The sequence below is a fragment of the Bombus flavifrons genome, chromosome 1 (assembly GCF_040668555.2).
Source record: "Bombus flavifrons isolate JBK064 chromosome 1, iyBomFlav1_principal, whole genome shotgun sequence".
Taxonomy (NCBI): domain Eukaryota; kingdom Metazoa; phylum Arthropoda; class Insecta; order Hymenoptera; family Apidae; genus Bombus; species Bombus flavifrons.
In genome coordinates this window covers 21,730,145-21,850,373 of record NC_138442.1, presented here as the reverse complement: position 1 = coordinate 21,850,373, position 120,229 = coordinate 21,730,145, and the positions used below count along the sequence as shown (strand labels likewise).

Sequence of the window (120,229 nt, the reverse complement as noted above, 5' to 3'; positions counted from 1 at the left end):
ATTGACATCATGGCCTTAGATTCGATCATATGCGCTGCCAGAGGTTCCACTTCATCGCGAAGTTGGGTAAAAGCGTTCGGTCAGTTCAATCGATGCGAGTAATCGATTAGAAAGAAGCAAATATGAGTTCGACGGCCAACGCTTAACTGGAAAAGGACCATTCTCGACGAGTGCTCGCGATTTTCCGCCAATTATACGTTTCGTTCGGCTCTGCATCAACGAATATTTCTTTCTATTACGGGATTAATAGCGTATATATCGATAATTCTTACCATTTACCAATCTGTGTCGCTAAAATACTCCCTCATTCTATCGAATTATTTTTTTTTTTTTTTTGCTATTATTTAAAATATCTATTTCGTTTTCATCTTCAGATTCTATTAGGTTGTCCGGAAAGTGTCTTTCTTTTACGGACAGGTCTTTCACAACGATGCATCTTTATACAATGAACCCTAATCTGTCGAACGTTGTGATCTTTATTTTGATAGAACGAAATGGATCACACGTGATTCGATACGATAATATAAAACGGAAAATGTTATGAATTCGTTATTTCCTTATAAAACGAAAGAAACTTTTACGATTAAATATCTAATTAACGTCGTCGTTAATCATACATTTTTTTCGTAAGAATATTTACTTATTTTCGATACAATTTCATCTCATACTGTATATCCAAACCTGCTCGAAAGAAAGTTTTTTATATAGTTTCTATACCAGAGAAAAAATATAGAAAGGCATTGAATCGCACGGAAGATACATCAACTGTGATTAAATCAAATTAAAGTATTTGGAAGAACGACAGTAAGCAGGAGGCGAGTTCATTATCACGATATTCCATGCGAGCGGGATGGAACGCGGACGGAAATGATCTCCTCTGTTTCACGCTAATGACTGTTCCATTCTCATTTTTCTACGCCAGGTCAACGTCCTCAGGCTTGTTCTCGTTATGAAATATGCAGCACCGTTATGAGCAGGCGGTCACCGCAAAAAAGGCAGAAAGTCAATATACTGTCGCGTCACGCACGGTGTTAATCCTTCGAAATCAAGCTACCGAATTTTTCCCATGCATTTCAACCAGCAGGGACTTCTATAGATGAATGTTTCCTCTTTTGAAAAATTCAGTTCCGCATTTGATTCCGCCCTTTTACGTCACCAAGCAAAAACTTGTAAAAAGAGAAAAGGAAAAAAGAACGGAAATGTCAGTATGTTGAAGCAAATTTTAATCTCTTGTTTATTACAGTTTTTTTTTTTTTTGTGTGTGTTTTCAACATCCGTGCAGAGAAGGTACTCTTTTTAGGAGACAGTAAAACAAGCTTTCAAAAGCTTAGAGCTCAGAATGAAGCAGTCGATAATTGTAGCACGTAGTTCGTGGAACTAGATTTTCATCGAGACACGCGGTAAAGAGAGATAAAAAGTTGATTAAAAAAATGATTTCTATGCACCGGAGAAAATTATCATGTTCCGTCTGCTTCAGTTTTTTGCCTCCGATATCGACATGTCTCTACGAGAAGAAAACGGGAAAGAAGATGGAAGAGGAATGCAAAGCAGTAGGATGATGTTACACAAATTAACTTCAGCAGAAACGAACTTGGATTAATTTGACTCTCAAATGCAGAATTAATACTTTGTCCGTTAGATCGTTTAGAGCTGAATTTTTTATCAGTCTACGAGAATAGTTGGTTTCCGTTGAGCAAAAATACAAAATGCGTTTAGCAGATTTATCACAGATTTAATACCAATACATTTAGGAAATTTATCTTTTTGGCTGATTTTGCGAACAACTCGAGGCTAAAGTTTAAGATCAATTTTATCGAAAACAAATACGTGCGTTTAGCATCTTTCGCGAGTTTATTCTTGATTAAAACGGTTTAACAATCGCAGCTTGTAATTAAATTAAAGCTAAAAGAATAAGATTTTCATCGAGACATTTAAGAAACGTTAAAAGTTCCTCTATATCGGCAAAAAGTATTCCTACGTTATTCAGAGGCTTGCTCTTACGCAATTTCTTGTTCGTTATCGTGGGATCGATCGTTCTATACAGAGGCAACGCGTTCGTATTCACGCGACAGTAAGAAAAGAGAGCTATGAAGGAATACCAGTACGCGGGCAAATGGAGAGATAGAAGTTTTTTATCCTTAATAAAATCCGTAAGAAGAAAATTTGTTCCTTGCAGGTGAATTTATCACGTGTAATAATCTCAACGCAAGATTGGTGCTTTCGTAAGATACCACGCGATAACGTTCCACTGTCGTTTTTTTATTACGATGTCAGCCGGATCGTTAATCACGGATTTGCCAACGTCGTCAAGAAAACGGCGGAGGTGACAATGATAATTGGACAAATATTTCTTCGCGAAACGATCGACGTTATACGATGTCGAGAAATGATACGAATAAGCTGTTCATAACGTTCTCGCGATATATCGCTGAATATGGTGAGTCGACGATGGATGAAATAACGGTGGCTTTTCTGCAGGAAAAAAAGCGAGAACTGAGTTTAAATTAGTATTTTATTAACTATTCAATATTCGTTATTAATTATTCAATATTGCGTGTATAGAATAAACGCACGTATTTCTTTTCGATAAAATTGATCTTAAACTTTAGCCTCGACTTGTTCGCAAAATCAAGCAAATAATAAATTTCGTAAATGTATTGGTATTACATTTGTGATAAATCTGTTAAACGTATTTTGTATTTTTACTTAATGGAAAACAACTATTCTCGTAGATTGATAAAAAAATTCAGCTCTAAAAGATCTAACGAACAAAGTATTAATTCTGTATTTGAGAGTCAAATTAATCGAAGTTCGTTTCTGCTGAAGTTAATTTATATAACATCATCTTACTACTTTGTATTCCTCTTCCATCTTCTTTCCCGCCTTTTTACCTCTTTTGACATATTTGCTTCCTCGTCGTTTCCTAATTTTATGTATTACAAATTTCCATTTAAATTGCAATTCTATATATCGTTTAGACAAATGGAACGTCTCAAAAGTTTCAAAGAAACATTTACTTAGCTTGCGAATACGAACGAATAAGATGTTCATTCGTATAGAGTCGATTTCATTTTCGTAGGCAAACAAAAATATTTGTTTAGTATTACGTTCAATGAATTGCCTTTTAGCTCGAGTTTCGTAGCAAAGATTTCAAGATATTCCATTCTCCTTGTTCGTGGATCGAGGTGCGAGTGGCGAATAACGTGACCGAATAATGTCCTTGCAGAGATCGGTAAGCGTTGCTGAAAAGGAGAACTATTTTGTTGCGACGTTGCTAACAGATTCTTCGCTTTGTCTCGGTTTTATAGTTCATCTTTGACGCAGAGAAAGTGTCTCGTCTGAGCTTGTCCTTTTCGATGATGCTCGACGCTTACCTATTTTAAATGTCCGCCCTAGTTCCTGGTCTTTTCGCTGGAAACTCTGTGCCAATTTTCTACATTGGCTCTTATTATTAAGGTCACGGATATTTCAATTTACTAGACGATTTTATATTTCAGCGAGTGACTCAGGTTTGCATCGCGTTTGCTCGAGTTCAGTCGCATCGTTTCGTTGGAAAAAAATGTAGAACCTTCAGATCGATGTTCAAAAGCAGTCTCAAATTTTCTAAATAATATACGTATTTCGGTTATTTTTGCAAGGAGTAGCAGTTCGAATGTTCGTTCCAACTTAGAGCTCTCTTTTACAGTGGTTCGAAAATGCGATTTAAAAATACAAAGGCTCGGATATTTAAAGCCTATTCGAACTAGTTCGATTATTAGGTTGTCCGAAAAGTTTGTTTCGTTTTACGAGGAAATAATAGACGCACAACGTTTCTTGTTTTATATTATCTCGTCGAATTACGTACGATCTATTATCGTTGTATCTGTCGAGACAAACACCACGACGTTTCACAGACTTGGTTTCACGTTTGTACAAAGGTGCATTGTTGTAAAAAACACGTTTGCGAAAGGAAGACACTTTTCGGACAACCTAATATTTGCTTTCTCATCTCTTCGGTATTTTAGATATTTAAATCTCCGCGTCGTTGATTTCTTAATTACCGTCAGCAACGACGGCTTTGGACGTAAAATTGGTCTATTCGCATCATTTCGATTCAGCTTACATCGATAGTATTATCAGGCTCTTTGTGGGAGAACGATATTCCTGTGTGCTTCACCGATCGTGTCTGTCCGCTATTGTTCCTCCGCCGTAGGTTATTTCGCTCTTGAGAAAACTATTGAATTCGAGCGACGCGACGTTTCGATGTGCACCTATTCCTCTCTTACATTTATTTCTATAGATCTATCGAGGGCACTTGATAAAAAATTTAACGCTTCTAACCCGGGACACTGGGGCTGGTTCGGAATAGTTGGCGAAGCGCAACGATCATCGCTGCATTTCGAGCTATTGTTTCGTTTAATCGACAGGAAATAACCGCGGATACCCGTCAATTCTATTCCCGTGCACCAGGAAATGCGGGACGTTGTTCCGTTCGTTTCTCCCTACTCGTTTTTCCTCGAAACCGTTACCGTTCTGTTTTTCGTGAAAATCCCATTCCCTCTCGCTTGAAATTACGATGGTCGTTCTCGTACTTTTAACAGCAATTAATTAGCCACTAGGTACCGTTTCTTTTTTCCTCTTTCTTTTTCGACGTTTCAGCCAGCCTGCTCACCTGGTCACGGATCGATAGAGAACGTCTCTATCAATCGTGATCCTCGTCAATTATTGTCGTACGTTTAATGAAAATTACCGGTGAGGACCAATTATTGCCGGGCAAGATACCGAGATCGTTTCCACGAAGAGTGCTGCTCATGGTCGCAGCTTTGTAATTGCCGTAGTTCGTTCGTCGACGTATTTTGAGCTTCTTCGTCGATGTTTCTTCGACCGGCAATCTCCGTTTTATCACGGTTCCATCTTAATTTATAAAGTATTAAATTTATATATTAAGTACTTTAAAAATGCTTCAATTTACTTTACATCGTCGACTGACATAAAGAAATTTTCATTTATTCGATGTTGAGAAATATTTACTTTTCGTCTTTACGCTACGCTTAATCCTGTTTGACGACATGTTTAACGAGAATACGTTTTCGTCTATCATCATAGATCATCTTTTATCGAACATTTTGAAATAAAGACAGCAGGTTTTTCGGTAACGTGTAAAGCGTTTAAAATTTAGGAAAGTTCAAGATCAAGGTATGGTTGTACGACTATGGCTTATACCCGAATTTATAGGTCGACGAAGCTTTGTTCGGAAGAAGAAATCCAAGTCTGAGTTATCGAGTTTGAAGGAAAACCGCGAGGTACGAAATAATGGAGGTTAACTAGAGATTTAGTGTCTGTAAAATTAGTTTTACGAGCAACTCGATCACCGTTGCCGTTCATTCTCGCTTCTTATTTTCGATTTTAGTATCGATTTGCTTCCCCTTTCTACCATCGGAATTATTGCAAATCTAACATCGAGCCGTTTTACGAGTTCTTTACGACTATCTCGCCTTGAACAATTATTTTCCGACGGATTTCAATAATATTCGACTCCGAGTGGAGAGTTTCACAGTTTGATTCTTCGATTAGAGTAATTAACGAAGGAAGTTAATTACGACTTTAACCAGTTATCCGGAATGAACATCTCTTCCTATGATCATCATAGATTTAACAGTGGTAGCTTGTTCCATTTGACGTAACGAAACTCATGCTCGGTATCCTGCGAATATCTTTAATCAGTTGCCGCGCGATCACGCGATTCAAACGCAAGCTCGATTTTAGCGGTTTCGTCCGTATGTCACGATTCAGCTCCTGTGTGATTTGCCTTATAGGTGTTGCTGTTACATGTCAAACACCCCGTAGCAACGTGACGTAATTAATATCGAAAATTATCCGTCCCTTTGATCAAGTTGCACGCACTCTCCTGTCTGTTCACGATAATTTGCAGCTTTGTACGTGACTCGTGTGAAATCGTGCGTTCCTGCTAAAGGTCACATATGGATACGCGATTCTATAAAAATATCATTCGAGTTATCGTAGGGATTACTTTCGTGCGATTATAGGAGGATTATTAAGCATGGTCCTTTAAGTAAAAAGATTATTGCAAGTTGTCCGGACGATAGAAAGTAGCAGTTTTCAAATTTTTTTATTTACTTCGAAGCAGATATGTTTTCGAAGAGATACGTAGATTCACGTGTTAATGAATCGTAACGTAGGAATTCTATTTATTATTTATCTGTATTTGACTTCTATCTATTTAGAAGAGATTATATAGATGCAAGATAATTAAAATAGTTTTTTAGATATATATATCTAATTTTGGGAAGATGCCCAATACTTTGGTCTAAACTATTCAATATAGCTGTACTTAAATAATAGAACTTGGAAGTAGTTGTTGTGATACGATCTGATTATGTTTGCCCAAGGTTTGTGACAGTGGACTTGGGGTCGAGGTGACACAACTGGTCGCCGAACGTAGCCACGGTCACGGGATGAACGTTTTTACTTAACAGTAGAAGTACCAAGTTCGAGGGACACACGCTGTATTAACAAACAAGCCCCGGGGCAGGAGCTCTGACGGCTCTACGTGGGTCTGCCTAGTAACGGAATTTTGTTGATAACCCCGGTCAATACGCAATTGACAAATGTGATCGTGTCAGTCTTTTAATCTTACGATCTCCTTGGAGAGTTTACTCACAACGTCAGGTGAGTCAGTCAGAAAGATACCGTGCTTCACAGTTAACGTCATTTTGAGTTTCAAAACATATTCAATTGTACAAAGAGTTATCCCGTTGACCGTGGATTCGTTTGAACCTAAGAACATTGTCTTTACTTTAAGAGTGTCTAAAAATTACGTTAAGTTGTTAAACCCTGTTAAATCATCGCTTGTACATAAAATTGAAAATATAAACCTCATTGAACGACAACGATGGCTTGTCCTAACGAAGATACGCAACGCGCCCCTAGAATTAGCGCCAACCCGACAAACCCGACATATATACAGGGTGGTTGGTAACTGGTGGTACAAGCGGAAAGGGGGTGATTCTACGCGAAAAAAGAAGTCGAAAATATAGAATAAACATTTTTCGTTCGAGGCTTTGTTTTCGAGAAAATCGACTTTGAATTTTCTCAAATATATAACGGTCTCGTTATAACGGATCTCACTGTAGATCGTTGTCTCGATTGACGTTATTTTTTTAATTTTAAAAATTAAAAAATTTTTAAATTTTTATTCTATATTTTCGACTTCTTTTTTCGGGTAGAATCACCCCCTTTCCGCTTGTACCACCCTATACCAGTTACCAACCACCCTGTATATAATAACACTAACATTTAGAAACATAGAATAATTTGATAAACATTACCTATACAAGTATGACCTAAAAGAAAACCAATGTTCTATATCTCTTAACTGTTACTTTCAGCCATTCTCTTTTATTCAAACTTAACAATTTTATACAATGATACATTGATTGCACTATTTCGTATTATTTTGCATTAAAATTGCATAATTGAAAATTTGAAAGCAACGATTAATAATTTTGTAATACAATGGAGAATTTCGAAAATTTATTCCTTAATTAAAGCGTTCGATCACTGAGCGTTTACGATATTAGGTTAATTACATGCGGTTTCTACCATATTTTTCGATCAAACCCTTCAGGACCAGATATTTACCGCAGTATTCTATTACAAGACAAATTGAGACTATAAGTTCCTGTGGTGTAACTGGTCCAATAAACTATTTTCACAAACATGCTGGAACATGCTCCGCATTAACAAGGAAAGGTGACGAACGATCCGCTCCTTTTTAATGGAACATTGTAAGTTCAAAGAATAGCCAAAGATATCAGATACTTATGTTTTTTTAGCTATTGTTTAGCTCGAGTTTCGGCGATGAAACCAGCCTCCAAAATTCGAAATCCTAAAAATTAACTAATAAGGAATGATTCCATGCAAAAAAGCCGAATGAGTTCTGTCTGAAAATAACTGAATGAAGAGAATACTGAAGTCAACAACATTTTTTTGAATGATTTAAAAACTGTGTTTAGCTAAAAAAATACAGCGACTTTGTGTGTAATGAAATGAATTATATTTTTTGTTGAAAAATCGACGATGTACGTACATATATATGTAATATCAAAAAAAAGGGGGGGGGTATACGCTTGGTCTATCATATATTTAAGTTCGAATTTCCTCGGGATAGTATAAGTTGTAAATTTAAGGTATAAACTAAGAATCGTTAGAGCCCTGGGGAAGAGAAAAGGAGAGAGAGAGTGTGTAAGTAAGAGTGTATGCCTTGGTGACGTCAAAGCTAAATGAGTAAAGGAGTGGGAGAAGGGTGCGAGGGTCGAGGGTCAGCATTTTTTGACCTGGAAGGACAGAAGTTGTGAACCGAGTGTTAGAATAAGACGTACGAAGATATTGTAGTCAATTTTTGCATTGGGTATTGCTTGTTAAAATAAAACTGAACTTTGCTTCAAATATAACATCCTTTCTTGTCCTTACTCTAGATTATTTAGATACTACGTATATGTAGTTGCCGCATGAATCGATGCAAAAATTCTATTTTTCTGCCGTCCATCGATGGATTCGCGTCAAAACTCGCGTCGGTCGGAATTTCTTCAAATTTATGCTTTTAGACGTTTGATTACAAGCCGTTTTGTGCACCGTTACGTGTTATGCGCATTCTGCAATAAAGATTTGTCACCACTCACCTTCGCCTTGGAAGTGACGATTTTCCTTTTAGTAAGAAAATCTTCGGAAGAATTAGCCCTGAGATCCGAGGCATGAAAGGCCAAGGGAATTTCTTCTTTCGATTTCTACCCTTTCATCCCCGATCAAAGCGTCCCGGTAGTAATATCCTAGCGCTGGTAGTATCGTTTGAACGAGTACTACTCCGTATTCAAGAAGCTGTTACGGCCACTTCGGTTATTTCAGTAGTTTGCTGGCATAAGGACATCAACGACTGCTAAAGGCGAATCGTATCGGTTTATTAAGTCTAGTCGAGATCTTAGATGATTTGCCTTTTTACCAACATCTTCGCAAACATCACAACCTATCATCGCGCTTAATGCACCGAGAAATAGAAAATGGACGAGTGCCGCGATCCTCGTCCATTATGTGGTTTCATAATTGATCGATTGGTTCGTTCAAATTTGAAGAAGAAATACGAAACGTGGAAGAGTTGTAAGAGAGAAAGGCGTCGATTTTGTAATTTCCTAAATTGAAATTGAAGCGAGAAATCGCTCGTTGGTCAGGATTATTGAGCCAAGATATTAACGTTGTAATTTTCGATTTTTAAACGGATAATCTTTTCGCGAATTAACGTTTATGTTCCACGATAATTCGACTACGGATCAAAGGATAGCAGATGCGAACATTTTCTACTTTTCATCGAGCGAAAAATATTTCTCATAGACGGATGGCAAGTTAAACACGAAACCTGGAGTATTTTATAAATTGCCGAACACTTTGTAAATTCGTCGTCAATTTTTTTCGCTCGAGTTCCCTCTGGAACCTATTAAAAGTTTTCCAACGGCAAGTCATACATACAGTTTCCCTTATTATGCGAAGAATCCTCAATATCGTACACTTTGACAAGAGTCTTTCACTTTTCTGAATTCGTTCTTCTTCTTCTTATTTCGGACCGTCTTCTATTATTCCATCCAGGGAATTGTACGAGGCGTATAGTTCCCGGCAAGCGTAATGTCCTGGAAACTTGTTACGAGTTGCAGGCAATTATCCATCGTTTCTTAACCGCTTGCATCCTCTTTAGGATGAAAACGGCAAATACCAGCGAGACCGAAACGGGCGAACACCAGAGGAAGCGGTTATAAAAGATGGGTAAACAGAGTCGTACAAGTATCTTATTTTTCAGAGAACGTTAAAAGTACAAAAGGTACAGACGTAGAAAGAAGACGAGAAAAAAGGGAGGAACGACTGAACTTTCAACAATCGATTTCTTGGTTAAAGAACATAGGAACAAGGACAAAGGAAACCATCTAAAGTTTTCGTCCCTGCGAAGATAATTTTCTTCTGGTGGAATTGCGTTTAATTTACCGTGAAATTTGTTTGCCTTCCTATATACATAAATAAGAGAGCATATCGGAAACTCTGCTGCAGCTTCCTTTAAATTTTTAATAGCTCCTTCGATACCGTTTAATACCAACTATTTCAATTACTTTCGTTCTCTTGAAATCCTTCTATTTTATACTTACAATCGACACCGTAACTAGCTCTAAACGTTTGCGCGCCTTTCCAATTACAGATTTCCGTAGTCGGGGCGATATTAAATTGGAATTAATGCGCGATCTAGAAGGCACGATCAGCCGGTAGATGTCTCGGTCCAATTTATATTCGAATCGTCGAACGATGATCAATTCTCATCAGTCAATTTCAGTGGAACGACCAGCAATAACTAGTCCCACAGACCTGTCAATGTTCGAGCGGCAAAGATGGAAACGTCCTCGTCACGACTGCGGTTATTGACGGCGATTGCCAACATGAAGCAGCGTTGTTCGAGTATTCCCGGTATAATAGACGCTTCTGATCCTCGTGTAACGCCTCCCCCCCTCGCTGTTCATGAATTCGCTGGTCCGGATGCTGATAACGCGCTTCCGCCTCGTAACTGATACGGCGACAACGACGCTTCTCCAAACCGTCTGCTTTTCACGGTCATCGGGGAAACCATTCCAATCTGTTGTTTGAGGTTGGATTCTACACCATCCTCGTCTAATAATTACTCCCTCGATCGAATCACGCGTTTGTCCTGTCACATTGATCGAAGATGTGACGCAAGACGCGCTCTATTCCGTACTTACGATTAGTCTTTGTATGCGTAACTCGAAATCGAGTTTATCAGGTTAAACTCGAAGACGTTCTGAACTTACGAAACTGGTCTTTGTTTTTCGATTCGACAGGAAGAACGTTGAAGCGTAATATAGGAATTTTTTGAGCAGGAGATTTCACTTTGAGATCGTTTTGTTAGAATTTAATCTTGAAATTAAGATTAATAAACTGTGGAAGACACAATGTGTGTATTGAAACAATACTTTATGATTTTTATTAAACAAAGTTACAAGTAAAATACAAGTAAGCGTTATGAATATTGACAGTTGGCTAGTTGTTCACAGACTGGCTTGCTTAGTGACCCATGGCCCTTAAAAAGGTTTAGAACTCCACTCTGTATGCAGTAATGAGTGTGACCTGTGTGAGTGTCTGTGTGGCGTCACATGTGCTACAGAACCTTCTAGTAGCTTCTCGACGTGCCCATCGAGAATGTTCCATCCATATCCTTAAGCTTCTTCCGCCAAATTCTCGAAAGAGCATGCACGTGCTAGCCGCCATGGTACATCTCACGAACGCGCACTAGTGGGGATAGCGTTGGACAACGAAAGGAAGAATCCATACGATCAACCACCTTATCTGCATGCGATTGATATCGTTGTATTCCAACACGTTTAAATAGAAATTAAAGAGATTGATAGGTTGTTTGAATATTGAACGATTCCGTATCTTGTAGCTACTAAATTGTATAAGTTTTTTAACGTAAACATTTCTACGATTCTACAGTCTGCCTAATGTATTTTTACAACTTTTGTTAGCTTCGTTAGCTTCCTTACTTCCTTTTCTTAGCTTCCATCGTTTGGTAGCTTCTTATTAATTATTTCGTATCGTCGTTAGATAGTCGGAAATACCTGTTTTATCGCAACGTACGCTAATACGGTAACTCGTATGATTGACAGAAAAATATGTAAACATGATATTTGAATTAAGAAATAGCACACGGAGCTTGTACACATTTTGTCCGAATGGTTCAACGTTCTAATAACGAGTGTTTGGGTATAACATTCTCTACCGTATCTGTTCTTGTCTTTGAAACAAACGAAACCAAATTCTACGGTATTGAAAAAGATTTAATAGCGCGTTATGATATCGTTGATCGACATTCGTACGAAGATGGTTTCATGGAGCGTGAGACATTTCCGAGATACTTCTGTAACATTAGGTTTCTTGTACCATCTGGCGTTTCCTCTCGGATCATGAGCATACGTTACCGAGATATCCGCGTGCACGTCTCTTCTTTATAACTTTCTCCGGACAGAGCAAATGGGACCACGAATCTGAAAGTAACGGTCCAGTTACGAGCACAAATTCAAGGAAAGGGAAAGTTAAAACCACATTTTTCGCGTTCTCCAATCCGGTCACGTCAAACTTTAACGAAGTTGTGGCTGTTCGGCCACGTACGATTTATAACCTCTTACGTCCGTGCAACAACCAATTCCTCGGCTTTGATATTTCCTGTGGTATAGCGAAACGAAGAAAATTTGCTTTTCGTTCGACGAGTTCGTTGCTATTTCGATCCTTAAACTTTCCTCTTTAAGCTTTTCGTTTAAACTATTTGAACGATCGAGTGACAAATCTCATTACGTATGCAAATCACGTAGTTTGATGTTATGGGTTTTAAAAACAAGTAAGAAAGCAGCTTCTCTTCGGAAATTTTTCTTTTCTCGATCGCGATTTTATAACTGAGCTCCGCGATATTAGAGTCAATATACATTTTGTATTTTACCAAAGATTGTAATTTTGTACAATTCTTATATTTAGTGGAATTATTAAGTCAGAGTATCTAAACGATCGTTACGATGGAATTAGACATATTACGATGTAGCTAGCTGCACTAATTGATTATGTATGAATATCGAGACGATAACCGACGAACATATGGACCATAAAATTTTGCTGAGAAAGTTCAACGTGCTTCTGCGGTAGTGTGCACACGTGTATACAGAGCCTGGGATTTTACACGTATTATTGGCCGTACGCGTGAAATGTATCCGCATGGTAAACACGGCGATAAGTGTGGATGACAGAGGAAAAATACCTATGCTGTGTCATCGCTCGTAGTAACTTATCTTCGTGGTTGGTTTCGTTCCACGGCATTTTTTCCAAGGCTTACGACGCACGGTAGCCCAATGAGCGGGATAAGAAGAGCGGATACGATTTAACCAGCGAATAATTCCGACGTTTTCCAAGTTGATACGTCGCCGCAGTGTAAGTTGAGAAATTCGCATCACGTAGTTTATAGGGTCGTTCAGGAAATTTAGATTTTCACGCTACCAATACAATGGTATTCAAACTATTCAAAGTTTAATTTTATGGCTTCCCAATTATCCGAACTCTTAGAAAGTTCATTCATATAGAGGATAAATGACGTAACTGTATTACATATTCTATGAAATATTATCCTGATGATTGTTGTTTATATCGTTGCGTTAATGAACTTATACAGCTAATTATAACTAAGGATACTATTCTACGTAATTAATTGAGTTCGTTAAATCTCCTCTAATAATTTACTAAATATTTTGCACATAATGTATACGACACGTGCGAATGAGACGTTCGCATTGATCGTAAAATATCATTTGAATATTCTTTATAGCTTACAATTGATTTGCATAAAAACAGGGAAAGGTAGAGATCTGTACGTGGCAGAAGTAGGCCAATGGAGTTTGTCTGACCATACACTGGGATGTACTACTTACCTGGCTGAGTACACCACTCCCACGAGACGACATGGATCTATACTACTTCCTCGACTGTATATATGCAGAGAATCTATATGTTTATCGGATTAAGCGTACAGTTAGACTGTACGTCTCGGTACGCCAATTTATTTTTACGGTATACTATGCTTTCGAAATTACGATATCTCGTACAAAAACTCGAAGATCATGGAATCAAGACAGGATTGCAAAAAATTTTGCGATCTACCACATTTTTCTGGAAAGTGCGAACGTTGCCGGTAATGAAGGGTAAAAAGACGCTGACGCGTCATTTGTCACTGACCGATGCACACGTGCTGAGCTTTAAGTAGATCAGTGAAAACGTACGAATAAAAAGTATGATTGGACAAACGGAAAAGAAGTAATGAAGCTATCGATTTATTCGTGAACTGCAAGGAGGACGGGACATTATATGGGGAAAAAATGAAAACGAATTTCGAGACGAAATACTCTGATTTTTAACAGTTTTTTTAACAGCGATAAAGTGGCAAAGTCGACAAAACAGAGTGTAAATTGCACGAAGAGCGCCATTGATGAAGGATACTTTGACGTACGCAACAGGTCCACGTTTAAATGGATCGCGAAACTTTTCAACAGAGACGAAAGTTCGTTAGAGAGCTTACGTATCTCACTTTGAGTCATATGAGTGGTCACTTCGCGCTAGATCGCTGTAATGTATGTTCGTATATGGTGTCAATTACCCTGGTTACCTTCGCTTCATATATCTTCGTATGTCATACTCTTAATACCATATCTAACGCTAGTGTGGTGTCTTAATTTTAAGAAAAGGTTTTGATGAAAGTATCACGAGAGAAAGGAAGCAGTTCCATTGGGACAATCCATTGATCGATAGTATTCCTTGACCTGACTGAGACATTGGGTGTGAGAGCAGTTTGGGAAATAGTCTGATGGGACAAAAGGGAAAGGCGAGCTTTTTACGAATGTGAAATGTGTATTGTAAACTTTTGAGAATCATCACTGAGAGTTTTGAAAATCATCTCAAGTTAAATTAGTATTAGGTTGATAGAACGTAAAGAGAGAGGGAGAGAGAGAGAGTTGGTAGTATAATTTAAACTTTTAATTGACTCGAATAAAACAAAAATTTATTCCAATCTATTATTTATTACTGATATTCATAATGAACTGTTATGTATTATCCGCAATATCTCTGCTCTATTGAACTTCCTTTTTGTTTGTTACCTTACACAATGTAATAACATGTTTTACTTTATTTTAATAATATCTGCAAGTATTGCGAAATATTCATGCGTTTAAATATCGTACTCGTATTTCGATTCGCATGAAAGAGAGTTTTTTAAATAAAGATCTAAGTAGAGTAGACTAAGAAACTACAGAAAACTAAGTAGGGTAAGGTTGCAAATTCGAAAGAACAAAATTACTAAACTGTCGGGTAGCCTGGAGCTAGCGAACGGAAAGAGGAAATGTGACTGTGACGTTTACGAGAATGGTTCGTAGTTATTTACACCTACTTCGGGCCATACTTTTCTGATAGGGTATTCTCCGTGAGCAGAATAGCAAGTCGAGAGTAAATTTTATCTTTGCATTGGGTTCCGCGCACGCCTCAAGCACATGTCTTCTGTGTTTTCCAAAGATTTCCGCGCCCGCAGAAAGCTTCCGCGTGCTGAGAATCGAATCACGAATCGCGTAACGAAAGGATTTCTCGCGTCCGCATCAACCCTATTTCATTCTTTTACGACCATCCGCGGAAGTTTCCGTGCTTACGAAGCAGCTTAGCAATGGCTTCTGTGTGACAACTTAAAAGGATTTCATGATTCGGAGAGTACACGTCATGCGGATAAGCAAACTATTTTTTTTTTTTACAGATTATCAAAGATTTTTATATAAATAAAATCTCATTGACCCGAATAAAAAGTAAGAAGTGGCTTTTTATTGGTTGCCTTTACGATCTATTTTTTATGGAAGCTTTATTTCAATTGGTCTCTAAATTCGCGATATCGGTTAATATCGTGGGAATATTTGTTATAAATAAATCGAGTTTCACAAACCAATATCTTCATCCAGAAATTGACATGAGTTACGAGCGAATTTCTGGAGAAAAATGATTTTATGTTATATCGATGAAAACAATTCAACCGCTTGTATCGTGACCGGAATGGCGTATGTCTGTGTTTCCCAATTGCAATCTCTCCTTCCGAATTTCTCTGCCGGAAGCATACACCGATATACACTGACGTTAAAACTATTGGGAATAGTCTCACGTACAATATCTGTACAACATCAAACAAACAATTATTTCAATGGGAAATCAATTTATCAAAAATTTCCCTGCATGTAGATCGATATTTTCAAATGTATATTTGTAAATAGAGAAAGAAGGCGATAACTTTTTCATATAATAATATCCAAGTAATTTGAGCGCCAATTATATCTGTAGAAAGTATTTACACATACCTTCGTTTTCCAATGAAATATCTTTTTGTCATATTCCACGTTTTATTCTTATAGTATACAATTTTTCTAAGCATATAAAACTTAATATACTTGATGTGCAAATGCTACAATAAATACAGCAGTGTACAAATATTTTTGTAAACACTGTAGGATCCTGCCGAATATGTATGACCTCCAATTGACTATGAGTGCCAGCGTCGTGACCTCGATAGGAATTTCTGATTTTCGACTGGTTTTGAGTACCAAGGTTATGACATTGACTACCTTTCAATAACTTCGAGAGCTCGACGAATACCAGACTCTCGAATATCAGAATCTCGACGAATACTGTGACTTTCAAGTGGCCTTGACTGCCAAAGTCGTGAGTTCGAGGACCACTCGAGAGACCTCCGGATGTTATTGAACGCGAAAAACGTATTAGCAGCGATTAAATGTTTTTAAATCCAAATCTAACCTTTTGGTATCTTAACTGATTCTATTTCTGTTATATGGAGTTGAGCGTTTTAAAAGCTCGAGAACTTTGATTACTGGCTAATGCTTTTCTAGCTAGCCATAAACTTACGCGACTCGCTGGACGCAATCCGATAACGCATTAAGGGACATTTTACTTGATTGTCAATATGCTAGAGTATATTGCCTTTTGAAATTGGTACGTTTTTGACCAATATAGTCACGCAATTTGCGTCGTTTTTATTGGCTTTGTTAATGCATTTCCGGAGAAAGGATTTCTCAGATTCAGCGTTATAGACCGATGCTTAAATTAAATTTTGTAATTTCATCGTCTTTTTGGTCGAATTCAATTCTTGCCGCATTTTCATTTTTCCTATTATCCGTTTTTTAGTCTTTTTACACCGATATCGTATATACATATTCTATTATATGGAGAGATACAAAAGTCATGTCGCTCTGCAAAGTGTTCTCAGAAAAGCGGTCCAAAGGGAAATTAATGTCCGCCACAAAGCAGTCGTTTTTGCAGAATCGACAAGCGTAAATAAAAGATTGCTCTTCCCGCTTTATCCCGAGATTAATTCCTGTTCGTAAAGCACAATGGGACGACGGATTTTAGACAGTTGTCTTGTAATAGCTTTTTTCAATTTCAATAACTTCCGCTTGATTATTATTCGTACAAGTTCATTATTAAGATAGAAATTGTATTTGCGAAACTTTCATTAACGATGTTCCTGCAATCAGAAATACTATTATAGTTTCGTTCAGTATGTCTACCGGTACGTATAATAGAGTTTGATTATTCCTATATGTAAGACTAATGCAATTATCCAAGTTCAATTCGATTTATGATAATTATTCAAATTATTCGATTTTAACTGCAAGTTATTTTCATTTATTTCGAATACAGCATTGGAAATATCCGGAACACGTGCAGGTCGAAAAATATTTTATTCCGACTATTATCGCGAGAATTGAAAAGCAAGTTGTATCTGCAAGACGGAAAATATACATTAGTAATAAACAGTTAGGTTTCCAGGTGCAACGGTGTAGCGTGAAATGTTACTTCACAGTGAAAACTATGGTTTCCTCGAGGACGATAAAATATGACGAAAGGCTCCACATAGAGTACAACAGTAAGCATAACTGTACCAAGGGCATCGTGAATAAGGATTACTTTATACACTACGACAACATACGGAGAAAAATATCTTTTGTTGTTTTTCCATGTACTCGTTGTAATTTCTTTGCATTTTCGACCAGACCTGAACTGTCTTGTTGTATTCCATATTTTACTAACCATTTTACATACGCGTGACAAATTTTCATTTATCGTTTATACCACTTGCAAACCCATTATATCATTTTGCAAACACATGGATAATATTAAATTACAGTGATACTATAAGTTAAATTATAATCTAATTCTTCGTGCAACGACGTATTTTTAGAGATCATTGAATCTTTCTTTTGTACGATTTGCGACAAGAACTTCGGTGCATATAACAAGACGAAGGACAGGGAAAAGAGAAAATGGTTAGGAAATCTCTGTCGCTTAGCTGTCAGATATCAGAATTTATCGTTTGTACATATCAGAAAGTTTGAAGATAACAAGCAACCCAATCTGTGTTACCTTGATCCAGACACGAATCTGAATCTTATTTGCGACGGCTACCAAAATAATATCTCTTTTCTTTCATTTGCAATCCAAATTAAACGTATTAATGACATTTTTCCGTTACCCGTGTTCTTGTCTAATTTTCAAAAATCTATCCAGGAGGATAACTAAATAGTCTGTATCGTGATTTCAAGGGATCTGAAATAAAGTCACCTTACAATCGTCCTTTCCAATGAAAATGTTATCTCGAAAGGAAATGAGAAAGACGAGTGTACGTTGGAGTAAAATAATTAAAGCCATCGAGACTCGGTTAGGAATTTTCGAATTGCACGAATACACGATTGGTTTGACAACCTTCTGTAGACAAGATTATTTAGCTTCTAACGTGTAACGCTTTTTGCTTTACACTGTAGTAACTTATAACGTATATACGCCTTGCGTATTTGTACTTTTAAACGAACAATAAGTCACGTTTGTCATCATTAGATAATTTTTGTTCGACGAACGCAACAGTACTATCTGTATCTTATTACGTACACGAGTAACGTATTTTCTCCTGCAACAAATGCTGAACATCCATTCACCGTAAGATGTTATCGTCAAGTACGTTACTCTACGCCGTGAACTACAAGCTGCTGGCTTAATCGCGAAATGTTCATGGACCTGCCGTTCCTCAGACCGAATTTCCATTATTATAATCACATTATATCTTATTCCGACGATGCAATATTCAGACAGTATTTATTATCAAGATTCCTCGGAGGGAGAAGTAAATGTGACATATTTATTTGTAATATATTCTGCGTGCACCTTGTTAATCGTACATTTCCGCACTTCGTTCGATAGGAGATCACCTTTAATATTTTAACCTTCGCGTATATATGCGTTTAATATCATCCTGTAGAAAATTTACAGTCCTTAGAAATTTTAATACAGAAAGTATAGAAGTTTTATTAAAAATATTCAGACAGCTTGATATCTTCTAGATACATATATTAACATCGTATTACGTGTCTTCCTTTTGTGTAAAATATCGTAATTTTTCTTGTGGTATATTATTTTAATATACGTCTTTTAATTATTCGAGATTAAATTAAACGATTGATTTTTTATTTAGGGAATCGTATTACGTGTCTTCCATTTGTATAAAATATAGTAATTTTTCTTGTGGTATATTATTTTAATATACGTCTTTTAATTATTCGAGATTAAATTAAACGATTGATTTTTTATTTAGGGAATTTTTATTATCTTTATTGCTCTAAGAAAGAAGCGTTGCGAGTTTGTAGGGTTCGGTAAAAGATTATTAGCGCTCGAAAACGAATATATTACATTAAAATTCGTACTGTGTAGTTGAGAAAATGTTGTCTAAAATGGATTCGTTTTAACTTACAATTAGTGAAATTGACAGCCAATACCTCAGTCTGTTTCATTCTTTGAAACAATTTAACTCTTTGCGCAATGCTCGGGAAGGCTTTCGCAGCAGCTTAATCTTCGATCGCCAGATTTGAGAAAATTGGAATGTCTAACACGATTCTTTCGGAACCGTGGAACGTTAAACGGAACGAACATTGGATCAAACCGAAAAATAGATGAAGGCGTAGCTAGATTGCCAGGTCAAGCGACAGGGAAATCTGGGATTTCCTGCTAGATCGTGAACTACGGAAAGATTTGTGGATACTGTAAGATATTTATCATCGTATCTCCTTGCGAGATAAGCTTTTCATCTGAAAAGTCATTAATTTTAGGCTATTCGCAATGTCGTCTAATAATTCTGTGCAGAACACTAGTTAACTCATTATAGGACAACGTCGTCTCAACGAAAATAAGTTTTACAATTTCTTTCAGTCAATTTACGTTATTAGATCCTGTGAACATTGTAGTTTTGAAAGGGAATTCGAAGGATTTGTTTCATACTTTGCTCGTCGTTGCTTTTTCTTTCACCTTAATTCTGTGATTTTATAAAGTTTGAAAAGATTAAATTCTGCAAATTTTTTGTGTCTCTTATTCATATAGCGACCCTTTATAAAGTATCTCTGTACTTTATGCGAAGTATGCAACGTCATAAAACATTGTTTACATTACTTTACTCTCATTTCTCCGTAATGTTGCCTTTATGAAACTTTCACGCTGTGTTTCACCGCGTGGTCCTTAATAAGTTAAACGTCGATCAAATTGATTCACGGTATCAATTAACGTCAAGTTTCGGTGGCCGTTTACGCACAGCGACAGTGATCAGAAAAGTATTAGGTACACGTACAGTTACGCAAAAGCGTAAATGTGTATTCGATGCGAGCCACGGCCAATATTTTTCGATAAATATGGAAATATTTATTTATTCGAGTCGCGTTGATTCGATGTTTACAAACGTCCAATTGCTCGATTGGTATATTTCCCTTTATGTCATAAAAGCACACGCAGCTCTGTATATTAAAATAAAACGCTTATCCTCTACCGAGTGTGTTGATATTCTATTGTCAATGACAAAATTAAACGCGCCTAATTGCCCCATAATGTTTTACCTTCTAGAAAGAACGTACTCAATTACAGAGGTTAATGCTCTTTAGTCAATTAACGGAATAATCGTCGAGATGAAACTATTTTCCACGTGTTTAGAATAAAATTTGGAACGGAATTTCAGACCGAAGTATCGAGCTTGTGAATTCTATCGAGAGCTCTCCTAGATAGTTTCCAAATTCTTTACGTATAATACGTCCTTTCATAGTGTAGCCTCTTTGTGGTCAAATTTATGGAAGAATTTCATCGAAAATAATTCTACTGTAATATTCGAACCTCTTTTTTCCAGTGGTTTCGAATCTTCTCGGCTAATCGCCTAAACTATACGAAGGCTTACGAAAATACTCCAATACTCCTGGAAACTTTGTATAGTGTACTTGTATCGTAGAAAATTGTACTTGCATTATACGAAACATTTTAAGATCTCATTAGCTGTGTAACGAAGTACGACTATCGCGAGTATAACAGTAAAATTTGAAACGGATCTGGGAGATACAAGATATTCATTGGAAGCATATACTTCGCAGAGAGTTTCGTATAATCCACAATCCGTATAGTATGTTCATAAAAAGTTTCTACGGTAGATATTCGAATGCTTTTCGAGTCACAGTACCTCTACCTAAATATTGAACGACCACTTTGGATTTACTACCACCGTGTGTCACAACATGATATGTTATGGCTTCAGACGGAGTCGTTTGGACAGGAATTACTACTTATTCAAGGGGATTACAGACGCATCCTTTATTCCAAAAGTTTCTTCGGTATAATGTAAAACGAATCGGATATCGATGTTTGAACGTGGCTCTTTGGCCTCGTTTTATCTTGCGAGAATTACGACTGTAATTCGGTGAGTATTTCGCTGAAGGGTCTAACATACTTTAGTGTGAATTTACCGTGGATCTTGCGTTTTTCATCTTATTAAGTGCTATATATATCTTTATTTACGTCCAATTAACTCTTTAGTAACTTCGGTGATTATTTCCCAAATTACTTACAGGAGCAATTTAAAAGTTTCAAGGATTATTATTTTCGTCCCGCTTTTTCATATTTTCTTGGCTTTTCCTCTTTCGACGCCGGGCCGGTTATATTTCACCTCTCGCTCGTTATGTCTTTACACTTTGATGCCCTCCCTCGATTTGTCGCTGCGTCTTTTACCGCGGACCAACCTGTTTTCTTATTTTCTTCTCATTTCGTGTTTCGTATCGCATTTCCAGTGTTTCGTATTTACGTTATATTTCGTTATTTTTCCTACCACTTTGCCACAACATTAATATTGCATTATATTAGCGGTGGATATCAAGGACAACACGATAATCGCTTTGCGAAAGGGTGTATCGATTTCTCGGTGAAACAGGTAAGAAATCTTTCGATTTAATGGAGATCCGATGTCAAAAATAATATGAGTTAAATTCTTAGATAAATATCGTTTTTAGACGTACCAAAGGTTATCGTAACTTATCAAATATTGTTTGCTATTTTTAAATGAACATCTTCCATACATTTGTGCTACGTTTGTCGATATTTTTAAGCCTATGCGTATAAATTTGAGTATAGTTTTACGTTCATAATCCAAAGTATGATACTTTGGGAAAGCGACAGTACACTATTATAAGATACTCTTTTAGGAATAAGCAGAGGAAGTTGCTTAGAGTTGGTGACTGTTCGCAATGCTTCGTTTACGATAGTGTTTATGACTGACCACTTATCGTACTCGTAAATTCTAACTTAACCGTCTGCGTTAAAGTCGACGTACTGTTTAAGTGTTCTTCATCTGAAAATACTATTATTCCGTTTCTTCGCATCTTCTTCCAATTCATCTTGTATTACAATTTTTATTTCCAACGGTAACATCTTTCTTTTCATTGTGAAACTCAATTCACGGTAATATTTAATCGTAACTATTAACTTTCTATTTTCAAGCAACGTTAAAGATAACATTAGAGCTAATACCGTCATGAATAAAACATCGTACAACTAGTATAAGCTATATAATAGCTATAGGTAAAACTTAACGATAAAACGATAAAACGAAATAAAAGGAATATGAAAAAGTATTCGTTTCTTTCATCCGTTTAGATATATGTTTTATTAAAAAATCATTTAAATCCCCTAAAATGCACCGCTGTCGGTCGATAAAGTTTCTATAAGAAATTACAGATTTGTAATTTCGATAGTTCTAGCGTTAATAGTAGACGATCTTTTTACGTAATTCATTCGCAATATCGTACAATACCGTTTTATATCGAAGACAAAAATTTCCATGACAACTGTTCTCCCATCGAAAAAGCCAAAAATTCGTAAAACGTCAGAAGTAATTTCGCAGCTACGGAATGCGTTTGAATGGCAATCGATGCCCCGCGTCGGTGTTTCACGCACGATGGGACGAAGGACGGGAAACTTAAACGAGCTGCATCGCGTATCGCGGCTTGTCGAGTGGTTGCCATCGAAAATCGAAATGGGTACGAAGTCGCGGATGCACGCCATTCGGAAATCGCGTTTTACTACGTCTGTTACGTAAACTCCGAAGTCTTTGCTCTCACTCCAGATCCGCTTGCGGGGAAGTATTACCCCCGAACTGGGCATCCGCGAAGTTTCTTCGCGAAATTAACGAAATCTTGAAAGTTCCGCGCGCTCGAATGTACCGTTTCACGAAGAAAGCCCCGTAGCTAAAGTTAATGAAAATGTTCGCTCCGAGGATGCGTCATTTTCCATGCTGATTAAATCAAAACTAGTCGCTCGCGTAATAGAATTCTATACACAAGTGAAATATATTATTCATCTTAAAGGAGCAGCTGTTGAGACGTCCCTGTCGTTTCTTTTAAATTAGTTCTTTAACAAATTCCGAATACCTCGGGTCGAATCAATCGGTAACCCTTTTGAAATAAAATTATTAAAACATTTTGATATTTTTATATAACTACCATTTAAGTAAATCTGAACGTTGTAAGTTAAATAAATTACCAATTTTTCGTAAGGTACAGATGCCGAAATATTTTGTAATCTTTTCTAAATCAACTTTGTAAAATAATTCTGTTTGCTTTGACAGAAATACGAAGATTACTTTAAGTTAAGTAAATTAGTAATTCTTTTTTTACGTTGGAAGATTTTATCATTTCTTCTGGATGAATTCTCTGTGTAATTCAGTATACTTTAAAAGTATCAGACGCGAGATCGTCGAAGAAAGATAATTATTCTGCCTTAAAATTTTAAGCATTTCAGGAAGTAACGAAGGGGATTACACCAGACTCCATAGGAGAAAACACTCTGTTTTGTAAATATAGTGGCTTCTGCATGTATAATCCTTCGCGTAAAGTAGTAGCTGTTGAAAGCTTTTGTCACAAGGATGTGATTAACGCGTCGTGAAAATATTTCGAAGCGTGCTGCGACAACGTTTAAAATATTTAATTATTTACCTCTTGTTTGCAGTTTAATCCTACAATTACACACTCCTGTAACACTATTTATTTTATTTACACATTTAGTCTGTAATTAATTTGCGTCGGGCTTGGTTGGTGTAACGAAGAACAACGTTATTCACCGAGTAAAAGTTTTACTCCTTCCATGAGTGCCGCTTCATGACGTTCACAGAAATTTATACGTCTCCAGTTACGAACGAACAAATACAACGAACAAATAGCAAACTTTTTCTAGAAAATGGTGGTTTCTACGTATATTGCAATATGATACGAAACGAGCTGTTTAAGAGCGTTGAAATTTACATTTATTTCATATCTACGTATATATAATATTACTTTTATCTTCGCAAACAATATCTGTAGCCTATGCTATTTAATTTGTTCGTTACCCGCTGCTTCTGCCTTTATTTCACACCACATTTTCTTACCTCCGTATTTGCTAACCTCGATCCTATAATACCGCAACGTCTAATCTCAAGTTATTCGCCTAAACTAATTAATTTTCCAATATTCGCGCGATTAAATCGTCGAAAACTCCACTCTAACCATGCGAACGGTATCCTGTACGAAGTCAACGCGATCCCTTAAACTTTCTCCTTGGAAAATTGTGAAATGTCGAGCGCTAATCGTGGCCAACCTTCGGAGAAGAAGACGCGAGCAACCCCGCATCCGACTTCCGGAGCGAAACGCGTGCGCGGGTGGTTTTAATGGGGGTAGGGGGGTGATGGCGGGGGCGCGGTCGCGGGTACAGAAACGTCGCACTTCAGTTGGGTTTGGTTCGCGTTTCGCGACTGGCCTCTGGCGCCTCGAGGTGCCTCTTTCGTCCCGTTGATCCGCGCACACCCGACTCCGTGGTTCGGGGACTTTCGCTCGTTCGTTCGTTTTTCCCGTGCATCTTCAAAGTTGCAGTGCGAGTTCGTGCAATTCCACAGACAGGCCCAACGCCTCGTTTATTTCCAATTGGACGTCGTGGATGGAACGTACGTGTCCGAGATTTCGTGAGTGAAATTTTGTCTCAGTGATTGACAAAGGGTTGCGGTTGTTCGCAGTTGCTTCGTTGTCGCTTTCGCAATCGTAACGACCGAAAAAAAACCAAGCTTTCGCGTGTCATAAGATGTTCGAAGGGTAAAACGTATAAAACGAAAAGAGGAGATTTCGTCGTGGATGTTTGAACGTTGTCGTTTCCTCGGTGATAGATCACCTCGATGATGTTCTCGTTTGCCAAGACAGATGTTTTTACAGGAACTTGCGCGAGACGGTGTTTGACGGTCGAGCGCTACGTATCTGGGTTAACTGACGGTATTTTAGATAGAGTACGAAGTTGGGGCATGCAAAACGTTGATCGACGTCGGACATCAATTCTTGAGCGCGAGAGAGACCGACAATCGCGTTCGTCCTTGGCACTCGGCTATTCGAAAAGTTTTCCTCTTGATCGTCGAGATTTATGAGTTCCACTCTCATGACTCGACAAGAAACCCTTGTTTGTTTGTCTTTTTACGATCGTGTATACCATTTCGCCGGGATGTTTGCCTTTCGGCCAGTTTTGATCGATGCCAGATAGCAGGATCGGAATTCGGCTTAGTAACGTATCGCGTTGCAAAGGTGTCGCGTAGCAGCTTTTATAACAGGATGCCGAAGAGCAGCACAATTACCGCTACAAACGCAACTACCTGTGTATTCGATTTCACACGATTTTTCAGTCTCCTCGAAACGTAGACTCGTCTGGATTGCGCGATTCCATTCGAGTAAAAACATTTACATGGCGCGCGAATGCGTAGCATATCGGGTCGTATTAGAGGCGAAGGTCGATTCGAGTTGGTGGAAAAAGTAGGAGTAGCCAGTAGCTGGGTCGAACGAGGTTGCCGATAAAAATGCGGCGGAACGATTTTCCAGTGTTCAAGTTGGCTGAAACTCGAATCCTAATTGAATATCCGATTCGCGATACACTACAAGTTTCACGACTTTCCTCTTTCATTAATTTTAATTCGTATTTTTTATCGGTTCAGCACGATCGTTCTTTTCACGTTGCAGTCGTTGCTATTCCGTCGAAGAACAAAGTTCGAAGATCTCTGCGACTCAAAGAAAAAACGTTGACGGTTAACGCTGTGCAAGTCAATTTATTCGCTTCCTATCGTCGAAGAAGAAGAAAAATAAATAGTTGGAAGTTTGGTTCTTTGTTGTAGGAAAAATTCTATTATTAACAGCGTTTTTATTCTGCTTTACCTTCGAACTAAAACGTATCCGGTTTTGTGACAGCAGCTATGAAGAAACGCGATCGAAACAAAAACTTGAAATTACAAAAGTTCGTAGCATGGTATCGTTCCTTGTTAATAGCAAGTAATTATAACATATTGTATCGGCAGAATCGACAGAAATAATATTGCTAGTGCCTCTAACATGCTTTTAGGAGATTACTAGATAGCAAACACGCAGAGTTTACAACCGATTACATGCTAAATCGTTGATTGTATTTTCTGATTCATAGCCACGAAGTGCGGTTCATTGTTCGAGAATGCAGTATCCAATACGTAGGTAAATTCTGTAATTGATGCGACCAGATTACTCTGTTGTTCATAAATGGATTTATCATACTGTTTGACGTAGTATATAAATTTCTATTAAGAAGATTAATCAATTAAATCTAATCGTGGGTGTAATATAAATAAGTATAATAACAATTTATTATATAGTTTTATACCAAGCGACGTAGAACGAGGCATAACGTGATCCAATCAGATAATTCGTGGATTAATTTCACGATATTGGTTATTGGTCGATGTTCGTGTGTCGTTGTACCATATTTGCGCATATATGCAAATTCAGTCTTCTATCGCGACCAATCCACGTAGTTTTCGATTTCCCCACGTTACTTTGATGTAATCGATTACATGTAAGAATAAGCTCGTAGTACAACTTACAACAACACAAAGATACGGATTGTTAGGCAACTCTAATAAGATTCAAGACGACCTTGATTCTAAGATAACAGACGTAACGCAAAAACCTGTTAATCCAAAAGTCTAAAGAAAAATTGTCACTCTACTTTTCTCCTTTTCCATCATACATACAAATTATTTCAGAGTATTTTATTTTTCATTCTCGCAAGTTTCTATCTTGCGTAGTCGACACGCGTCTTTCTCGTCGTCTCCATCGACCCTTGTATCCATTTTTATTATATTCTTTGCAGGAAGATAATGTTACTGGAATACCATATGGTTGCAACGTTAGTTTATTTTTCAAATCATCAGCAACCTGTACTTTAAAACCAATTTGGCGTCTATATCGTTAATTACATTTTAGTCGTTATTAAATTATCTCACAGATCGAGTCATCCTAAAATCACCGTATTTTTGGTCCATTCACGCTTTTTAGTACTGTAATCTTTCAACGAGAATCTGCGCAAAAACTTGAACAAATCTGTACGATTAGTCGAGCAACGATACATCAACATGATACATGCGTGTAACTCCTTTATTAACGAGACTTTAAAGACCAAGTCCATCGATTTTCGATCAATCCTCGGATCGAAGCGGAGAACCAAGCCCTCGAATTTCACCTTTACACGCGATTTCGTGGCTTCGGCCTCGAATTTATTTTCCGCTGCACGCAAGAGGAAACAGTCGCTGTATCTATACCGGACAAGAGACCGTGTAATCCTAGTACAAGCTCGGGGAATGGTTGACGATTAAGCCGAAGCTTCGTCGAAGCGTCAAGCGTAGTTTAACCGGAGAGTTCATTATAAACGCGTGTAAGGACCGTGACGACGACGAATTTTCCTCTTTCGACGAATTCCGCAGCAGAATTTAAATTCCTCGTCAACAGCTTCGTTGCTTTACAACGATTCAGACTATCGCGTCGAGCCTCGGTCTCCAAACGAAGTTTCGTAGAAGAAGTTTCGACAACCGAAGTGTCCTTTTGTTCCGATACAAAGACGTGAAACGAAAACGAAAACGAGGGCGAACAACGAATTGAATTTCGGGAGTGACGCTGCTCGGAACGTGAACGAACTTCGATGTTGCGGTGTTGCACACAGCCGATTTTGTTGATTTTTTGAGAAACCTAGAAGCAGGGAAGGGCGGATACTGCGTGGAAAGGGAAATACGATCGTGTCACTCTGTCAGTGTCGCGTTACAATCATTCGTCGAGCAGAAAAAATATCTCCACCGATTGACTCAAGTACCGCATACTTACTGGCATCTTTCCTTCGCGATACGTGACAGGAATCGCGACATTCGTCGCTCCTGTTTTCCACCTTGTTTCGTTCTATCGTCGATGCGTTTAAGTATTATTAGTGGTTCACGGAAGACAGCACGTTGACGATGAAATTGGAATTCGTTGTATTTTTTTTTTTTTTTTCATCCTTATACATAGCCGCTTGTACGTCTTAGATCAATTATTACTTTAATAATTATAATTAATATTTTATTTTCCATACATCCTAACTTCTTAATTTTAATAACAGATAATGGTAAGAATTAAAACGAAATTAATAGAAATGTTCCTTTCGCAATCGATCCCAGAATCGCTTTTTTATTCTTCACGTATCTGTTTCGGAAGATTTTCTTTTTCGACGGTTTTATGTAACTTTCGAAGATCTTACTCACATTCCGAGAATATCTGCAGCTATAGAAACTTTGACATGGCAGGGGTTAGGTTGCTTTTCTTTACTAAAAGGATGGAGCAGCAAAATTTCGAAGCTGTTATTTCAAAGGATTTAACTTTGTCCGATGCACGTAATTCGAGCATGAAAGAGGGTTTAGTATTCTTGTAAATACTTTACTCGGCTACGAAGATTCCATTCGAATAATTCATTCGTGGCGGTAACGAAGTCGCACATTTATGCAAACTTTTAGTTATGTTTCCGAAGCGATGCGAATATACCACATACGTATCTATCGTCGTTAAAAAGATTAATTCTTACTTTCCACAAGAACCATTATTGTCTCGTCCTTCCATATTTCGACATTCATTATGCGCTGAAGATATCCGATGATCGTATTCCCATCGAGCTTCCGTTCGCTTGATTTAACGTCTTACTTGGTATACGCATTACATACACATATTATACGTGTATAGAAAACATTTTCAAATATCGTTAACATTGTAACGAGACACGATCATCGTGGTTGTATCGATAAAATGTGGAACGAACGCGAAAAGAATCAGAAATTACGAGATATTTGTTACAAGTGCAAAAATAATCAAAATATTTGAACAGTCGTTGTACTATTAGCGATAAGTTACGATATTTAATGAGACCAACTTCAGCGTTAATTATATGCTTAAGATACTATTCGCGCTGTATACTAATTTTGCACAAAGTATACGTTTGTAGCAAATGTTTTGTAACCTCTGCGACAATTTTCGGATTTATTTCAAACCGTACCGATGTAATTAGCACAGTCTTTCTCCGTTATAACGCTAATAGAGTTTCAAAAAGCTTCGTCCAAGAAGCGCGATATATATTATATAAAACTTTCCTAATACTTCTAGTATTCTAATAGTTTTAATACTTTTGTGAGTATGTGTATATCGTATATAGACGCTATATGTTCTGTTTTACTTGAAATAAAGAATAATTATACGGAGCCAAGCTATAGCCAAATAGTTCAAAGAGAATAATACAATGAATCTGCGCGTGAAAGTCTGGAAAATGCAAAATCCTCGTTAAAGAAGGGTTTACGGTGGTGATGCGATTTAAACCGCGAGTTTGCGCCAAAAATTTCGCCTATTATGGGCATAACGGCATGTTCGTTGCGAAACTTCCAGCGCAATGAAATGTTCAAGCAAAATTGGTTTACGTGAGATTTAACGAGCAAATCTCTGCGACAAATGAACGCGGTCCAGTATTTGAAACGGTCGTATTGCCGTTGCGAACTTGCGATTCTTGCTAAATTCACCGCGTACAAATAAACGTCGACCGGAATCGTCGAAGCAGCCGGCGGAATCTCGAAACGAACGGATTAACGTCACACGAAACGCGTAAAACTGATTGATCATAACAGTTCTATAATCGGAAAACCGTTGGATGCCGAGACAATCGGGTATCGATTCACTTCGCGTGTGACACGACACTCGATCGTGTATCTTTGCCAGAAACAGTTCAAAAGGTGGCAATTACGCTTGAAAACGATTCGTGCCAAGACTCCGTTGATATATTCCGTTATCGCTTTTCCGATCTGATTATCAATTTTCCAACTTTTTGAATGGAAACATCGTTCCGATGGCGAATTAAAATATGCTTTCGTTTGTTGATTTATCAACGGTTGCATTGTTAATTCTGCAGTAATTCGGAACACATGTAATATTTCGAAGGAATATATAATTTCTGGAATATAATTAAAATACCGAATCGCTCAGATAAATTATTATTTCCCAATGGAATTGAAATAGAGTCGAACGTAGGTGATTATCGAAGCTTTAAATATTTTATTCGCCGTTTTATGGAAAATACGTAGCAGTTTGCAATTTTTGGTACACCGTACGCGTACATCTGTATCAATAGTTGCGAACAAATGGAAACCGACTAAATGTTTTATATTATAAAGGAAAATCGTACCATCGCATCGCTTAGTTAAACGAGCATTCGAATCAACCGTTGTCAGACTTCGATTCTCTGCTGGAATTTCCTGTTTTACTCGGTGTAACGTAAACTTTCTCTCGCATACGTACGTTGCAATTAGTAATTACGTAAAGTGCGATTACAATTCCGGTTTAATTAGACGTAAACTTTGTAGCGCAAATAATGAAATTTTGGCAAGCGATGAAACTTGCAAAGACAGGACAAAAAATCACATATTACGATAAACGTGAGCGCCGACGCAATAAGAAAAGTATTTGTCGACGGCTGGTTCGCGTTTTCGACATTTTGCACGCGCTGAAACTCATCGTCGGCTAATCCACGTTGCGGCCTTACAGGCGACGCCGTACGCTGCTGAACGCTGCATAAAAGAATTCAGAATTAACATTTGCAACATCGCCGAGGGATTAATTGCTTTTATTTCAGCAAAGTGTCCTCAAGTTTCCATCGAATCTCTTTTGTTCGCCTCAAAGGGCTATTCTTCAAAAAGCTCGGACGCTTCCATCACCTCTGATCGATCACACAGTTTTTCCCTCTGTTTCGATGCAACGTCACTCTCCAATTTATTGCGGCAATAAAGCGAATTCCTCGAATACCTGGAATCCTGATCTTCGAGATATTTCACCGCTATCGATGTTTTTCGAGATTCCAAAGAATCTCTGTCACACCCTCCGTGTTATATTTAACGAGTCTGAAAGTCGCGACACTTTGTAAAATTATACCTCGCGGTAAATTCCTGTTCTTCCGGATCTTTTACGTTGCTTGGATAACGATGACCCACCAAGGCTGAGAGATTAATGCGTACGGTTTGGTAGAAACAAGGCCGGCAATAATTATTCGCGCAAAACGGCAAACGCTTTTTAATTTCTCGATCCAATTTGTTTTTTTCGCCGCGCGTAAATTAATGGTGATTTACGACGGTGTGTTATTCGCGTCTAGCGTCGTGACGTGACGAAACATCGCAGAAAGGGTTGCAACGAGCTTGGTATTCTTTTTGGAAACGCGCGAAACCTCGCCTTGTCATCTGCTCGTTGCGCGCGAGTGATCGTGCTCGTAGTAATTAACGATTCTTACAGTCGTTCGAGTCTTCCGAAATTTGCACGTTCGAACGTCGTTCTCGTTATTCGCTCGACCGGTTTCCATTTGAAAACATTTTACCTTTCCTACCGTGGCCATTATGTGTCCGTTACACAGGAGATTGGTCGTTAAATAAAGAAGTAGAGTTGGTCGAGATGAGCAGAAACTATTCATCTAAATAAGGCTGGTTACCGCGAGATAAATTACTTTGTCCACATACGAGTATCATCTTGCGGATAGGCAACGGTCGTGTTCAACCAAGAGTTTCCAACTTCAGATTTTGCTTGCGTTAAAACGAAACAGGAAGCTCATAAGCTCGCAGACGTATATAGTATCTTATAGGCATATTTTTGGAATTTTTTCCGCACCATTTTAGAATTTTCCTGGTGCTTTTGCAACATAGTCCGGTATTATTATTTTTTAGATTAGGATGTTTCGAAAGCAGTGATATTACGAGTTTGCATTTGTGATATTACAATTTTCATAATTAAGTTACAAAAGAAATTCAATCGACAAAGCTATCTGTTTCGCGTGTTACTTAATTTTAAGAGCAACTTGTGTTGTTCAAACGATACAAAAACGCTATGGCTATTCAACGTATTTAAGGATGTACCTAGGTATCTGTAAAATGAAGTTACTAACATTTCTGTTTCCTCCATGAAGCATCACCAAGTGAAAGAAGAATAAATTGCCTGGATGCTTTCGTTCATCGTTCCTATCGTTCCTACGTATAACATCCCTTCGATTCATTACAATTATGGTAACCGATTTATCTAGTCCAATGGCTGAAAACACGCCATAAACAATGCTTAACTTTCTAAAATATCGCGATTCTCCTTCTTGGCTCTTTCTTCTTCCTCTCTTACGTACCACCAATCATCAGCTAACGACTATAATCTTTTGATCAAACATCCCTTCTTTCATCCCCTATTTCCTTACACTCGGTAAATACAAAAGTCACACAGAGAAGAACAAGTTAACCCGCCGTTTTCACGGTTGCCTGTGAACAAGTTGAACGAGAGTGGAGCGTTCGACCCGTCGTCGAGAGGGCCACGCCGGGGGCGTGTGTACGACGAGTGGAGGCATTCATTGCGACAGTAAAAATTGTCAGTTAAATCCCCTCGAGCCAAACCACGACGGCCACGAGCAGGAACAAAGGGGTGAAACGAATAAGCCTGTGGGTATCGTTACCGCGCTTAATTACGCTGTTCGCTCGAGAGTTGCCGTTTTTATGACCGTTAAAATGGCTACGCGAAGTTTTTCCGGCAGGCGCGTCGCTAAAATAATTCGCGATAAATAAGTACAGTCGGGGACAAAAATAAGCGCACAGGTAGTGGCAATAAGTCTCAACAAAGTTTCGTTAAACACGGCTCGTTAACATAGAAATTTACCTATGAATTTCAATTATCTGGCAAATAATCGATGTACTACATGAATATATACCAAATAAATTTGAACGTATGACGTCCGTCGAATCGGTCAGAGGAGGCAAACGAACGCGTGTGATCGAGACAATTTTCGAGGCATTAATTCATGATACGTTACTGTTTCACGTTTAACATCGTGCGAATTAGTTTCACTGTATATTACGTGTAATAATCTGAGCAAATAAACGCACTTTTAGAAGAGAAACGAAGCATATTCGCTTCAAATGCAACTTTGGATACTGTCGTATACCCGAGAATTCGAAGCAACCCATAACAATGATCCGCGTAAATCCGCTCCTGAATGCGACAACCGACTGTCGTTCGCCAGCCAATATCCGAAGCCCCTTACACCTATCATGCATACAGATCCCGCTCGTTGGACAATGGTTCGATTAAACTTCATCGATACCCATTTCCATTACGTCGTCCTTTTTGTCCGATCGTAGACGCCTTAAACGCGGTACGTCCTTTCCTGCGTGTTGCCAGACCGCTTTTCACGTGGCAACAAGATGCTCGAGGCGTGTGTTTCGTTCCTCCGGGCTTGATTTATCGGCGCTGATTAAGTGGTGGCGCGTAATTAGAAGGGTCAACGAACCGCTCTGGCTGGCCTGTTGAACCGAGCACAACAGAGAACTGTTACGCGAACTTCTTGCTTGACAAGGAGCGTCGGTTGATTGGTATTATAAATTTGGCTGGTTCGCTGTTTTGATTTGTGGTAAAGTCAGATTAATTTTATAGAGTAATTTACGATATGAACCTGGTCTTTCGATGTATGTACTACTGTTGATACTTGCAAATGTTTCGGGCATCCGGATGGACGTAGTTGTTGATACGAGGCAATTGCGAGTTTTCGCGTAGTTACGTGCTTTACAGTGCTACTTCGTTAATTTATGGTAGACGTAAATGACAATGCAAATGATTTTATCGTATGAAGAACGAACGTACGTGTGCGTCTTTTGTCTATTATTATTTACTGGGTTAGTTGTTTAGGAAAGAATGAATTTAGAGTGGATGGATTTGTTTCAATGTTCAACCGTTTTTAAGAACGCTCGTCAGGCTACAAGGATTTTAACCCTGTCTCTCGCGGTTTACTTTAAAGCAGATGTTCGGAATATTTATTTTCGTCGCGACTCTATGTGCTGCTTTATGTTTGAAGAGGGATTAAAATATTTCAATCAAATTATATTAAATTATTATATATTAAACTTATTTAATGTGCAGACAATTTCGCGTTTAATAAATTTACAAAGTAATTGTATATTCTCTTGAATATAGCGACTAGGCGCTTTAATTATAGTGGGAAACATAATACATTGATACAATTGGAAGAAAGAAATTGTACGGGCTACTATTTTTAATGTAAATGCTTTACGCGCATAATTTTTAATCGATTAATTAAGCGATCTCGATCGTTGTTCACCATTGTATCTCGTACTTCACATCGATAGGAAATATATTTATCGCTTCGATCAGAAAACTCGACGCACGAACATGGAAGAAACCAAGTAGTATCGAACTAGTATTTTTCGTTGGGCTGCACTCGTTACGCTATTTGCAGCGTGAACGTTCACCGAAAGAACGTCGGTCTTTTTATCTCGTTTGTAGTACAGTTTGTACATCGAGTATGCAGATGACGTTTGGTCCTACGAAGTTTCTTTGAGATGCATGTAAAAGCCTTTCTGAACACATGCCACGAAAATCCAGGTTCCGCGAACGACGAAATTTTACACTCTGGAATTTCAACGTTCCACCGTGTAGCAAGCGTATGTAGCCTTCAGATCTTTCTGTTAAAATATCTTTAGGTCTTTTTGCATTCAGAATTTTTTCTCAAGATTTTATCCGAGTTCTTCCGATGTGTAGCATTTTAGTGTGAAATTCTTTTCTACGCATAATTACTTATTTACTTCTTTTTTACATACATCGTATAAATAATCGTTTTTGAAGGATTCAAATATCCTACTTTTTCTTCCATTCCTGAGTGAAATACATTCAGTTACCTCTCATCGTGTCTGAAGTCGTTAACACTGTTAACTCAGTTGATTATTTAACCCGTTAACAAATTAGCAAACTATATTATTTTCACTAACGAGTATAATTATTTACGAGTTTGGGATTTCTAAGCGAAGATCGGTGTTCCTCCGTGTTTGCGTTAAAATAGTATTTAAAAGTATATGATAAGCTATAAAAATCCTGAAGAAAATATGAATAAAAAATCCTGATAAAACCTGCTTACGAATATAGACGAAATTTCTAAACAGAAAACCAACTGATATTTGTCTAATCATTGTCCTGCTAAAGTTTCTTTGTTCCTATCTTTTGAAGAGAAATTCAAACGCATAAAAATTTGTCTAGCAAAGCGCGCATCGCGATCATCTGTCAGCACTCGATACTAATCGATCACTGTCAGACAGCGCGACAAGGTTCCGTGGTCGATGCGCCATTTTGCCGTCAAAGTACGAAGGTTTATAGACCTATATAACTCATTGTTAATCGATGGAAATAGGTCAACACGTGCTTAGAATACGAACTTTCTCTCCTAACTGGCTCGTTTTTCCTTTAGATATAAAAAGGATGAAAGGAAGGAAGCAGTCTGTACTCCCTCGACGAAGCAAGATAGAATTGCTCTAGTTGGCTGGCAGATCCGACGATTACAACATCCTATGAACTTGAACACTGTGTCTACGATATAGGACGAATTCAATGTACTTTCTTACAAATTTCAAAGACGTAGTACAGTACGTTATTTTCTATGTTTCTCTATTTTTACGATGATGATATTCTTCTTACGCTAGTATAATATTTAATATCGTTTCAAAGATAATTCTTTTATATTTTCTTTCTCTTTTTATCGACAATTTATATCTGTGTATATTTTTAGAAGAAATAGAATTAAGCTTTTAAGATCGAAAGATAGGAAATCGAGCGAAGCGATAAAAAGTTTCGAAACTGTTTGCATAGAATTTCGCAATAAATTTCTTCCACTGGTAGATTCATAGCGTCCGAAAGAAATAATTAAGATGTAAGCCCCTTAGCCATAGTTAAGATACGATCCTTTAAATTACATATTCTCATTATATAGATTAAGAGAACGAAGTAGTTTCAAAGAATGTTCTTTTTCACTTTAAAGGTTGAACCAAAGACAAGCCAACTTTCATATCTCGCTCGTTCTCTAACTCTTCGAAAGCGCCAACGTCTTCTATTTTATATCTTCAACTTTTCTCTTAAATCAGATGCCTCTCTCGTATTTCGTAAAAAGATATTATACGTGGATGTCCGCGGTAATCTTCGCCGTTTGAATTAGAAAAAAAAGAGAGTCTTCTGCTACAGGGTTTAACAGCAATAAAGTATCTCGTTTTCCACCGTGAAAACGATAATTAAGAAGTTATACGACGGTCAATAACGACTCTTTATTTCGATACATCGACGAAGCAATCTTTTCGCGTTACTGTAACGCAGGCTCGTCAAAAACAGCGACGATATTAAAGTTTAATTGATTTTCGCGATTAATATCATTCTTTCGGAAATAATAGCCGAGATCGGTTCGCGTAAACTATCTGTTTTATATTACGGATTAATGGACACGCTAAAACGGATAACAACAATATCTCGTGTCCTAGCAATGGATATCGGCGATCATCTCACTCGTGAAACAATTTCAATCGATGGAATTTAAAAAATTACCAGCGTTGCTACTCGTGCAAATTCCAGCCGAACGTAACGGTTCAATTTTTCGCTATTTCGTCGGCGGTTTCACGCAAAAATAGAATTTCCTCTCGGTTTACTCCGGCGAAATAATTTTATCGATCCTTTTCACTAGTTTTATTACTTTCGTCACGGATGAAATGAAAAAAAAAGACAGAAAAATGCCATTCCTTCGAGCTTTTCCCCATTAGTCGAGCAATTGAGGCAGAGCCATGCGTTACGCGTAACTAATTCATGGTTATCGGTTGCTTTAATAAATCAATGTCCGGGATACGAATGTTCCTATCGTATGATAATAACTTCGGGGAACTAGAGTTCGCCCTGTGAATACTAATTTCGCGCGGAACTGGAATTAAACGTACCAACCGGGAGCCATTTCGAGTTTCCGTGGACCATTACGGAAGATTTCGTTTTTACTTCACAGGAACGGATTCGACGTCGTTTATCCGACGCAAGACTACGCGATAGATTACGTTCGTATTTTCGCGTCCGCGTGTTACTCTGTAATTCTCCGGGATCCAAATACTTCCTTTCCTTGTTATCTGCAACTTCGATATTTCATTCTTGCATTAAAATTAAACTCTATTCACAGCGGTGTAATTACGCTCTTTTAAAATATGGAGTTTGAAGTAATTACAAATAATTAATTCACCAATGCTATTTGTTGGACTTGCCAACACGCATCTTGGGCTCTCGGCTAAAACGATCTCGCGTGCTTCTAAACTGCTCTCGCGGCAACTAAATGGCTTGAGAGCGCTTTCTTGCTCGCGACGGTATATCCATGAATAAATAAATTGTATAGGATTATTGTATTTTCTACAATCGTGATGCGTCGAACGTTACGCGTGTTTGATCGTAACGTCGATTCTATCTTCTTCCATCTCTGAAGCAAAATATCATTATACGACATCTACTTGTTGAGAACCGTGTATCTTGGTAGCCGAAATAATGTTATAGGAACACTAGATTTACACTTGGAATTGATATTAGAATAGTTATATATTTATTTTATGGACGATTTCTAAGATATTCATCGATACACACTTGCTCGCGTCTCAGCACTTTCTTCTCTACCCCGACTGTTAACCGACTGAACAGTTTACATTTACTTGTTTTCGAGACGCCGCGCACACACATACCTCCACACACTGATACTCACATACAAGTATCTCTCTCTTTTTTTTTTTATTAACATGGAGGAAATCCGCACGGACACCAGGTCGCTCTGGGGAAAAGTGGCGTGGTAATGCCGGACAAAAGGTGGTGCCAACGGCGCACAGAAGTCTAATGGGCGATCACCCATCTTAGTACCTGTCCGTGTCGCGTGCTGCTTAACCCTGGCGATCGGTTGAAAACCAGCATTTTCAGCGCTTTTTTTTTTTGATGTTGTTTATTTAACCAAGGATACAATTTTCGTTACATTTTGGTATTCATAATAAACTGTGAATTTTGGTAATGGTGTGCTAGGCAAAAGTACCGATACGCGACGGTACGACGTAGCCATACTATATTATGTGTCGGTGTTTTACAATTTTTTTGTGATTTTAGGTCTATTCTTTGGATTTAAGCCGCTGGGGGGCGGAGCTTTTATGTAATTTTGTTCTTGCTTGATTTTTTTTGTCCTGAAACTTGGTCGCAAAACAGGACTTATGCATTTTCAGCGCCTTTTTTTTTTTTTTAATAATGTTTATTTAACCAAGGATACAATTTTCGTTACATTTTGGTATTCATAATAAACTGTGAATTTTGGTAATGGTGTGCTAGGCAAAAGTACCGATACGCGACGGTACGACGTAGCCGTACTATATTATGTGTCGGCGTTTTACATTTTTTGAGATTTTAAATCTATTCTTTGGATTTAAGCTGTTGGGGAGCGGAGCTTTTATGTAATTTTGTTTTTGGTTGATTTTTTTGTCCTGAAACTTGGTCGCAAAACAGGACTCATCGGTAGTCTACATTTTGGGCGCTGTATGCCTTTGGGGGGGGGGATAATAGGGAGGATAATAGGGGGCGGGGGAGCATTTTCAGCGCGCTTTCGTCGTTGGCACATACAAGTATCTCTACTATGCATTTAACCCAGTTCAACATACAAAATTATACATATCTCAATACTACTAAATGTTAATCGATGAATGTAGAAGATAAAGAGCGAAAGTATTTAAAAACCGAGATATATGATCGAATATGAGAAGAAAATTTTGAAAAGGAGAAACGAAGATCTGAAAATTTGCAAAACTGTAAAGATTTGGAAATAGTCCACGAGCCGTCCAGTTCATCGCAACTTCTCCGTTTCCAATTTTTGTTATTCTTCGTGTTCATAACGGTCCGGTGTATTTCCTATTTCATTCTAATTACCTCGATATTGTTAATCTAGCGATAAAAATTTAACAAGAGCCGCGCTGTACCGTGTCGCAAATTACACAGGTATTCGGTGAAAAGCAATAAAGACGATCAACGACCAGTCACTCTCCTTCAAAGTCATGGGTTGCGTTGTAACGAAAGGCAAGTGTGCTTCATTCGGTGAGTGCCAGCCATTAGCGGTCACCGGCAACACGATCCTACGCTGTTCTTTCATTCAACGACGTCGAGTTCCGGTGTCATGGTCGAGGCCTTTTCGTGACACCGTTCACCGAACCGCATCGAACGCGAGCTTTTGCTTCATTAATCTCCCGAGTCGAGCGGGATCGATCAATTAACGTCGATAACGCGTGCACGATAATTCCGCGTTGCCAGAGGTCTCGTCATTACCCTCTCTCCGGAACACGTCTTTCCTCTTCTTTTCCCCTTGCCTTTGTTCTAAAAAGGCAAAAAAGAAAAAAGAGGAAAAGATAAAAAAAAGTTCTACTTTCGCACTATGACGTATACCAGAACAGTGGAGACTCCGTTGGGAGCCTCTCTCTCTCTCTCTCTCTCTCTCTCTCTCTCTCTGTCTTTGTCTCTTCGTCGTTCCAAACGAAAAAATCGATGTACGTTTCCGTTTGCACAGAAATCTCGCTTCATCCATAGAGAACACGTTTCATTTTCCCTTGATTGTCGTGAACCGCTGTCCATTCTGTTTTTGCGAGCCTTGAAAATCGTTCGATGATAAACATCAAAGAGGAAAGTTTCCGCTAGCGAAGTGACCTTTGTGGAAAGGCATGCTAATTTCAGAAGCAATGACTCTCGATGTTCTTTGGTGATCGATGATGGGGTTAAGAGATACGGCAAAGTTTCGAGAGAACTTTCGCCTGGAAAGTTAGGTCGTCGAAAAATGATTTGTAACGCGCGAAATCGGAGCGCGAAACTTTTGTTACTGTAATTACTTTTTGGTATGTACGTATCAGTTTATCGTCGCTGCTGTTCAAACATTCAAGAAAAACTCGATGACACAAAGGATAGTAGAAGGTTATAAAATTAATTGCGTTTCGTTACGCCATATAATAAATTTTCATTGTAACTGTGCTTTGATTAATCCTCTCGGCGATTAATTTCAGTGCATTATTGATACCATCCAGCTCATTGAATTACAATATTGAGATTGCAATTTCGTCGCCGCTTTACTACGAAAATTATAAATCCTCTGAGAATCTTCGATCTGCTGAAAAACGATATATTTTGAAGCTATATATTTGCTTTCCTGTGGGCTCTCGATTATCAGAACAGTAATGAATTATTAAATTCCATTTCTACTAAGATTACATAAACTCGATCGCATATTTTTGCAGCAGTCGAGTAGTCAAAGTAGGACGTTTATCACGCTCGAATTCAGAAGTATCAATATCAATTTATATTGGCAAGATTTCGAACGTGAGCTGTAAAAGTGCAGTAAAACGATCGTAAGTTCGATTCGATGCTGTATAAAAATAACTCTGATAGAACGAACCGAGAATTCATTCCATGACTCGATATCGGCTAACAAGGTCTTGTCGAGTCATTTTTGCGGAAAATATCAGAAACAGATGGAAAGAAAGAAAAAAGAAAATAATGGAAATAAAACGGTAGAAACCCTGGTGGCTTTTGACGGAAGCTACGAAAGGTTTTCATTACTAGACTGAAACCACAGATATATATTCTTGAAGGAGAAATTGTTCAAAAGTAGTTTTATTTTATATTGAAAAACAAATTATTGGAAAATTTTAATATTATTTTTGAGGCAATTTTTACTGCCGAGGGATGGATTATACAGTTTGCTCGGATTTAAATTCTAATTATCTCCTCCTTTGTTTTCGAGCGTTGTACGGTGAAAACGTAAATAGTACAGCAAACTTTTCAACCACTATCCTCAGGCACGACGGACAAGAACTTCTGAAAAATCAGTGCGCTCGAAAAATATTTGAAAAGCCGTGTTTAATCCTGTAGCTTGTTTTTCGCATGCTTTATTTATTTACGCGTATAAAAAATATTAAATTCTTATAAAAAATTCTCCGTACAGTGAAACGAAATTAAACGAATACCTCTACTGTTTTAATATCTATCAAAATGTTTAAAAAATAATTCCTCGGCTTTTGTCTCGTATTCTTCATTTCATTCGGGCGAAAGTTTCTATAAAACGTTCGAATAAAAATAAATTACTCGCGAAATGAGTTATCATCGAATCTTAAGATAAGAAATTTCTTTCACCAACGAAGGGTGGTCTGTTTTCTTTATGAAAATTTCAGTCGACGGTTTTCTCGAAAATGTTTCGGCGTCTCCCAGAGGGACGCAACCCTTGGCTTCGAATCATCCCTTGGTCACTCCTGCCGCGATTATATATACTGACCCTTGGTATTAGCTCCGACAAAAAAGAAAAAATTTCCTTCCTCTCCTCTTCGTAGTTCGTTTTTTGCGACAGTATCCTGGTTATCTGCCCTCGCTCTCTCTCTGCAAATACCGTCTTATCTGCTTTTCCCCAAGTAGCTTCAAATATCCTGACGATTTAACCTTCAATAAAAAAGATATATATATCAATTAAATATGCGAAGTGGAATGTAAAATTCTCTATTAAGTTGATTGGATCAATAGGAGCAAGTGTTTCGAGTAAAGAACAACGAACAGTTTTACTATTTGTAACATAAGATTTAAGAGTACCCTCCATGGCTACTCTTTATGAATAGATTCGTAAAAGTAAAAACCTCGTTAAACTTGTTATGGAGATACTAGTACTTCGATAGTAGATACTCTTTTCAAACGTATTTTAATAGAGACACTGACGTTTGATGCAGGATACGTTGTTTTACCGCCGTAAACTTTTGCGGTGCACATTTATCTTCTAATGAAATTTTCATGCAGCTCTATTTCGGTAGAACAGGAGATGCACTAGGATTTAATTATATTTTCCACGCACGCAAATTGTTCAGATACAGCTGCATCAATTAATTTTCCCTATTTTTCTGTTGATAAGCTTCTCCGCTAGAATTACCCACATAATTTGTACTTTCGACTACGGACGTTTCGAAAGATTTTTATTTCAATAATTAACATAATTAATTTTGTGTTTGTTTCTTGTGTTGTTTGCGAATTTTTCCTACTGTCGTTAAAAGATATTTTCAATTTAGTACAAAGGAATCGTTGTTTCAATTCTACGCGACGGTTTTTTGTTTCAAATACTAAAAGTTTCCTTAATCCTCAAAAATAGGACGGAATTAACACGTAAAAATTTGAAGACCGTAGCGGAATTAAATACCATAATAGTAGCGATCCAGAGTATTTCGAAACCCATGGTCCAACGTTGGTGTGGAATTGCACTTCAACGGCTCCATTACAAAGTTTTGTACCCGAAATAGATACGCGAGTAACGCGTATCGATATTCACGTCGAGAAGAATTCAATAGGGGTGGAAATCAATCCAGCTGGTATTTTTCATTAGAGCTTCCTGCGCCGATAAGCACGGTTTTTTTTTTTGACTGGAGGAAAAAATTCGTCGATAGTTTGACGCTAGCTGCCGCGGTTTCCCACGGAAATTTCGATAATGTATTCCGTGCATGAAGTCTGAATCAATTTCATTGTATTATTTCCACGATGTTCTCGCGTCTGCTACACGGAATAGTTCATAAATGCCTGCCGATATTTCACACAGCCGAAAGTTCAACCAACGTGAATAACAAAATATTTTGAAATGTACATGGAATTAGCATTGCAGGGGGTGTCATTGATCAGAAGATTCACGATAATTTAGAAGGAATGAATTAACACGGAGATATAAATTATGTTGAATTTCTTATTTTATTTCTTTATTTTTAAATTCAAGTTAAAGCGAATGTAACATCATGTAAAATAATGACTTTTTCGAGAATGTCAACGATGACCATCGCAGTTATTTCAACAGGAATGTTCATTTTCTGTAACAAAATTGCTAAAAATTTGTGCGCCTCCGAATTGCCGAACTCGTATGAGAAACTATATGACATTCGACGATTTCTTTTCTAAATATGGAATTCAACTATTTTACTATACACACTGTGAAGCGATAAAGTTCCGATCGCTATAGATTAAAAATTTGAGTTAAAGGTAATTGAATACAGTGAGTTCTTTATATAAAAGAAATCTGTCGCAGTACAAAGGAAAATGTTGTACGTTCGTTCACCTGCTATATATACCGATCTCCTTGATACCGCAGAATATGTTGTTACGCAATGAAAATCTCCGAAGCAGTCAGTAACATTTGCCCATCTTCCTCGAAGGATTTACTAGCGTTTTTGCGTCGTGTCGCATCGTCGTGAGCGCGTTGTTAGTTTCGACTTAGCTTCTTGCGATTCCACTATTGCCGAACGAAAAATCTGCATTGCGAAACAGAAATTTCTTCGTTGTAACAGGCTTGCTCCGTTCAGAATCATAGCGAACAATCTGTGCGAGTCACAGTTGGGAACAACTTCTGTTATCCGAATTCCCATTATCCGAAAACCCTATGCAAACGCTTCGTTATCTGCTAGCTTTTTTCCGACAATACCGCATCGTGGCTCCTTTCTAAACGAAAACGTTCTATACGGGCTTGATTAAATCGTGACATAACGTGATATCGTTATACGTACATATACACATGCACGAGGGCAATTTGATTTTTGTACCGCACCTGTAAGATTGTAATTGAGTTTTTTCTATTTTCATGCGAACATTTATATATTACATTTCCTTTTTAAGTGATTTCAATTTATTTCATAATTTCAATTATGTCGCAAAAAATATTTCGTTTAACGTTGGAATTTATCGTTTTCGTTACGTGGTACCAGTCAATTGATGAAATATTAATCGAAAAGTGAAATGTTAATCGATCTCTGTGCGATAGGCTTGCTGTTTCAAAACAAGAAACAACGTTAATTTTGCAGAAAGCATCTTCGTGCTTTCAACATTTATAATACGAAGTAATCCGAAGTAATCCACATTCTAGAATATTGTATTATTGAATTTAATCAAAGTTTAAATTATTAAATTTTAATAGTTAAATATAATAACTTCAATCTGGTTAGTTGTAAATGTAATTTAAATTTAACACGAATTTAGAATTGTTCCAGAAGCAAATTGTTCGACCACTTTTCTACAAAAATTGTTTAAACAATTGAATCTATTTTGTTACTCCGACGGTTTTACAAACAGGTTTTATCTAATCCATTTGAACGATCGTTTTCGTTATCGTGATGTATTAATCAATTTTTGCGTGACAAGAGTTTCGTTTGAAAATGTTTAAGATTTATGCGCTTTTGTTGCTTTGAATTATTTCAAAAGAAAAATGTACAAGTTATGTATTTGTTATTTCCATGGATGCATGCAAATGAATAAATTCTAGCAATAAAATCTCTAGTGAAAAATCTTATCCGAAGCAGGGTAATGTATGTATGTCTGAACACGAGTGTCTCGTATAAGCTACATGCATCATGTGGCAAATACTTGAAATAAGCTCAATTCGAAATAGCTCGTTCCACGCGGCATCATTCAAAGAGGGTGGAATTTGTCGAATCATCGACGGTATTGGCGTTCCATTAAAATTTTATCTTCGTGCAGATTGCATTTATGCCCTGGAGGACTTGAAACGGTTAAAATACGTGGTCTCGGCGCAACTAGACGACAATAAATAACTGCAGATAGTATACCCAACTAGTTAGAGATGAATCACTATTGACACTTTAACGGCTCGTAGTAGACGGAAAGTTAAAATAACCGCGATACGATTTATCTATGGAAAATTATTTTTCATCGATGGTTTACGAAATAGAAATTCGAAGAACTTGCTTCGCTCGTGTAAGTAAATTTCAATCCGGAGTAATATCTACGTTTAAGGTACTTTCGACATCGCGACCTCAAAACCTTCCTATTAAAAACAGCGAGAAGATTTAAAAAAAATTGGGTTAAGAAAATTTGCAGGTAATAAATTTTACAGGAGAACAGCGATAAAAGGCGCGAAAAAGGGAAAAATTAAATTTGAAAGAGTCGAAGTAAAAAAGCTAGGAAAGTAGAAGGAAAAAATTGTGAACGCTTAAATGAAAAAATGTTGAAGTAAAAGAAAAGGTAAAAAATAAGCTGCGGCAAGAATTTATTATAAAAAAGGTTTAAATAGTAGAACATTGTGTTGCATAAGAAAATAGCAGCAAGCGTAAAAATCGAAAATTTTGCCATTTTGTTCTTTACTAGAAACGTGAAAACCTCGCTTCAGGATCTAGCCTGAATATTCTGTTTACTCGTGTTCGGTTTCCTCCCCAGAGAAGCCGATTTAATCGGCTACCTATTTGATGCTTGCTCACCGATATCGTAACCACTTTAAGCCCTTGGGTACTTTAACGCATTCGCCAGGCAAACCGACTAACAATCAATAATATCTACTAACGTAAAAGGAAGACAATATTAATAGTATTTAGCTTGAATATCTGGCGAAATATCGCGAAACACGTTGAGATTAAAGGCGAGTCGAGATATTTAGTCAATGCTAACGTAACTGATTGTTAGAGTTACAGAGCTTTGTTTGTTCGAACAGATTCCGACACAGTCCGTTGGAATCTAATTAACATTTCTCTCGTTAATGAGAATAATACTATAACCGAAAACACGAACACAAAATATTTTACGCGCTTTTGTTAAAGTTTTATATTATTCGTACAATAGTCGTTAGTTATCGTTAGGTATACAATCGTAAGTTTGGATAAACGCGAGTAGTGTGACTTTCATAATTGTTGATTATATTATTTATTGTAATTCCTCTCATGATTATTAAGCAACCTTTGCTATATTTTTTAAAAAGTTTATTCGATGCTGCTTGGAAAAATAGATGGGAAATGTAATTTAAATGCTAATCTCGCGATACTACGTCTGAATATAGTTTTCAGTCTGAATTTTTTTGCATTTCCTCTGTCTTCTTTAATACGCTGACGCGGTGAATTTTCGTGTTACACAAAAATACTGTTTTGTAAGAGTTTTATAAGAGTTTTATGTAGATAACAAATATATACACTCGTAGCTCACTCGATAAAGATCGCGACGCTTTTCAACGGAGGTAACTTAGGTTTTGAAAGAGCATTGTTTGAAATTCTGTCGAGAATAGGCTTACGATAATCCGCGTTTGATTTGTTTCCACTTTGTCGTTCTCCGTTCGCAACACGTGCTCTTAAATTCAATTATTGGTAGATAACTTTTATTTCAAACTTTTTAGACTCATTTTCGGGAAAATATCTCCATATAACGTTAAAACCACAGTTGCAAAATAATTTTTGCGACAAATGATGATAATTAATTCAAGTAAAATATATAGTAAATTATATTGAAAATATAATTAAAAGCCAAGATCAGCGATGTTTTTCTTCGAGACATCAACAAACCTTCGTCTCCGCAATTTGAGACGGTTTAAATAACATAATTAAACTACGAACCTCTTTCTCTTTTACTTGCGCCGTTAGTAACTAATTTTAGTAAATGCTGCCATAAACAATAGAATTAGTGAAAAGAGGAGAATTGAACAAAAATTAAACGATCGTTTCTTTCAAAAGTCTGAAAAAGCGGTGAACATCTGCGCCTGGAATTTCCGGTGAATCGATCCGCGCGAGATTTCCCGCCATAAATTTCCACCGCGAGTTCCGTTGAAAATTTCCAATGCAAACGATCACACCGCGTCTGGTGCCACTTTAATCGGCGTCTCCCGCTAATCGTTCCCGTTAATTAACCCGATCGACGACATCGAGAATCGGAGGGGCCGTTAACGAACGTTCTGTTTTTTCGACGCGATATGGAGCCCTCGACGCTACGCTGACTTTCGCCGATCGATTCGTTCCCACATCGTATCGTAAAATGGAGAAACACGAGCGGAATGCGCGACGCGGCGTTTCGACGCCGAAATCTAATTACGCCGTCGCCGTGCGAAACAAAAAGGTGGGCCGGCTTGTTTGTGACGTTTGCTCGATATTATTCAGATTTAATTAACCGATGATTTTTCGACTTGTGGAGAGATTCAAAGTTTTCTCGGTCCATGACTCCTTAGGGTCTATAATTTCGAACGAAGAAGAAAAGCATTTTCGCGAGATCAATGGCGATACGTTTCTTTCTCTCGTCGTTTTCTGATCGTTTGCCAATCATCCGCTATACAGTACAATTTCTTCTCTAGACACGTTCCGAGAGCAGAATCGTTGGCTGATTGCGAACGCCTTGATACCGTTGTCAGTGGTTGTAATTTATACGCGATTCCTTTTCCTTTTTCTCTTAGAATGAAAGCGATATCGCGATTGCTGTCGATACAGGTGAACTCGAATATATCGCAAATACGTTGGAATTCAATTGGAAAATTTTTGACGCGTGGTGAGTACATCGAGAAAAATATAAGATAAGATACAGTACATTTAAGTGGATTCGAATCTTTCTTTAATTGGAATACTTTAATTGGAACTTTGTAAATGAATTCACAGAGTATGCTGTATATGACATCCGCGTCCTGTTTTACGATTCTACTTTTTCCGAGTAATTGCTTTTACAAACTGCGCAAACTTTTGCTTTCGAAACCAGCTGGTATAATTTTAGTACTTTGTAAAAACAGAAAATGAAATATTATCCTTTATGAATAGTAATTGAATTTCATAAAGTGAAACTTGTGTATCGAAGTTGATTAGGATGAAAATTGGTTTCATTTCTATATAACTATTGGTTATTGCTATATATTTAATTTTTATGCTTTTTTAACTGTTTTCCTATGGCAACGGATAATTTTGTTAAAAAATAAGAAAAAGGATCTACGTTGTTATAATAGGAAGCTATTTTGGCAAGCTTGGAACTTGGAATTCCTTTCGTGGAATAATTTTCATCAATTAGCGTTATGATCCTGCGAAACGTTAAACTTCGTATTTCCCAGGAAAAGCGTTTGATCTTTTATTCCACGGAATCTTTTACATGTTGCTTAAATCGCAAAATTAATTATTGAAAACGATTGGAAACGTAGTCGAAAATTATCGACACGTTATACTCTTCGTAGTTTCAAAGCGTTCACAGTTCATCGGTTTCCACTACCACGAAAAGCAATCAGGGATCGTTTGGAAAGTGTTCGTTTAAAATCTCCGTTGCACAATACTCGTAAAATTTATTCGAAGCAAGTTGTAGTCGTCGAACCGTTCGGAACTCGATCGTTGAAACAAATCGGATCATTTTTGTAATCGACCGTAGTCGAATTTATAAATATCGAATAGAATTAACATTGTTAAACGCGTAATAAATGTATTATAAACGAATTTCATATATTCTATGGATCGCGCAAAATTACAGTCGCATCTCATTTTCGTGATTTCTTCAGAAGGAAAATTTTCCTTAAAATGTTACACCTTGATATCGCTAACCTCTGTAACTGTTAAGGAAATATTTACTTTCAAATAAATCGTTCAGATTTCTGATTATCTGAGAAAATTTCTTACGTTTATTCGCCGTGAGTAACGCAACGACGGGAAATATCTCTGGTGATTTTCGCCTCCTTCGCTGGAAATCGAAGTTCAATAGGTTTGTCGGCCAGTTTCGTATATCTCGTTCAAACTAAGCTGGAAAATCCGCAGCACATCGTGGATTACAAATGTTGCGAAATCGATTTTCTATGTAAGTATCATTGGATCACGGCCGTTTCGCGTTGCCTCTGGCATAATTAACCAAGTGAAAACGAGATTACGCGGAATCTCCCCAACTCTTGCAGTCACCCTGTTATTTGTCACGAAACGCTTAAGTCGGACTAATCCCTGCTTGTTCCACTGGTTACCTACCAACTACAGTTGCCAGTAGATTCTTGTTATGCGTTAGTTAACCCATTATGTTATAGTTATGCTATTTCTTACGGTGTAATTTATCGTTATAATGTGTATATTGATGTATTACTCGTTATATTCATTCTTAACCGTAACCGTAAACTCCTGGTATATCGAGGTAGGTATCTCGATTAATTTATTAATAATTTGATATTTAGGTGAAATTTGTGATTAAAAAATACATAGGAAAGTTCGTAGTAAAATGAAACCTTAAAATAATCGAATAATTGTACAGTAAAATCATGAAATATTTTTGTATTTTTCCTTAGTACTAGTCTTAATATTGGTATTAGTGTTTTTACTAAGTTTTACTGATTAAATACTAATTGTAGGAAATTACGTTATTTTTGCGTGGAATGTACGATCGTAATAAATCGTCGTCCTTCGCCGAGGAAATTTGATGCTTTGAAGTCACACTACACGTGATTTCCCAGTATAAAAATACCGCACCCTCGACCATCAGTCAGGCAAATATCTCAACGGAATCTTACTGCTCCAAGCATTTATCATTCGCATCTGACACCCAAAAAGATTCCTAAATCTGCGGATGATTTCTTGAATCTTGGTTCTGTTACGCACATGTTCGACACACGTGCACGTCTTCCATTTGGAAAATCGATTAACTCTTTCACGGATTCTGTTTGACACGTGTTAACGATACGTCAATCATTATAGGGAAACGAGAATGACCTCAAAGTTATTTAATCTCTAATTAAAGCCCGGCTTCTCCTCTTTGTGAATATCCTACAAACCAATCAAACTCGTTAACCCCGAGTACTATATTTAAAACAAGTTCTCCATTTTTTAGAACGGAACGAACTTCGCTGTAAATTATACGTTGTAATGAATATTTCATAAATTCTCGTGCAAAGTTTAATTTCGATACGAAGATGTAACGCGAAGTCTGGCAAATTTTGTATTTCAAATATTCATAAAAAATATCATGCTCGTTCGACGCCTAACCGATCGTTCGAGGAAAATCTGAGAAATATTTGAAACTGAAAAGAACATAACGTAAGACTTTATTTACTTTGCAAGCTTCTCACGAATAAATCCGAAAAATCTTGTCAAAAGAGCAACCCGAAGGGAACAATTTTTAAAATTGAATTTCCTGACTGACGTTTACCAACGACTAGACGTCAGACTAGAAAGATAATATTTTACGAAGAAATTGTTCTTGTGACTATGAAGAGGTCGTACGAGAGGAAAGTACAACTTTCAAGCTGCTCGACGTTCGTGCTCTGGCTAATCCTGTGTCTCGCCATAGCGTGTCTGCTTTATATTTCTGTTTGTTACTAGCTTCCTGTCTCCGTTTCCGAGAGTTTCCATCGACAGGTACAGTTCGTTCTCTCAGCATGCAAATCAGTGTACACCTTTTCTACAATACAACACGGTTCATCAGCGTAGAATTAATTCGATTACTTTGAATTTTGATTTAACTTTGATAAATTAAACAACTATTTATCATGTAAATAATTCCTGTCTTGTTTACGAAGTTTAATTAAAAAAGAGTATTACGATCGATAAAAAAAAAACATCGTGATTTTGAAAATGAACTCGATACACGATGAAAATTTGTCAACCCTCTTTCGCTTCCGATGATTCTTTCCACGAAACGTTCTCTTAAATGTATATCCTCTCTTTTATGCTCTATTTAACCATTTTCACGAATCCGTGGGCTTATATCTTCGCTTTCATCTCGGATTTATATCTTCGATTGAAAACCTCATACGAGATACACACGTTGTCGGGTTCGGATTTAGCAGTCTAAAATCTCTAAGATACACCTGTTATGTTCCGTAACAGGATTCTGGCGCGATGTTGATCGAATATGTAAGTCGTTCCACTTAGAAAACCGAGGATATCGTAAATTACCATCAACCGAATCCGTCACAAACTATTACGACGATGCAACGTCTCCTCTGCGCAAAATCAATTTCTGTACTTCGGCAACACCATAATTTCTCGATTGAACTAGTTATTAACTCTGACACGTTTTCCGCAACTAATATTAAAAACTTTTCTTCCATCCCTGAGGATGTATGTTTAACTGGCGCGAACTTTCAAATCATCTTCTTCTCTTTATAAAAGTACAGAGGATAAAAGTGTCGCTGGCACTTGCGAGGTTTCTCGCAAAAATTTCCTTCCGCTCGTGAAATATTCGCGTTACGTAAGCTGCGCGCAAAGAGGAAAACGTGAACCGGCCTTCGTTTCCAGTTGATCATTTTGCGGTGCATTGCCATTTCGGGCATGGACGCCTCGTCACCCCGAGATCTAACGACTTTAAAAGCGGCGCGTACAATTACAGAGGTGCTAATGCGCTGATAAACGATATTCCGGTCAATAGGGATGCTAAATTCAAGGTAATCTCGTTTCCGACGAGTTAATTGCCACGCTGTGCTCGCCACCATTCGATCCTATTTCGACGAACGAAATGATCTACGTGTTCTCGCGTATAATTCGCGCAAGTTTCTTCGCGTTTCCACGTTTAATCCCGAATTTCCGAGTCGATAAAAATCCAACGCGCGTTTTCTCCTGCTTAATCTGCGGTGGACGGTTAAACGTGTCGTTGATTAACGACGAGACGAGTTGATATTTCGTGTAGTGAAACGTATTTAAAATTATTCGATGTACAGCATACAGAGTTAGTCGCAATCGTCGCTCGCTCGATGCTACTCGTCATAAGGATATGTAGTAAAGAGATATCGGGTGAACCATAAACAATGTCGCGAGAAAGCCTAAGTGTCGACGTCAATGTATCGTCGGTCCTTCAATCGAATAGTTACGCGGAAAATGATTATAATTACGGAACACGTACGTGGTAGGGATATGAGAAAAGACAAAGGGATACTAAGGGAGAAAGACGAATTAACGGGCAGTGTCAGTCGAGAAGCCAGAATGTGAGTTGAGAAGTCAGAGAGTGTTGCTAGTGTCACACGCTCGAGAAGACCACTCGTTCAGAAACGGTAATAGGATAGGCTAGACATCCTGCATACCACAGCCATCGAAACAATAACCAAATAGTAACGGAATAGGCGCCTCTGAAATACATCGGACGGCGACCCCTTCAGAGGAACTAAAACCACAGTATAAAAAGCATGCAAAGTAAGCGCTCGCATCAGTCTGTTAAAATATTTTGACTCAGTCTCTTCTAACACTTTGAATCATTCTGTGACACTTTGAACCGTAACTCTGTTGGATTTGCATAACGAATTCTATTATCATATACAAAGTTCAATTTCTTCACCTTATTCGTGAAACGTTCGAACTGCGACGCGAGGAGATCACCGGCGATCTATCGGTTTCGTGATTTATTGTGTCTCCGACGTGACACTAGCGTTGTCGAGAGAGTGTGGTCCGTGTGACGAGAGTCGCAGATTAACTATCTGGTTGTCTTAATTATAATACGTTGTTGCGATTAGTTCACGTTAAACAACCATCGTTTCCTGTTTAATCCATTTATTGTAAATAAATTAATTGCAGTGTAAGATCCTACAAATACTAGATAATCATTTTCTGAAGAGCATACTTGTCTATTTATACTGGTCGGGGGAGTACCGGAAAGTTTGAATTTGACTTCAGTCGACGGTTGCAAATAGCGGCGATATTGTTTTGTCCGGAGTTTGTTCATCGTTACGTTTTGTACGCCAAGACGGTGTCAATGTCCCGAGGCAAAACAACAACACGAGTCGCTCTCGATTCGCATCGTCCTCTGACTCGTGTGCCGCTACAAATCCCTCAGCTGCGGATGACGTTGAAGTCACCTCTACCTACTTACTCTGTTAATAAATGTGGGATAGTGTGGCGTCAGGCAAGGACGTGGCGTGACGGGTAATTGTTTATAAACGTTGTCAAGATGTGTTAATGTTGTCAAGGAGTGTTGTGAGCGTTACCAAGGTATGTTAAAGGAAAAATAAGCGTGGAAAATGCTGCCAGAGTTAAATTTATCGTGGTCGTGTGAAGTTCGTTGTGTTGTTGTGACGTAGAATTAGTGAGAAACGAATACGCGAAACGCGCTATTATATTCGATTTCGTGTGAGTGCAACGATATTGTATTTATCATACTCTTTTCTATTAACTTATAATATAACATTCCTACATAAATATACTGTATGCCGGGACAAAAGTGAGCGGAGAAATAGTGAAAATGGATATCAACGAAGTTTCGTTAAATATGGCTTGCTTGCGTGTTAATTTCAATTATTTATTAAATACGTTAGGTACTGCAACGATATACAATAAAACAGCTGAAGTATATAGCACTGGTACTAGTTGAATTAAACGTCATTGATATTTATGCACTTCCACTACTTGACTACTCATTTTCCTGCTCGACCGAATCTACTTATTCCGTAAATTTCAGCGGATCGTGCTACTATCGCGTCGTGTTTTTTACTGTACAGCATTAAAAATCTCCTTATGAGAAATCTGTAGAAAATATAAGTTTCGTCCGCGAGTTTATACAGAAAAATATGAAAACTGCTGGCGGTTTCGTACAAAAAGACATGAAAATCGCTGGCCACTCGAATGCGGTGAATTTATCAACGGTAGCGGTTGTAATTAATTTGAATCCCATGATGCCGATCATGTTGGATGCAAGTTGAATTCTGCGAACGCTATTCTGTCGCGTTGTCTCTGGCTCGTGAATAATTGCGCGCTTCAATACTCGTTGGCGACTGTTTTATTTATTAAGATTTTATATGTGTACGTACACGTATACTCGTTATCCTAGCATTATGTTCGTAGCTGGTGGCTTGATTCTGGTCGCCCAGTTTGATATTAATAAGTGAAATGTAGTTATTGATTTCGAATAATGGAAAGCAACAGATTTGAATATTATATTTTCTCAAACATACGCAGCATTGTTAAGGATATTTCAGTTTTAACGTGGATGCTCTTTCATTTGAAAACGTTGTTTTTCGTTGAAGACAAACCAGTTACATCGGTAGCATGAAACATTTATTTCACGTACCCGCGTAATCTATATACAGTCACCGATTATCGTCGCGTAATACCTTTTCAGAAACAATCTTTTCTCGAATCCTTCGGCAGAAAGGATAAAATCTTCGCGAATCCATTTATCCATAATTTTGTAATGAAATTATATCAGCGTAAAAGTAAGCTGGTCTGCAGCCTCTTTCAATACCACAGCCACTAAACTTACGAAAGCGTGTTTGGTTAAATTAACGTCGACTTTTGTCCAAACAGGAACATAGTTGACGTGTTTTTCGTTCTTTGGGTTTCGATCGTGTTTTTGATAGCCCGTTGCGCTTCGTTCCGATGTTTTCCGAGCATCCCAGTTCACCTTCGGAGGTCTGCCCCTCGGAAGAAGCGAATTGGAACGTTCACGAACAAAGAACAACGTTCTTGTAAAAACACCATCATCGTGAAAGTTTGATATTTAAACAGAAACGTAACTACGTGTATCTATATATTTATGTGTTGTTATTTTACTATCTCTACGTAGTATATTTAGTCACGCACAAACACACACACACACGTGACATTATAGCTCACTAGTTCCAATATTAAGCAGTAATAGGTTTTAGACTGTATGAACATTGCGCATGTCAAAATGTTTACTAGACGTCCTTCTATCCCTCGAAATAGAATTCGTCGAGCGGTTTAATTCCACAGAACGTTAAAACGTGTGATTTGTTCCAACAATAACATTCGTCGGTGACGCTGTCTGGCCGATTTTAAGCCACTTTTATGGCTGGATGATAGAAGCAGTAAAAGGCGCTTAAAGCTCTTTCCATTGGGTCGACACGCGTCTCTACCATCGTCCAATTTCCGTCTGGTCTTGAAATGGAAATCTTGTTCTCGAACCTTTGATATCCGGCATCGTGGGGTTACGCGTTACAGAAACGTCTGTCGTGTACAGATGCAATTTCGAGTGGCTGCTTTTTGTCGCCAATAAAAGTGCACGGCGCCGGTAAAGTAATTTTATACCGTAACTTTGGCTAACTCATCGCCGATGCACTTTTTCCCAGACGCCAGCTCTCTCCTGATTTTTGTCCGGTTTTCAGTTTCATCCGTTTGTAAAACGATACACCGCACTCATGAAAACTGATTAGAAGCATCGCAAATGAACGGCAATCGCGTCTTTTTGGTATCGTTATCTGATACTCGTTTAACAACGATGTTTCGAGACCAAAATAGCTAAAAACAATGTACGCTTCGGTTTGGTATTCGATGTTGCGTTTATACACTCGAGGAAGAAACAAGGTATCGATGTTTCGAGAGGACTGCGATAAAAATTTCGATGGAATATCGCGGTTGTATGGCACGTGAACGTCAATTTTACGATATTCTAGCTCTTTCACGCTTTACCGGTTCTTACTAGCGTTCCGTATGGGCGCTCAATGTTTATCATAAATATATATCGCTGTTATTTATATCAACCTTTTAAGTATATTAATCTATCTCTGTTTATATTTGTGTCTGCGAGCAACGAGTTCTCTCGCGTATTCGTAATTCTAGTTGTCTTTGAAACGTGCTTATTTATATAACATTGTAAAATATTAGAAACGTCTTCGTGACACTCAAAGGCTTAAATATAGCTACATACAGGGTGGTTGGTAACTGGTGGTACAAACGGAAAGGGGGGTGATTCTACGCGAAAAAAGAAGTCGAAAATATAGAATAAAAGTTTTTCGTTCGAGGCTTTGTTTTCGAGAAAATCGACTTTGAATTTTCGCTCGGTACGCGTGCACTTTATCGCGTCTCGTTATAACGGATCTCACTGTAGATCGTTGTCTCGATTGACGTTATTTTTCTAATTTTTTTAATTTTTATTCTATATTTTCGACTTCTTTTTTCGCGTAGAATCACCCCCTTTCCGCTTGTACCACCAGTTACCAATCACCCTGTATATCATAAATATATCGAGCCTGTGTATAGCGTTATTTATATGATATCGATTATTTGTATCCAATGTTATGTCAGACAGAAAATTTAAGGCTCACTCGGACATCTTGGACTTTGTAAGAGTTTGAAAATTCCCCATAGGTAGGAACGAAACGCAGATCGAAGACGTATTTGCTAAGCGGAAACATGTTTCTCGTGCAAATACCGCGGTATTCTTTATGAGCTTCGCTCGCGCTTTCAGGCGAAATTAATAAAATATCGTGTACCGCAAAGACTTTGAAAAACGCAAATGTCTGTGACCGCATTATACGCAACTTGCGCGAAGACTAAGATATAAAGAGACTTTGAAACGGCTATTTGAATAATTTGGATAATTTGAAACGAAACTCTAAAGTAACAAAAGAGACGTACTTACGATTTATTATTATATCATGGTTATAGCATAATGTTGCACTTCCTTGTCTTCTTCGTCTCATTTTCTCAATAACATATTATTAAAATACAAATACATTATTAAGTGATACAGTATACTAGTGGTATACTTTACGCATTACTATCATTCGAGGAATATTCTCAACAACTCTGTTACGAGGAAGGCTCTTCATACATTACGAAGGAAAATGCAGGAACACGACAGACACAATGGCAATGTAGATTTACCAAGTACGTCAGCATCCCACGCATACTTTGAAAGCACGACAGATGTCTAAAATTTCGATGTTCGATCCTTTAAGTAATATTCGATACATCGTTCGAAGAATATCAACGAGATTCTATTCAATGCGATATATTGCGACGTAAGTTATATCGGTTGTGTAACAAGTGGATGTTACGTAAATAAACTGTATTAACATTGCACGATGTGAAGTAGTATATTGTGCGTAATGGTCCGTATATCACTGTTGGATCTTCTTTGCATCTTTGAAGTTTGAAAAATCGATACTCGAACTACTTTCCTAGAAGATGCTTAGAAATCCAATAAATCGTAGATTACATTCGAAATTATTATTTATTATTTGTTTAATTCATATCGATGTGTGGATAATTCATATTTTTCTTCGCGATATTTGAAAAGAACAAATCTGTTCAAGGGGAAGGAAATTGCTGTGAATAAAAATATCAGAAATTAAAGGATCAAAGTTATTTACATGAAAGAAAAAATGAATAATTTATATAGGTTTTTATACTAGTTATTGAGGTTACTTCGTCTTGCGTATCGATTCTCTGGAAGCGCAGCATTTTTCGAAAAATCTCCTATTGTCGTAAATAATCGGGAGAAGTGCGGTTTAAATGACAAGACATTAATCACAACGCGAAACAAAACGAGAAATCCCTGGACGTTCAGCGAACGGAAAAACGTGGAAGAAAACAAGATTCGCATTTTTGTTGTTGCCTCCGTGCATACACACTACGCACACCTTGTAGAAGCTTTCAGGCCAACAATTCTCGAACCTTGCCAGCGTAAGAACTCAAGAAACAATTGGAACAAAATTGCAAGGAAAAAAACACGATCCCTCCGTTTCGCTAGCTGCCTTTTGTTCGAACGTTTACTGAAAAGATTTTTATCCGAAGTTATCTCGTACCTACTGATTCAACGTGAAAAAAAGGACGGAGCTGAACGATAGAAATAGATATACGTGGAAGTTTGATACAAAAGTAAAAAGATATCAGATGATACATCGTGTATTTCAAATTTATATTCCATTATCTTTTAACGAAATAGTTGTTTCGTATTATATCGACTATTCTTTTAAGTTTACTATTTTCACATTCTTTTCAACCTTAATTTCTAAGACGAACGAATAAATTATATAAAATGTTGGAATCGTTAAATAGTTAATAATCCAATTTTGTATTCGAGTTTCTTCTTACACACCCTTTTGCAACTATACGATAATTTTATCTCATTTCCATGAAACGTAATTTAGCAAACAAACGTGTAATATTTTACGTAGTTCTTCGACCCTCTAACAAACGCGCAGAGTAAGCTCGACAGAAGAGAAATTTCCATGAAAAACCAATCGTTGCATCCAACATCGCCAAACGTATCATGTGTATGACTATACAGTCAACTGGAAAGTCATTGTAACAACGAACGGCATCGAACGGAACGTTGCCCCATTGCGTTCGATGCAAATGCTATTATTCGATTTCTTCACGTTGATGAAATCGAAGGAAAGGAACTAAAACATCGTCGGTAGACGATAAGTCGTCGGTCGACGAACGACTGACGACCCCATTGATTTTGTGGCAGGGAATCGAAATGAAATTTCTCCTCGTATTTCGTTCGTCGGTATCCGTTCCAACCAGCTATTTTTTGCTTCGTCGTTGCGACGATCGTCGCACGAACGTGTCATTACCACGGACAAGAATTGTGGTTACAATCGAAATATCGTTCCCCGCTGTGGACCACGAAACGTGTTCACATAGCTGTGAACGTTATAGAGCTCGGGGAAATCTGATTGCACTGAGTGGAAGAAAGAGGTCACGACAAATTGAAACGTGCTTTGCCACGAAGGATTGATGTCCAATTAAGAGATCTGACCAAGACAATATGTAGTCGAAGAGTTTATGTTATGGACGAGATGGTTTCGTTGGTTTCGTGAATTGTGGTTCATCGGCTTTGCAGCAATTATTGGACTTTACGATTCGATGCTCGTTTAAAGGATCCGAGAGGTTTGATTTGTGGTTTCGACGAGATTTGCTTCGTTGATTTTACGATTTGCGGTTTGAGTATTAGGAGAATCGTTAGACTGTGCGAGAACAGTATTCGGATTATCGTCTATAAGTCGGCAAATAGAAGCACAAAGTTAAATTAGAACAAATCCTTTCTGAAACAGACGTTTCGGTTCTTCGATGATAGTTATAACGCAAACAATCAGCGAGTCTTAGGTTCAAGCATAATTTTTGCAGATTTATCTTCGTTCTGAATACGTTAAATGTGCAATGGTTTGTGGAATGGAGTTTGTACGGGGAAGTATAAATTCGAAAGTACGGGAAATATGGAAAATATGGATCTTTAGAGAAAAATGGTGTTCAGTGTATCTTATGTGTATTCGTAGGTACTTGAAGAATATTTTAGATACAAATGTTCACCGGATAAGAAATACGTCGAATAGGTTTTCAATTACACTCGATCAATCGAAATAAAGTTTTTTCTTTTCTCGCAGATTCGTGTTTCGTAATCCTAGATGCTGATATGTTTGCGTCACACGTTGCATATTACAGGCAATAGGATACACTAGCAGTATCGCGTAACGTGTAATACGAGTAAACTAACCGAAACTTTTAATTGATCTTGACACGGAATTGCGAAAGCGTTGGTAATAAATTAATACAAAATCGAATTTTGTCCAACTTCCGCTAGATACCGCGTGTAATAGACGATGGAACACGCAGGTATCCCTTTAATCGAAACGAGCCAACGATATAAAAATATTCGTAATTGGAATTCTCTTCATATTGTTTACAATTTTTCAAAAGAGAAATATCGTAATTCTCTATGCACGTCAAGATAAAACACAAAGCACGTACTGAAATATAATGGAAAATTCGAAAGATAGGAGAAAAGGTATCTGGGTTGTTATATTTTTAATTCAAAGGAAAGCGTGGATAAAAAATTGACATGACCGTTATTTGGTACTGCAAAACAAAATATTATTTTTCTACCTACACGTAGATACGTTCGCCTGCCAGCGAAGGACGAAAAACCAGATAAATGATTAACAAGAATTCTCGAAACAACGTAGCGAGGACCGTCCAGTAAATTGAATCAACGTTCTAGTGGAACTAGCGAGCTTTATTCGCTACCATGATACAGAGGTACAGCAACGTCTCTATTGATCCCAACACAGAAAGAATAGATTCGTCAACTGATTTATGAGAACGGATAACGTCTTACTACGTGTTTTTATCTGTCGTTGCTTCAGCATTTTTGCTTTTATATAGTCGATATAAAGTTTTAAGAAACATTCGTAGAAGCGTTTGTTCGAAATTAGATTGGAATATAAAATTACAAATTTTCATTATATTTAACATTCGAAATTCTTAAAAACTAGAAACGTTCTTAAAAGCGTTTGTTCGAAATTAAATTGGAATATAAAATTACAATTTTTCATTATATCTGACATTCGAAATTCTTAAGAACTAGAAACGTTCTTAAAAGCGTTTGTTCGAAATTAAATTGGAATATAAAATTACAAATTTTCGTTATATTTAACATTCGAAATTCTTAAAAACTAGAAACGTTCTTAAAAGCGTTTGTTCGAAATTAAATTGGAATATAAAATTACAATTTTTCATTATATCTGACATTCGAAATTCTTAAAAACTAAAAAAGTTCTTAAAAGCGTTTGTTCAAAATTAAATTGGAATATAAAATTACAAATTTTCGTTATATCTGACATTTGAAATTCTTAAAAACTAGAAACGTTCTTAAAAGCGTTTGTTTAATATTAAATTGGAAATAAATTGGAAATAAATAAATTAAATTGTCATTATGTTTGACATTCGAAATTCTTAAAAACTAAAAAAGTTCTTAAATGCGTTTGTTCAAAATTAAATTTGAATATAAAATTACAATTTTTCATTATATCTGACATTTGAAATTCTTAAGAACTAGAAACGTTCTTAAAAGCGTTTGTTCGAAATTAAGTTGGAATATAAAATTACAATTTTTCATTATATCTGACATTCGAAATTCTTAAAAACTAGGAACGTTCTTAAAAGCATTTATTCGAAACTAAATTTGAATATAAAATTACAAATTTTCGTTATATCTGACATTCGAAATTCTTAAAAACTAGAAACGTTCTTAAAAGCGTTTGTTCGAAATTCAATTTGAATATAAAATTACAAATTTTCATTATATTTGACATTCGAAATCTTCCTATTACTCCAGGCGAGCTGTGTTTCGTGTTTTCTGTTGCAAACAAAACGAAAATCGTCTAGCGGTGTTGGAAGTTATAAAAAGTTGCAATTTTAGATTCTATCGAATATTGGGAAAGTTAATACCGATTTGAAACGATGTTTACACATACGATTATTCCCGGAAATACAAAGGACAATTTTTGTATGAATTATTGAGATAGCAAACCGGTAGTCATAAACGGACCCACAACGCCTGCACATTTTATGGTATATGCATCTCGTTCTCACGCAACCGTCTAATTAATTACGGAACTTCCCGGCTGAACGAGACACAAGATTAACTAGCTGAACATGATACGTCGAATGCAGCAATTAAAGCGAAAAATAGAGGAACAAATGACCTCGTTTTGGGCCAACCATTTGTGAATTAATAATTGATGACGTCCGCTAAGTGAGAATATTAACGCACAGCTTTTAAATTACGGTAGTTATAACGTTCGTACAATCAGATCAATTGCAAACTTGGAGCAAACTGCAAAGTTCGCAAAGTAAAATATTTAGCTGTAACTTTAACACGTTTGAAACATAAATATTCGAAAAGTGAGAACAGCGACACTGGAGAAAATTAGCACGTAAATAGTTTAAGGCTATGCGCGCGCTAGCGACAAATTGTCGCTTGCGAGAAGAACGTTCGTTCATATGGACGTGCACGCATAGTCTAAAAATCAGAAAATGGAAAGGTTAAAAATTCGAAGATTGCAAAGTTGGAACGCTCGATGCTTTAAAATTATTTATCTAAGAAATTTGAGGAATTTAAAAATCTACCAAGTTACCGAGATTTCTTAGTTATATTTGCTGACAAAGTTTACGTCCTCGAGGATAAAAGTTCCGCGAAATTAAAAAATTTCATTCCTTCGCAGTTTAAGGTTACGTACGAGCACAAGGATAGCTCCCCAAGGTGTTTCCAGAAGACAGCAAATAAAGGTGAACCGCACTGTTTACTCCGTAACACGATACCCTTCCACCAAGTTACCGTCCAGTTCTAGCAATTTGCATTTTTAGAGTGCATTTCTAGTTTTCAGGTAAATAAAACATTTTTCTCTCGTTTTCCGCGATACTTTGCGCCGTCTTATTCGATATTATTCCAGCGTTCATTTTCTTTCGCTCGGTCATTACGAAGATATTCCTCCATTCTCAGATTTCCAGCCTTTCGTGACAGTTCTTCTTTCAGTCGTGCCCGCACGAACAAAATCATCATTTCATGACCGCATTATACGAGTACGGCTGTGCTTGCGCTCGAGAGCTGTAGGAACGACCTTCTTTAAGTTTCGAAATAGTAATGGTGCAGCTGGATCGATACTACAATCTCGGAACTTTTACCCTTCGCGTTTATTTCTGTTTATTTAAAAATATGCTGAGCGCTAGAATTTTACAACTTTCTGTTCCCGAAGGATTAAAAATTTAACGAGTTCCGCGTTGTACGGACGTGTCTGTCTTCGTTAATCTTTTGACGTAATCACACGAGCGATGTGATCTGAATAACTTTAGATTATCACTCACGGCTATGAATGCGCAGAGAAGGATAGAAGCGCGTGCATTTGTTTCAGTAATAACGAACGATAAAAGTTTTTAGATTTTGATGGACGAACACGCGATAACGAATACGTAACGTAATAATATATACACAGAATATAACGTAATAGAGTTGAAAGGTATCTGTAGCTTTCGAAGATCGTACAATGTGTCGTACGAGACTCGAAGAATGGCTGAACTACGCGAATGCTACGAAGTAAGGCCAGCAATTTCAACCCAGCATCCGAGATACCCGGGTATCCGGATACTCGCGAGTCACTCGACTGTACAAAAATTATCCGGCTGCACGGGTATCTTATGAGACACCCGAATGCACGAGATAGTCGAGAATTTCGGTACCCTCCGTGGTTAGGCTACTATACTATGTAATACAAAGTATACCGTTGTTGGCTGCCAGTCTTCGAATACTCCAAAGAAGAAGCAGTCGTCAGAGCAATTATTGTACGTGTACGAAGACTAGAAATAAAGAAGATTCTTCTTTGGGACTTTTGGCGATTTCGGTTCTCGCATCGAAATTCTTCATTATATTACGTATCTCATAAATTGTAGGTCTAAAATGTCCGATCTGTGTTCTCCGCGGAATATTCGAGGTTTGAGTGTCGCGACCACCCTTCCACGCGCTCTTGACGCGCCTCCTTCCGGCAAAAGTGGGACGCTATCTGTACTAGCGTGAGTGTTCGAATTTTCTGGAAAGATCGCGTTATTTCTTCAGGTCAGAAACCTCGCCAAATTGTACCGTTACAATATAATTCCGAATTATTCTTCGGAGATACCGAGTTTATATCTCACGTTCCTGGATACTGAAAACGGAATAAACCAAAATTCTAAAGAACGTGCTGTTTATTTCCCTCGTGATAATTTAAGTTTTCAACTCAAAAATAGCCCTCTTCATGATCGCGTTATAAGCTTTATCGACGAAGGCCTCGCGTGCTTTCTTTGTGTGTTTCGAACGAAACGCGCGTTGTGGAGTTTTTCTCGTCTCTATTTTCGTTCGGTAATAACGCAATCGTAATTTCAGAGCTTTCTCGATTTTTGCACGCTTGGTTCTTTAAGGAAATACGCGCGACGATTGAGAACTATTACTATTACTATTGTTTTCACGTAAAAATGTTAAATTGGGATAGTTATAGGATACCCTCTCGTAAATCTACGTTAGCGAAAGCCTTGGAATCGATTCGATTGCCTGACCAATATCTAATGTGCTGCATAAGGTCACGTTATTCCGCAGGAGATTAGCATGACCGTAATCCCATGAATTACTTCGCTTGAAACTTCCGGAATCTAACTGGAATTGCCGCTGAGGTGGATTATAGAATACAACATTCCAAATGTTAGATGCTATTCGGCTATAGCTAACATACTTGTTCGTGGTGCTTGAATAATTTGATTGGTGACACACATACGTGTACACGTGGGACTTTTTAAAACGCTATATTTAACGCCATTTATCAGTTTATTAAAATATTATCTAACGTTATCAAAAATTTTGGTCTTCGTTAAAGGTAGTAGCTCAGATTTAAACACTTTTGAAATGATACGAAGGAATACGCAAGTAGTACGTTGAATGCGCTTTATTACAGAGAAATACGATATAATATGCTTTTGCCATTAGCAACAGAGAAATCCTTAGAGACATGGACCGGCTTACCTCAACGTTTAGTTCGGATCTGTTTTAGTGACAAGCAGAGATTTGTCTCATAGCAGCTACTACCTTATTACGCGTTTACTTCGTAACGTCATTAAACTCGTAACTCATAGCCAACGTAACTGTGACAAGTCCACGACGCAAAATTCCAACGCTTTTAGTTCTTCCTTTCATCGAATTAACGTTTCTTTCCATTTAATGCAACATTTAATGCACAATACTTTCTATTATGAAATAAGATAAAAGAAAGTTAAATAAGAGTGATACACTTTTCATAAGAACGATATACCGTTCGTATCATCTCAAAAGAAATTTATTCGTCTGAAATTAAATAACTACGGAGTAGCAATGTAGTCAGTTCTTGTTCTCACATCTATTAAGTATGAAGCACTCCTTATCTTGTTTTTCTTGGAAGCAAGTAAGCCTTCTAATAGAAATTTCTAGGTAAATGTTGCATTTACCATTGAAACTTTTACACAGTAATTTTTCATTCAAAGCGCCTTCTCAATGAAATCCACGTTTGCATTCTCTAAAGATAAATCCTTTCTTTTGATCCCATTCTTCGCTGTTACTGTTACGGGTTTCCTCTTTATCAGGTCAATTTTGAGATCGTAGTCGAGTTAATCTCGGCCATTAAATAAATTGCTCCATCGATACTCTATGTTGTTATGCCTAACACGAAGATGTAATTGTTTTCTTAGTTCGTTAAGAATTGACAACAAATCCCCAGTTCCTAGTTAAATGGCACGAAAACCACACACCATGATTCCATACTGTTGCCGACTTTACGAAGTTCGGTCTCTGCACTACTCTTTCGACTTATACGCTCAATTGAGCTTATATCGACTTCCGTTGATTACATTCTGCTGTTCTCGGTACATTAAGTTCAAAGTAATACAGGGATAATCATAAAACTCGTTATTGAACACGATTTCAAATCTTTTATGCCAGAATCGAGTAACATACGAGACGAAAGGAAGGGAAACTGTGTTGTAGTCGATTTTCAATATTTCAGAAACTCCATGAACTGGTTACCGTCACGTGTGATCTCACAATGAACATTCTTTCGAAGAATTTTAAACGTTCGTTAATTTTATAGTTAAAAGTTTAATTATTCTTCCATTAATCGTTCTTCGCGAATACTGGGCTCTTTATTTTTCTCAACAATGCTGGTCCTTTTCTCTAACTGTACTACAGTTCGTCGGCTTTCCCTGAGTTCTAATTTTGACGCGAAAATTTTAATTTCATATTGCACCACGTGTAATGCAATTCTCATGGCGATACATAATTTTATTCTGTTATTTCAGTAAAAATATTTCTTAGCTCTTCAAGATATTTCTCGACTATCGATATTGTGCATAATAGATCGCTTAGAACGAGTCGGCTAAAAGCATGAAATAATAGCTCAGCTTGAACGAGAATTTCTCCCAGTTGATCCACTATCACGAGGTAATTGGATCTGCTTACGTTTCGCGAGATATACAGTCTCAATCGTAAATTACGTCCAGAAGTTTGTTAACAGCGATAAACGATTAATTAGTCCATACCGCCAATTAGAAAATATCGGATCGTATCGACAGAGTACTTTGAGCCACGAGCATGCTGTGAAAAATCTGCTCGTCGAAATATCTTGGCCAGACTAGTCGTGTTACCCAACTTGAGATCCAAGTAATGGTAATGCATAGGGCGATTCAATCCCCGTAGAATCACCACAGATTCTAAGCAGACTCTTAAGAAACCCCGTACACATACCGTGAGTTGTAACTTGAACTATTCCTAAATCAAGATCTAAATCCAGTAGCTTTACAAAGATAGATAACTTGGGAGAAATACAGATACAGAGAGCTAGAAGGAAAGAAGAGTCTCAAACCCAAGGAAGAAAGTTAAAGCTAATTTATGGAAGCAAGTTAGGGAACTAAATGGTGAAATAGTAGACGCTGAGGACATGCAAATTAAGTGATAGGTTAGGATAGTTAGGTTCAGCTTCAGGGCTATCGAATTTCTGTTAAACGCGAAGACGTGATAATACGTTGAAGCGAACAACGTTTGGTTGTGATATCATTATCCCGAGGTTTCGACATTTTTGTAATATTTTATCATCGTCGTAGTATATAGAATTACTTGTATATTAAATATCAGATTTAATAAGAAATTTCTAGTTTGAGACAGGAACACGGAGTAAGGATTTATTGGAAAACTTTCTTTTTTGTTCATATTTCTTCTCTTTCGATGGAGATAATTTCTACGTTACCATGTTTCTCATAAGATATTCATAAAACATATAGAATATTTGACAATATATTAAAAATTAGAGTTATATATACGTTCAAATATGTAAAACACAATTTAACAACTGTTCTTAAAAAAATAATTCCTTAAAAAGCATAGATTTATATTATTGATTTAAGTAGAACGTGCACTGTTCAGCCATTTATTATTATAAAATAATCACGCGTAAAATACTCTTATAATAGGTAAATTATTATCGGGTTTTATAAGTGGAATCTGTCAGTCACTAGTCAAAGATATATAATTACAGAGAAAGCGTGTATAATATTTTCTAATAACGTTCAATTATTATTTAATCTTATAAGTAGAACATACCACTGGCCAAGATAGCTATAATTACAAAGATAATTGTCGCTAATATCCGAATTATTATTTATAAGCGTAGTAAAATTTTGCAATTTCTAGAAATTAAGGTGAACAATCGTTTCTAAAATAACTGTACCGAAATCAGAACGTATCGTCCGTATAGTATCCGCACTTTTTCCTGTTCAACTACCGGGATTATCCTATTCGGGGACGGCGATTTTAACAAATGCTAATTCATTCTCACGTTCGATCCGAATTAGATTTCCGCAAATATTTTCTCCTGGAATCCGCTCCGCTCTCGAATACTGCTTTACATTTTCATGGAATTACTTTAGGCGGTGACGTTTGCTAATTCGTTGTCGGTCCGACCCTCTAATCAGATGAAATTTGTCACTGTTGGCGGATAAACTGAACGTTTTGTTCGCTTTGTCCACTAAATTGTTGAACGTTTATTAAGCAAAACATAGAACTCGTTACAGGCGGATCCATTTCAGGAAACGATTTATTGAAATTGAAAACTGTGACAGGAAATTTAAATCGAGTGTGTTAAAAGCTAAATCTGATAAATTAAACGAAACATTAAATCGAAGAATCGAGAGTGTAACGATCATTCGCACGTTAGATAGTCGCAGTTCTTACAGTCGTAAATTCTGTGAAACCTGAAGATTGCGTTGCAACGGGGGAGGTATCGTTCATCGACACCTTGTCGCTCCATTTCTCGCTGTGAAACTTGTAAAAACTTTCCTTGGTTGCTCGTTATACTTTTTCTCGTTTCCTCCTGGACTTTTCCATTCCAGTCGTCGAAGAATCCGTCGAAGAACACGTAACATAAAATATACACATAAAATCAGAGTTCCCTTCAACGTCACGAGCGAGGTACTTTATTTACTTTTGTTCCAAAATTAAAATAAGGTAGACATCGAACGAAAGTAGTATCGAACGATAGTAAGCCAATAAGTAGCTTTCTTCTCCTAGATAATAAGTAGCTTTCTTCTCCTAGATAGATAATAAGTAGCTTTCTTCTCCTAGATAATAAGTAGCTTTCTTTTCTCGCTTGAAATGACGATTACAACGACTCGTAATAATCTCGAAACGTATCTCTGAAGAAAATAAGCAGAGTCGAATCTTTGGTTTCTAAAGGGAAAGCACGTCTCCATGGCCACGTGACTGTTTCACGCAAGTTTCACGGTCTCGTGAATATGGAACTCGCGAACCCTTAATTTTCAGGATCCTCGATGTGACTCTCATGGTCTCGATTATACGGACGCCGGTTCTTAGGTCTCGCGACTAGGGTACATCTCATGACCCAAGTATTCCAGAGATGGAGATTTCTTGATCTCACGACTACGTAGACGTAGCGAACCTTATTGTCCTTGAAATATGGATATTGTAAAGCCTCGACATTTCGGTGATCGACTGGTCGACCACATCTTGAAACATCCAGTTAAACGCGATATCGATATGAAGACGAATCTCGCGAGTCTTGGTTCGATTATCGGATTCGCTGGTTTTAGGACTCGTGATTAACTAGACTATGTAAAAATCGAGATCTTTTGATTCCATAATTGGATACAGCGAACTTTATTGCCCGTAGGATATAGATTTCCGGGGTAGATCTTGCAAGCTTCAGTTCTATTGAGGTTTCTCGAGCTCTGGATTAACTAGGATGTATCTCGCAACTTCGCGGATACAGAAGTCAATGCTCTTCGTGGTTGTCGCTTTTCCAGATAGATTCAACGACCTCGGGTCATGTCTAGAGAAGTTCCCCGTGCTTTGAGTTGTCCAACGATGTCCCTCTATCTCGTAGTTTGTACGAATTTGTGTTTCTTGACTTCGAGGTGGCTTCTAATGTGCGCCACGAGACTGTAATCACGAATACCTTGATGTTTCGTTATTGCAACTCCTCAATTTGTGTTTCGTGCCCTTCTGCTTTTTACCAGTTCAGTTCCTTAAATTATGTCTGACTAGGAATAATCTCAATTGATTTTATCATCTTATCTTAATTTCTATCGAATTCTCATGTCTGATAGATAGTAAATATATTATAAATAGGATAAAACAAATGCCTGATTCTGTGTCATTCCCCTTAAGAATTTTCTAATACTTTTTACCATATTTTATAATATGACATATATTATGTTAGAATTTAATCTTGAAATTAAGATTAATAAACTGTGGAAGACACAATGTGTGTATTGAAACAATACTTTATGATTTTTATTAAACAAAGTTACAAGTAAAATACAAGTAAGCGTTATGAATGTTGACAGTTGGCTAGTTGTTCACAGACTGACTTGCTTAGTGACCCATGGCCCTTAAAAAGGTTTAGAACTCCACTCTGTATGCAGTAATGAGTGTGACCTGTGTGAGTGTCTGTGTGGCGTCACATGTGCTACAGAACCTTCTAGTAGCTTCTCGACGTGCCCATCGAGAATGTTCCATCCATATCCTTAAGCTTCTTCCGCCAAATTCTCGAAAGAGCATGCACGTGCTAGCCGCCATGGTACATTTCACGAACGCGCACTAGTGGGGATAGCGTTGGACAACGAAAGGAAGAATCCATACGATCAACCACCTTATCTGCATGCGATTGATATCGTTGTATTCCAACATATTATATTGTAATAGTTGACAATTGTGGATCTTAATTGCCGAAATGAAAGTAAAGGAACGCTACGGTTACACTTAGAATTCATATTAAAATAGTTTTAGATTTATTTAATAAACGATTTCCAGCATCTTCGTCGATATACATTTGCACGCGTCTCAGCACTTTCTTTGTCTCAGCATCTTCCATACCGCACTGTCAACGGAACAGTTACATTCGTCTGTTTCTCGAGACGCCGCGCACACACATACTTCCACACACTGATGTTCACATTCGTGTGTCACTACTACGCGGTCAATCTAGTCTAGCACACAAAGTCATACATATCTCAATAATAATATAATGTAAATCTTTTAATATTGTTTACCTAAAGAGCAACTAGGATTTCTTACAGACTTACGATGCGCTCCTGTAATTATCGAGTTGATATAACGTATTGTGTTATGCAGCATTGTTTGCATCTGTGTATAGAGAGGATTCGGATTTTCGCTCTTCGCGCCGCATATTTGAGCATCCAGTAAATTGCGAAGAAATATCTACAGCAGTTCTCGTACAATATTCGTCCGTATAATTAATAACGACGTATAAATTAATAATAACAATAATTAAGGGAAATGTGCGGTATAAAGCAGACGAACTTGCCGCGTAATTAAGGTGCCATCTACATAATTGAAATTCATTTCTCTGCGAAATATTGATCAGATTGAAGCCACCAGAGTTGACGTGTGAATTTACCACCTTCTATGCTCGAAAATTGGTTTGCGCCTTCTTTCTAAATAAAAACTCGTTAATAAATTCTAAATTGGATCGCGTAGAGCTATAGAAAAGCTGTTCGAAGCTTTTGACGTTTTTCATTTCTTTTAGTAAAATTCAAAAGCACACGCGTACTCTATAACAGCAAAGCTTATTAAGTATTAAGGTGCCATACACTGTATCGGAGCAGCTGAAATACCTGAAACCTAATCACCTTATGAATATTTTGACGTGTTTTAATCTTAACGTTTACGATATATACAAATAAACATAGGAAATTAAGTCAATCGTTTACTTGAGAAACTGGACACTAATCGCAGACCCAGAAATAGATAATAAGGTTAACAAATTAATAAAACGGGGGGCTATTCGGACTGGTTTATGGTAGATTCGCGTTAACAGTTTGTGTATCTTTCAATCCTGACAAATATTTTGAATTTTTGTTTTCAAACATCTTCGACTCTCGTCTTCGAATCAAAGTATTATATCTACGAATCGGATCACGCAACTTGCTATAATTGAAACTGCGAACGAAACAAATCAAGTAATATCAAGTAATCGAAACTGTGATCGTCGAATATATTTAAATTTCTATTATTTCTTCTTTTAGTATTCTTTCTATTATTCAAGCAATATTTATTGGTCGTACCACGATTTATACGGTTTGCCTGCCGAAGTACATCATTGTTACGAGCGAATCTATTACTTCGAAATATTTTCAGCGGATTTAAACATTTTTTTAGGTAACTTTCGCCCTGTTTTAAATTCACTCAGAAGGTATAACCGCGATTCGTTTTCTCCTTGCAACTTGGCAATCGCAAGTTGTAACAAAATACGAGAGCTTGAGTCTGCCACTGCATCGCGATGCAAATGTTACACGTCTCGAAAACGATCCGCGTTTCCTGGAATAAATTCAGATTGGAATGTGCATCGTTCCGACTGCTGTAGACGTCCGGAGCTCGAGTCGAGTTTTTTCTTTACTGAAACTGTTACGGTTATACCGAAGTGCGGCTGTTCAAATGTATGTCGCACACACTGAAGATAAATTGAATTTGCACGAAGGTCGTTCCCGTAGCAGTGTGAAAATGAGAGTTTCGTACGAAATTTCCTAAAAAGCAACATAGCTCTAACAATGACCATTAGAGGTGCGGTAGAAAGGCGTTTGAGATGAAGTTTTTGGTAAACGCGTTTGAATATTTTCTAAGAATCTGCAATGTTTGGTCCAATTGAACGAGAAATGCCGAAGTAAACAGAATACGTTTTACCGAGAACCTTCGGAGAAAGGTTTTAAGCTACAGGAAAGAACAGTTCGAGGCGTGTTTAGGAGAATTCGTTTGTATTTTTACGTAGAATTTACAATCGAAACTATTTTCAAAGTAAGAAGATACGTACCTTCTTATTTTTTGAAATTAAAAATGAATTCCAAAAATGTGTATATCGAAGACTAATCTGATAATTCGTAATTATTTTACTTATTCTTTCTTTTACAAGAAGAAAAAAACATTTTTTCAAAGAAATTGAAGCGGAGAAAGCAGACTATTTGAACTAGGGAATACTCTCGAGATACTGCGGCGAGGAACGTTAAACTCGAAGTACAGAATTGCTCGTCAAAATGTTTAACTTTCCGAACCTCTCGACTTTTTATTCAGTTTCACCTTACAGGCTTTTTAGTATCATCGCCAATTTTTCTAAGTGCTTGCCACTTCTTTTCCTATCTCGAATATCGCCTCTCGTATCTATAAACTTATCTATATATCTACATCGGGTATTCTAAAATTACAATAGTTTTATCATTATGTGACAGAAAATTTCTGTGGCCTCTTCCGCTGCTTCGTTTTATTTCGCAAAATTTACCCGACCCTCGGTAACTACCAAAATTCTACTAAATCCCTCGGTTACGTTTTACTGAATTCTTCGTACGATAGGATATTCGATAGCACGAAGTCCGCTAGCAAAATATTCAAAGATAATTTCCATCTTCTTTGGGCTTGGAACTTTTCTATCGTTTCACCGTAGACTGTACTCAAAGCTCGATATCTTTTCTCTGTAAAACCGGCACTTTCGTGGAAACGTATCTTTTACGCAGAAAAAGTTTCGAGACTATAACGCCGTATTTCGCAGGAATATTTCATTTTGAATTATCTCTTTCTGTATAAAGTTGTACTCTATGAAAAGCTCGTGTCATTAATAATAACTGACACGTGAAATTTTATCCTGGTACCAATTTTGTTGGAGATAGTTTCAATTTAATAGGTTTACACGAATTGAAATTAACTGAAACGAAATGCGTTATGGTAAATCCATGTAAATGGACGATATATTAGCAGACCATATAGCTGCATGAAATTTCTTGTATAAATGGTCGAGCTGTTGGCCCATTTAATTTGAAATGATCCGATAATACCTGACTGCGTAAGTAGAATAGCGCCTTATATAACCAGACGCGCTGAATGCCTTCATAGCACAGCCCAGCAAATAGAATACTGAGATATATGCCAACAGATCGCTATTGAAAGCAATTTTGACAATACGTTGGTATTCGAATCTTGATTGAAATATATCTTTAACTCTTTCACGGTGCAAGAAAATGATATACAATTTACAACGGGCGTTTGATAAAATAATTATTTCTTTATTGTCAAGTTTTCTTATATTTGCCAGATACAAGAAATGTATATCTTCTGTATTTCATACAGCGTATCGATCAATTTTAAGAATAACATAATCAAACTTTTATTATATATTATATTATACATTTAATAGTATTATATATATATCAAACCTCTTCTTGCAGCTTCCGAAAATTTCTCCTGCACTACATCGTATTAGAAGATCAAATATAGCAAAGTGCATATAATATAACAAACGTGTAATAAATGAGACGCATTTGGATTATCGTATCAATCTGAAATGGTATCGAAAGTATAAAGTACAAATTTTATTCGATGCTATAAAATGAATATTTCATTCTACGTATGGCAGACGCATGATTTTCTATCGATGCGTAGAGTATTAATAATTTTCGACACGACTATTGGAAATCCTTCGCTTCGCAACGCAATTCGATGCGCAAATTGCACGGATTAGAGAATCGATTACACAGCCATTAGGCAATAATTTCGCCAATTTTTAATCCGCTAACTGAGCCATTATATGCGTAATTAATTAAGTCCAGATCCAAATTGTTAATAGAACTTTTGAATCACCTGACAGAGAAACTGCGAATTATTAAACATACTGTGTTGTTGGTGTTTCTGTGGAACGTTAAAGGGCTGCGCTCGCGCGCTTCCTTGCTTGCCGCAATAGGGTGAACGCTTAAAGGAAGTTCGCTGTATGTACACCTTGCACACCGAACGAGTCGAGCTTTCTGTAAACTGTATGGAAAGCAAGAGAACTTGCTACCGAACATTCTCCTCATCAGTCGGCAGGGCTTATCGTTTAATGCAGAGTCTGCGTTAATGTGGACAAGGTCTTGACTGATTAATCCAAGATGCAGTCCTATCTCAGTTCCTCTCTACTGTTATAGTAATTTTCAAAGACCTGTGTTTCGAATATTGTCTCCCTGTTGGTCACATTCGTTTTCTGAGCTATCGTTCCGTAATGATTTCTTTGATAGTGTGGTATCGGAAATATATATATTTATTATTATTACGATGATGATTTATTTACAATAAATGGATTGTGCAGACGTTGATTAAACAGAAGAACGATGATTGTTTAAAGTGAATCACAATAACGTACTTTAATCTAGACAACTCAATAGTTAATTTGCAACTCTCGTCACAACGGATCCAACGCTCTCTCTCTCTCTCTTTCTCACGCGGACCTCACTCTCACGACAACGCTAGCAACACTATCTCGACAACGCAACTCGCGCTCTCTGACTTCTCGATTCACACTCTCTGGCTTCTCCACTGACACTGACTGTTCTAGCATCCCTTTGTCTTTTCTTAGGCCCACCACGCACGTGTTCCGCAAACACGTGCCCAGGCGTGGCCAGGGTCGCGTAAGCCTTTTTTACGAAACTACTCAATCGAAGGACCGACGACATATTGTTGGGCTCGACGACGCCTCGGCTCTCGCGACATTGTTTATGGTTTATCCGATATCTCTTAGGCCTTTTTGTCCACGATATTACAATAGCAATGAGTGACATTTGGAGATTCGTAAATCCTTAATAAATCGATTAATTACACGAGTATTCGGGAATGAAAAGATTTTTTTCTTTCGCGGGTTAAGATAATATTTTTTAAGTTTCGATGGACTGTATCAAAATATTTTTTATTTTTGTTCTTTAATATAAAAAATAGGAGTAAAAATTGTGATATTCTTCTTGTTGAACAGTATATATTGTATTGTAATTCATATTATCACAGCCTTAGGGTCAATTTTGTAGAAATTCTAGCAAAGTGACAATATACGTAATGAACAACTGCAAATGAAAACGCATGGAAAATTTGAGGACAGTAAAAAGAAAATAACTGTACAAGATATGGTATTTGATTGGTTGATTAGTGCTTACCAACGAACCAATAATGAATAGATGGAACATTTGTTATTGGTTTTCTAATAAAATCGGTCGAAATCAGTGTTATCCTTCTCAGAGTTTATTTAAGCGACGTTTGAAAGAGGTTACACGTTGTTTCTTCATGCAGTATTCAGAACATTCCACCAACGATTTAGAACTAGTTTAAAGGTAATGTTGGTTAATCTTCATTCCTGCGGTTACTTTATTATTTCTTCTCTAGGAAGAAGTAGAGTGGCTATTTTGGTTTTAATTCGAGCTATTTTTTTTATAGAAATCGTTGAAAAAGTGTCTCTGTGAAAGCTGAATTTCTCAACGTCAATTCCCCATAAATAAAGAGAATTAAATAAATGAAATATTCTTTTCGAATAGTTATATTTTCTGTTTTGCTTGCTTTGCTCGCGATTAATCATACAAATACCATGGAGCAGAATGTTGCAACGAATATACTAATTAATCTTCAAAAATGAAACGAACGTTTCAGTAAATTATTACACGGTAAATTAATTCAACAGAAGTGACGAGGGTTTGAACGCAAATGTTACAGCCTTCGAAATTTCCTTTGTTCGTTTTCGGTGTATTATCGACGAAAATTAAATTCGCCCGTAAAACTTTGCCAGCTGGAAAATTCGATTTTACCGAGACGCTCGATCAACGCGCCGCGCGAGACGCGTCTCTGGGTAAATAAGTCGCGAAATTGAAATCGAGACGAATTTGCGATCTGAATCTTGTGTTTGCATAGGAGAATGTTATTCCGTTAGGTAAGGATTCCTTTAATCGACGACGATTAGTTAGGGTCGATGGTGATCGAAGGTTTAGCTGTTGGAAATTACATCCGATGATAGCATCGATTTACACCTGAAGATTGTATTTCACCGCTATTTGCAAAGACGAGTTTATTTTATTCCCTATGGAATTTTCAATTATTATTTCGTAATTATTAATACATTTCCGATTTACGTCCTTCTTTATGAATATTCTAAATATTATTTTACTTTACCGATGTTCCGACGATTGATGTATAAAAAAGTCGCGTTACTAATCGCATTAATTATCCATCGGGTGTAAAATTTAATAACAAGAAATTCGAAGCCGAAGCAATTGAGGAGACAACTATATCGAAGAAGTATATCCAATTATCGCGACGCTTTATCCATTATAGCTTGATTAAAGTCCTCAGAAAGCAGTGCAATTTTCCGATTCATTTAGTCCATCTTCCAAGAACGTATCAGTCCGTACCTTCCCTACAGTTTCAACGTTCGAACGATTTTACCAGCTCGGAATCATTCGTTTCTTTGCAGGATTGTTGCTCGGGAAACGTTTATCAGGCGAAAACGTAGGAAGGTGCAAGTTGTTTAGAAGGTGAACGACCCGAAGCTCTAGCTGATAAATAAATTTCCTCGAATTCCAACACTAGCGAGATGTTCTAACGAAGGCCTCATCTTTTCCGGGAATACCACGCGCTTAACATCCTTTCTTCGTTGCTTTTGTCCGTGGAATCGCATTCCCGTTGCTTCTTTCATTCCAGCGATATCTCCTTTTTTCGCCGTTATTCCACCGCGCACCGCTAAGATCCATTGTGAAAGTGCCAAGTATTAAGGGGTCTTTCTCCGTTTCCTTACCTCGCTGATTCGTTCTCGTGTTCTACGTTTACCACTCCCCTTTTCGATTTCCAACGGATAACCATCCTGATCTTGTCTTCGTATCGTTATCGCCTACGTGCATTCAGAACATCACTTTTCGCTGCTGATCCGATTTTCCCTCTCGCGAGTATCCTCTCGTTGGCCGGAATGCTTATTCCATGATGCCTCTTGCCGATAATTTAACAAATTGTAAATTAGCTTGCAAATTAAAGATTAAAGTACAAATTGGAGGTTAAAATTATGGATGGTAGATGTGTATTAATAATTCATACAAATTCGTATTTTTATAAAAGTAAAAATCTGTTTTATATATCTTTGGATTTGACGCGCGTTCTGTGTATTTTGGTATCTTCGAATTGATGGTATAATTACCATCTATATAGAATCTATATCGAAAAAATCTATATAGAAAATATCTAAATAGAATCTATATAGAAAAAAAAACGGAGAATTTAAGTGGAACATTTTTTTATCTACTGAATATTGTAGCAGCTACTGTACCTTCGATTGTTTATACATTTTTGCATATTAGGTGTACCGTATCGCACGAATGTATAAAATCCAATTGATTAAGTCGACTGTGGATCGAGAAATAGCGTAACAGCGTGAAAACGTTGAAGCTTTAAAAGCAAGAGTTACAGAGTGAAAAATAAACATAGTGTCAATATTGAAGTTTTGAAAGTAAAAACCAACTAGAGGATGGAAAATGGTATACCAGTGGCAATATTGAAGTTCCGAAAGTAAATTCCGAATAAAACAGCTTTGTAGTGCTTTCTATTTGCTTATATCTTCTGTAAATATAAAAACAGTTTCTACGATAAGTCTTGATAAATGGAGTATCGACTTGTAACTTGTAACTTACTTGGTAATCGATCTCTATGTGGCTAATACAGGCAACGACATCATTGAAGCGGTATAATCCCACTTGGAGACATCGAAACTCAAAGGTTGAATGTTACAATTCTGTAAAAAAATGTCGATTTCACTGAAATTCTTGTCGCGTTTATATCTTCAAACGCAAGAACAATAGAAAGAAGACTCGACCTGGAAACGTAACACTCTCGCGTCGAATCCTATCGAAACGGATTGCAGAATCATTAAAAAAGAAGAGACGATAACGAGAGGCAAACGAATGAGTAGAGTATTCACCTTTGTTGGGTGCAGAATTAATTAAATTAATTTGCACGTCGGACAAGCTTCCAACCTCCAGTTTCAAATTCTCTCGTCTCGGCGTTCAATTTTAAACTACGGTACAACACCGTTCCCCCTTTTCTCCTCCGGTTGCATATAAAATTACGAGAAGAATGGCAATGCAATCTGAAAATCAGAGGGAACGTTTAATGAATTACGTGTTGCAGCGGTGATTACACGGTACGGATATCGTCGCGTTCGTAAATTAAAGTATGAAATCGAATGACACGGACCGCTCGTCGAAAACCATAATTCATTTCAGCCCAGATATTTCAATTTGGGATTTCCGATTTAATCAATTTGATTCCGGCAGGTGAGAATTTTAATTAAGCGTTGGAGTACGTGAGAAGTGAATGGATAAACAGAATCTGAAGGCGGCTGGCCAGGTCGGTGCGGGTACCTTGTTCGTTTAATTCGGTTACATCGGTGCTTAACTGGAAACGCAAATAGAAACCGAGTATCCTACTGACCCGGTATCGACTGTTTCCGTTTTTATTCGTCCCAGTTTCGCAACGGCGTCATTTATAAAATTCAGTTGCACTTCGCGAAATCGTTCTAATAAAATTTACCAGCTGCTCGCCAAAGGTTCGATAGCTTTGCAAAAATTTCCCTACAAATTACGAGCGAAAAGAACATTTTCTGTCGTGTTCGAAATTCTGTGCCTTGTTTACGCGAAGCTTGCTAGATCATTGAAATAGAAAGGAGAGGCTTGAAACGATCCCGAAAGCCCGCTCACGTATACGGAATATTGCATGGTAAATGCGTCACGCACGGCAACTTTATTGACGTTGACGTGAGAGGAAAGAACAAAAGCTACCATGGCGAAAGTAAAATGCTTCTTCAAGATGTAAAACATACGCTAGGACGGTGTACTGGCAACAATGAAGCTCGTATCTGGTTTCGAAACGAACCGCTCAATTATAATAGACGATTCTCAAAATTGCGTTGAAAATTCTCTGCGTGATTTTGCACGTAATTTTCATATCTGTTTCAGTTATCTGAAAAAGATAGGATTTCGCGCACAACATTCGCGCTTTTGTAACGTCGTTTACAAAGAAGTAGAATGGGCAGAATTTTCTTTCGTTGGAGAAAGAAAATATCGAATAACGGAGAATAACGGAGAGAAACTTTTAATAGAAACAGCGAGCAAACGATTGTGGTTGTAATTTCAGCTCATTTCGTGAAAATACGTAAAACAATACAGGGAATAAACTTTCATAAATGCTCGGAACGCAACAACGATGGACGATTAACGTTCGCCGGTGACGTCGACTCGGCTTTATCAATTAGTTTAACATTAATCGCTTTCGAAGCGTTCCACGCAATTTATATTTGCCGCTTGTTGAAGCAGTTACTTCAAGAAAAATTCTACACCTTTTTCTTTTCATATTTCCGTGACCTGGAGACCGCTGTTACGAAGAAAATAGAATTTAGTGAAAAAAAATTGAAAATAAGGAGAGGTCCATATTGTCGTGCCCTTGAATATAAATTTTGTTTTTTGGGTTACAAGGTCTAGAAACAAAAGAGCTACAAGTAGATTTCTATTGCTGTTTCTTGTAGCCCTCAGCTAAAGCTACACACCAAGGTAAACTTTTTGCTAATGTCCTTTGCTGTAAATATATGTACGTGCTCCCTATCATCCTTCTTCTAGTTGTATCGTAACACTGAAAGAGTGAGGATCTGGATCAGCATACACTATACCTGTACTTATACCAATATTTATTTCAATATATTTTTCTATTACAAATTCATCCACTCGTTCCTCTATCAGTCGACCTCGACACTCCTCGACGAAAAAAATTTAACTATTCCTTACGTACATACAATTTCGGTTCGTTCAATTTCAAATAAATTTCGGCTTTAGGAAATTTCGACCTATTCCTGACGTTGGATTCTCCATTGTCAGATACTTTTCGATTCTACTTCCAAGCATTTCTCGCGTGTTTAATAACGAGAAAACGAAGGATGAGTAAGAATTAAACGATAATTAGACACTTAATCATTAGCAACATTTGAGGAAAATCGTGTGCGATAAAAATCGTGTGCGATAAAAATCGTGTGTTTCGTTTCGTAAAACGATAACAATTTCTGTTTTATATTATTTTATTGAATTAGGTATGATTCATTTCCTTATATTTCTATCATCACGTTCGTGCATAATTCAATAAACTAATATAAAACAAAAAAACATTGTGCGTCTATTATTTCCTTATAAAACGAAAGAAACTTTTCGGACAACCTAATACATGTTGCAGCACGCATAACATGCTGCTACGAGAACTGTCTCCATTGATTTTACCAGTCTCCAGCTATGGTTTTGTTCTATCCATCCAACCGAACGCGGTTCTATTCTTCTTGTCCGTTCAGGCGCGTTTTTATTCTATCATTTCGATTAGACACGGTTCTGACACAGTTATCCGTCCACGCAAGATTCTATTCCGGTCATCTACCCAAACACAGTCACATTTTTCTTGCCCGCTTACCTACAGTTTTATTCTGCTTGTCAAGTCAGGCACAGCCCCGGTGCACTCGTTCGTCCAAATGTTTCATTTCATTGTAATGGAAACCAACTTCCATCCCGTCCATTCAACGGTTTTAATTAAAGTTTCATTACAACCAGTCGTTTGTCACTCCAATCCTTGGAATAATAGAATATTTTCAACACGACCAAAGAGTTAAGCTTCGATATACAAGGAAATTTATTTCACTGAAACTCTTTCTCTTTTATTTCGCTGATCGTTAAGTGGCAGGTATTGTGCATTTACGGGGAATTTGCCAGTGTAAAATATCCAAAGTATACAGCTTTCCGTTATATTTGGCAAGTAAAACAATTTTTTACCGAGTTCTGCTTTCACTATAGGGAACTCGATGGTAGAAAATTGCGCAGAATGCACGCAATACGAAGAAACGCGTAAGATAATAAAGTATAGCGCTTTCTATAATACTAGACAATAATAATACTGCTAATAGGTAAAACAATTTTGTATCGAGCTTCTGTTTCCCTAAGTATATTCTCAGAGGTATGAAGTTGCATAAAAGTTCACAGTCTATCGACAAGACAGCGATTAAAAATCGGTGTTGCGGAATGCCGGCGATTGACAAAGCGAAGAGGACGAACGGCAAAGGTGGACCGCGAAAATACGCGATTCCGTGTTGATTCTGCCGGAATCCGGATGCGTTTTGTTCGGGGTAAAAACAAGAATTGAAAAAGGAGAATCGGAAGGGAACATCTGCAAGGGTAAAGAGTGGGGTTCCATTTGTTGATCTAGAGACCCTAAAAGGTCGTGGACGGGTTCGGCCGAGCGGCTAAACGAATAAATGCCTAAGGGACAGTGGTCAGACGCTTCTGTCCAAGTTCCACGCGTTCCAGGAACTGATTATCAACTCTACTCTGGAGATAAATCAAGCTGCAAGGGTCTGACTTCCGAGAGACTTTGTTCCTGCGATGCTTCGTTTTTGTCGATTCTCCGATTACTCGTCGATCAAAACATTTAAATTTCCCAACTGAACTCTTTACGTAGATTTCTCTTTTATTATTTCTCAGTGAAAATAAGAATAAAATCATGAGGTTTATTACCGTCGATTCTTATTTTCATCTTTACGAGCTTTTCGTTTCCCAATATCATGTTGATATCATTTATGTATATTGTAGTATCGTGGACAGATTGCCTAAGAAACATCGGGTGACCCATAAACAATGTTGCAAGAAAGCCTAAGTGCCGACAGGCTGAAAAGGTCGGGAAACTTCAATGGGCCAAACGGCCTATCAATGTGTCGTCTGCCCTTCAGTCGAATAGTTACGCGGAAGTTGATTATGATCGCGGTCGGTTACGGAACACGTACGTGGTGGGGGTATGAGAAAAGACAAAGGGACGCTTAAGGGAGAAAGACGAATTAATCGGCAGTCGTTAACGAAGAGTCGAGTTGCGAGGAGTCGAGAGTTGAGTTGCCAAGTTGTTACGAGTTGTAAACTATTAGTTGTGAGTTGTGAATTATCTATTTAGTTGTCTTAGTTATGGCACATTACTGTATTTGGTTCGTGTTAAACAATCATCGTTTCCTGTTTAATCCATTGTAAATAGATCCGTCTATCGATAAACTTATCATATAGGATAGAAATCATTGGAAACCCTAATTTCTAATATTTCTGAATAAATAAATCATATAGTATATTATCAAGGTTTTCGGACATTTTTCTTCGTGCGTTAAGTTTTTTTCTGCAATCTCGCTGTTCTCGTGGAATTGCTTTTGCGAATTCCAGTTCAACAAAGTGCAGATGCTGTTTGCAGGAGATTCACTCTTTTTCAATTTGAAAGCATAGAGAATTACGACCATAGGACGATCGAAATTTTTCTACTGAATTTTGAGATATTGCTGATCGAGGTGGAAATTGTTCGTTCGCGTCTATTTGTAACGGTAATCGGATTTTTTCATAAATATTATTACTTACCGAAGTGTGAATAATTCCGTATTTATTTGTAACGATAACTGGATTTTCGAATAAACCTTATTTACGACTTATTACAACCTTCGATCGAGATTTTTTTCATCGACCTCCGTTTTATTATACATCTACTTTGTTTCATTGACTTGAAAAATTGTAGGACGTGCCTCGAGTCGCGACTGATTTATGCGTATACTGTACAGAAGATATTCTCCAGACTTTCGTACTTCTAGAGTTACAAAAATTTTCTTTATCGTAGTCTAAAAGTTCTGAAATAGAGAAGAACAAGGATCACAGTTCTCGTATTTCTTCGGACACGTTATTCGTACTAAACAAGGTTGCTATTTCTAGGATATACTCGCTTTACCATAGAAGAAGTATACAATTTTTTACACCCTCTCGTAACTTTAAAATAAAAATAACTATCGTAACTAAAATCACAGACGAGGGACAGAGTGGATCTATCTTCCTCAGAGATCTCGTATATTCGTGTTCCGAAATATTGACCATGCAGTAAGGTCTGTAATAAAATTAGTTCTAAAATTTTCTACTAATTTCATCCTTTTCGTTTCTATTTTTAATTTCATTTTTACATATATGTATATTTTATTAATTTTTGCCTGCCGGCTACAAAGTAAGATTGATTTACATAGATTTCTCATTCACGCTCTCATTCAACCTCGATAATTTCATTATTGCATACTATAATGAAATTGTAAATTAATCATTATTCAAATATGATACATAATTGAAATTAAAATTAAATACGAGAAGTTATTCCCTTAGAATATCAATGCAAATGCATAGAATAATTTAGGGATTTCTCACAATTTTCTAGTTCTAGTTCTCTAGTTTTTCTCTAACTATCGTAATACTTCGCAATAATCGATACACTTTCTTAACTATACGATATTATAGTAATACGTATTTAGAAATTCCGAGTACGTACTGTGGTTCGGTGTAAATACATTTAAGAGGAAACTGAAAAATATCGTGACATTCCGATGACTGGATAGTCCCAATTTCGAATTAAGCAAAAAGTGCTTCTTTCCTTTAAGAGTCGTGAAACAGGCGCAGGATAGTGGGCCACGATTCCAGAGATCGATGGATCTTTTCGTGCACGCATTTTGGTGAGCATGCCAAGAGGAATAGGAAATCGAACTGTCATCACGCAGCCAGCGACCGTATTTTTACGTGTCCACAAAGAGCCAGTTCGATATTGCTACTTCAGAAATGATGGCCGCAGTTCCTTTCTCACGAAGGCGCGCCTTTCGTCGATAAATTGAGAATAATATATCGCGCGATATATTTTTTCTCCTATGAATAATTCGTCAGTTGGTTCGACGTCGTAAACGTGCGATCTGATGCACTTTGTTACCCCGACTTCTCGTTCGTAGTATTTTTCATCTTCGAAGTTATGAAAAGAAAGTTCGATTAGTTGGATGGTCGGCGGACAATTACATACATCTTTATAACTCAAGTTATTTTTCATCGAATTGACCATCAGCTTTTCCCGAAGTTTACATATTATCTTTGACGTTGATTTATAGACAATAAAATATATCAGAATAAATCAGCACTGATATTAAATACGACATGATTTATTATTTAAAAGAAGTAACGATATACGTACATAAAAATGTAATAGCTACGTTTTATGAAGTATAGAATAAATTCTTTTATTTTTACACCAATATTAGACTTTAATAAGCAGTAAGATTAGTTTTACTTTACAATTAAAACTCGTTAATGTTTTATTAATGATATTTTGAGTAATATCTTTTTTTCCTATTGTTTTGATATTTATAAATTAACGTAAAACGTGTTAATTTTATTTCGACAGAAAGTTGGTGTGCTTCATCGCCCGGCTACAAGTAGTATGACCCCGTTCGTGGTCAGGAACGAGTCAAGTGGAAATTGCCCGGTTCTACACTGGCAACGAGTAAGTAGAATGCCACTATGACGTATTAGACAAACTCGTACGGATTTATAATTGACTTGAGAACGTGTATTCTTGTTTTTAACCGAGTTTTTTCTTTAACTAAAAATAACATATTTTTCGTTTGAAGACTGACTGAAATATGACGTAGAAACTTTAAACTAGCTTATTTATTTTTTATGAAAGTAACATGAGAAAATATGAAAGTAACATGAGAAAATATGAAAGTATACTATATTCTAAAATATTCAGAAAAATATACAAAGAAGGCTGGTTCAAATTCAGAAACCAGTTTATTTAAAATAAAACTTAGCTATTTTGAAAAAGCAGAAAGTAGCATGAAATAGCTATTTTATGTTTAAAAAGGGAATACTATTTTATCGTAGTAACGAAGTATTCTTGCGTGGCCTGCGTTCACAAAGCATGTCATTATTACAATAACTAATCGAAACGATTAACAAAGCAGAATCTTTTATCACGTTGTTTTAAAAATTAAAGAAATAAAAACAAAGGCGAACAGAATATCATTGAAAAGAAAATTCGATTCTTTCACAAATTACTGTAATACTAATCGTTTAAATGACAGAAAAAGAATGTTAAAAGCGAATTTTTCAATAATCAAACTGATTAGAAACAGCAAAAAAAAAAAGAAAGAAATAAAAAACAAGACATTAATCACGAGAGAATTCGATTTTCCATTGATACCGCTGTCGATTGTTAGCCAAACAATACCATTTATTTTACGTGCTGTTAAAAAATCGTCTGAAAATTCATCGACAAGCGAAATTGAGTACGAATGTTTGCATCTGTACCTCCGCGCGAGTAATCACGCAAACACTCCAGGAATGAAGATCAGAATGGAAGGCAAATGTTTGAAGTCGTTATAACAGGTACGTGGGTGCTGCACGCCATCCGAAATTCTTCAATTTTGCAGCACGCGTGATTATTTTGCGCTTGTTGAATACACACAGGATGCGAGCGTCTTGCACGCCGTAAAATCCACACAACTGTTGAACAAAGTTTTCCCTCGTTGCACGATGTTTGCTCCACGCGGAATCGTGTATTCTGCACGAGAGAGTATCGACGACAAAGCAAGAAAAAAGTGAGCGGAAATGTTCGCCAAAAGAATTGTTAATAGCGGTAATTTTAGTTGAAACAACGCTAACATTTAGCTCGGTTTTGAGATTTTCCTTTTTTTCTTCTTTTTTGTCGTGACGTTTGAACGGCTGTGATGCTGCGTGGCGAACGCATTGTTCCTTTGCGTTTTTGTGAGTGCGTCACTTTTTTCATGCATTAACGACGCGAAAAGGATTCTCTTATCGACGAGGCTAATTTCGGCCGGTTTTCAATAAACTTTCGGCTCGTCTTTTGAATAAACGTAAGAGACAGAGAGACTGCGAGGAAAGGAACGAATGAAGGAGACAAATTTAATAAAGTGTAAACGTGGACGGCATTTTTAAATAAATTAGATTTTATGTTTGATTTTAAAGTACATTCAATTCGTATTCTATCTCCAACGAAGAAACAGAAACGACCCACTTTTAAATTTGAGCAAATATTTGAAACATTCTATTAAACGTCTACGAGTAGTTAAATGGAAACGGTATAGAAGCTTCGATCATTGAAATGACATAGGATAATCCAAGCAAGAGTATAAATTTGTTTCAAGTAAGAATACCCGTTCCTTTAAGCCATATTTTACAGTCAAGTGCGTAGATTTTAGCGTCATGTTTTTGTTTCCTTTTTTTCTTTTATGACATTTTCGCCGGGGTAAACTTTTGAGCGCCTGAGAATTCAGGTAAACCCGAAAGTTTCTCCGGGTCACAGAATTAGGGTCGACACTTCGCTCAAAGCCGTTCGACAAAATCTAAATTGCCCACGGCACGAAAAAGCTTTCTCTTTCGCTTATCTTTCGTTCTCTCTTTGGATATTTCTCTCCTACGTGGAATCCTTTGAGGTTACTCAGAAGAGAAAACTTTGTTAACAGGGATCGGCATTCAAATCTTTAGAAAAATGTCAGCACTTCGACAAGGTATCGAACATCACCAAATTTTATCTCTACTTTCATTCTCTTCGTCCCTACATTAAAATAACGATATACGGTCTTTTTATCGTGAAATATGCAGGACAGATAATTTTCAGTTGAAGTATCGAGTGTTATCACGAAAAGATATAGAAGAAACGCGTGATACGATTTCAAAAATTAATCGGATAATTTCATATACTATATCATATTTCAAATTTTATTTTCATTATCGCTATTGAATTACTGATGTTTACGTATGCGTATGAAATTTCAAGATACAATAATGTTCAGAATATTTATAATGTGCAAAATATGTCCAAGTATGATATATTGCACGAATATCGCTATACATATCATTTATTTTATATGTTTTAAGCTATACTTTTACTGGAATATACGCAACTGACAGATGGGAAATATATTGTAGCGATCCGACCATCTACTACCGATGAATCATAACATAGTATGGTTGTAACGTCGACTAAGTCGGCGAACAAAATTTCTTCCAAATGTTTCTAATTTTCGTTTTCGCGTTTCGACAGTCCAGGTATTATACTTACATTTGACACGAACGATATTATAATATTTAAGAAGAGAAATGAATCATTCGCAAATATATGAAACTGAACGAACATATGCAATTTAGTCACTGTTTCAACTCATTCTTTTACGAGAATAAATTTACAGACGAGAGATCTATCGTGATATTCTGCCTGGCTGTTAACGATAAATAGAAAATTACAATTACAAACATCAACTGTATCGACGAACAAATTTTCTTCCAAAATCTAATAATACTTAATTTTCGTTCGGACGTTTGCACGGTTCAAGTGTCCCTCTGGAACGATACCTATTTCGCTATCGCGAAATCGAAAAGCAGAGAGTGTCATTTCGATTCGTATTCGATGAATCTCGCGTCGTTCTATTTTGTTCTTGATCGAGAAATTCTCGATTGACTTTAGAAGCGGAATAAGGATCCACGGTGTCATTCTTTTCGCGATTTATCTTATTTCATTCGATCATCCTTCCCGGAAGTCGTTTCGCCTTTCGCTTCTCTTTGCACCTTTTTTCATCTTGTTTTACACCCTGTGATTCAGCTTTCTGTTCACTGTGTTCTCAGATTTCTAAGCGAACGTCGAAACACACCGACTATGAAAAAGGTTGCCCTCGGTTATTGGAAATTGAGGAAATTATCGATCTCGCGAGAAAATCGTGTCGCCATGCGAATACCGAAAAGTCGCGATGAAATTCCTGAAATTCTAGCCCCTCTGACATTTGTACCGAAACCGTATTCTCGTTTCGTTCTCGATAGGCATCGACTCTCGAATGGCTAACAATAGACGAATAAACGAAGCATGGAAGAGTTTTCAGGTCCACTTTGTTTTTGTTCGGCAAGCAATATTTTCTGCACAAACAGTGAAAAGATATTGGATCTGCTAAAAACGGTCTTCGACGCTTTCCTTATGTTAGCTTATCCTTATGTTCCAAACGAAGCATACTTATGTGTTAAAAACGAGACAGTTTTATATTTGATCATTCGTACGATTGCTTGTAGATTGACAATGCATGGTATTTATAATTAGTGAGGAGACAATTATTACATAATTGAATTTTTAGTACGTTATTGCGTTATTATTGGAGTAATTTTATTTTAGTTAATTTTAAATCATTGTAGGTATCGAACATGATAGGAAATGTGTTTATTAATTATAGACATCGTATACTATATTCATTTTACGGCAAATTTATAGCGATTGAATAGGAAGATATAGGAGATATATTTGTTAATTATAAATATTCTATTAAAAGTTGATAGCTTTTAAGATAAAAAACCGTTTCTTCCATAGACATTAAAAAATGCATTGTAAGCACAGTAATTACTATGCGCAAGGAAAGTTCAAAAAGGATACATAAAGGAAGATAAATCTTCAAACTCGAGCGATGAGTTTAGCTAAATTTTTGTTCTCTTTACGACGTCAATCAACGAGAACTTACGAGTATCGTTAAACAGTTCACTTTAAAAACGTAGCGTTTTCGGTTTTTTCGAAATTTCACTTTGCTGTCACACTTCCTCGTTAATCGAGCGTCGAATTTTACAAATTTGATTCGTGATCGATTCAACTAATCAAGCAAATGTTACTGTAATTTTACCCTAACGAATTTCTAAGTAGTTGAAATTCCGCGAACGTTCGTCTTCGTTTCACGAACTATGATTTCAATTCGACGAAAATCGCATTGATCTCGTTGCCGCGTCAAATTTTCCCATATTTTCAACTTTGCGTCAAAGCTTCGACTAGTGCCGTGATCGAATCAGACCTTTAGTTGATACTAAAATGGTATCAAAACTTTAGTTCGCTCTAAATCTATATGAAAGCTGCTACTTCTAAGATTTATCAAATCCCACGATTGTCTGAGTTCTTGAAATTTCAAGAAATTTTAAGATACTAAGGGAATATATATAAAGCAAATAGAATTGGCGTATTAAATTCTTTTCATATTTTCAACTTTGCGCCAAAGTTTCAATCGCCGTTAAAATTGAATCAGACCATCGGTTGCTAGTGAAATTGTATGAAAACTTTTGCTCGTTCTAAAGTCGTGTTATAGCTGTTATTTTCTTTACTTCTATCAAATCTCACGATAGCCTAAGTTGCTGAAATTTCAACACGGTGTAAGAGATTAAAGGATCATAAAGAAATAAGAATTATATGAATTACAATTTCTTGGAACGGCAGAGACAGTGATTTTCGTTTCCAACTTCATCTTCAGCAATTGTCCGATTAACATTGTGAGGCGACGCGAGATACGAAGTAACGCCGCCGGAAGCAGCACGAGGAGGAAATTATTCGAAGAACGAGCGAAAGTCGTTGCAGAGGACAATAGAAACGGGGTCGGAAGCTTTCTGCTGTACGATTGTAATTATATGAAGCCCAGGTTCCCCTGGGAAACGACAGAGCAAGGGCGTCACGCTACAAATGGTGTCGGATGTATTCTTGGCTGAAAGATGGAAAGGAACGAGGGGCGTGGAACAACAAATTCGCCTAGAACGTCTGCTTTCTGCCATGCGAACACAGTTTTCCGTTTGATGTTTGGAAACAGCGCGAAGATTCTCTGGTTGGTGCCAGAAATTATTAGCAAAAATAAGAAGCGGATTACTCAGCGTGGATTGAAATTTCTTTTATTTATACGAACGAAGAAATGTATAACACACGTACAGATATATGCAAATCTATAGGTGGAAGAAAATTAGAAATTATTGGGTGAAATAATTCACTGTTAAGTACAATATTAAATTTTAATCGCCAAGCTTGATTTCACTCCACTCCAATTTCTTGCGATTGCAATTAATTTTCTTAACTAATATGTCATATTTTGTATTTTTTATGGAACATTGAATCACGCTAGACCAGTCTCTATAATAAAATATCATTTGATCATGAGGCAATTATTTCAGTTCAGTTGTCGATCTACTGTGTTACTTCAGCTTGTCGAGCGTACGATGAGTGTAGAGCGGTGCACATGCATTTTTTGAACGTACGCCTTTCTATTACTTCACCGTGTGATTCACGCATGTGCACTTTCTGCCACTGTTGTTTATGTTTGGTTTACGTTTTATTTTCTACGTGATCTTCGCGAAGTTTGGAACGTATGTACAGCATACGACATAAAATGTTATCACGCTTTAATTATACCGGAAGACCAAATTATACAAGCTGCTTCCACTGAGTTATGAAGTTACGATCCGCGATAATCTTATACCTATATATATCACACACTTCTAAGAACGTCTCGTAGGTCTTAGAAGGAATATTCGACCGAAATTTTGGTTCCCTACGATAGCTCAAAAGTTGAGAAACTCGAGGAAGAATTATAGAACTTTGGGGACTTGGGTGAAATGTTTCGAAGTCGACGCAAGACAAACAGTCGATACTGTATTTATTATACAGTTGAAGTTCTGGGAAATTAAAAAAAAAGGAATCGAAAAGAGAAGTCTTCATTATAAAAATGCGTTCTTTTTCATAAATTAATATAGTTCCCTTCGTATTAAAAATTATATGTTGAGAATAATTAAAGAAAAATATTGGCACTATGCTAAACAAAAATATTTAAACCATAAACCATAAACACCGTAACCTTTTAATACACGAACATATCTTATATTTTTCTTATATATTAAATGAAAACAATCGATCGTTTCGTATTGTCGATGCAGAGCTAGCGAAAAGCAGGAGTCAGAGTCCCCTGCTGGCCTGTTAACGTATTTCCGCTCAACGTGACGCGTAAACAATAGAAACTCACGTCCATATGTCGACTTTTATACTTGTTCGCCGTCACCTTCCCGATTTACCAATGTTTTCCCGTTGGCGATCTTCCATCGTGTTGCATTTTTCATGGGGCGCCGATTCCAGTGAAAATCCAGTCAGTGAGCATGACAAGCGTTTCCTGACCAATCGGACGCGCACCAGAAATATTCTGTCATGCTTGTTCAATCGTAATACGCTCGTGAAATTGACGTTATCGTACTGGGTGTTATTACTGGTTGTTTTTCCAAGATCCAGGACAAATTCATACGGCAAAAAGGAGAAATAGCCCGAGAAAGCTATTAGCATAATACATTGAGGAACGTCGGTCAAATGGTTTCGTTACTTTTATATTTTGTAAATTACATTTTTATTTATTTTACTGTTATTCGAATGTGAAATGTACACTTGGTGGAACAAAGTGAACAGTTTAAGAAAGCAGAAAATAAATTAAAAACTTTCGCAATTCAAAATATAATTAATTACGAATACATTACTGAATTATGATTAAATTGAAATTAACTGAGAATTATAGTCATTCGGATGTAGTTGGAATTCTGATTGTCGTGACTTAATCGATAGAACGAACGAATGAATTTTTCTGTTGTTACTCGAATACAAGCTCGACAAATCGGTGAAAGAATCCATTATGAACCACGTGATTCCATTGGTAGTTCTTTATCAAATCAATATTAATGAGATTCTACGTTATCGGTGGAACCACCTGTCATCAATTGCGAACATTATTCACTTCGATTTGTACGAGTGTAAAATAGAAAGAAGAGAGGAAAATCAGTGATTATAAATACAAATTTTCTGGGAAAAATGGTTATACCAATTTAAGATACCTCTTTCACGAATAAGTATTGCGGAACACGGTTGAAAAAGGAAGTCTAAATTCATGGCAAAGGTAAATGTTTGCAACATTAATGGTAATGTTGTTTCTTTCACCGCGCAAGTGTATAAAGCATATTGTCATAGCCAGTGTAACAAGTAATTTTTCGCGTAAGACAAAGTACACGTTTGCCTGAAAATAGCCGTGAAATTTCATGTTTCGCGATATAAACGGTCCAGCGATAAAATTACGTTCCGAAATTCCAGTTTTGACACGAGATAAATGGAACGAAACGCGTTGTTGGATCTGTATCTTGCTCCTCGACTTAACTCTTTTGATCATATAATATTCTATAAAACGATATTAACAGTTCTGTTTGAACGATTCTCTGATAGATTTATCGGAGAATTTAATCCCCTGCAAATGACCGGTTACAGTTAACAAAAATTTCGATAATGCGCGAAGCTTCCTCCGAGGAAAAAAATATAAGACAGAAGTTCGAATGAACTTTTACACGCTTCAATCCGTTTTAAATTTCTATTAACGAAAGTTTAGCGACTAGCAAAGTCTCGTCCTCTCTCCGTGCTAATTGAATTTTACGGCGCTGATACTCTCCAACATAATACTTCTTGAAAAGTATGTCGGAAAAGATTGAAAACGTGCAGTGACGTTTACAGCAAGAAAACAAATTTTTTACGAATTTTAGCAGTGTGAATAATTAATCGAAAGCGAAATAAATACGCAGGACGAGTACAGTTGCAAAAATCTGTGAAATGTCAAAATTGGGATTCGCGTTACAATATTTAGACGATAACGCGTTCTTTTATTACAGTCTTATTTCTGTAATCATGGAACAATATATTGGAATATTAAATTTCTCGCATGTTTTTGTTTTCATTATCTGTAAGAGATACCAGCCATTGATCATTTATATTAATTATGAGATACATTGAAATATTAAATTTCTCGCTCGTTTTTGTTTTCATTATCTGTAAGAGATACCAGCTATTGATTATTTACATTCTATACTTAACAATGTGTGTAAAAATACGAATTTCTATAAACATTCGCGATCCAACAGTAAGATAGGACAAAATTTTCAACAAAAATAGCTTCAACTTCGCGCGTATCATTTCCACTCAACTGCTCGTAAATCACTCGTCATTTACAAAATCTTTTATCGCGTAAAAGACTAGGTTCGCGAAAGCTGGTGCATAATCCCGTACATTTTTATCGCGCAAGACACCAGAACACCGCCAGAGAATCATTTTATATCTAACAGTCTAACAACGACACACAGAATCCTTTGGTATCCCAAACAACTTCCTGCTTTCCTGGCCGGTCGTTTTCGCTCAACAACTCGTCCGATTATCACCGTTCTCGCTCAATTTTCCGTTTCACCGCCTTTCCACGAGCACGGCAAGTTTCCACTTTGCTCAAACATTCATGCATGCAAATTTCGGCCAGCCGTGCGATCTCCATCGTCTCTCGTCCCTTTGCGACACGCGTCAACGGAATAAAACGGCGTGCAGTTGCATTTCGGCGGGTGCAATCTTACGATACTCGTGCGTTCACGCGAACTTATGGTTACGGTGGATGCATATTCCGGTGAATCGACAGGCAAGGTCCAACGAATCGAGTTCGTCAATGTAACGGATAGACCGCGGATTTTTATGCGAACTTACAGTTTTGTGATGTTATAATAACAAAAATAGGACTTGGGTAGAAGATTGTTTCACTTAGCAAATATTATAAAAATCGCGATACCTTGGATATTTTATATATTTTTTCATATTATCTGCGTCATGTGCAATTTTGCACTTTCGAATTTCCTATAAATGTAGTAAATAAGTCGAGCATGTATGTAGATCTGCGTGCGTGAATATCAGAATATCAGTTTCCAACCATAGCTTGACGCGGTTAGATTCACGTGAAACGAGGATCTAGATGTAGGATGCTTATGGCAGATACGCTGATGGTAGACACGGGCAATGCTACACACTGTCCGCGATCTTACGTAGTTACATACGGTTCGCAGTATGCAAACACAACGCGTACACGAACAACGTATTTTACAGATGGCAGAGAACGTTCGGTCCGACACAGCTCTCAGTTGCGACGCGAGATTAACATTAATACGCTGCACCGCGTTTCTCTGTAATAGATACTGGATTACATAGGTCCTACGTGATACGATTTTCCGATGAATCGTTACGGAGCATGGTCGATCCGGATGCAATTCCGTGCTGGACGATTGTCACGAAGGTTGAAATTAGCTAGTTAGATCGCTTTTTCTTTTTGCCAATTAATATTATCAAATAAGTATCTGTGAGTTAAGGATGAGGAAGTAGTATGATTTTGATACCTCTGGTATTGTATTTTATACGAATAGTAAATCTTGGGATACGATGTATCAAATTCATACAATTCATACAATGGGAGTAAGATTCTACTAGATAGCTGGCAGGAAAATTTTTGGAAACTCAAAAGATGAATGTAGTCTGTCAGGTGGTGTATCTTTGGCTTTGTATTCTATAGAAGAGTGAATTTTACGAGCATTTTCTGCAGCGGAATAAATAATATATATAAATAAATAAGAATACACAAGCAGTCAAAGAATTTTGGAAAATTTGGAACATCAACGTAATCTGTGCATAACCATGCACCTTTAGCATAATGTTTTTCGGTAAATTAAATTTTAAGGAATGAAGACTTCACGCAGTGGAAGTAAGTAAACTTCTGGATGAAAGACAATTTTAAATAATAATAAGTGTAATATTCAATTAAATTAGAATATTCAATTCGATAAAATATAAGTTTCTTTTCGAAAACTTGATCGACGTTTTCCGAAAGAAGGCTCAATCACGCTCGTACATCGATCGGTGCTATAGAGCCCAAACTTTTTTCATTTGAGGATTATAAACTTGTCGAGAATTCAACGCATTATAGCCAAAGTTTAATTAATCCAGCGGAGAATATACGAGTGAACCTGTCTAGCACGCATTCGCAAATACCAGAATTTCCTTGCGAATATTACACGTGTGATCTATTGAAAAGCAGTATACACGAAATACATTATACCATGATCGTATTTTAAGCCACTAACCTGTATCTAAGTATACTTTGCATAAAAGATTCTAATTAAAATAATCCAATGATAATAAATTCGTGATTTCGCAAGAACGAAAGATCCAGAGAGTAAAGGCTATGAAAAGATAAAAAATCCGGATCGTTTTGAATTTCATAATTCCAATGTTAAACACCATTCTGTTTGTTCAGATAGAAAAGACCCTGTTCTACTTGTGCGTGTTCAAACAAAGCCAGCAACGGTGTCTGAGCAAGAATGATCGTGTTTTACTTGTCTAACTCTCGGTTGCTATATCTCCCTTGTGTATCCATGGCTTGTGGGTGATCATGGATTCCCTGTCTGGCAACGTAGTGCGTTATTCTTACTTGAAACTAGGATCTACGAAGCAAGTTGAGAATCACGATCGTGATAAGTAGTTCCTGAAGAGATGTTCCCGACGGCGCGGCAGCAGGAGTCGCAGCTTGCGATTCCGTGCAATTGCATCTGCAGACGGTACCTTTCGACGTTAAGAGAGTCCTAAGCTTTGCAAAGCCAACGGGATTTTCACGATATTCGTAGGTGAAATACAGCCGGACGATTCGATACCATCGGCCCTTTAAAATCGTTCGCTTTCTCCGTACTATTTCGACGGAATTTTTTACGATATCCATTAGATACATTGGACAGTTTGTTCGAAGATAGCGAACGATAAGATTGAAAATATCGCGTGTTTCAAGCGGAAAACTTACGGCCTTCGACAAAAATATCGTTATAGCTCTAAAGATGGTTGGTATTTTCTTCGTCATATGTAGGGATTTTTGTCATAGTATTCTCGGAACAATGTATTCTCGAATCAAATTAGGATATTAAATACTCAGTTTCGATATTAGAATAAAATTAAAATTATGTATAGTACGGTAAAATTACAAAAGTCCATGGAAACGAAATACGGTATATATAGCATATATAGTATTAGTACATAGTATAGTATGTTTATGGCATTTCCGGAAGACGGGAAAGGTTAGGTCCTTAAGTCTTTTTCTCTTCTCGAACGAGGTATCTCTCGTACGTCTTTTTATTAGAACGTGAGATATCTCGTTCGAGGAATCAGGATAAAAGTCATTTCACGAAAGTGGAATAGAAGTAAGATCCGCGCATGCGGAGGTATAAATAATGTTAAATATACGTAGATTACGTTATACTAATAAAAGTTCTGTTATCTTTTCTACGTATGAATCGATGTTTAATTGTAACGAGAGAAATGTGCGATATATTTTATTGAAACAGTAAGATATCAAATAAACGTTTGTACGTGAATACGAAGAGATTCATAATGATAAATTTGGAATACGTTGACGTTCGTCAAGAGCTGTGCCAAATTTATTAGAACCTTTTTCGGATCTGTAGATATTTTCTATTTTTTTTTTTTTTTGCAAGGATTTAAAAAATACGCGAGAAAAATATTATTCCGTGCGCGAGGCAGAATTTCGATATTTCAGTGTAGAAAATACGAGAAGCATCAGATGCAAAGAACTCATGCTGCGCGACAATAAAAGCAACGCGTTTGTCGTTGCTTATACTATATGAAAGAATTTCAGTTACCTTCGATACATTTTTACCTCTACTGCTCATCTCCTATTGATAAAATATACCTTTGACAAAAAATCCATGTCCTTTTCCATTCATTAGTCAACATCGAATATCACGTTTATTTGTCATTCGTAGGAAGTAAACAAATAACTTTTGAACTACAATTTTCTATATAACTTCCTCGCAGTTATTATTAGATAGATGCTTGCGCATTGATTATTCGAATTATCAATGACTAAAGTAAATTTGAAATCTAATAAGCTTCACCTAACTCTAACCCTAACCGGAATAGAAACTACATGGAAAAATATATTGCAAAGAAAAAAACAGGATATTATATATTATATAGAATATATTATATAAAATAATATGTAAATTATTAGAGAATAGAAACTACAATAGTAACTACATGGAAAAATATATTGCAAAGAAAAAACAGGATATTATACATTATATAGAATATATTATATAAAATAATATGTAAATTATTACAGAATAGAAACTACAATAGAAACTACATGGAAAATATATTGCAAAAAAAACAGGATATTATATATTATATAGAATATATTATATAAAATAATATGTAAATTATTACAGAATAGAAACTACAATAGAAACTACATGGAAAATATATTGCAAAAAAAACAGGATATTATATATTATATAGAATATATTATATAAAATAATATGTAAATACTTCGTCAAAAAGCTTCACTGAAATGAAAGAAAAGCTTCATAAAAATGCACCGTTGTACTTTATAAAATTACTACGAAGAATTATAGTTATTTTGATCAGTTTGGTAAGTTCAGTGTTAAATGGACAAAGTTTACAAATATACGTATACGTACTACAGGTTAAACAAATCTTTAAGTTGCAACATTCATAGAGATACGAACATGCACAAAAATCCACAGTCTATTCATCATTTTTCATCGCATTTCTCTGCTCCGCTGCTTCAAGCAATCAAACTTACAATTTCAACGAACACGTCGCATCGTTCAAGATATATCACGTACCAAGTAGCCCGAAAACTTCGGCAATTGAGACGTAAAATTTGGAGATCTTCCTTACGGAGGTGAATCGTGATAGCGCAGAAAGTTTCCATGGTTATGACAAAACCGATTGGCCGTTGCTGAAGACACGAGGAACGAAAGCAATACCGCGCTATCCTGCGCATCTGGTCAACACAAACCGGCGTGTACGGAAGAGAGAGAGAGAGAAAGAGAGAGAGAAAGAGAGAGAGAGGCGCAACAGAGGACGTTGACGGAAATCGGAAATCGCAACGAATCGGAAAACAACGACACGCTTCGCCACCCTTCAGACAGTAATTCCACCTGTCCAATGAATTCGTTACTGTTTTGTACGGTTAGAAGAACGAATCAAAGAGAATGGCAGGGGGAGGCGGAAGGGAACAGAAAGTGGGTGCCGCGAGAACGACAAAAGAATGACAGAAGCGTGGAAAGAAAGGGTGGGTTAGTAATGGAAGTGAACGATATTGCCTGTTAGACTTCTATTGGGAACGACAAAAGATAGCGCATATGTATATTGTGACGTCTTGGAAAAAAAACCTAGTCTCATCTTTAACAAATGATACGCAGTGTCATTTATTGTCCCTTTTCTCGAATAATTGACAAGTAGCGCATATATCGTTGCTTTTTAAATAAATGACAAGCCGTAACGGGCATTGTTCGTTGCTTTGTTTCAACTAAACTGCAGATAGCGTTGGTTATTGCTTTTTCTTTTCCTTTTAAAATAAACGACAAGCACCGATGAATATATTCTATCGACGATGGTTATTTTCTGGAAGAACGTATACTTTGCGAGGATATATCGATAGCAGAGCGTAATTTATACTTTAATAGAGCCGAGTGTACTTTCCAACGTAATTGCACGAATTCGTGTTAAAGGTAAAGCGCATATCTAAAGTCTAAGTTGCGAACTTTTAATTTGAAAACTTAAAGAGAGTAATAACATTTACGCGGAATTACGCGATCCTTGTATCACGGCTAATATTAAAATACTTCGACGATAATGTGCTTTCTAATTAACGGCTTTCGATGGTTCATTTTCACGAGCCGAAATATTTTACTTCGGGCGGTTCTTCAGGAAGAACGTATTATCCTTACATTCAAAGTTTTATTCAGCTCAAAATGTTTCTCTTCTCGTTTTAGATAGACTCTTCGTAAAATCAACGTTTCGTCGCTAAAAGTACATCTGGCTTTTTTTTATTTTTCCTTTCTCGCTCAATTTAAACACGAACGACTCCTTCTTGACTCCCGCTAACTTTCTCTTCGCTTCCCTTTGTTTCATTTGCTTTAAATGAAACGAGACCGTGAAGTTAGTATCGCCTTCGAGGTCGTTCACCGAGATCCTGTTCGAGACGTTATACGTAGTTCTCAATTGAGCGATAAAAAACCGAGACTAAAATCGACAAAATTCTTCAAGGTAGGTGAAAATCGTGGTGCAACGCCACAAATGGATGTACAACATTGGCGAATCGCCAGAATCTTCCTCGATCCGGTCGTCACCTTCGATTCGCTGGAAATTGCCGAAAAAGCTGGCTCTTTCCTTTCTCTTTCTTACGCCGTTATTTCGCCCTGGCATATTTAATTTTATATTCATTAATGAGGCTTCCTTTTGCAACTTCGCGGCAGGTCGACGAAACAAAGGACGTTTCCTCGTTAGAAACTCGTTTTGTTGCTGCTACGTGTCTCGTGCAAATACGACGAAGATGAGGTGATAACGGATAAAGAATTGCAGACCCCTGACAGAGCATGTCTTTTTTGTTGCAAAATTGTGTTTTACGACAAAATTGTAATACGTAGCTCGTTCCGTGTCTTGAGAAGATAATTGAATGACGAATTTAGGAAATTAAATTAGAAAAATATGTAAAAGACCAAAGGTAGATGCGGGAAAAGCCACGAATATAGCGCAAAATCACCGTGAGCGTTGTGTAACTGTACACGGTGAAATCTGTGTAATAAAAAATACTTTTGATCTGTGAATGGATATATTTTGGTAGATGCACGAGAGAAATAAAATATAAAGGAGTTACGATATGGATTCTAGAACGAATAGAATTTTGTAGAAAAGGAATCGACGACTGTATCAAAGGTACCTTGGTATATCTTACGTCTTCGAGAAACGTAATCTACGTTCATTACATTAATACCATACATCGTACAATCTTATTTAAGGATTTCATATCTTTGATAAAGAACGTTTTCATAAAATTTTGATTCAGGAACTACATCTTGGAATCGTTTGCAACGACGATTCATATAGAGTCTCAATACTGCAATTTCTGCAATTTATCTTGATATTTGTTAATTTAAAAAATTCCCGAACAAGAACAACTTCTATTAAATTATCATTTTTTAATCATACGAGATACCGATCATCTTCCTGTTTCTTTTTTTAAACATATCCTATCTAGGAGATGACTACGAAAATGTTATTATTAGTTTTGTTCATTAGTTTTATATTACAACAGGCCACGTACTTATTTGAAAAATACTATTCCAATTAGCAAATCGACTATTTTCTTTTCTTAAATTCCGAGATAATTGCGAAAAACTTACTACTAACGTCTCGCATTAATTTTGTGCTACGCAAGACTACGTATTCATTTACAAGTTACAGCTTTCCGATTGGCAAATACTCGTTAAAACCGGCGAATTCTTCGAACCTCCCGCGTCACACAGCGATATGAACACCGAATCCGCTCGAGTTTTCAATTTCGTGGTGCAGATTACTCGAAACCAGACGAGGTTATCGCGAGCAATCGATTCGAAGGCCAATTCTCTTTCGCATTCTCACCACTGGTGCACCGATTCTTTCATCGGAGCGAAGATAAGGCGGCTGATTCCGAGGGATTATTCAACTGAGAACGGTGGAGCCGGGCGCGAGAAGAGACGCTTAATCAGAGCAGTTCGTTCTTATCTGAAGAAGTGCCAGTAACGTCATCGACCGAGTTACCTGTCAACCGATTTCAACTTCTCGATGTCGCCTCGTAAACTTTCGACCAACCTGACTGACTCGTCCCTGCCTTTTCCCTCTCTTATTTTCCACCTTTAGAGCTCGGATGAACTTCGTTATTTCCATCGAACGATTTCTGCCTCGTCGCCTCTGTTGCTCACCGCACTTGTTAAAACATTTGCACCGGGGAAATCGACCCTGCGAAATTCCTCGACGAAGCAATAACGAGACTCCTTTTGTGAAATTCGAGATCATTGATTAAAGGCTATAGCGTAACAATTTTTAGGAAAGTGGTGTACACGTTCGAGCTTTGAAAATCCTATTTTACAGCTATGAATATTTTATTTTAGAGTATCGATCGAATATTTTATACTTCGTAACGTTCGAATATTTTACCAAATACGTACATATATAGAAGCTGTTATTAGATTTAACTTTTTCGTTCTTCTTCAAGCTTTTTTCATCACCTTCCGCAGAAAAAAGAAAGAAGTTCTCCAAATTGTCCGCTCGAGATAAGATGCAGACTTCCAATAGCGTGTTCATAACTTTCTTTCGGTGAAACTTCCGACGCTAACGAACCTTCGATTGTTTGGTGTCCGTCTTCCGAGGACTCAACTTCCAAACCGCGTCCAATTTCCGTAAAATCGTTTGGCTTTTTTGAAATTTCAAATATGCGAGCAATTTCTTCGCTCGACCAAAATTCTACATGTTACAGATTGTGTTAAATGTAATATCTTGGAAACGAATACTTAAATGGGACGCATCGTGGTAAAATATAAAATTGTCCTGTTTTCTTTCATCCTTGTCTTCGATGAAAAAGACGCTGATTTTAAACGTTTCATCGTTACAAATCCTAGATACCTATGACGAAGTCTACTAAAAAAAGAAAGAATTTAAAAGCTTGTTTTATTCGCTAAATATTATCACGACTACCGCGTTTCTGTTACTTTATACATTTCCATAAATTCTATAATTTTATAAACTCATCCAGGAACTCGTCGAACACTTGCCAGACTATCACTTATCACATTCTAGTTAATAAATCCCGAACAAACTAGCTGTTTCCGTGTCAAAGGAACAAATTTACCAAGAGAAAGCGTGTATTATTCAGTCGGTAAGGAGATAAATGTTTCACTGATTCAAGTTGTCTAGGTGCATACAAACAGCTATATTATTCAACAAAAGACGTAATGCAAGGCAAAGGGTGTTTATATTAACTATTGAAGTTACGAGAAGCAAAGCACTTAACACGAAAAGCGACGTTTAGTAGCCTTCATTAGCGGTTGTTTTCTCATGAGCGCGAAGCCGCGTTAGTATCGTATCGGGCTCCTTTAATCCGACGCGTCGTTTATGCGACAACGGGATTCGATATAATCTGGTCGGATATCTGGCTAGAAATACGTGTCGTAGCGATCCTGATGCAGCTACTGGTCCAAGCCGTGCATCTCGACACTTGTATATCGACAGTTGCGACAGTACGCGGTTATCTCGTCGTCGAATCGAGCCAAGAGGCCAAGGTTACCTTTATTTCGAGCAGCAGAATTTCTGGTATCGTGGCTGGGCCAATAGTTCAGCCCCGCTTCCGCCACGTCGCATTTTCCACCGCTGGAAAAATGCAAATCGAGTCACCGCTCAACCACCGTTAACCACTTAACGTGCTCGCAGCCAACTAACAAAATGTCCACTCTTCGCTTATATTCTTTTTGTAGAAAAGATCTTTATTTGGACTAATAGCATTTATCTGTAGATACTACTTATTGCGTAATTCCTCTTTTTAGATTTCTTTCAAATGCATGAATTTTTAAATATAACGTCGAGGGACATAATGGAATCGACGCAACATACGTATCAGTCAGTAGAAAATATGTTAACTATGTCAGATCGCTTTAGTTTTCGAATATCAGGTTTCTCGCTTCAATTAAAAAGAATTTTAATGATTATCGATGGACTGCGGATTTTGCATTTATTTGGGAAATTTAATGATGCAAAAAGTAAGTATATTATGTAGAAATATGTAATAATATAGTATTATATTCATAGTATTTAATATTTATGCGAAACATATCTTGCGTCCCGTTTCTTTAGTTGTGTTTATCAAATTTGCATAAACATCCCCCATGTGATGTTATTAATCTCTAATTTTAATGCAATGGAAATTGATCGAATCTTTGTAATCGAATACCGCGTAAGAATTTGAAGAAGTAGCTAAATTAAGTTATTTTTATTGCAAACGATGTGAGAAATAGTCAGAGGACTGAACGAAAACGGGAGGAAAAAGAAAATGAGACAATTAGCAAGAGCGTTGGCAAGATCTTTAAAGTTGTCACTTTGTCAGAGAAATAGAATAAATACGCTATGATCGCCACTCGTTCTGTTATATGGACTCCCCTGTGGATATTTCTTGGCCAAATGTCATATTGGCATGGAAGTTGATGCGTATTTCATGTTTTAAACAGGCTCGTAGATTTTCAGGCTGTTCGAAGAAATAAACAGCATGGTTGGATACTATGAAAGTTCTGCTTTAATACGTGACGCGACTTAGCCGATAGTTCTCCAATAAAAGTATACTTTTACGTGTGATTCTTGCTGGAACAGCGATGAGTCAGTTACGATGTTTGTAGAAAACTTACTTCCACGTGTATGTTACCAGATGTTAAACTACTTTTCACTAGTTTTCACCAATTTATGGTTCCATCGACACTCGATGTTCTTATGAATATAAATTGCAGTTGAGATTTTCTTGAATCAATATAAATCATAACGCAGAATTTCTGGAATAAAATTCGGTGGCGTCTCGAAGATTTCGCGAACCATAACCGTGTTACAATGCAGCTAAACTACAAATGTCGCAGAAGCAGTCGCTCTAATTGCCGATACATTTGCGGAATCTTCCTATGTACGTTACAGTTTGAAACTTCGAACAGTTTCCTGTTCGAAACTAAATAGAGAGGCGTCGCGTTTGCGGACGATCCTTGTTTAATTAAACGTTCGATAAGCAACGACCAAGGCGAACAATGAATGTTATAATTGTTCTTAATTGAACCGATATTATCCGGTGCTTTCAAAGTGAGTTTCACGAGAAAAAAGTTGCCTTTTTTTTTCTCTTGTTTGAAACAGCGACTTCCTATCGTCTTCCGTTCTTTCTTTCATTCGTTGTTTCGCGTAATGTTATTATAAACGCAACGCGTTTCTTTATTGACTCCTGGCAGGAGAAACTACGAGCGAATCGATTCTTCTTAACGGAGATTATTCGTTCTAAAAGCCGTGGAAAATATTTTTCTAGCGTACGATTCGTTCCGATGATATTACACATTCCAAATTTTTTAATATAAACACTCAACAGGGAGGCAAAGAACAATGATATGGAGAACAGTACGAATTTTTCATATTTCTGATGAAAATATTCCGAACATTTACTCTCGAAATAAGCTTCCGCACTCTGAAATCCCTAAAAAATTCTTTCCACGATATTCTTTCAGCGGTAGTAACACGAAAATGGTAGAAAAAACAAGCTGCGGATATATTTCAAACAAAAATCGGAATATTAACGAACATCGAGGATTCCGATCTGTAAAAAAAAAAAAAAAAAGAAAAAAAAAAAACACGACGCAGCCCGGATTTAATTGCCGACACGGAGAGGATCGAATGGCTGGCATACGGTAAACTGTACTTGCAGATTTTAATAAAGACAGCAAAGATGGAAGAAAAGCTCATTGTCCTATTGTTGCTGGAAGGGGTAAACTTTGAGTTTCACCAGTAGTCGTACTTCACCCTCGTTCCGCTGCTGTTCCATTCACGCTGTTTTTACGCGATCCACCTAAAAGCGTCTTCTAGCCGAGGACAAAAATGGGATCGCAATTTTTCTTGCAATAAAATACACGCTGCAGCTTTTACCGCGGAATTTCACCCTTCCATTCGCGACGACGATACATCGGCTTGAATGGGAGCCCGATACGAACGTTTCCTATTTGCAACGCTTCAGTAGTTTACAGATATATAAATTTCTGAAATATTACTTTCTGCTTATTTGCACGTTTTATTTCGTTCGTTGTATGACACACGTTCGAAGTAAATGATATTATTTCGAATATTTCCAATTTTTATTTCATGCTGTTTGTGATTTTCGACGCATTATAACTCATTCAATTTCAAGCATTTATCGAAGATTCTATTAAACGGTGCGTTATCTACGTAGCGTATGTAGTTCTGTGTCTGAGAATCAGACTCATCAAAGTTATGTTATTTTTTTTTTTTTTTTGTATTTTCCAACAAAGCGAAAATAGAATGGTATTTGTTCAACGGTACTTTTCGTATATAAATATTTCGAATAAAAATTTGCGAATAAAAATCTCTGTGAATGGAGTGTTGATGTACGTTTGTAAACAATGCGGCAGCTATTTACGTTAAGGCACTGACGTTTCTTTAGCGCTATAGCTAAAAAGAGAGGAAGGAAGGAGAGAAGGAAGGAAAGAAGGAAAGAAAGAGAAGGTAGAAAAGGGAAACCGTTACTGGTGGTGGTACCTAGCTCTTTGCTCTTGATTTTGCTGATTGCAGGGTTCAAGCAAAAATAATTTACAGTACCTAGAACTGTTATACTTTGCCACCTCACAAAACTGTTACGAACCTACCTTATCTCAACTCGGGTCAATTAAAAAGTTCTTCAATCTATTAAAGAATCGTTATAAGGTTTGACTTGGCTTCATTTGGATCGTGATTCTTATATAAAACAGTATTCTTCCTGCTAAACTAATTAACGAAACTTAATAAACGATAAAAATAATAATCAGCTTACTTTCGACGTTTCAATTCAACTCAGGCAACGGTTCGATAAAAAAAGCTTTCTGTCTCGGTTTCATTATTTTCATAAAAATATAGTCCACGTATTTGTGTCCTTTTTGGCACGAAAACACCTACTTTTTAATAACTTTCAAAGCCTGGTTTACATAAAACGTGAACTTTTAATACATTCTCTCCTTCGTTTCATCGAAATCTGAAAGGACGTGACTCGGTTAATAATTCGAGGATAGATTAATAACGATTATATAATAAATATAACAAAGGTATTATTGTCCGTGTTATCGCGATTTCATCATATTTCTTATCACGAAGCTTTTTATCGCAACGAAACTTCGCATCGAAATCGAGTGGTAAAATTTCTCGAATGCTTTCATCGTTTGCTTCTTCCTTTTTGCATACGTGTTATTTCACTGAGAAAACAGTCGTTAAGTTGGTCCTACGTACGTCCCAGCCATAATTACGAGTTCCAGTTGGCGAGGCTGCACAGCTTTTTCGCGGGAAATCCGCAAACTTGTATCATTCGTCATGGCCATTAATTCGAGGGACTGTTCGAAAAGCAGTCCCACGGCAAAATGAACGCGTTTCGGTAGCTTGTACCTTGACTCCGGATATCTTGCGGTCGATTTATCGCAACGCCCCCTTCATTTAGGTCATTGGATCCCGGCAGTCTTACTCGACTAAGTTTCCAGACACAGAAAAGGTGGTATTCCTTAAAAAAAGAAAAAAAAAAAAGTAGAAGAGTAGAAGGAAATACGAGAAAAGTCGGCGATATCGACGATTATATGAAGGAAATAAAAATAAGAACACGTGTTTATTTCAGACGTTTATTCACTCGTGTTGTACTTTAAAGATCCATTTAAACGTTGACAAATTGCTGTTGATAACCGGTTGATTGATGTAATAGTAACTGAAACTCTGAAAAGGAAGATATTTCATTTGGCGAATTTGAAACGTTTATTTTTGTAAAAACCAGAGAGATACGTTTTATGGATTTTCTCCACTTTAGAAGCTCGTACGAATATAAAATTCAATCGTAGTTCTAATTGGATTATTCGAACGTATTTATTTGACTTCAGGCTAAAAACTGTCAAATTGAAATTCCATAATGTTGTAGTGACACGGATTTATAGCCGCATTAAAGGGGCCATTTAATTCCAACAGCCGTCTCGCATAAATTTTGTTTTATTAGTCTCATTTCAATTATGAACATAGGGATCGTATAGTTTGAAGCTGAAGTATCACATATATTTTTGCTGGCTGGAAAATAAAACAAACGTAATATTTCTTCTGTTACCAAAGGAGTGTACTTCCTGTTGCTTTTTCTTTCTCTACGTCTTCCACTTCCTCTGATTCCACGCGTCGATCATCTTGTATCTTTTTTGCTTCACAGTTTCGTCTCGCTTGTTCTACACTACCTACCTCTTTCGACACTGTCGATCTTGTTCACGTCTAGATTTCCACTTTTTACTCTTCTTCTTCTAGTGGCTGGTTTTCTGGACTCTGGTTTGAGGCCCGCAAATCTCCTTCAATCTCCGCCAATTGCAAGTGAGAAATAGAAAAATGTCTCGCTTTTCGCTTAAAAGGTTTCTTGGTAATGTTTAACAAAACGAAACGAACGACGTTTCATATAAAATAAATCGTAATGAATAAAGTGTGAAGTAAATTAAAATCGAACGTTTCCATTTTCTTTTATATAAATTTCTAGATGTTATTTAATACGAATGCTAATTCCAAATTTTGTATTAAATATTCGTCAATGAATTTTTAATATATACACGTGCAACGCATGCCGAAAGTTTGCAACTGCCTTAGACGATAAATATAAAAGAACCCCTTGCATTATAATGCCGAGACACGCGCGTGTCATTGATTAGAACCTGATTTGGAAAAATATGCATTGTATTTGCAAGAAAATTTAGTTGCAGCTCAAATTTTATCTTCAATTTTTTTGGTTCGAACTGAATGCAGATTACGCACGGAGTTAAATATTTTAGCATGGCATAAAAAATCTCTCAACGTTCAAATCTAGCAGGATATAAACAGGATATTTATCAGGATATCCGCAACGTTAATTCCAAATCGAGGAGAAAATTACTAAGAAATTCATAGATTAGTGTAATTGGACGAGCGCTTGACCGATAATCTATGCATTCGGAACGATTTCCAATTTAATGAAAACGTTGTTTCGACAAGCAACGCGGCGTAATTCCCTTGTCCATTAAAATTTTAATTCTACGCCCTTCCATTAGTAGCGGGCCGGTTTATTATTTCACGCGGCTGTAAATTTCCAAGATCGTTGCAGTTTCACGCGTTAATACCATATTTTTCCGCCTGTACAAACATATCAGCCGCTTTATTACCTTTTCTGGTGATCGTAAAATGCGTGTTGTTCACTCCTGTCGTGAATTTTCACCCCTTTCTCTATAGACTTGCCACTCTTCCACGAAACATTTCCCAGAACGCCCATTCGTCAATTTATCCTTTCAACAATGGACTTTTTCAGATCCGTGATTTTCGACGAACAGTATGAAAGTGAGAATTCGCGTGGACGACGATTGGTCGAAAAATTGAACGAATGTTTATGCTGGAATATCGTTAGCGAATGAGAAGAGATTCGGAGAATGCACGTAGTGGTTTGGTATGCATAGCGTCGCGCGGAGATTTGATTCACGTGACGAGAATGTATGCTGTGAGTGTGAGATCTTTAAGGCTTGGATGTGATTCAGAAAGGGAAACGTGTCATGTAGTTGGTGGAAAAGTAGGGAGTTGTGGAAATCGAGTCGTATTCGATGACAATCCTGGGGCAAAATTATTATTATATTACAGTCGGATCCCCTATAACGCGCCACCCCTATAACGCCTACTGAAAATTGCGTCACTGCTCCCCTATAACGCGATTAAGCAGTTGCTGGAAATGACTCATTTCTGATATGAAAATACGCGTGTCTTTGAACTGACCCGGAGCACAGTTTTGCATTGACTCTTACGCGAAAAGGAGGGTATGTTTACAGTTTGTGTCGTACAACAGTTGTTATCGTGGAACGCGTATAATATTGCCATATTAAAAAAAAGACTATATATTTATTTATTTATGGTTTTCAGCGTCCTTGGATTCGTATAACGCGAAATCCGTATAACACGGATAACGTGTGACACACGCGTTATAGAGGATCATACTGCATTTGCATTTCACTTTTAAATGTTCTAACATCTCTATAATAAAAATATTCATAGTTATTAGGAACCATATTGTATTTCATGTTTTTTAATGTTAATATTCTGTTCGTAAAACACAGTTATTTACATATCTAGGGAGAGAATTTATTAGATAGATTATCTGGTTACTCGTTACCTCGAGATCCTTTCTCGTACAGTGTCGGTTAGGGTTTCCAGAAAATTCACGTCTTAACGATTGTAAATGGAAAAGAAGTTAAGAATGTTGTATTAGCAACACGTTGATTCGTCTCTGCTCACATAGATCCGCTGATATTTTTTTCAATTTTTATCCTGTTATCTCCAATCGAATGTCCTTTCGTATTATTTAACATCGGAAATATCGACGATCGAAGTAGCCTGCATGAAACTATTAACTATTTGTTAACTGAAACTTGTATCTAAAAAGTCAAGAAAGAAAAAAAGAAAAATACACGTATATAACGCAAAAAGAAGGAAATATTTCTGAATATAAAAACAAGATTTCCATGAAACTTCTATGGGAAATTCTGTATCAGTTGGCTATTTGCACCACCTCTCGTTCTACTGTTAAATATTCCTCCATTTTTTACGTATTTACTAAATTACACGTATCAAGCCTACTAGATATTTTTATTCACTCTACAGAAACGGAAAAGTTACTTCCAGTATCGTGAATTCGACACCTGAACTGTACACAGAACGATACTTCTTACATGCGTATAGCAAAAATCGATTTTGTGACATGGAAATATGGGTGGCGCTATGATTTAACGCGCCGAATTGTGAAATTAACGTTGTAAAAATGTTCGCGGCACCGTCGACGATTCGTTTTAGTCGCGTTGATTTTGTTTCAAAGCACGGTGGAAATGAATAATGTTAAGAGATCAGCTAAAACCGGTAAACATGTATCCAGGGATAATAAATAAAGCAGGGGACGCCAAGGTTTAAACTGATCAAATATTACACGGCAACGAAAGTCGTTCCGCTGAAACGCGAACGTGTCGTTCTTTGAGGGAATTATTCCCAGATTTATGGCAGGCTATTTTATTTCGCCAGCTTCCGGCGAATAAGTATCCATTTTCATTTTTCGGGTTCGTTAAAATTAAAAATGCTCGAGTATCAGACTTATGGATTGATACTTTACGAGAATTATGGATGGATCTTAGACGCGTTGAATTTTTACTTTGGACCAAGCAAGCGTAAAGCTAAACGTAGAAATTAATCGTAAATGAGACACACACAGAGAAAGAAATCAAACTGATCAATTTTGCTTGATCACTTTTGAGTGAAAAAATGACTCGTGAAATCTTGTGTATCTTTTGGTACTGAAGTTGAAAAATCTTTAGAAATGTTCAGGGTAGATCGAATAACAAATTACGAATTGTTGAAAGACAATTGTAGAAAATTAACGCCGCTGGTTAGAGCCATTTGTTGCCAAGTCTTCGAAACAATTGGAAATTATCTAAAAGACAGAATATTTTGAAACAATGTATTCTACAAAATATATACTTTAATATAAATCGCTTAATCCATAAAACAACCGAGAAACATTTTGAAAATTCGTCGAATATCAAAAAAAAAAAAAAAAAAAAAAACTGGGAATTACGAGGAAATAAGCAGTGCGTTAGACTCTATGACTTTTATGCACCAAGTTGGCTAAAATTGGTCAGTCAAGGAGGACTAATCAGGTTCTTGGTACGGTACAATCGATAGATAATTTTACTATATGTACCGATGACATCGTTGACTTTGTCGCAGTAATAGCAGGATAGTCTGGTAAGCTGAACGGAAAGACGGAACTTTGGCCAGGGCTTCCGTTCCTAGTTACGTTACTGCATCGTTCATGGTTCGAGCACATAATCGATACCAGCGTCCGTATAGATCCTGTTAGAGTGTCTTTTGTTTAGAGTGAACGAAATCTGTCCTTGGTAAAGCGACGCGACGTGAAAGCGATTTCACGAGTTCTACACGAGTTGCAAGGGGGAATGGATAGTCGTAGAAGAGGAAGTGCCTGTTACATTCAGTTACACGGAAATACGTCTTTAACGTTTCTGTCGAAGGGCTTTTAAATTTCGGATCTTTCGAATTCATCGTCTATTGTCTATTTTATCTGGCTGCCCTTTCCTTTCTTCCTTTCTTCGTTTTTGTCGTAGAAGACTATAACGACAACGAAGAGTAGATCGCGAAGATTTAAGTGATCATTCGTTCGGTATAATGACATTTGGATCATCGTGTTTCCATTTTTCTCTTCTCTCGCTCATCCCTTTGCTTATAATAATCAAGATGGCTCGTTTATGACAGTTTCTAGAATAATGGACAGTTTTAATTAAAGTTCTGCGCCTGTACAAAGACAATGATGATATAGCTGTTCGTGCAACGTCATAATATTACAGTAAGAATATTCAAAATGGAAGTTGTTAGTTCAAATTGAATATAGTATCATAGTGCTTCTGAAATACTGGTGCACTGTGTACCGAATATTTTAGAGGATTAAAAGCTGAGAGCCTCGTAAAGATATCTCTGACAGCAGGTTCGCTAATTATCCAGATTATGGCATAATAACAGGAAATGTAAATTATTTCAGAAGCAATCTCTCCCATTTTCGTTTACCATGCTCCATTATTAATCATTGACCCCTCCTATCCATTTTAATTAACCATAGATAAATTTCTATAACGAGGGAAATTTTACCAAAGAATATACTAGAAGGTACTTAAAATACATCATAATGAAATATTAAAACGAGTAATATAAAATAATATGGTACATATCAAAAGGGTATTAAGAACCGTTAAAGGTGTATTAAAAATACATTGATTAAAAGCATTGACGAAGCATCAATGATTAACTTGTAATTAATAATAGTATCGAAGAATATTCGAGAAATGTCGAAGCAGTTGTCATGAGATACTTCAGTGCAATTTTATCGTGTAATGAAACATACCTAAAGGCTGTAAAAAATAAATAAAAATAACTTGCGAGAAATAAAAAGAGTTACAAAGAACGGTATTTAAGGGATATCTGGGAAAAACACAAAAAAGTCCGCTTTTTTTCACTATCTGCTATCGATAGCTACCGTAAAAAGGGTACAGTATTATTTCGAAAGTAGGAACAGCACGAACACCAGGTGCAAAGCGTTGCGTCGCGGTGTTATGGCACAGCTCTTTCCAACGGTTCGCATAATCAGCATAGCGTCCAAGAACGTTTCTTTCGACGTTGGAAACTCTCTTTACAACAACCGGCTGGGATAAAGTCAACGATAAAGTGATGTGTATCGAAGAAAGAAAGGGAAGAAAAACACGCGCGGACACACAAACACACATGTACACACACACGCACATATAGAAGGAAAGAGGTAGAAAATGAAAACAGAAAGGGAGACTCGTATGGAACGGAAAGAAAAGAGGTGAGAGGAGGTGAATGGAAACGTCGATGAAAGGTTGAGCAAGCGAAGCATTTAAACCGGTAGAAGGTACTTTCGATCGACCATGGCGGAGCTTTCATGATTTTCCAGCTGGAAGGAGATCAGGAAGCGGCTCTGGTACTTGTAGCCGTTTTTGACGAAAAGCTAAGTAATGAATCGCTCGAGGAATCACAGGTACGAACGGCCATGTTCGATCGCTGGCAAAAGCCGTTGAACGAAACTGTGATTTTACGGCTGCTTGCGGGAATTGTTTTGTTTGCCAAACTCTACAGACTTGTGTAATTGTATTTCTTTTTTTTAATCACGTTACGTCGAGAAAGTATAGAAAAAGGAAAAGTAACTTCGTTCCAACTAAAACTCGCGCGAAGCGTTTTTCCCATGACTTTCCCATTTGAGAATCATAGGTGAAATGTCTTTCATTTGTGAAACTTTATAGACAGCTGGCAATTGTACTTTTTGTTTAATTAGGAGAACGTATGTGTAATTTTCCGAGGAGAAAAAGTTTCGTATTGGAAGTTTATGTATTTTCGCGTCCGAAGAAGTTTTCGGCCGTGTCTGACTGAAGTTGTTATACTACCGATATTACTATACGGGTGTCTGGAACACTGTGTTGAGAGAGGTTTTCGCTTCGGTCGTTTCTTGGCTTCGCTTATTCTGTACGGTTCATCGAATCGCTCTTTATCTTTTAATTTACCTTAAGTAACGAATTGGAAAGAAAATGAAGGTGAGAAGATAAAGAAACGAAAGGAACAAGATTATTAATTAAATTGCTATTGCCGAAGAATTAGCAGTTAATTAAAGAGACGAAATTGTATGTAAACTGTAAATTTGTTACACCTCTTCGTTTTATTAATAGAGAGACCCAAGTTAGATAAAAGATCGTTTAAACGAAGATATGATTAGAAATTATCCAAAAAATAAATGTGAATAATAAAATATTTATGATTTTGTTATTCAATAAAATATCGCAGATAGAGCGACAGGTTAAATGTAACAAGAAGTATCTTCTCTTTTTCGCGATACACCCTTGACCGCGTTCTTCCAGATCAATTTGCTCCAGTTCTTTCCATCGCAGTTTACTCTCGATTGACTTGTTCCCAAATGTATACTCGCATTTTTCACCAACATACACCTCCGTATACGCGTTATCCTTAAAATAAACAAGCTGCTGTAACAAGTTTTCGATAACTAGCGATTTTCTTCAAACTTTTCGGAAAACAAAAGACCATAATGAAACAATTATCTTAAAAAAAAAAAATAAAACATATGGGAAAGACATTGAAATGTGAAGAAATAAAATGCACTATACACTATTTTTGAATTTTTAATAAATTGATCACACAACTCAACAAATGCGAATACAATGTCTACAATTTCAACGTATTTTCTTTTAACGTAACTCGTTTAAAAATTGCGCACACGCGCACATTCAGTGTTGTACGCTAAGAACGAGTATAAATGGACAGTAGTTCGTTAAAAAGGTCTATAGCTTCCGAAATTCTCTCTAGTAATTTCAATGCATTCAAGAAATTCAATGGCTTCAAGATATTTGAAACCAAAACGCGCTTCGTTAAATTTCGTAGACCAAACTCTGTACGGTTATTTTAAAAATCTATTCTCAAGCAATTTCTTGTTTCTCGTATCCGTAAGCTGTTTCACAAACCCATTGCTCGAGCCGATAACAAATTTTTCATCAAATTCTCGCGTCGATGTTTTTATTTTCGTCTCGAGATCTGCTGAATCGTTTAAATCGTCGTTAGAGAATCGCTGATCAAATTCGCGTATCAACAAAACAGATCAAAGAGGGTTCCCCTCGTTCTTTATTTCCGCCTTGAGACATCCTGGATCGTTCGCGAGCGATTGGAATGCTTCGCAGAATAAATCCGAAGGATCGCAAAGGGAAATCTGAATATCCCGTGCGAGTGAATGACATTAACCGATCCTCGCAGCTCATAAAACACGTACGATCGTCTTAAATGGAAATTCCTTTTTCGTATCTTTTGGCCTTTCCCGCCCCGTCGAACCCCGTGGTACAAAATTTCACGCGCCCCGTCGAAAGGGCGGAATCCCGACGCAATTGGCTGGAGTTATGCGCGGAATTCGATTATCTCGACAGGAAAGTTGGCAAGAAACGAGAAACGAAAGCACCGAAGAATACGGGCCGCTTTCGGTTTGTTCCAAGATTTCCGTACGATAGAAAGGAAGCGCCGATTTGTTCGTGTAAGGGCGTTGAATTGAATTTTCCTAATTTCAATCTGATCGATGACGTATACGTTTACTGGCAATGGATGGCTGTCATTTATATGTGATTGTTTAATTGACGCTATTGTCGGTTAATTTTGATAATTAGCCGAATGAAACGATTAAATGCTATTGATATAGAATATCGGATTATTACGGGGCTAACTCGTGAATCGCATAGAAGATCGTATATTGCAAAGTTGCGGCGAGATGGTAATGAACAGGCTGCGGACTTTTGTACATTTATGAGAGATTAAAAATGTAAAAATGCACAGGAAGTCCATAATATGCAAAAGTGTACGAAGCACCCAAAGTACCTACTTTTTGCAACAGATAAAAAACATCTACTTGATTTCCATTTTTTTAATTATATTCATACAAAATAATAATTTGCATAGTATACGGAGTCCAGCAATGAATAATTCTTTTAATACACTCGCGATTAAATCTTTTAACGCTTGGAACGTCGTAGTAGCTATAAAAGTACGATCGTGAAATTGAATATACGTATACCGAACGTATATATTATGGAAGTAAAATATTATAGTCCCAGGATGAAATTTTACGATATTCAGAAATAAATGCGTATTTATTATCGATTAAATCGCGGAAGTAACGATTACTGTCGGATTTAATCACCGGTTACAGCGATACCATTATACTCGGACAGTAGTCATGCTTTAATAGCCGCGGTATTGTTCAATGGTCGCCGCATTGCTGCAGAAAGTCGTTTGAAACACAAGGCTCGTGGCCGAAATTCGTAGAAACCAATGCGCCACGAAAGCTTCGCGAATCAAGTTAGTTTCCACTGGTAAAATCGTAGTAGACGATGCTAGCGTAAACACGAGAGAAAACGCAGCTGCGGGCTACCCAAGAAGTACAATCGTGTGATAATTGAACGTAAAGTTTCATAGTTCTACTAAACAAGTAATGGTTACCGATTTTCTGCAATTGTATCTCTCATTATTTTATCTACGATAGAATGAAATTATTCGGCGAAAATGTATTTACATTTTAGGAATTGCAACTTTGATTACTTTTTAAACTTGAACATCGTTGAAAGTAGATTTTTATTTTTTTACACATAACGAAATACATAGACCGAATTTTATCATTCTGTATGAAGGTCAGTGGAAGACAGTTAATTTTTCTTAATTTCCTGACGCATATGTCAAATACATACTTAGAACGATCTATCCAGTTTCTTAAAAAAAAAAAAAAAGAATAATAAACAGCATAATACTAATTCTATAACGATCGATATTCCTGAAAGATATTTTTTTTTAAATAGTGATGAAGATGCGTATTTGATATTAGACTGTTATTTCTATGAAAGAAAGCAAAATTATGTTTCTCTTGTACTTGCGTATTATAAAGACGGATGGTCTCGTATATCATAAATAAACTGCAAGTGACATTAAATGGCGACATGAAATTTTTCCCTTCTTTCCCTCGTGATCCTGGCATGCATAAAGAGAGGAACTAATAAAACCGAAAATTTACATTCAAAGATCCAAGATGCTATCGTAAAACGCAAAGGAACTCGTTGCGACATGAATAAGAGACTTAAGTTAAACATCGGAATACATTTTCACGCCACATCTTCCTCGGAACAAACATGAATCTCTGACCTGACGTATTTGAACCGATATCGCGCAATGGCGAAGCGTTCAAGCGATTTAGATTGTTCGGCGACTGCCTCTTGTTGAATAATACACGTTGCAACAGAGTATGCAAAGCTATGGTGCTTTGGGAATACCAAACTGTATGGGGCACTTGATGAATGTCCCGCGTAATACGAATCGCCTCTCATCGATTATGTACCAGTTTCGTAATTCGACGATATTACACTTGAAAATTGTTCGATGCGCAATGCCAGTTTCAACGATCTCGCGTAAGCTGACTTCTGGTTGCGAGAAGATATAATTCATAGCGAGACCTTATTGTTCCAAACATAAGCTTCGTGCATTATTTAACCGTAATATCTACGTTTTTGAAATTTTAGTGCGAAGGATTAAAAATATGGATGAAAAAATATTGGATGAATCTTTTAAATATCTCCTTATTGCTTTTTAATAATCGCTTTGTTTTTAATACTTGCAAAACTTGTTTTTCCATTCTACGTTAGATACCTAACAGACATTTTATTTCTATAGATTTTAAATGTCTTTTTTTCTTTAACGAAGAAAATTTTCTTCTTCGCAAGCAAATAACTTAAATCGCGTAATTCGTATATTGGAAATTTGTCGAAGTAACTAATTCCTAGCTTCGCTGCGGATGATGTTTCCCATGATTATGAGATATCGCAAACATCGTTCGAACATTCCGATATATTCACACTTGTCCCTGTTCCCAGAATGCGATCGCTTGGATCGACAGCCAGCTGACACTCGACAAATGTAAAGTCCACCGATGCAGAAAATTAAAATTCCTTGATGCACTTTTATGAGACCAGCGATCCTATATTCCCGTTTCATACCGGACACCAAACTGATCATACAGAAAACTGATACTTCATGGTATTTTATAAAATTGCAATACATCCGCCTAAATCTTTATAAACTATGAGAAACGTTTAATTACCACAGAGTTTTAAACCCTGAAATCCCAACTGAAATAAATACTTAACGTATTATGTCACCCCTAAAAGGGTCTCCAATCGATAAAGTCCCCTCAAAGTGGTTTGAAAAATTGGCAACGTGGATATCCTCTTAAAAGCCACGTATTCGTTCAAGAAAAATGTTCGAACTATTCAGGAAAAGCTGAATCATCTCGCCGGCAGTGTTCGCCCCTCTGGTGACGAAACAAATAGAATTCTTTATTCCTAGAGAGGATTCTCTCTGACTATTCTTCACAGATCGCACAGCCAAAGGATCCCTTGTGAAACACCAATAACGTATTCTTCGAGGTGGAACGTTATTTCAATTTTTCATCGAAATTCGTGTGTCACGTGCACTACGATCTTCGTCAAACGAGCAACGAAGCCTGGTCACTGGCAATAAAATGTAAATGTAATTAATTTTTTCGTGGACGCCGTGTCGAAAACCGTGTGTGTGCATATGTGTGTGTGTGTGTATGCGGAAACCACATAGCCGCAGGATATGCGAATCGCGTTACAGGCACCAATGCATGCAAAGTTGCACGCGTCTGGCACGGACGAGATAATGGAATGGAATTACGATTGTCCCTGCGAAAACAATACATGGTGTTCTCTCGCGACGTTGTGGGCGAGACCATGAGCCCTCAAAACACGACGTCGTTGCTATTATCCGTAAACAACGTCGCAACGGTGATGGAATTCATCGGTTTAAGAAAAATTCCCCTGTGATAGCGTTTGAAAATGGCGCGCCACTGAGTTGTGCGATTGAATTTTCTTCTTTTTTCTTTTCTCTTTAAGTTGCTAGTTTCGTTTATCGCGCTGCGGCAAATTTTGATCTTTTTCTGCGTTTAATTCAACGTAATCTACGCGTTAAGACCGAGCTAACTTCGTCGATTATGGACAATATAAAGCAGTTAGAATTTATTTGCTTAATTGGTACTAAAAATAAATTGCGTCGAGTTCAGAAAGGAATTGAATTAAAAAAAAGAGCTCGTCGTATTAAAAAATTAACACGATGTTATTCACCTTCAATTACGATATCGTAAGCAGAGCGTGTAATTGTAAATTGACCCAGGTAAAAAGATAAGGATGCTGCAAAAGTGCTCAAGTTTGACTTAACATACATCTTCTGTTCTTTCGTCAAATAAATAGATTCTTTCTGGGATATTATTAGGAATAATAAGTAACAAATATCTTCCAATATCGTTAAATGGTAGAATAATTGTCATTAGGCTAATGCACTAGTTTAGATCGTTAGATCGTCTAGAAGTTTAGCATAGAATGTGTTTCCCATCTGGTTAGGATACTCAACGGTGAAGGAGGTGGTAAAACGGTTAGTTGGTCGATATGTGAATGGCAAACGTATATGTATGTTTGCACGTACAGTTGTGTGAATACCTTAGAGATGGTCAGTTTGTCGTGAAAGTGGAATTGTACAGAGAATGGTCTGTGGATCGAGGGAATAAGCGAACAGTGGCCATTTAAATCGATCTATCAAAGGAGTTTGATTAAGAAAGTGTGGGATAGCGAGGCAGGGCTTATTTTCGCAGTTACTTCGCTCGCGCAGTATGTTCTTTAAAAATATTGAAATAAAGACAAATAAAAGTAACGGTTCGTTATATTGGAACATCGATAAGGAACATTCTAAAATATTACTGACTCTAATTAGAAGCACATTCTGCTAGTATTAATTAAAGGCGAACTGTACAACAGTACTACCACCGACTATAAGCAAGTTCGATATTGTTAACAGCAATTGAAGGCAGGTTTTAAAATATTCCTAACTTCGACTCAGGTGAAACAAGAAAATATTTCCAGCGTTAATTATCGTAGAATATGTCGATCTGTTGATGTGAAATATACGTGGAACTGAAAACGTACCATGTCGTAAAATTAACAATAAGTAAGTATCAATGCGATTATTATTAACGTAAAAGAAATTTAAGAAACGAAGACACTTAACTTACAAAAGTCTTCGAGCAAAATTACACGAGACATTGCAAAAAGTCCTTAAATTTCTCAACCAATGAGAAAGCCTAATAGAGATAAGGTATTAATAGAGTATTATACTTACCGTTCCTATTATTTCATGTAAATATAGCAGATGTACATAAGTTTTGTAACATAGTATCTTATATCTTCTTTGTTTCCTTTTCTCAATAAAGGAGAATGCGAATTTCGTCGTATTTTAACAATAAATGTCTTGTGCCTAAATTAGTGTGACAAAACGATTCGTAGAGCTAGCGTTTTTATATGACGTTTTATATTTATGTGGTGTATGTAGGCTTTTGTAACTGATTGCACATGTCCCGGTGACTTATTTCCGAATAAAAAGAAACACTATACGAATTGTAGGACGCAATTCCTTCCCCGTAGTAACGTGACGATGACATCTGTGATACAGTATCAAGCAAGAAAGGCGACTGTCGCTTCCATAAACGCTCAGTCAAGATCTATCGGTGGTACGTCGGCTTATAGCTTTCCAGGATTTGCAAAAATCGTTCATAAACTAGACTGTCACTCGGTAGTGCCATCAGTCAGCGAAAAAATGGGTCGCCCCATTGTGTAGCGGGAAAACGCGTGCTTCGAGGGAAACAATTTAGCCTATGTTTCGCTTCGGGCGCTGTGTAACGCGTGTTTCGATCAACGTCGTTGCTAATACCTCGTTTTCAAACGAGTTTAAAGGATTAATTCGTTGCAATAGAGTCGACGCGCGAATTGAAAGAGTAAAACGACGATGAAAATGTTCAGTTAGCTACAAGGCAGATTTGTTATGATTATTATACAATGATAGTAGGTTTATCGGATCAACGGATACGATGAACATACGGATAGCTACCGTCGAAAATAGAAGTTTCGTTTGTGGATTTCATGCTACAAAAACGATCGTAATTTTTAAAAAGGACATGCATTCCAACGTTTACTACGATTACGCTTGTTCACAAAATTTGTGACAAAATGTTTCACAATGAATTTTGTTTGTTTGTTTAAATGTTACGTCTTAGAAATTGGTATCTTTGTACTACCTTTGTTGAAATGCATTAATCTTATGAATAATTGTCATTATTCGCATAATAATTATAATATATAACAGTTCATTTTCTCTAAATAACTACATTTTATCCAATGTCTATAACGAAACACTAGCTAAAACATTCAAGCGTAAAAAGTAATATTTACGTATTAATCGTGAAACCTATGTAAATTGTCTTTGTCTTTACCACTTCCGTCGTATTTACACTTTAAAATGAATAAATCAATTTCAACAATCACAATGTCATTTTGTAAGCTCCTTTTTTTTTATCTTAGAACTTCTACACAGTATGAAATTAAACCATTACGGTAACGACTCTTTGACTCTGCGAACTAACTTCCTAAATTATTTAATGCGACTAAGAATACTTAATTACGAAGAATACTACATACCGATACTGCTCAGAATATAACGCCGCTTGAACTTATTTAGTGGATTAAATCAGCAACTTCCTCGTTATGCTTCATCTTCCGCTTCATAAAGAGGCAATCCTATCTGCGATAAGAAATACTCTAGGCGTCGCAAAAGACAAACACCAGGAGGGAAAAAGTGATATAGGTCGAGGAACAGAGAGATTCCATATTTTCACGTCCCTGTTGAAAGCGGTTAGAAAGTTCAGATCTACCCATGTACGTGCGTCTGAAATTTAACAGTCGAAAGAGTAAATTGCAGAGTCCGAGTTCTAGACGCGGAATTACCAGACAGAAATGCAGGGTTACAAAATCGGATCTCGTTCGTAGAAGGATCACGTACGTGAAGTTATTCGCCGCGTGATCCATATGGAACTCTGTATTTATGAGGCACATGCGCATCATGCGAAATGCGTCATCGCCTCTATTAAATTATGTTCTCGTGAGTTAGGAACGGTCTTCCGGTGTTACGGGCCAATGATTGGAAAGAAACGGTGTCCCCGTTTCCTCCCGAGGCCGTCATTAAATAAAGAAAGTCAGCTCGATCTTATTAACCCGCCACGTTATTTTTCTAGGGATGGCTTCCTTTTAGTGGTTCTTTCTTTTTTTATTGAACGAAGAAATTATCGCATCCCGAAGGAAAGGAATGAAAGGAAACTGGAAAGTTAGAAATTTTTAAGAATACGGCGTTGAAACGTAAAAGGTATTCGTTGCTTGAATTTGTCCCGTGATAAAATTAATCCTTCGTAGGCAGATGTATCTTTTTACATTCGGTGTAGGCAAATTGGATTTTTTATGTTTCACTTATAAAATACTCACCGGTGCTTCTACGATGTTAGACAACTAGTCGTTAAGTGGAATATTTGAAATCTTTTTCAATAGAAAATCAAAATTCGAAGAAAGGCAAAATTTCGTGGAAATTATCAACGAACCAGTTTCCTTGATCAATGGTTTATACAAACAATGTTATTAGCAATGGTTTTATTTTAAAGATTTGATATTACGGAGAAATTATTTGTAATTTTGAAAAATCATCGTAGAGAATTTTTAACGGATTTATGAATTAATTTAATTTTTGAATTGATAAACTTTGAA

At 37.0% G+C, this 120,229-nt stretch overlaps 1 long non-coding RNA gene across 1 annotated transcript; it reads left to right on the top strand.

Annotated features, from left to right (window-relative positions):
- Positions 1–24,753: 24,753 nt before the first annotated feature.
- LOC138181675 (uncharacterized) lies at positions 24,754–89,455 on the top strand. The gene is made up of 3 exons (XR_011173574.1): positions 24,754–24,949; positions 83,541–83,639; positions 88,429–89,455. It is a non-coding gene; the product is annotated as an uncharacterized LOC138181675 (long non-coding RNA).
- The last annotated feature ends 30,774 nt before the right edge of the window (positions 89,456–120,229 follow it).